We start from the raw sequence: 112,151 nt of genomic DNA on the forward strand, positions 1-112,151 counted from the left end.
AGACACAAGGGAAGCTCTATTTCTTGGTCTCTTCCTCCTTGGACAGAGTCTTGATGATCTCCTCCTTCTTGGCCTGCTGGCGCTCCTCCCAGTGCTTTTGTGCTTCCTTGGTCTTAGACCTGCGAGCCTCAGCCTGGTCAGCCAGGAGCTTCTTGCGGGCCTTGTCTGCCTTCAGCTTGTGGATGTGCTCCATGAGAATCTGCTTGTTTTTGAAAACATTTCCTTTGACCTTCAGGTACAGGCTGTGATACAGATGGCGGTCAATCTTCTTGGATTCACAGTATCTCCTGAGGAGCCGGCGCAGGTCTGCATCCTTCTCATCCAGGTCACCTTTTCGGGCATTCGGGCATTGGCAGTACCCTTCCGCTTTCCTATGCCCATATGCCTGCCCTTCCGTCGAGCCTAAGTGTTTTTTCCGGCATCAAGCCGGGAAAGGACAGTCACAGGCTTCCGGATGATCAGCCCATCTTTGATCAGCTTCCGTATCTGCTGACAGGAGTTGGCGTTGGCGATTTCATTGGTCTCGTTGGGGTCCAACCAGACCTTCTTTTTACCAAAGTGCAGGACGCTAGAGGCAAGCCTCTTCTGTAGCCTGAGCATACTCATGGCTGTGGACTTAGCAGCGAAAGGAAAGAGCTTCCCGAATCTCTCTTCTTAAGAATCTGAGATTCTAAATGGAAAGAAGTCAGGCTGTAAAGGAAGTCTGAAGAACACTGAAGGGCTATTAAAGTTCCCTCTGGGAAGATGACAATGATAAAGGGATGGATAAGATGACTCAGGTTTTGGAGTGGTTGCTCTAGTGACAGGAAGCCATATTCCAAGTGCCCCCCTATAATTTAATCCTTAAGACAGTTCAACTGAAAATATGACAAGAAAATAAAAGGTTTGGTAGAATCTGAGGAATCTTCTAGCAGTGGACAGAATACATTCCCATTTGAAATCTTACTTTATTTTTAAGAATAAAATTATACTCTATTTTATGTATAATAATATCATTTATATATTAAATAATACTATAATAGGATGATAATATATATCTTAAAAACAGAAGAGAAAAGGAAAAATTCAGGTGTAAAGCTCCTCCCTTAATAACAGATTTTTTTATTTTTAAAACAATCTTATTTTACACACCAATCCCAGTCCCCTCTCCCTCCTGTCCTCCCACTCCCCCCACTCTCTCCCCATCCCACCCTCATCCACTCCTCAGAGAGGATGAGGCTTCCAATGGGAAGTCAACAAAGTCTGTGACATCACTTGAGGCAGGACCAACCGTCCCACCATAGCGAGGCTGAGCAGAGTCCCTCCATAGGGAATGGGCTCCAGAGAGCCAGTTCATACACTAGGGATGAAAACTGGTTCCACTGCTAGTGGCCCCACAAACTGCCCCATGCCACACAACTGTCACCCCCATTCTGAAGGCCTTGGTTGGTCTTACGATAACAGATATTTTTTAATCACTGTTTCTAAGTGGGTCAGTGTGACAATTATATCCAGTGACGCGTCATGCCTAATTCCTGTTGCATTAACGGCCGAGGGATTTAAAAAGAACACCCAACTCTCACAGTCGCTGCTTCAAAGGATAGCATTTGTTGGCCTCTTCTGGGAATTTGAAAACGGTTCTGACTACTTCAGTACGCAGAAAGTTGAATTCACAACACCCAGCCGTGGGGAGGGGAAGGAGGAGGCAATGACAGAGTCAAAACTAGGAAAACACTCACCCAATGTCCTCTTCTATGGCCCATGTATACTTTTCCCTACACCCTGCCCTTCCTTGTCACCTACTATTACCCTCTCGCAGACTCCTTCCTAAATTTGACTCGATCCACATTTACAGTGCTTACACGCAGCGTGTGCTAGGATCTACATATGAGGGTGAGCAGGCCGTGTTTTTCCTTCTGAGTTTGGGTCATCTTGTTGAATATCATACTTTGCTCTTGGGTTAGCTGCCTTGGGTCCTAAGTTCTCTAAGAGCCAAGCAGCCTCTTTATGCCATCCACTGGTTTTCAGGGTTGGAAAGCAAAATATTTAGTACTTTTTCTGTCCCTGGGAAAAAACACCTGACAGAAGCAATCTAGGGAAAAGATTTATTTTAGTTCACAGTTTCAAAACCTGAAAGATGTAGATGTATTCATAGGAATAGCAGAGGCTCAGTAGGTATGGCAAAAGGAACCGAGGCTGCCAGCCCCTCTCCCAGGGAACCAGGACCAAGGGAAAGGTCGCACTGAAACTGGGGCCAAACTATAAGCCTCTAGGCTCACCAACCACGGCGGTAATCAACTTCCTTCAGCTAGACTTTCTTAATGGTTCCATAACCTCCCCAAACAGTACCATCTGAGGACCAAGTGAATCTGTGAAGAGTGTTTCACACCCAAAGCACGGCAGAGCTGTAACTTTCAGGTTATATTAGGAATCTTCAAGGCACATCCAGCTCCTTCACTGTGAAGATAGGGATCCTGAGATGGAGTGCTTAAGGTGCCTCCTTGGCTCTAACCATTATCAGGGGCGGAAGAGGCAGGGTGGGTGGCAGAAAAGAACTGGCCTCAGAGCCAGACTGACTCAGGCTCTGGTCCTTCTGGTAGTGAGATCTCAGACAGCTTTTGGTACCACTCTGGACATGTAGAAAATGAAAGATCCAGGCTTGAAAATCTCTAATGCTACTTGAAGTTCCAGCATCCTGGAAGCATTTTGTGAGGATTAATGTTATCTGACCTTTTCAAAAAGTAATTACATTCATTCACTCATTCATTGTGTGTGTGTGTGTGTGTGTGTGTGTGTGTGCACGCACGCGCGTGTGTGTGTGCGTGCATGTGTATGTGAGATGTAGAGGTCAGAGGACAATTGTGGGAATAGATTCTCTCTTCCTATTGTGTGGGCCCTGGGAATCAAACTAATTCAGATGCATCAGGCTTGGCAGCAAGTACCTTGACAGGCTGAGCCATCACCACAGCCCCCACCTCCTTTTGAGATTCACACTTTGCAAATATTTTCTATGTGCTGGGTCAGCTTCTCTCTGCCTTTCAGAGAACAAAGGTGCTTTCATTTTAATGAAGCCCATCTTGTTTCTTTTCTTCAGTTGTTTACAAGTTGTTTCATGGTGATCTATCTAAAAGTCCAGCATAACCTAGATTTTCTCCCACTGTATCTTCTAGAAGTTCAACAGCTTAATGTTTTGTGCTTAAACATTTGCTATGTTTCATTTTTGTTAACATTCACCACAATTTCTTATATTAATTGTTTTGCTGATTTTTTTTAGCATTTTATGAAAACAAGACTTTTCATCTCATTTTTAGTCTGGTATGTTTTTTCATTGCTTTCCCATAGCTGTTTCTTTGGTAGCAAGCTACTAGAGCATCCTCATTGTTGGTCACCGCTGGTGGTGACTTCTTTAGTCATTAGCATATTATGTAATTAGTAAGTGATTACAGTTTCCTCATTTACAAATGGGAATAGCTCACACCCTGAGACAAACGCATTCCCTCGGTGTATTTCTGACTCAAGGAAGCCAGAGCAGCTGAGAAGCTGTGAAGACTCATCCAGGGTCCCTGGGATGCAGCCCTCAAAGAAAGCGTGGTGTTCCCGGCGAGTTTGCGCCAGTCTTATGCTATTAATGAAGCTGCCCTCGGCCTTTTTCAGACTAACACATACGGTGACAGGTGGAGGGGCTACAAATAGCCTTGGACTGAGAGTGGAAAAAATGATAAGCCATGGCCAAGGCCTTCAAAGCGACTTCACGACAGGAATGCAAGAGGCAAACACGGGGCTGCAGAGCAACAGGCGTCCCGTGGAGCAGAGTGTCCTCTGGGCTGTACCCACCCTCAGGCCTTCCCTGCCCTGGGATAGACAATCCCAAGATGTGAACCATGGGGTGCCGAGTTCAGCGTGTCTCATGAGTGTACTTCTTCAAAGCAACACGTTCCACCAAAAGTGGCCACTCCGTACGCGTGGAGGGGATGCACGCCTGCATGTGTCTTCCGTGCATACTTCTCCCCAGATGCCATTCACCTATGCTTTTCTTTCTTTCCTCTTTTTCTTTTCTGAAACACTCTTTGACTATTAAAGCTCACATATTAGGCTGGACGAACAGACTAGTAAGACCTGGGGATCCATCTCTCCTTTTCTCCTCAGCTCTGGGATTACACACACATATCACCATGTTCAGGCAGTTCTTTGTTTTTGTTTAGCCTATTTATTTATTCATGGTGTGTGTGTGTGTGTGTGTGTGTGTGTGTGTGTATGTGTTTACGCATGCCCATGTAGAGGTTAGACAACAGCTTGCAAAAACTGATTCTCTCCTTCCATCATATGGGTTCCGGGGATCAAACTCAGATGGTCAGGCTTAGTGGCAAGTGCATTTCCCATTGAGTTATTTCTCCAGTCCCACCAATTTTTTCAAATGTGGGTTTTGGTGGTGGAACTCAGGTCCTCATGCTTGCAAGACTGCATCTCCTCCCCAGCCCTGAATGAGACTCTTTGAACAGGACATTTCCTGGGATAGCTGGGATTTGGGGCTGCAGATCCTGGTGGAGAGCAGCTTGGCCCACCTGTCAGCCAGCTCATGTTACCTGAAGGCTTAGTGAGGGGAGCAGAGAGGGGACTTAGGAGCCCTGGGTTTAAATCCCAGCTCCACTTGTGGACTCATTGAACACTTCTGGCATTTGGATTTCCTCATTTTTAAAATTGGGATATGATCTGGCTTTACAGGCAAGGTGACTATGAGTAATGAACCAATGAAAACGAAACATTTGGTACTCTCTCCTCAGTAGGAAGAAGAACTGGATACAAACCCCACTCCTCCTGCCTCAACACACTCTAGTTTCTTCATAACTGAGAGTGTCTTTATGTGGTTAGACCACAGGATATCAGAGTCTGATTCTGCGCTGAAAGCCATTACCTCAGTTGTTGTCTATGGCAGGATTGTCAAGCTTGAACATGAGATAGTACAGGAGAAGAAGAAGCAAGCTTGTTAAAACGTAGGTGGAGATCTTCCTGTGTATGTCTGCATGTGTGGAAGGGACCACATGTGTGAGTGGGTACACATAGATGGCAGTGTGCCCACACGTAGAGATCAGAGATCAACCTCTTGTTCCCCAGGAACTGTCCACAGTGTTGAAATTTATTTTTGTTAGTGTTTGTGTATGCGATGTGGGCATTTGAAGGTCAGAGGGATCTGGTAAGGTTGCTTCTCTCCTCCTACCTTTATGTGGGTTCCTGGGGTTGAACTCAGGTCACCAGGCTTGAATTGTAGGCCTCACTGAATCGTCTTGCTGACCATGCCCACACCTGGCTTTTATATATGTGGAAGCTGGAGGGTCAAACTTGGGTTCTTATGTTTGTATGGCAAACACCTTACCAACTGAAACATCACACGGCCCAAAATTGAGCACTTCCGTCAAGTTCCCAATATGCCGTCCTGGAATCTGCCTTGAGAGCCAGTAGATTTTGAGAGAAAATTAATCAAAGGAGAGATGGCTTAGGGTGCTTACTCCTGTTCCAGGCATCCCTTGTGTGTGTGTAACTGGTGCAAGACCGCAGTTCCCTCCCTCTGTCCGAGTGACATAGGACACTCTGCTATAACCAACAACCTGAAGTCTGCCTCCCACACCCAGGGCCTTACTCTACAGCCAGGCTTCTCTGGAACTTGCTTTATGTCCCAGGCTACACCTTCCTGCCTTGTCCTCCTGAGTGCACCCTCCTCCATCTCACCTTTTAAATCCTTAACCATTAAAAAAAAAACAAACAAACAACAACAAAACCACCCTTAAGGTAAATGAGAAAATGCTATTTTCCAAAGGATCCTTAAACATGACTAAGACCCTTCAAGCTACTTCTACGCCCAAAGAAACCAATTTCCTTGGAAATCGTTCTTTCAGTCACCAGCGTCTCAGCTGTCTGCTAACCCACCAGGCCAACCATAGATGAAAACAGGACAGAGTATGATCTACTCTCTCTCTCTCTCTCTGTCTCTGTCTCTCTCTTTCTTTCTCTCTCTCTTCCCCCCTCCCCCAAATACCAAATAGGCCCATCTTCCTTCACGTCCTCAGCTAGCAATGCCTGAGCAAGCAGTCCCCAGGATTTCTAGCAGAGATGTCTGCATTTAAAACAGAATACCCTCAGGAAGGAAGGCACAAGATTATACTTGAAGGTGGAGGGCTTCACCCTCTCACCCACTGAATATAGAACCCTCTCTACCCAGCTGCTCTCTTGCCCTGCCCCAATCCTGTCCTTAAGAGGTTAGAGCCTCGATGCTTAACCTGGAAACCCACCAAGGAAGGAAGACGCGCAGCATGACTGACGTAAACAGTCAAGATTGGAGACGCTTACCAGCAAACTGAAGACATCCACGTCTTTTTTTAGGATGGGTTTTCCTACCCTGGCACACCTCTCTGGCTTGTTTTCCCTTCAGTCAGAGCTGATAATAGCACTTGGTTTAATATAGCCCTGTGGTTGTGAGTGTCGACAGCGCAGGGAAATATAAAGCCAACATCCATTTATATTGCTTCTCCCCAGTAATTGGCCTTTTGCTTATGGAAACAGGCAACCTAGACAAGTTTTACCAAAAAGTTATAAGGGACAGGAAATGCATGCGCTATTAGCCAAGGGAACATTTATTAGGTGGAATGAGGAAGAATCTGATATTAGCCAAGGGTCACCAGGACACGCTCACTGAGAGCTGGTGAGCCTGCTAGTGTGGGACATTCTGGTTGTAGTTACAACTAGTAGAATGATGGGGTGTCAGCAGACTAGAGAGGAAAGGATGTTCACTTCCAGCAACCACGGAGAAACCACTAAAAAAGTAACAAGTGATAGAACCCCCTTTCCCCACAGTTCCGAGGTTTGCATCCCGCAGACAGTAACTAGAGTAGGAAACCCCTTCCTTGGGATGCTTCACAGCCACGAGCCAGGAGAAAGTTGTCATCATCCCCATATAAATCTGCAAAGTTCCTGAAGCCGGTGGTGTGTCCTGGGGCTGTGCAGCCTATAAAGAGACCTTCAGTGGGAGGATCTGAGGCGGATCTGTCACAGAGCTGCTGTCTCCTTTCTGAAAGCTGCTACAGGTCATTGTCAAGAATTAACACATGCTGGGGCTGGAGAGATGGTTTAGCTGCTAAGAGCACTTGTTACTCCTCCAGGAGTCCTGGGTTTAATTCCCAGTAACCACGTAGTGGCTTACAGTCATCTGTAGCTCACCCTAGTCTAGCCTTTGTGGGCAGCAAGCATCTATGTAGTACACATACATACGTGCAGGCAAAGTGAACGGACTCTCTCTCTCTCTCTCTCTCTCTCTCTCTCTCTCTCACACACACACACACACACACACACACACACACACTTAACATATGCTGCAAGATCACCTTGGCAGGACTGTGTAAGAACTCAAAGAGCAAAGAACTGATATTTACTGCCATTTCTCTGTACTGTCAACTAAAATTCTCTGAAGAACTGACGTCTGTGTTGAAGATCCTGCAGGCACTGACCAGAACTTGTGAGGCTGCAAATACACTTCTGCAGAGTGTATTTGTTATGTTAGTGTGCCCAATGTCCTGAAAAATGTGACTTAAGGAAAGGAGGGTTAATTTTAGCTCAGTTTGAAGATGCTGCCCATCATGGTAGGGAAGACATAACAGCAGGAGCATGGAGTGGCCCCATAGTCAGGAAGCAGAGAGATAAAAGCTGGTGCTTGGCTTGTTTTCTCTTCTCTTCCCTTTTTTATTCAGTCCAGGACCCCAGCTCATGGGTTGGTGCTGCCCACGTTCGAGATAGGTATTCCCTCCTCAGTTAAACTTCTCTGGAAATGCTTTCACATAAATATGAACAGAGGTGTATCTCCCAGGTGACTCCAAACCCAGTCAGGTTGATGATGAAAATTAACCATCACACAAAAAAAAAAAACCAAAATTATCTTGGCTGTCTTTAGTTCCCTTAGAAGTCACTTACTCCTAATCTCCATCACTATGGACTGTGAGGAAACACCTTTGGAATGTACTTCTTAGCAGATCATCAATTCCCATCAATCTTTGGAGATTTTTTCTTTCTTTTCTTTTTTTTTTTTGCTTGCTTTTGTTTTGTTTTGTTTGTTTGTTTGTTTTTTGTTTTGAGACAGGGTCTCACTATGTGTCTCTATCTGACCTGGAACTCACTGTGTAGATCAGGCTGGCCTCGAACTCACAGAGATCTAACTGCTGCTTCCCTAGTACTGAGATTAAAGGCATGCACCACTACCTCCATCTACCTTCAATCTATCTAACATCCACCAATCTTAAAGCTAAGAAATCAACCAGATAGCTTCTGAAATCTTTGGGAGCGATTGGGTAGAAGCAGTGTCACATATTGAAGCTTACAGCTGATATCTGAAGAGGGTCACAGGCTTGTGGGACTAAGCACTTAATCAGTGGGTCTGTGTAAGCTTGGGTTGGTATCCGAATGGCATGGAATTGCAGGGCACTGTATTCTTTGCCGTTCTTACTGCTGTGACAAAGCCCTTGACAAAAGCAACTTTGGAAAGAAGGGCTTATTCTGACTGATAGTCTGTCAGGGCAAGGGAGTCATGGTGCGGGAACCGGGTCACATTGCTCCTGCATCCAGGAAGCAGGCGGAGATGGATGCTGGTGTACCACTTGCTTTCTTCTTTTTGTCTTTAGTCCAGACGCTGGCCCGTAGGAAGGTGCCAGTCACAGCTATGATGGGTCTTCCCATCTGGCTAGCCTCATTTAGATAATCCTTCATGACCTTGTCTAGAGGCTTGTTTCCTAAGTATGTCTAGATTCTGTTGAGTTCATCGTCAATATTAACTATCGCAGGCACCCAACTGCTATGTACAAGGCTTTGGGGAATTGTTTGAGTGTAGTGTGTCAAACCCCTTATGTGGAATAGAAGAAATGTTCTATGTAATAGTAAGAGGTGTTTGTCTATAGATTCTCAAGTTGAGGCAGGTGCCAAGGTCAAAGCCCCAGTCTCCTAACATGAGGAGAATAATATTGTTCATATTTAAAAGCTAAAATGAGAATTCTCACAAACTCTGCTCTTTCCAAAAATGACCACGCTTGGTTTAGAACAAAGTGATATCAACTATTTTCAAAATAATTGAAACAAGGGCATAGACCCTAAAAAATGTGTAGCTTTGGTAGGTCACACTTAATGGACTATAAGGATTAAATAAATGGACTATAAGGATTAAATAAATATTTAATTTCTTAATTCCTTGTCACCAATGGTAATTGATATCTGGAGATGGGCATTCGTTGGGCGATTGTGGTGGTTTGAATAAGAAAAGTCCCGCATAGACGCTTGTATTTGGGAACACTTGGTTCCTAGCCAGTTGTGCTGTTAGTGAGGGTTGTAGATCTTTAGTGGGTAGAGAGAGCCTTGCTGGAGGAAGTACACCACTGGAAATCGGGGTTTTGAGGTTTTATTGCTGCCCCTACTTCCTGTTCTCTCTTTTCACTTCCTGTGTTGGTGTGAACTCTTTACTATTCAAACATTCTAGAAACCTGACACTGGTTTCCTCACAAAAACAGAAGAGTGGTTGTTTCTGCTGCATCTTGAAATATCTCTTGCAGACTCGTGTTTGAGCCCTTGGTCCCCAGCTGGTGATGCTGTTTGGGGAGGTTGTGAAAGCTTTGGGAGATGTCGCCTAGCTAGCTGATGTGTGTTGCTAGGCCAAGCCTCTGGTTCTGGCCTAACTCTAAGCCACCTGATCTGCCAAGGTGCGATGTGCCTCACACTCCAGCTGCCACGCACGCCTCTGGGCCTTACCTACGATGGTGGCCAGAAATCACGGGCCGAACAAAATCGTTCCTCCCTTAAGTCATTTTTTGTCAGTCATTTGTCCTAGTGATAAGTCGTACATGAGGAAAGGCAAGTATGTTATAGTGCTTAAACCAAGATTCAGAAGGACTAGGGCTGTAGCTCAGTGGTTTATCCAGCATACAGGAGGCCCTGAGTTCCATCTTCAGCAGTGTATAAAACGGTGTGGTGGCACAGGCTTGCAGTCCCAACACTTGAGAGGTGGAGACAAGAAGATCAGAAATGCAAGGTCATCCTTGGCTACATAGTCAAGGCTACATAAGATTTACTCAAAAAAAAACATAGATAGATAGATAGATAGATAGATAGATAGATAGATAGATAGATAGATAGATAGATGGATAAATAGAAAGATAGATAGACAGACAGACAGACAGATAGTTCAGATCCTGGGGTCCATATAGAGGAAGGAAAGGACTCCCTCAAGTTGTCTTTTGACATCTACACTCTCACTCTCACCATGGATCCTGTTCTCTCTCTCTCTCTCTCTCTCTCTCTCTCTCTCTCTCTCTCTTCTCTCTTTCTCTCTCTGACACACGTACAATTCATCCATTGATCGGTTAAATGAAATAAGAAGAAAAGGCTGCCTGCTATGTCCCCATTTCCACTTTTGGGTTTGACTTTGGATTTATGTAACTAGATAGTCAGATGAAATATTGGTCTCAGAAGTAAGAAACTTCTTCCTGGCAGTTTGGTCCTTCTCTGTGGGGATTTTTCCTTCTCTGCTTTAAGAGTTCAAAGGTCATGGCTCAAACAAATGTCTGCGTTTTGTGCTTCGCCTTCTCTTTAAGTCTTTATCCCAGCCTCACAGGTAAGGGAGGGTGTGGAACACAGTGATGGCCTGACATGCGGTGGGGGAGCAGCCTCTACTTCTCTTGAGCTTTGCTCCTAGCTCCATGCTTTCTACAATTTTTTGTTTATCCATCCCTTTATTTTTGTGTATGTGTGTGTAGAGTTTGTGTGAATGCATACATATGTGCTTGAGCACACAGATATGTGTGCATGTGCATACGGAGGCCAAGGGTGACGTCTGCTATCTTTCTTGATTGCTCTCTATGTTACTTTCTGAGATAGGCTCTCTCCCTGAACCTGGTGTTCCCCAGTTAGCTAGGCTGGCTGGCCAACAGACTGCAGGGATCCACTTGTCTCCACTCTCCCCCGCCCTCCGCTAGGGTTACAGGCGTGTACCACGTCTGACTTTTATGTGGGTTGGAGAGATTGAACTCAGAACTTTGGGCTTGTAAGGCAGGCGCTTTACTGATTGAGCCATGTCCTGGGCCCCTCCATTGCCTCTCACCTGTCTAGCCATCCCTGTCCTGGTGACGTGGTTGATGACATCCAAGTTTACCCTCTAAGCCTTCGGCAGCCCCGAGGCTCAGTCTGCCCTAAGGTTCTCAGCCGGATGTTGTCAGCCTGTAATTCTGTCCGCATCATCCTCCTTCACTCTCAGTCCTTTAGCCGCTTCCTGCTAACTGTGAGAGAGTTCACAGGGGCAGCACTGGGCCCAGTGGCCAAGAACTTGTGACACTTCCGAGTCTAATTTTCCCTGAGAGCTTCTCGGCTCAGCTGAAAATGTCAGGGACCCTGTGAGCAAATGAGCAGAGCAGCCTTTGGGATTTGGAGACAACATCTCCAGCTGCCCCTTCCTCCAGCCCCCTAGAGCTGCCTCTCCCTCCGCCTCATCCTGCTGGAAAATCTCTGATCCCGGTTGTTAGGAAAGAGCGCAATGAAATTTAAATTTAGCTTGTGAGGCTGTGGATCACCCTATCTCTGTTTCTGAGAGACAACTGTTTACTATTCTAACACTCCAGAAACCTGGCAACGGCTCCTGGCTGGCCAGGGTGAGCTCCCCAAGTTCAGGAGCAGCTGTGCTTGCCAGTGACCCCTGCCCCACGGGCCCTCCCACCGCACCAGCGGCATGTCTGAGTTAGGAGGGGTCCAGACCTAGAATTTTCTGGGACCGCAGAAGGCAGACAGACCCTATTTTTGATGATCCTGCGGATTATTGAGAAAGGAAATTCCAGACAGTCCATGAGGCTCTGAAGAAGCTCTCTGTCGCCCCTCCTTCTCTCCTCGTCTCTCTGATTCTATTTCTGTATTTCCTTCTGAGGAGATGTTTATAGGGCTGAAACTGAAAAGCCATAAAATGGAAGTGGTCATCCTAAAGAGATATTCCTGGGTGGGAAAGCGGGGCTACTAAGTTTGTCTCCACCACGCAGCCGGTGAGAACTCCAGAGCACAAGGACTCCTAATGCTTGGAAATTGAGTATTTAAATACCATTGTCACTTGTTGCAGGGAAGCTTGGATGTGGGCTACAGCCGCGTGGGGACTGATGCCAAGTTTATCACTGGGCACCAAAAAACTGCCTTGTTTGCACTTTCTGTTGGCTACATCAGCCCCAAGCAAAACCCTCTGCTTCCATCCTCCCCTTGGGTCACACGCACGGCACGTGATGCTAGGTGCTAGAGCAGGGTCATTAGACAGTAGGGGCAAACAGTAATGTTATCTCTGCAAGTGGCATTCTGGACACTCCAGGCCTCGTGATCCCCGAGGCTAAAATGAGACTGCAGCAGTGGGAGGGAATGGAAAGTGGTGACGTGAGCCACCTGAGTGACATTGTAACCTCAGATGCTGCTGGTGGCCGATGATGTCATGAGCTGAGGGTGCTGGTGTGATTTTCTCATCATGGAGAAAGAGAAGCAAATCTTGAACCAGCATTTGGTGTTGGAAATACGCATAGGAAAAAATGCTTGTGCGTTTAAAGGGTGCATTTGACAAAATTTGTCCAGTTCAGTGCAGCTGCCTGTGTGCTCATCTTGAACAGCTGCACCCAGCCGGCCAGCCAATGCGTGCCCATTGTCATACTACAACGAAGGCGCTAAAATAGGGTCAGACAAGTAATGCATAGCCGGCCAGCCAATACATGCCCATTGTCATACTACAACGAAGGCGCTAAAATAGGGTCAGACAAGTACATAATGCAAAAACAGACCTGGAAGCTTTCCAGGGATAGTTCATAAGCTAGCGAGAGGACAAGGTGAAGAGTAATTTCATGCAGAGATATACATGAATATTTATAGGGTTGTCTTGCAGAACAGGAGATACATCAAGGAATACCTATATGAATTATTCTTACGAAAGATACATAATAATAATAATAATAATAATAATAATAATATAATAGCATTCTACTAGCACTGTTTCCCTCCAGAATTCTGCAAACCAAGGCAGGATTCTAGCATCTTTTATTTATTTATTTATTTGGTTTTTTGAGATAGGGTTTCTCTGTGTAGCAGTCATGGCTGTTTTGGAACTCACTCTCTAGACCAGACTGGCTGCAAACTCAAGAGATCTGTTTACCTCTGCCTTATGAGCGCTGGGATTAAAGGTGTGCACCATCACTGCCTGGCAACAGCATCTTTTTAATAGGCAGTCATTAGTTACTAATATAACAAAACTAGAGGCTGGAGAGATGGCTCAGTGGTTAAGAACACTAACAGTTCTTCCAGAGAACCCAGGTTAGATTCCCATCACCCACATGGTGACCCACAACCATCTGTAAACCTATTTCTAGGAGATCCTATGCCCTCTTTTGGTCTATGTAGGCACCAGGCACCTATATGGTACACAGATGTAAATGCAGGCAAAATATCTGAACACATAAAATAAAGTAATAAAAAATATATAACAAAACCCAGTAAAACATGCCTCTAAAAATTAATAAATTCTGTAAGCTTGTTTATATATTTTATATAACTAAGGGAATGACTTAAAATATATAGCTTGTTTGTTTCTGTGTGTGTGTGTGTGTGTGTGTGTGTGTGTGTGTGTGTGCAGGTATACCATGGTGTATTGGTCAAAGGATAAATTGTGGTAGTCCAGTCTCTCCTTCCACCATGCGGGTCCAGTCACAGGATTGAACTCAGACGGTCAAACTTGGCAACAAACATCTTAAGTCACTGAGCCATCTCCCTTGCCCGTGACTAATATATTTAAATTTTTAAAAACCTACATTCATTAATTTGTTTGTTTGTTCTGTGTGGGTATGAGTATCACGGTACCTTTGGGGGTCAGAAGACAACTTGTGAGAGACGCACGATGAGGGCCCCTGAAATCAAACACAGGCCATCAAGTTGGTGTAAAATAAAGCTGGTTGTGTAGAAGGCTGCCCTCCTGCCCAGAGGACTGCAGAAACAGACATGGGCTTTTGATTTTCTATGTCACAGCTGTTCCAGTGAGTCTTTCTCTTGCTTGCTTCTACAGTGCACAGCAGCTAGTGCACATTTCGCTGTGACGTACACCCTTTCAAAATCTGGGCCCGTTTTCCCATCAGCAGTGTCTGTAACCCTTTCTCATCTCAGCACTCTGCTGCATTCAAACCATCACACCACTTACATTTGTGTTCATGCTAGTTCTACCAACTTTAACTTTTTAAATTGTAGTAAAATGTACATAATAAAAACTATTTTTGGGTCAGGGTTTCTCTGTGTAACCTTGGCTGTCCTGGAACTAGCTCTGTAGACCAGGCTGGCCTTGAGCTCAGAGATCTGACTGCCTCTGCCTCCCAAATGCTGGGATTAAAGGCTCATAAGGTTTTTATAAACCTTAATCATTGCCGGGCAGTGGTGGCACACTCCTTTAATCCCAGCACTCGGGAGGTAGAGGCAGGTGGATCTCTGTGAGTTCGAGGCCAGCCTGGTCTATAAGAGCTAGTTCCAGAACAGGCACCAAAGCTATAGAGAAACCTTGTTTCGAAACCCCCCCCCCAAAAAAAACCTTAACCATTACAAGTATAGCTTATAGCTTAGTGTTTTTAAGTATACCCGTGTTGTATGTCCATGATTACTACCTATCTCATAACTTGTGTGATGTGGGATTTCTATCTGTATGCAGCTCTGTATGCTGTGATTACCATTAATGAATAAAGAAACTGCTTTGGACCTATAGCAGGGCAGAACTTAGCTAGGCGGGGAAAACTAAACTGGATGCTGAGAGAAAGGAGGCAGAGTCAAAGAGAAGCCATGTAGCCCCACTGGAGACAGACATGCTGAAAATTTGCCGGTAAGCCACTGCCACATGACGATACACAAATGAATAGAAATGGGTTAAATTAATATGTAAGAGTTAGCCACTAAGAAGCTAGAGGTAATGAGCCAAGCAATGATCTAAATAATATAGTTTCTGTGTGATTAATTTGGGACAGAGCAGCCGGCAATGAAACAAGCGCCTCCTCACTACACTTGTACATCATAAAATCAAAGTTTAACATTCACTGATTGATAACAGGGTTGGTTCTCAGCATCCACACGGTGGCTCACAACCACCTGCCACCCCAGCTCTAGAAGAGTCAAAGCTCTCTTCTGGCCTCTGCAGACTCCTGTTCACATGTGGCTCATATAAAATCATACAGGCACAAACATACAGCACAAACATTTACACATAAAATAACAAATAAATTAGTCTTTAAATAAGAACTCATTTCTTCTTCCTCCTTAGACCCTGACAGCCTCCAGTCTTTACCCACTTTCTCTCAAAGAACTTGATTCCTGCAGGTGCCCTTGTGATTGGGATCACAGGATATTTCCCCTGTGACTGGCTTATTTCACTTAGCACAGTGTGGTAGTTTGAATCTCACAGTATCATGAAATGTCTCCCATAGGCGCCAGTATTTGGGTGCTTGGACCCCCCAAATAACGCAGTTTTAGAAGGCTTTATGACGTGGAGTCTCTCTAGAAGTAATGGATTACTAAGGGTGGTCCTTGAAATTGTTTTTGGCTCAGCCTCACTTCCTGTCCACTTGCTACTTCCTGTTCTGACAAGAAGTGAGGAGGTAAAGAGTCCCAGATGCACGCTACTGCCACTCTGGCACCACTGTCACCATGCCTCCCCCCATATGACGGACTGTATCCTTTTGGATAAAATGAACCCAAACCCTCCCACCCTTCAGTTAGTTCTTGTCAGGTACGGATCACAGTATCATGGCAGTTCTTCAGCTAATCTCTCTCCTTTGTCTTCTCATAGGCAGTTAACATGCAGCAACAGGTATTTTCCACACTCTGTTGGAAAATCTTGCAAAGTTTACAAGAATATCAGGCACCAGTCTAATGTGGCACAGGACTTACGACCACTGACAGCCCTTGCTACCATTCTCCCAGCTTCTAATGTGCCCCCACATTGACCTTTCAGCTCTTCTTCACTGTTCTGCCATCTCTACCCATCCTCTCCAGCTTCCTCCTCCCTGACCCCACATCCACCGCACATGTGCTGGGTTTTCCATAGCAGCTGCTCACTAGGAGGTGCTCATTTTGATGGCAGTTATCTACGGAAGCTGTCTACTTTCCTGCTCACTGTGAGACATTCTTTTTGATGATAATTATCTATGGAAGCCATCTACTTTTCTTGTGCTTTGATAGAGTATCCTGACCCCCCCAAAAAAAGCAACTTAAGAAAACCGGATTTACTTTAACTGACTCTGACACTTTCAGGGTCCAGTCCATCATGGAAAGAAGTCAAAGCATCAGGAGCTTGAAGCAGCTGGTCACATCATACCACTATCAGAAGAGAAAGCAGTGAATGCAAGCCATTTCTTTTCTCCATCTGTACCATCTAGGTTCTCAGCCAGGGAATGGTGCCACCCAGAGTGGGCAGATTTCTTCACCTCAATTAAAACAACCAAGACAGTCCCCACAGGCACACCCAGAGGCCCATCATCCTGGTGATTTAGAGCGATTCGGTTAAGTTGACAACATTAACCATCCTACATAACATCTCAAGCCAACTCCAAACCTAACACGGTAACTATTTATTATTTCTCATGCTTCTGGGAGCTGAATAGACAACCCTGCTCTATAAGGTGTTAGCCAGGACCTGCTTATCTGTCTGGGTTATGTTGGTCACCGACCTGCTGAGGGTCTTGGCTCTGACCCTCAGCTGCAGAACCTTGCCTGCCCTTGTCTTCTGTAGCTTCTCCATGTGGTCTCTCATTGCAGGAAGGGATCCTGCACTTCCTTACAGCTGCCAGCCGGGATCCAAAAAAGCAAAGCAAAAATGGCAAGGAAGACTATCGTGGCTGTTTTAACTGTACTGGTCAAAGCAAGTTCCAGGGCCAGTGCTTGCTCAAGAGGAAAATGGAGTAAGAAGGGGGAGTTGCAGAGATGGTTCAGTGGTTAAGATCGCTTTTTGTTCTTGCAGAAGATCACAATTTGGATTCCAGCACCAAGAGAGTAATTCACAAGCATCCTTAACTCCAGTTTCAGGATATCTAATATCCTGTTCTAATCTCTGCAAGCACACATGTGCTGCACATGCATACAGAAATAACACACACACACACACACACACACAATTCTTTTAAAACAGACTCCATTGCACCTAATGGAAGAAGTGCACCAGGACAAGAGAAACTATCACATGTCATATTTATAAACAAAATACCCTACCAGGTCCTGTTTCCTCTCTTTCCTCATCTCCCCATCCTGATCCTTTCATCATAGGCCCAGGATATGAAACATATCTGAGTCTCTCTCAGTGTGTCTTTGGGTTTACCTTTGACTCCCGTTCTGTGTTGGTGGGTTTCCACATTATTCCTGGGACCTAAACATGACCTCTTGTCCCATTCAAATAAAGTGATTATTATCATAGTTGATGCTTAGCAAACTCATTCTCTGTATCAGACAAATCTTGGGAGCTCTGTAGTATTTCTGTTTTGCCACCAAGGTAGTTGAGATCCAGATGTGCCATTGTGGGACAGGGGCAGCAGTAGATGGCAGCTTTCGACCTGAGCTGGTTGTCCGTGCTAAAGCCACCTGTGTAGCTCTGCTCTGTTCTCCTGAGCAACTTTATTCTTCCTGGCTGACCGTGTAACTCTCGTCGTTCACCTTTGCCTGAGGCTACTTTTCCTTCCTGGGCCTTCTGCCTGGCATCTGGGTCTTGCTACATAAGGCTGGCTCTGTCTTTTTTCTCTTTAAATAATTCTTTAAAGCATTCTACTAGGATATACCAGGGCATATACTAACAGAAGTCTTTGACTTTATCATGTGCGAACAATCATGCCATGTGCATCTTTCTGTATCTGACCCCTGTTGCTCGCCGAGATGCTGTGAAAGCACTGGTTACAGTGCAGAGCGGTGGAGTATTGTTTCACTGCTGAGCAGGATTCCATTCTTCTGCTGGGCGTCTGGCTTGGCTCTGGGTCAAGATGTTATGATTCTGTTATGGATCTTCTTAGGCATGCCTTTTGGTAATCTACATCCACATTTCTGTTCTCAACAGTACAGAGAGTTTAAGTCATTGTAAAACAATAACTTAACAAAGTTTTTGTGCCAGTTTGCATTTGCATCAGCAGTATATTGGATTTTTTATTTTGGTTTTTGGCTTTTTTCGTTTGTTTGTTTTTTTGTTTTGAGAATGGCCTCACTATGTCATCCTGGCTGACCTGGAAAACTCTATGTAGACCAGACTGGCCTGAGACTCGCAGAGGTCTGCCTGCCTCTACCTCCTAAGTACTGTGATAAGAAGTGTGAGCCGCCATGCCCAACTCCTATATGCTAGTCTGTCTGTCTGTCTGTCTCTCCCTCTCTCCATTCTCTCTCTCTCTCTCTCTTTCCCTCTCTCCTTTCTTCTCTCTCTTCCCCCCATGGGGATGAAACCTGGGGTTTCATGCACACTAGAGAAGCAGAGCTTCACTCCTAGATCCTGACAATCTCTCTTGTGTCAGCCGTGCCCGTCATGTGTAATGAAATCGCACTGTAGCTTTGATTGATGGGCTACACCTAATGTGGAGAACATCATTGTTGCTGTTTTAATGACTGTTGAGGTATCTTGTTCATTTTCCTATTGGGATGTGTGTGTGTGTGTGTGTGTGTGTGTGTGTGTGAGAGAGAGAGAGAGAGAGAGAGAGAGAGAGAGAGAGAGAGAGAGAGAGACTCAGGAAATGCATATATCTAGAAATGTGCTCAAGATGGACTATAGAAGGCTGTCTTGTGGTTAAAGAAAAGCCAGTATTCCTCAAGAACCTGTTTTCTGGCTGACAAAAGGAGTCATCTCCCTTGCCTCCGGCAGAAGAAATATCTGGCTCGTATACCTGTGGTGCCTATCAGCATATCAAAGTCCATGCTAGCCTTCAGGCTCCTACAGTCTCTACTCACAAGTATGTATTATACATTTCAAATCCATGCTGGCATCCTGGCATCTCTCACACACTCATAAACTTCCCTCCCACTAGCTACTCACCTTCCTGATAACATACATGACTTCTCCACTTTCCTAGCCCAGTCTGGTTTTTTTATTCTCTCTGCTCTGGACTCTTCCAGAAGCCTTGGGTTATTTCCCTCTACCCACAAGTCACCGCCCCCCCCCAATAATGGAGTGGCAATTTCAGTAGTTTCTTTACTATATCCCCTTGCATACATACATATATGTATACACACAAAATGCACATATACACATATGAATATATGTATATAATTTGGAACAATTTCTTAAATATTCTCATTATGAGTCATTTGTTAGATTTTTCCATATCCTGTAGCTCACTCTCATCTACTTTTGTTCTTGTTGTTTTTGTTTGTTTTTTTGAGACAGGATCTCATGCATCACAAGCTTGCCTTAAGCTCACTATGTAGCCTAAAAGATGTTTTTAACTTTGACTCCTCCTGCCTTTACCTCCCAAGTGCTGGATTTTAGGCAGGCACTACCATGTTGGTTTATGCTGGTGTATGCAGGAATTGAACCCATAATCTCAGGCATGCTAGGCAAGCACTACATCAACGGGGTCAATCCTCAGCACCCCCTCTGCATAGCTTTTTTGGTGTTTTTGACGATCTCATCTACTAAATACCAACCCTCTTAGACTGTGAGCTGTTGATGTCTACCTCCCAACAGAGTTATACCATGTCCCCTGGGCCCTCTCTAAGGCGGGAGCCTTAGATGTGCCTGTCTTCAGGACAACATCTCCTCAAATGCACCAAATGCCCTTGGCAGTACCTGTTCCTGTCCTTGCAGGGCCAGCCTTTCCCAGGGGGCAGATCTAGTTTCAGATTCTGGCACCTGGCAGTCTTCTCAGGCTTCTCTAAGTTGCCTCTTTGTGCCCAATGGTATCCTGACTTAACTTTGGGAGACCCAATCAATTGACTTCTAAATGAACTTTGGGAATTTTGGGCTAGGCATTGGATCCTCCTGTGAATTGAAACTTATAATAAAATAGTCCCACACCACTTGTGTGTTCTAGCTCTTTCTGTCTTACCTAGCATCAAGAACTTCTAGCCAAAGAGGGCTGAAGCATTAAAGCAGAATTGTGAGTCACCCCTGCAATCTGAGGAGGGGGTGGAGGATTGTACTACTGAAAACTGAAACACTTTTGTCAAATTGATAAGGCGTTCAAAGAATAATTATCGAGTGCCTGATATATGTCAGTCAGTGTTCCAGATGCTGCAGAAGTAGCGCAAGGAGAAGGCAGACATCCATCTTTGCGTGCGTGGCACTGACAGTCAGATTGAGAGGCAGATGGTAAACAAGCCAGATAAATGCATTCGGCAAGCTGAGCAATGTGTGCTAAGGGAAAGAAGACACGCTACAGTAGCGCTGATGGCTTTGAGCTTTCTGTGAAATCTTCAGAAAAGCCGGTGGGGGTACCCCAAGACCTAAAGAGAGGCTGACCCAGCTTCTCTTCTGTTGCTATGCTAAATAATCTGGTCAAAAGCAACTTGGGGTTTGTCTGGTTTCCCCTTCCAGGTCACAGGCCATCACTGAGGGATATCAAGATGTGAACTCAAGGTAGGAGCCTTCAGGCAAGCCTGCTGAAGGACGTGTCTTCACAGCAGACCTCCAGCAGGATCTATGGAGAATTCCGCCTTGTGGTTAGCAGGCAGACTCAACTAACTTCCTTGTACTGGTCAGGACCACTTGTCTAGGGAATAATGCTACCCATAGGTCACTAGGCCCTCCTTTATCAATTAGCAAACAAGAGAATCCCTCTAGAAACATTACCCACAGGCGATTTTCCTCCTGAGGCTCCCTTCTCAGATAATTCTAGGTTGTGTGAAGTTGGCAGCTGAAGCTAACCAGGACCAGGCAATGCCTACTATAGAGCTAAGAGGACAATAACTCCAAAGGTCTTGATGTAGAAGTATGTCTCGTGTTAATAATGGCTCATATTGCGGGAGAAAGGCAGCAGAAATGAGAAAGAGGTCAAAGATGCACCAAGGGTCATGGACCTACATACGGCATGATGCAAGGCTGCACTAATTCAACCTAGTGATACCCAAAGGCCAAGTTCACCGATGTATACACAAGGAGGATGGACATAACTTAGGAGCTGCTGAAAACAGCATACCACAAAATATCAATCTGGATATTCTTGTCACAACGTTTATATGTAAACCATGTCTCAATAAAGGCTCACTTTTTGGTGGTAGTGGTGGTACATGCCTGTAATCCTAGCACTTGGGTGACTGAGGCAGGAGGATCATGAGTTCAGAGACAGCCTAGGTTTACATAGTGAGTTTAAGGTCAGATTCAGATGCACAAAAAGATACCATCACTAAACGGTACCAAGAAGTAAAATCATCATCGAGCCAAACAAAGGCGCAAAGGACAGGAGTCAGCCGAAGGAAAAGCACAGCCCGGCCGTGGGAGGAGTGGGCTGCAGTCACACTCCTAGGCAAGAGCTCCAAGATGCTGGGTCCATAGACAAAAGATGATTCAAGGAAAGGGGATAAGGTACAGGAAGAGTTAAATTACAAGTAAACAAATGCCCAGACCTGGCTTGTGGTGCCAGTACTTAAGAGGTAGAGCAAGGAAGGTCAGGAGTTCAAGACCAGTGTCAGCTGCATAGTGAGTTTGAAGACAGCCTGGGCAAAATTAAGCTCTGTCTCAAAAAGAAAAAGAAAAGAAAAAAATAACTGGTTTCTGGGGTGGGCGATGGTGGCATATGTCTTTAATCCCAGCACTTGGGAGGCAGAGGCAGGCGGATTTCTGTGAGTTCGAGGCCAGTTTGGTCTACAAGAGCTAGTTCCAGAACAGGCACCAAAGTTACAGAGAAACCCTGTCTCGAAAAACAAAAACAAAAAAACAAACAAAAAACAAAAAAGAAAAAGAAAAGAAAAGAAAAAAAGTCATTAGGGACTCGGTGACAAATGTTAGTAGTATTCCCACAAAGCCAACTCTTCTGGCCAAGGTTTGGATATACAGGCCCCCTGCTAATGCTGGTCAAACTTCCAGTTAGCCTCAAAGGAAAAGAAAAGATTATGACATCATGATGGAAAACCAAGCAGGAGAAGGTGATTTTGATTGATGGGCCCTGCTGGCATTAGCCTCAGCTCTTCCATCTAGATCTGCAGGTCTGTTGATTGATTGGGAGCCTTCTCCTACAAGTACAGGCGCGGAGAGCGACCTCTGTGGTTCCCGGAGGTTTGTTTTAGACTCCGCAACAGTTTTTGTTTCATGTTCTCTTTTCTGGCACCCTTTTAATACTCATAAAAATCTTTACATAGCTGTAAAATCTTTAAATTCTTGTTTTAAAATGGATTTATTGATTTATTTTTGTTTTTTGAGACAGAGTCCCATTGTATAGCTTAGGCTGGCCTTGAACTCAGGGATCTGTCTGCCTCTGCCTCCCAAGTGCTGGGATTAAAACTTTGTACCACCTCATCCAGCTTAAGTGGCAATTTACAAAAAAAAAAAAAGTTTTATGAGCCAGCATTGCTCTTGCAGAGGATTCTAGTTCAATCCCAGCACCAGCATGCAGCAGCTTGTAATTGACTGTAACTTCAGTTTCCTGAATGCAGGTCTGCTGTCTCCAGCCTTGGGTACCAGCATTCACACCATGTAAGCATGCACAGACCTACCACATGCATACACATAATTAAAAATAGAGGAAGTTAGAAAGATGGCTAGCAGTTAAGAGCACTGGTTGCTCTTCCAGAGGACGCAGGTTCAATTCCCAGCCCCTACATAGTAGTTCACAACTATAACTCCAAACCAGGGGATCTGATGCCTGATGCCCTCCTCTGGCCTGAGGCCACCAGTTACCTTATATGATATACATACATACACACACCTATATGTACAAAATAAATAAACAAAGCCAAGCTTAAAATTTTTCCCTGTACAATATTGTGGTTTTGCTGTTGTTGTTGTTTTTAGAAAGCTCCTCTGAGACGCTGAATTCAAAATTTCCGAATATTTCACACACACACACACACACCCCTAAACCCATAGCTTTGTACATTCTAGCCAGCCACTCTACTACTGTGGTTTTCCCACCCCCAGTGTCTTAAACAGGACTGCATTCACTCCCTGGCTCCTTTCCTCTAGAAAGCTGACCCCTAGCACTAAAGGCCTTCTTTAGAGGGTACAACTGATCTTTATCTAAAGAAATGCCATTAAAAGAATGTGACCCAAAACATGAACTATGGAAATCCTGGTATATTGTCTCCACGAAGTTATTTATCTGTAGTTATTTATGGGACAAAAACTATGTACATTAAGCTTTAAAACCTTAAAAAAAAAAAAAAAAGCCGGGCGGTAGCACACGCCTTTAATCCCAGCACTCAGGAGGCAGAAGCTAGCAGATCTCTGTGAGTTCAAGGCCAGAGTGGTCTACAGAGCAAGTTCCAGATCAGGTTCCAAAGCTGCACAGAGAAACCCTGTCTCAAAAAATCAAAATAAAATAAATAAATAAATAAAACCTCAGAGATTGATTTAAGACAAAAATATGACACTATGCAAAAAGTTAATTGACATGCAAGGATAAAGTAGAAAAATACCTTTGGGTGCTTTGGTTTCAAACACCTTTAATCTCAGCACTTGGGGAGGCAGAAGCAGGTAAGTCTTTGTGAGTTCAAAGTCGGCCTGGTCTACACAGGAAGTTCCAGGACAGTCAGGGTTACATTGTAAGACTCAGTCTCAGAAAAAAAAGAAAAGAAAAAGAAAGAAAAAAGAAAGAAAAGATTTTGTACTTCTATTAATTGTATATTTAATAATATACAACTATATTTTTAAATTTTTATTTTATTTTACGTGTATGAGCATATATGTCCATGTATCACTTATACACCTGGTGCCCAAAAGGCCAGAAGAGGGTGTCAGATGCCCTGGAGCTGGAGTTACAGAGGGTTGCGAGCTGCCACGTGGGTGCTGGGAAACAAAGTCTGGTTCTGTGAAAAGGCAGCCAGTGCTCTTAACCACTGAGCCCTCTCTCTTTTAGCCCCTATAATTTAAAACATTGACATCCTACACAATAGGATGCTAATGGTCTGTCCCCGGCTCTGGAATGTTGGCTTGTTAAAGCCTTCCAAAAATAGAATTAGTGCGTTAGTTGGAATGCACATATGTTAAGCTCCAGACACATGTTTCCAATTGCTTCCTAAAGGGTGGTGATGCCTTACCGCATTATGGTTATGTGTTAAGTATGTCTTTGTCAAGAACAAGTAATATTACTTTGAATAATATTATTAAATAGTAAATGATTATAAATTAATAAATACTACTCTCTATATTTTATTACTTTGACTTTTTCTTTTTTCCCTTTTTTCTTCTTCTGGTTTTACAAGACAGGGTTTCTCTGTGTATCCCTGGCTGTCCTGGAACTCACTCTGTAGACCAGGCTGGTCTCAAACTCAGAGATCTGCCTGCTTCTGTCTCCCAAGTGCTGGGATTAAATGTGTGTGCCACCACCACCCAGCACTTAAAATTTTTCTAGTTTAGTATACGCGATATGTTCAAAAGATGGATGTCTTTCACACCTGTTAGTATGCGTGTAGGCCAGAGGAGGACATCGGTGTCCTGTTCTGTCACTCTGCCTTAGTCCCTTGAAACAGGTTCTCTCAACTGAATCTGGAGCTAGGCTGGCAGCCAGCAAGCCCCAGCAATCCTCCTGTCTCCGCTAACTCTGTTCTGTGCTTACAGGCACGCAAGGCCACACCAGCTTTTCTTTCTTTCTTTTTTCACGTAGGTCCTGGGGAATTAGACTCAAATCCTCATGATGTCTGCATAGCAGAAACTCTTAGCCCCCAAGCCATATCCTTGGCCCCTGCAATTAACTCTTTTGTTTGTTTGTTTGTTTGAGATAGGGTTTATCTGTACAACAGTCCTGGCTGTCCTGGAACACACTCTACAGATCACACTGGCCTTGAACTCAGAGATTCATCTGCCTCTGCCTCCTGAGTGCTGGGATTAAAGGCCTGGGGCACCATCACCCAGTCTGTATTTAACTTTTTTAAAGATATTGAACATATTTATAATAAAGCATTTATTCTAAAATCTGTGTCAGTTCTGGTCTTATTCAATTAATCGACAATCAATATTTATAGTTGCAAATATTCAGCAAAAGTTAACACAAGGCAGAGACAAGAAAAGAAAGGGACTTGGACTACCCACACCTATAATTTAATGAGTTTATTAAGCAGATGACTGAATGGTTCTCACTAACTAAGAACAGTTAAACGTTTTTAAGTTCTGTAGTTCCCTAAATGGCATTTGAGCACTGTTTTAATAAATTTTACAACACGTGCAGGGTTAATGAATCAATATTTAGACAACAGTATATACATTTCTAATTTGAAAGCGATTGCTTTCATTAAGGCATGGGGGGGTCTATGGACCACAGACAACGGCCGTGAAAGGTGCTTTAGTGCCACCTGCTGGTCTCCAGAAGTATAACTGGCACTTCTTGCTATTGTGTATTTCCAAATCTTTTTCTTAAAAATAGAAACAATAAACTCAAAACTAAAAATACTTGTCTTAAAAGTAAAATATTATGTGGGTGTTGTGGAAAATGCTTTTAATCTCAGATCTTGGGAAGGGGAGGCAAGAGGATCAGGAATTCAAAGCCAGACTGGGGTACATCAGACTCAGACTCAGGACGGGGTGGGGGGGTGGGGGGGGCAGGAGTTGTTTGTCTGTTTGTTTGTTTGATTGATTGGTTTTGTTTTAACTAAAATATTCCAAACGTTAGGAAAGGATTTTCTTTGGCTTTTCCATTTTCAATTCACTTTATTAATATTAGGAAAGTCCCACAATAATAAGGGATCAGAGCTATTAAAATTGATACTGCTGGGTTCTATTGTTAGTATCTTTTTTCCTATTGCTTCTAATGCTATTATATTTTGAAATATGAACTATTATATTATTTTACCATTTTAAAACACTTTTTTCAAGTTCTAGATCCCTGTCAACTAGTTTCAAAATAGTCTAAAAAGTAAATTTTAGTGACAAGACTATCTAGGTGCTCAAATTCACAGAAACATGACTTCTCAAGCTTCTAGCTACATATATTCAGCACCTGGTCAAAATGTAGACTTTACATTGAGTTTACTTCGCTAATAATATTCCTCTTCCTCTCTCCCTCTCCCCCTTTCCTCCCCTCCCTTCTTTTTTCTTCTCTTTTCTCCTCTCCCTTCTCTTCCCTTCTCCCATCCCTTCCCTTTTATTTCTTTTCCTTTCCTTTGTTTTAGTCTTATGAAGTCCAGGATGGCCTTAAACCTGCAGTGTAGTTGAGGGAGATCTTGACTCCCGACCCCCTGCCTTCTCTTCTGGATTACTGGTGTGTGTCGCTGTGCCCCGGTGTGTGTTGCTGTGCCCAGCTAACTAATTTCTTTCTTCAACAACAGATAAACTTGAGTAGGTAAAAAATGTGTCTGAGTGATAAAGAAGCAAAAAATATCAAATGGAAAAAAAGAAAGCATATTTAACAAGTGATGCTGGCATAACTGGATATCAACATGTAGAAGAATGAAAATAGACCCATATTTATCACCATGCACAAAACTCAAATCCAAATGGATCAAAGACCTCAACATAAAGCCAGCCACACTGAACCTTATAGAAGAGAAAGTGGGAAGTACACTTGAATGCATTGGCACAGGGAACCACTTTCTAAATATAACCCCAGCAGCACAGACACTGAGAGAAACAATTACTAAATGGGATCTCCTGAAACTGAAAAGCTTCTGTAAAGCAAAGAAATGGTCAACAAGACAAAACGACAGCCTACAGAATGGGAAAAGATCTTCACTAACCCCACATAAGACAGAGGTCTGATCTCCAAAATATATAAAGAACTCAAGAAATTGGACACCAAAAGATCACATAATCCAATAAAAAAAAATGGAGTACAGACCTAAACAGAGAACTCTCAACAGAGGAATCTAAAAGACGAGATCTCCTGAGTAAATTGGGAGAATGGGGACCTTGGGGGAGAATTGAAGAGAGGAGTGGAGAGGCGGGAAAGGGAGCAGAAAAAAAAATGTAGAGCTCAATAAATATCAATTAAAAAAATGTATCTAAGGCCAAGCCTGACATCCTGTGTTCTATCTGCTCAGCACTTGCAATCTCTCTCTCTCTCTCTCTGTCTGTCACACACACACACACACACACACACACACTATACACTCACACACTCACACGTACATGTATCAGGCCCCAGGCTTTAGCACAGCTGATGGAAGTATCATGATATTAGTACCATTCAGACTGTAAAACTCAACACATAGACACCACCACCTGCCAAAACTAAAACAAAGACCTAATCCATCAAAGTCCATATAGTTCTGAGAAAGTCTCTAAATGTACTAACCTTGCTTTTTAGCTTCTGTAGTTCCACTTCTGGATAACTGTTCTTGTTAACTGAAGTATGTCAATCTAGAACACAGTTTTTGTGCTTAAAAGCTCACCCCAAGAAAGGCTTAGTGCTGCACTGGGAGCCCGAACACCCAGTGTAGTCACCAGCCAGCTAATAAAGATTTTCTACTGGTGTAAGCCTATGTCTGAGCAGTCTTCTCTGGTGAATACCTCACAATAATACACTCACACAAATACACACACCTGCAACTCCCACCTACCAGTTCCTGAATAACTACTCTGAGGCTTAATATTAATTACAAACTATTTGGCCTATTAGCTCAGGCTTATTATTGACTAGCTCATACAATTTAAATTGACCCATTTTTATTATTCTATATTTTACCATGAAGCTTGTGGCTTGTTACCTCACATCTTGCTTCCCCAGTGACTTCTGACATCTTCCTGACTCTGCCTTCTTTCTCCCTTTCTGCTTGGATTTCCCACATAGCTCTATTCTGCCTGGCTATTGGCTAAATCAGATTATTTATTAACCAATGATAATAAAATATATTTACAGCATACAAAAGAGCATTCCACATATCTCTCTCTCACAGACACACACACATACACACACATATGCATGCATGTACACTCACATACATGCACTTACCTACACATATACATAAATAAAAGCTTAAAAATAAATGTGTATGTGTTTACATTTCTTGGAAGCGGCTCTTCTCCTGTGTCCTCACAATAGAAGACAGGCTTCCGCTTTTCTGGACATGGCTTCAGGCTGTAGGGAGGGTCTCAATAAGAGCTTTTAGTGAGAAGAAAGGACTGGAGAAGTAGTCACCCCTCCTTTCATAACATAACAGATTCTCTCACAGTGGGAAATTATTTCTAACAAGTCTCAGACATCCAGTTCCCAACCTCCCTATGTATTTCCAGCTTATGGCTGTGAATGTACTCAGACAACAGAGTAGCATTTCCAACAATGGCATACAGCAGCTAATGATTACTTGACAATACTAAACAATTTGTACAGCTCAACATTAAATAACAAAATTATAATTTATCACTGTGATATATTTCCTAATATATTATTTATCAAGGACTAAAACGTCAGGTTTACTTAAATATTTTTATTCAAATTTTTATCAGTATCATCTGTATTTGACTCCTTAAGAGAAAGAGAACTTGAATTTTTATTTCAATTATGTGAATATAAGAGTTTGTGCACATGATTACAGGGGTCTTGGCGACCAGAGCAAGGTGCTGGATACCCTGGAGCTGGTGGATAAAAGCCCTGTGAGGAAGGTGCTCGTAACTAAACTCAGGTCCTCTGCAAAAGCAGTACACGCTCTAAGTCTCTGAGCTGTCTCTCCAGTACGAAGAAAGAGAACTTTTGTAAATAAGTGAAAAATAGATTTAATTTTATATAAACATTCAAATTTTAGATACTTTGAATATAAATAATCCTTTGATCACTACTTGTAGATAGACATAATTACATAAAAATTATTAGGGGGGCTGGTTGCTGGGAGATCAAACCTGGAGCCTCACCTAGGGTAGTGGTACATGCCTTTAAGCCCACCACTAAGAGGGCAGGAGGTCACAGTGAAATTATTTATAAAGAGCAGGTGATATACAGGTCCTATGAGGGGTGGTATGGGTCACCCGAGGCCTTGGAGGCAGTGGCAGGTGACCCAAGGCTGCAGTGGGTCCCCTTGGTGGGTGGGAAACAGAGAGATATGCCATGTAGAGAGAGCTTAGGTATGGAGTTTATTAAGTGGGTATTGGGAATGGTATAAGAGTAAGGGGTTATGGAGAGGAGGTGAGAAGGGGAGAGAGAGAAGGAGGGACAGAGAAAGAGGAATAAGGGAGGGCAGAGAGAAGAAAGAAGGGGAAGGGAAGAAGGAAGAAAGGCAGTACGGGGGCAGAAAGAGAGGAGGCAAGAGATCCACTTGACTCCTCTGTCAGGAAGGATGGTGGTTGGGAGTGGGTGGAGCTTGTCCCCCCAATGGGACAGGGTATCCAGGTGACAGACCAGGCTAGCAGATTACAGAATTTCCATCTTATAATAAAAAGGCAAGGAACTGGGCATAGCAGGTTGAAGGAATTGAGACGGTGGATTCTCAAGACTGCTTTCTGCTTACTTGTGGGCATCAAAGTCTTTCTTGGGGGGCCTGAGATAGCTGGGTGCTGGTCACATCCTTAGGGAGTTGATCACTTTACTCCTGCCCAGGATTCGTGGTGTGGAATTGTCCAGTGTCTCTTGGACCTGGCAAAGTGTTGGCAGAACAGAAGACAAAGTTAAGTTTAGGAAGAAAAAAAAAAATTTTCAGGACCAGGGAATTGAGAGGGTTGTATCTCACCTGTTTAAGGTGGATCCTTTAATTTGGTTTCCTGGAACACATAAGAATTTTTTGAGTTTGTGAAAACATAAGTTTTAGACACATACATTGTATAAACAGCAGCACATTTATGCCAGAATGACTGTGACAGATGTTTTTGCACAATGAAAAGTATCTTGAAGACTATGGAAGGCAGAGTGAGAGAAAAATTTTATAACTTGCATTTATACTCAGACCATCATAACTTTCAGGTACATGCTTTAATAACTTGCATTTGTATATCTTAAAACACCTTTTATTTTTATTTATTTTTAATATTTTATTTATTTGTTTATTATGTATACAGTATTCTTTCTTCAGTCCAAAAGAGGGCACCAGGCCTCATTACAGATGGTTGTGAGCCACCATGTGGTTACTGGGTATTGAACTCAGGACCTTTGGAAGAGTAGGCAACGCTCATAACCGCTGAGCCATCTCTCCAGCCCCAAAACACCTTTTATTTAAAACATGTTAAGAAATTGTACTGGTCAGGTGGTGGTGGTACACGCCTTTAATCTCAGCACTCGGGAGACAGATGCAGGAGGATCTTTGTGAGTTCGAGGCCAGCCTGGTCTATAAGAGCTAGTTCCAGGGCAGGCTCCAAAGCTATAGAGAAACCCTGTCTCGAAAAACAAAACAAACAAACAAAAAAAGTTGTACTGAAATTTCTTTTGGTGAGGTTGTCCTTTCAAACTGACAAAACCCCTCTGTTGTCAAACTGCATCGAGATCTTTGAGAAGGATAAAATTTTACTGAGATATTGATTTAAAAAACGACAGAGGACTTACCCATTGGCTACAGAGCCGCTCCTCAGCATGTTCCATGGTCGTTGAGGGCAAGAACATCAGGACTGTATCTGTCTTCTGTTGTTTAGCACAGGGTCTGCCAGGTTTTAGAAGATCCTGTAGATTAGAAAATCTGTAGGAAAACAAGTCTACCTTGACCTGAGCAGCTAGGCAGTCGATTCCAGTGATTCTGTCCACCATCTGGAGATCTTTAGGAGTTTAAATGAAAGATAGTTTGCCCAATAGTTAGTGCTTTCACTTGAAGAAGCAAATTGCGGGTAGACATTATTCTGTGCCCATCTGTCTTCTGTCTTCTTTGGAGGAAATAGAGTGCTGCTGTTAGGAGCCAACTTGTCTCTCTGTTATGAAAAGGCTTTTAATAATTAAGCATTTAAATGCCATATTCCCCAGATCTCTGAGCAGTTGAGGGCTGTTTAATAGGTACAGATAAGTTATAACTACAGCACAGGCTCTGCCTGGAGAGTTGAGTCCAAGCTTGACTGTACTGGGAATACAAGGCCAGCCTGGTCTGTACAGTGAGTTCTAGGCTAGCCAAGGCTGAATAATGAGGCATTTTGTGTGTGTTCAGATCACACACACACACACACACACACACACACACACACACACACACATATGATCTGAATTCATGTTCTTACTAATACTAGCTTACTTACAAGTAAAAGAGGTACTGTGTTATATACCACTGAAGCTGCAGAAGCAGACTGAACGAGATATCTGTATCACATTGTAAACGTCCATCTTGATAAAGCTTTTAGAAGCACACAGAGGAGTCCAACATGATGGCACACACACCTGTAATTATAGCACGGTGGCGGGGGGGGGGGGGCTGAGTCAAGAGTATTGAGAGTTTCGGTCCAGCCTGGGCTACATAGACTCTACTTCTTAAAAAAAGAAGGATGTGTACAGATGGCTTATGCAAAATATATGACTATTTATATGTAAGAGAAGAGAAATTTTCCATAAAAATATTCAAAACTAAAATTTCTTGTGGATTAAAATAAGCCTGACTTTCATTCTTTACTAAATCGCTTTCTGAAAGGTCAATTTTCTGTGGTCCTCAGGAAAGAAGAATTTTTAGAGCATCCTGTAAGGAAGAAACAGATACTGCCAGGACTTTCTTGCTGATCTATGCAGGCGATGAACACCCCATGCAGACACAGATTCTTAACTTCTGCAGAGATACATAAGAAGTTTTTAATTTTTATTTTTTGCTTTAAACAATGAAAAACCAGGGGGCTGGAGAGATGGCTCAGTGGTTAAGAGCATTGCCTGCTATTCCAAAGGTCCTGAGTTCAATTCCCAGCAACCACATGGTGGCTCACAACCATCTGTAATGAGGTCTGGTGCCCTCTTCTGGCCTGCAGACATACACACAGACAGAATATTGTTATACATAATAAATAAATATTAAAAAAAATGAAAAACCAACAATGAAAAATTACATCAATCGAAAGGAGAAAAATGCAGAAACTCTGCTAAGCATGCCTTCAAAGGGGCAGCTGTGTTTCCACGTTTCCAGTCAAAGAGGGGTTCAGAACCCCTGACACTGTTGTATATGTGAGCCCCATCTCTGGAGAGGCGTGGATACCTTCAGAAAGGACATGCAAAGCATCCAGCCTTCCCTGTCCTGCTCCACACTGCTCAGCATATACAGATCTGGTGTGTGATGGCCTGGTACTCCTGGGGCCGGAATGTGCTGACATCATTGCAGAGGCTGCAGGGAAATATTTTAGGGTTGCTAATATTCTGTTTGGACTGGGGACATAGTCACACCTGCATGTCCATTTGCTAAAGTTGCCAAACAGTTTCACTAAAATAGATGCATTTTTTTGTTTGTAAATTTTGCCTCAGCTAGGCTTTATTTTTTAGACATTTACTGTTTGTTTGTGTGGGGGGCATGTGGAGGCCAATTTGTGAGAGTAGATTCTCTCCTCCACCATGTGAGTCCCGGGAATTAAACTCAAGTTGGCATGCATAACAGCAAGTGCTTTTACACACTGAGCCAATTCTCTGGTCCAGGTACAGTTTAAAAGAAAAATATAATTCCCAGGGTACTATGCAGATCTTCTACAGCTTTCCTTCCTCACCGCATCCCTTTATCTGACCCGAGACATCTTCGCCCTGGAAACTGACTGGCCACTCCAGGGAATCAGGCATGCAAATTAGTGCAAGAACACCATGACCAAGTCGGCTTCATCCCAAAGATGCAGGGATGATTCAAATGTATAAATCGATAAATGTAATCCAAATATAATTTGACAGCCAGCCCACAGTCAATATCAACCTAAATGGAGAGAAACTCAAAGTGTTTCCACTAAAATCAAGAACAAGACACGGTTGTCTTATTCAATATAGTACTTGAAGTCTTAGCTAGAGCAATAAGACACCAGAAGGAGATCAAGGAGATACAGATAGGAAGAGAGGAAGTCAAAGTATTTTTATTTGCAGATGATATGATGATATACATAAGTGACCCTAAAAACTCCGCCAAGAAACTCATAAGGCTAATAAATACTTTCAGCAAAGTAGCAGAATACAAAATTAATACACAAAAATCAATACCTTCCCTATGTAGAAATGACAAATTAACTGAGAAAGAAATCAGGAAGGCAATACTTTTCATAATAGCCTTGAAAATATAAAATATCTTGGAATAACTCTAACCATTTAAGTGAAAGACTTGTGTAATAAAAAATGTAAGACACTGAAGAAAGAAATTGAAGAATATATCAGAAGATGGAAAGGTCTCCCATGTTCATGAATCAGTAGAATTAATATAGCAAAAATGGCCATCCTACCAAAAGCAGTCTACAGATTCAATGCAATCTCCATCACAGGTCTTCACAGAACTTGAAAGGGCTATTTTCAGCTTCATGGGGAAAACACCAAGAACCCAGTTGCGGGGCGCCATCCTGTCCAGCAGGAATGAACCCCACCAAAAACGAGAATTCCTTCTCTGGTCACATCTTTATTTGGAGCATTCCCTTGAGGAAAATTGGGGGAAGGGACGATAGAGCAGGGACGAGAGAAAGCTTAGAGAGAGAGCGTTGGGCCCCGAGGCAGCTGCTTTTAAACGGTGGAGCAGCTTGAACGCTGTCCTGATTGGTTAATGCCATTCTGCTGGTCTGAGCATGTGCAGGCAAGGGTGCAGGCAGGGTTGCTCAGCCCCACGTGGCTACCTCCAAACTGCAGGACCACCTGTGCCTCCAGGTGGCTCCCAACATCTCCCCCTAATTATTGTCTTTAAGAGCAATAAGGCAAAACTATTTTCCAATCTGGTCCCCACCTAGACGCAGCATGCCAAGGATATCTCTGCTCCCACCCATTCCTAAGGAAGGAAAAGGCAAAGTAGAGTAAGAGATAAGAGGTTGCACAGGGTGTTGCTCAAGTCGATGGTGTGAAACAGCTGCTCTTGGCACCGCCCAGAAGGTCATCTCTGCTGTCTCCGCACGAATCTTCCACAGCAGGATACTCAGCATCCACTGGGTCATCTTCTTTATCTCTCTGGTAGGTCTAGCTGGCATCCAGATATATGTCAGCATTCCTAGAAAAACATAAACAAAACTCTCCTCCCAAATTAACATTTAAGAGTACTAAAAACTCTCAGTGTAAAAATTCAGCACAATCAGTACTGGAAGTAGGCTGGTTTTGAACTTAGAGACCTGTAGGTCTCTGCTTCAAAAAGCAAATCTTGTTTGCCTGTACCAGCAAAATTTTGAATTAAAATTAAGTGTAAAGAATGCAAGAGAAATCCTTTCTCTGGGGGAAGCTGTCACTGGTAGTGTATTCCCCCTCTTATGTCTAAAAACCAAAGCAGTTGTCACTGGGAATTGAACTCAGGACCTTTGGAAGAGCAGTCAGTGCTCTTAACCTCTGAGCCATCTCTCCAGCTCCCCTATTCAGATGGAAAAACCTCTAGGTAACATTGGTTTAATTCCAGCTGTTGCCTCAGGCAATAGGTCCGCCTTTCTTTGTTACCTAGGATACGGTAACCAGGTAAACACGCCTTTATTATGATAATCACGACCAGTTCTTTAAGGGAGAATGGGCGTAGCATCGATCTGGCTACTTCCTGCTGACGAAGGGACGTTGTTTAGGGGATAAATGTTTTTATCTGACTGAATTTTTGGCGACAAATGTTTTTATCTGACTGAATTCTTGGCGACCTTGACTGAGGGCGGCAGCAGCGGAGGCGGCGGCTGCCACAGCTCCGCCTCTGAAGCCCATTATGGCGCGCTCCGCATGGCCCGAAGGCATGGTTCCGCCCCGGGCCGTGGGCGGGCTCGCCGGTCATCCCGTAACTGCGAACTGTACCTCAGCCTCACCTCAGGCATTGAATTCGCACCGCCAAGCTCCGGCGAGGGGGGGCATCCGCCCACCCGTGGGGCCCGCCCACCCGTGGAGGGCCCGGTCTGCCCGCGCGCGGAGCCCCGTTCTCTGGGAACTCATCTCCCCGCTCAGGGAGGGCCCGGCCATGTTGCTATGGAAACACAGTTTTTCTGCAGAGCCGATTCAGCTCCTCTCTGCCTTCTATGGCGCCGCTGCTCACCACGCAGCTTCCGCCTCAGTCAGGCGAGTCCGCTCAGGTGCTGAAAAAGTCCTCCAAAAACCATAGCCCCGCCAGAAGGCCGGGACATATAGCCTCTGATGACACACGGACTTTAGCCCGCCCGTCGCCATGGTGACCTGGCTGTTCGTAGACCTCCAGCAAACTCCCCGCCAGCAACTGGTTGCGTCTCCCTCCTGAGTAGCTGGGATTACAGGTGTGCACCACCGTGCCTGGCCCACTTCCGTGTTTCTAATCAGGCATTACCGCTCAAAGGCGGGCCGGCTGCCGCCAGCACTCTCAGCACGATCAAGCAGCTTGTCTTTCTCAGTCAAAAATTAAAGTTTTTTGTACGTGAGAGCCAGAGACTGAGCTCTCTTATCAAAATTAGGCGAAAATCACCTCCAAAAGCTCTGTGGCTCTTTAAGAACAGGGAAGGCAGTGATCAAGCTCGCCTCCCTACGAGACTGTTGCCTCCAGTCTCTAACAGCGAGTACGCAGGTGGACAGAGAGGGAGCGGAAGCCGCGGTCTCCCGTACCCCATCGTCCTCAAAGTCCCGCCTTAGTTACCTCGCCTTTTTTGCTGCTGTTCACATTCCTCCTGCACTGAACTTAAGGGATTTTTCTTCCCCGTTGCTTTCTGTACCTTCTTTCAGATACCTTAACTTTGATTTTTTTTTGTATTTTCTTTTCTATTTAGGCCTATCCTTTGAAATTCCTTTTTACATTTCTTTTCCTCCCCTTTCTGGGGATTTCAACCGACGTCACTCACCGCTCCATGTTCTCAGAGTTCTGAAATTCAAGGCTCTCTGTGCTGGTGTCTGATCTTGGCTTTTTCTCCCGGGCTTTCTCAGGGTCCCCCGGCGTAGTTGTCAGGGTCCCTCAGCGTCCGGGGTTTCGAGCACCAGTTGCGGGGCGCCATCCTGTCCAGCAGGAATGAACCCCACCAAAAACGAGAATTCCTTCTCTGGTCACATCTTTATTTGGAGCATTCCCTTGAGGAAAATTGGGGGAAGGGACGATAGAGCAGGGACGAGAGAAAGCTTAGAGAGAGAGCGTTGGGCCCCGAGGCAGCTGCTTTTAAACGGTGGAGCAGCTTGAACGCTGTCCTGATTGGTTAATGCCATTCTGCTGGTCTGAGCATGTGCAGGCAAGGGTGCAGGCAGGGTTGCTCAGCCCCACGTGGCTACCTCCAAACTGCAGGACCACCTGTGCCTCCAGGTGGCTCCCAACACCCAGTGTGGCTGAAATGCTCCCGAATAATAAAAGGACTGCTGGAGTCCTCATCATCCCTAAACTCAAAGTGTGCTACAGAGCCCTAGGAGTAAAACCAGCAAGGTATGGGCACCAAGACAGATGTGTTGGTCAATGGAATCTAACTGAAGACCCAGACACAAATCTACACACCTACAGACTTTTAATTTGTAAAGAAACCAGAGATACACACTGGGGGAAAAAAAGCATCTTCAACAAATGGTACTGGTCAAACTGGATGGCAGTATGTAGAAGAATGCAAATAGACCCATATTTATCACCTGGTACAAAACTAAACGCTAAAGGATCAACATAAAGCCGTATACACTGAAACTGAAAGAAGAATAGGTAGGGAATAGTCTTGAACCCACTGACACAGGAAAAGACTTTCTGAACAGAACACTGTTAATGCAGGCACTAAGACTAACAATGAGACTTCACAAAACTGAAAAGCTTCTGTATGTCAAAGGACACCACCAATTGGACAAAGTGGGAGGCTACAGAATGGGAAAGGATTTTTACCAACTACACATCTGATAGGTCTAAAATAAGTAAAGAACTAAAAACTCTGGACATCAAGAAAAGAACCCAGGGGGCTGGAGAGATGGCTCAGTGGTTAAGAGCACTGACTGCTCTTCCAAAAGCCCTGAGTTCAATTCCCAGCAACCACATGGTGGCTCACAACCATCTGTAATGAGGTCTGGTGCCCTCTTCTGACCTGCAGACATACACACAGAAAGAATATTGTCTATATAATAAATAAATAAATAAATAAATAAATAAATAAATAAATAGAAAAGAAAAGACCCCAATTTAAAAATGGAGTAGAGATCTTAAGAGAGAATTCTCAAAAGTGGAAACATAAATGACTGAGAAGCATCTAAAGAGATGTTCAGCATCCTAAGCTATCAGGAAAATGCAAATCCAAACTACTTTGTGACTTCATCTTACATCAGTCAGAACGACCTAGATCAATAAAACAAATGACAGCTCATGCTGGTAAGGATGTGGCGTAAGGGGGACACTCATTCATTGCTGGTGAGAGTGCAAACTTGTATAGTCACTATGAAAATCAGTGTGACCATTCTTCAGGAAGCTGGGAGTAGACCTATTTCAAAATCCAGTCATTGGAAAAAAAAAAAAAGATCCACTATATCACTTGTGGTGGTTTGAATAGAAACGGCCCCCACAGGTTTATAGGAGAAGCACTATTAGGAAATGTGGCCTTGTTGGAGTAGGTGTGGCCTTGTTGGAGGAAATAGTCTCTGATACGGGAGAATTGTCTGTATTCTGTCAATCATTTTAATAAAATGCTGATTGGCCAGGCAGGCAGTATAGGCGGGAAAGCCAGACAGGAAGTAGGGGTGGAGCAAAGAGACTGGGAGTATTCTGGAAGCAGAGCTCCCTCCGGCACTCTTGTGCAGACCACTGAAGAGGCAGCATGTAACCTGCCCTGCTGAGAAAGGTACGGAGCCATGTGCTAACATAGATAAGGATAATGGGGTAACATAAGTTATAAGAGTTAACAAGAAGCCTGACCTAATGGGCCAATCAGTTTATAACCTTATGGAGTCCTGTGTGTAATTTCTCTTTGGGATTTGCCGGCTGTTGGGGTACTGGGCGGGACAGAAACCCCAACAAGCAGGCCCCTCATGTTACAAGTCTCTGGGGGTCTCAGATGCTCAAACTATGCCCAGTGTGTCACTGTCATTTTCTGCTCCCTGTGGATCCAGATGTGGAGCTCTCAGCTACCTCTCCAGCACCATGTCTGCCTGTGTGCCGTCATGCTTCCTGCTATGATGATAATGGACTAAACCTGTGAACTGTAAGTCACCCCCAATGAAACGGTTTTCTTTATAAAAGTTGCCGTGGTCATGGTGTCTCTTCACAGCAATAGAAGCCCTAACTAAGATACCACTTTGGGGCATATACCCAAAGGACTCTGTATCCTACTACAGAGACGCTTGCTCAACCCTGTTCATTGCTACTCTATTCACAATAGCCAGAAATTGAAAACAGATGAGATGTCTGTCAGTGGATGAGTGGGATAAAGAGAATGCAGTATATTTACACAATGGAATATTACTCAGTGGTTAAAAAATGAAATCTCAAAAAAAAATTATCCTGAGTGAGGTGACCCCAAAGACAAAAATGGTATCTATTCACTTATACATGGATGTTAGTTGTTAAATTTTCAATATGCAGGCTACCTTCCATACAACCATAGGGATTAAGTATAAAGTAAGGGATGAGGGAGGAGGGTTTGGATCTCCCCATGAAGGGAAAATGGAACAGATAGTTATGGGTGAATAGAGGTGGGGTGGGACTCGAACAGGGAGTCAAAAGGGGAGAGGGAGGGAAGAGTGGGTTGATGGAGGAAATACAGGGAGGGATAGCTAAAACTAAAGATCATTTGAAGGTTATATGGAAACCTAAACAGTAGAAGCTTCCCAAAATATATACATATATGAAGATGAACTGAATGAAACCACCAAATAATGGGGGAGATGTAGTGCCATCTGGACAACTCTCGTTACCAAATGAAATCTCCAGTTCCGGGAATGGGTTATATTTAATCAAGTCATTGGCCAAAGCAGCCCTATGGGAACCCCTAAACAACCCAAAATATTGCCACGGTTATTGGTTGCTCTCCACAAACTGACAGCAAGACCCTATTGGTGAAGACATCTACACATCTCGTTGAGCATGGAGATGTGGAGTTGGTGCCCACCTAGGGCCTTCACCCCTACTGGCTAGTGTTTGCAGTACTGGAAGGTACTCTGCATGCTACCAGAGGAGAACCCAGCTACAAACCCTTCAGTCTACAATGGTGATCTGCTTGTAAGATGTGCTGGGGCAATAGCGTCACAAAGCTTGTGGAAGTAACCAACCAATGTCTGGTTGGATTTAAGGGGCAGTCCATGAGATGGATCCCATGCCTGACGCTTCTCAGGCTGCCAAGAACCTGAGACTAGATAGGCCAGGGAACTAGGAGAAACACAACTACTACTGTCCATGTGTCGTGTGTGTGTGTGTGTGTGTGTGTGTGTGTGTGTGTGTGTATACATATATTGTTTTTTGTTTGTTTGTTTGTTTTTCGAGACAGGGCTTCTCTGTATAACAGTCCTGACTGTCCTGGAACTTGTTGGCCTTGAACTTGTAGTTTAGGTTGGCCTTGAATTCACTGAGATCCACCTGCCTCAGCCTCCCAAGTGCTGGGATTACAGGTGTGTGTCACCACTGCCCAGCCCCCCATTTTTTTTTTTTTGCATACACTGGTAGTATTTGCTGAAGGAGGTGGAGGCAAGGTATCACAAGTTTGAGGCCAACCTGGGCTATGCATAGGTTATCTCAGTTGGTTAGAGTGTGGTGCTAATAACGCCAAGATCATGGATTTGATCCTCGTAAGGGCCAGGATGTACATATATTGCATATTAATATTACATATTAAAACATAATACATAATATATTATACACACACACATAAATACATAGATATATCTAGATTAATAAAATGGCTCCTAAAGATCAGTGTTCTTGCTCAGCCATCATCAGAGAAACTTCCTCCATTGCTGGACAATGTGTAAAAAGTGAGAGATCTCGAAGACTCAGTGCTAAACTCAGTCTCTATCTAATCCTTCCCCTCAGGGAACTCTGCAGAAAAGGAGGTGAAAAGATAGAAAGAACCAGAGGCACAGGTCTGGACCAGATGGGCTCCCAGCACCGAGAGAGGAAGGACACAAGATACCCCCAAACATCCCCAACCCAGAAGCTATCTCCCATCGAATTGATAATCACAAATAAATAATTAGTTTTCTCCAATGGGGTCTAACTCTCTATACGAACCACTGTTTGGTGTAGGAGGTTCTTCTATTCAGACAAACAAAGCCCCCCCCCCACTTCAACAACTGTTCAGGCCAGGCCCCACATCCAAGCAGTAGATGGCTAACACAAAATAACCTCAGTTTGGGGGTGTTGTCTCATAATGCTTTGTCAGGGTGCTTCCCCCCTTCTTTTTTACCTTCCAGGTCTTTTGTTTTGGTTTTATAATTTTATAGGATTTCTGTGTCTGAGTGGGTCTCTGTCTATATATGTTTCTTGAGCTTTTTCTCTGGCTCTTTTTCTTCTGTTTCTTTGTTTTTGTCCTATTGTGGTTTGTTTTTATTTTATCTATCAATATTATTATTAGATTTTTGTATTCTAATGAGAAAGAGAATAAACGGTGTAGTTTTGTGTGGGTGGGGAAGTGGGGAGGATTTGGGAAGAGTTGGGTTAGGGGGAAAAAAAACTGTGATCAGAATATGAAAAAGAACTATTTCTCTCTCTCTTTCTTCAAGACAGGGTTTCTCTGCACAGTTCCGGATGTCCTGGAACTCACTCTGTAGAGCTGGCTGGCCTCGAACTCAGAGGATCCGCTTGCCTCTGCCTCCACAGCCTAGTGACATTTTATTTGTTTATTTTAATTGAAAAAAGGTGTGCGCCGCCACCTCTCGGAGACTTTTTTTTTAATTGAAAATAGTTTTTTCCAAGCTGTGTGGTGGTGGCACACACCTTTAATCCCAGCACCCAGTCGGCAGAGGCAGGACAGCCTGGTATACAGAGCGAGTTCAGGGCAAAACAGAGAACCCCTGTTTCAGAAACCGCCCCCCAAAAGTCGTATTTCAAATACTAATAAAAAGGAATAAGAAAAATACCTCCCCGTAGGAATGCAGACAAAGCAAAAGTGATAAAGCTGTCACTAGCTGAGCGCAGCGAGGGTACAGTATTTACAAATCAAGCAGATTGCACTGGGGTCAGCTGCTCATTCCAGGTTTATCCCCGCCTCGCTTAGTGTAGCATGTGACAAACTCAGTCAGGAGAATTTGAGAGGTTCCTATAGAGGAGGAGGAGGCGTGGGGCAGAGGTCTGTACTCCGCTCGCGGCTTTCCGCGCCTCAGCATTTAGTGGGCTGGGTAAGCATCTCGTGAATGAACCAGCCTCACTACACTTACTGGTTAAACTCCAAAAGGCGGTGCAGATACTGAACACCAGACCTTAGCCTAAGGGGAACACAAGCCGTGGTGGAACAGCAGGGACCCGGAGCAGCAAACTGTCGTACTAAGGGGCGGGGTTCCGAAAGGGGCGGGCCCTAGAGGCGTGGTTTTCGGGACAGAACGGGCTCGAAGGGGTAGGAATGTGGGCGTGGCTTAGTAAAATTCAGCGAGGGGCGTAGGATAAAGGTTGGGTCACGGAAAGAGGCGGGGATGGAAGGCGGAGTTTCAAAGAGGTGCGGGATCGAGGGCGGGGCTTCAAGGATCAGGCACGTGCTGGGGGAAGTAGGTGAGGGATTAAGTGACCAGCCCGAGGTAGGTTTAGCTCTCGGGGAGGTGGGGCTAGCATATCGCGTTTCCTACAAACATGTCCCTCTTCTCTGGCCGTAGTGCGAAACCGGAAGTTCCTATGAGGCATGGTTTGGAGTTCCGGGATAGAGCCGGCACCATGTGGGAGCTGCTCTGAAGAGTTGTTGGTTATCGATTCCTGCAGATATTCCAAGTTCAGGGTGAGGAGGAACTAGGTGCAGCCAGGAGCGGCCGTGACTTGGGACGGGCAGCTAGGGTGGGACTTGAAGCCGTGGTTCCTGGGCTGGGGAAAGCGTGCGCTGCCGAGGTGTAGTTAATGCTGTTTCGGTGATTGAGCCTCGCCGGTTCTGGAGTGCCCGGGCGGTGGTTTTCTGTGTCCTCAAGAGTACGGAACTCGTGTTGCCAGTCCATGAGGCCTGTGCTGCCAGGTTAAGCCGCTTGAAGTTTTGCAGAAATTTTCCACGATGTTTGTTTCTTAGCCCGTGTTTTGAGACATCCGCTGCCTTGCAAGATGACGTCCTTAGCCCAGCAACTCCAACGACTCGCCCTTCCTCAAACTGATCCCAGCCTCCTATCTAGACATGAAGTGGCCTCTCTGTTGTTTGACCCCAAGGAAGCGGCCACCATCGACAGGGACACCGCCTTTGCCATCGGTGAGCCCCCTTTCACTTAGCAAAGTTCCCAGAGCAATGGTTTTGGGGGCCTTTTCTGTGTTTTGTTGTCTTCTGCGCTGTTGCTTCCCGAGCAGTGTCTTGTTAAGGGGGACAAAAAAGCAATCTTGTTAGATGCTTAAATGTATGTATAAAAGTGGTATTTGAAAATTTACAAAGCAACTAGTAGGTAGAAGGAAGAAAAATAAGGAGACTGAGAAAATGACCGGGGTGTAGAAGGAGTCTTCCATAACTCCTTCACATTTCAGTTATAATAAGGATTAGAAAGAGGGGTCGGGCTGGAGTTCTTGGTGTGAAGTACTTTCTTTCCTCCTAATGAGTGAGATCAGATATATCCTATATGTAAAACCAAACACCAACGTTTGAGAGTGCTTTACATATTATACAGTTCTTGGATTTAGGGGTAAGGAAACTGTAGAAGTTCTAAACGACTCTTCTTGTAGGATGTACTGGCCTGGAGGAGCTTCTTGGAATTGACCCTGCCTTTGAACAGTTTGAAGCGCCATTGTTCAGCCAGCTAGCAAAAACCTTGGAGCGCAGCGTTCAGACCAAAACAGTGAACAAACAGCTGGATGAAAACATTTCACTGTTCCTCATTCACTTGTCTCCATATTTCCTGCTTAAGCCAGCACAGAAGTGCCTGGAGTGGTTGATTCACAGGTAATTACAGACTTAGATAGTTGCAGACACTCTGTGTTGTTAGCTGGAGCTGACTTAGATTAATGTGGTGTCTGGAGTGTGAAGTGAACATGTTCTTAAATTAAACATGCTGATCTCGAGTAAAATATCCTATTTAGTGTGTTTAGGCCTTTTGAGTTTTGTGGTGTTTGTTTGTTTTTTGAGACAGGGTCTCACTGTGTATCTCTGGTGACCTCAGACTCAGATATCTGTCCCTTTCCTCCCCAGTGTTGGGATTAAAGGCGTATGCCATCACTCTTGTCTAGTTTTGTTTTGAGGGTAAGGTCTCATACAGCTTGAACTGGTTTTTAACTTCTCTCTCTCTCTCTCTCTCTCTCTCCAGAATGTGTCTTTCTATGTAGCCCTGGTTGCCTGGTTGGCATGGAACTCACTGTGTAAATGACTTCAAACACGAATCTGCCTCCTTTTGCCTCCCAAATCCTAAGATTAAGGCTTTGCACTCTTCCTCCTGCTTTAGTACTGTGGGTGCCATCAGACCAGACCTAACCTCATTAGTTTTTCTTTTTTTGGTTTTTCGAAATAGGGTTTCTCTGTAGCTTTTGGAGCCTGTCCTGGAACTAGCTCTTGTAGACCAGGCTGGCCTCGAACTCACAGAGATCCGCCTGCCTCTGCCTCCCGAGTGCTGGGATCAAAGGCTTGCGCCACCACTGCCGTGCTAACCTCTTTAGTTCTAAGGAGCAGTGTACATAGCCTTTTCAGAGTCGTTCCCAAGAATTAAACTATTAAATTTCTTTCTTTCCACACTAGAGGTTAAGACTATCCTTTAAAATATCAACCCAAGTCAAGTAGTATTAGTGATGTGTATTAAGCATGTATATACCGTGGCCCGTACTAACTACTGTGGATGCTGGGAACCAAACTTTTGACCTCTAAAGAGCAACTCATAGAGACTAAAGGCTGAGCCTTCACGCCAGCCCTTCTTCATATAGCTTTTATTCAGCAAATGTTAAGTATGATTTTAAAAAAATCTGTAGGTTGTCCTTGGTGACTGTCTTTAAATAAATACCTCAGTAAAAGTTTACATAAGATTTAGAGAGGTGGCTTTGACAGGATTTGTTGAGAAAGTTTCATGCAAGTAGTGTCATGATTAATATTTGAGCCTGTATAAAATTAATAGAAGGCAAGGTCTGGCACTGTGATATTTCTATCTGAAGAAATTAATGTGATTTTATTAATCTTTTGGCTTTTCACAGGGTGTGATGGCACATGCCTTTAGTTCCAGCACCTGGGAGACAGAGACAGGTGGATCTCTTGAGTTCAAGGCCAGACTGGTCTACAAAGCGAGTTCCAGAACAATCAGGGCCACACAGAAAAGCCCTGTCTCGAAAAACAACCCAATTTTTTTATTACTATCATCATTGTTATTATTATAACTATTTTGAAATATGGTGGTTAGGAAAGCAAAAGGAGGTGACTGGAGCACAGACAAGCCCAGCAATTGTTGTCTTTTTAGCCAGTTAGTTTCCTTGGTTTGGTGATGATGATGATCACAGTTTCATTAAAGTTTAAAATGAAGAGGGTATAAATTTTGATACCGAATATTCAAAGTGTTAGTGCTTAAGAATTGATTGAACCATGTTGAATCAAACTTGAATGCAAAATAGAGTTTTTTATCTAAGTACTGTTTATATTGTTGTGATTGAAATTCATCGTAGGTCTTTATACTTCATTAAGACAGGATTTGGCCCTTTTAGATACACGTGTCTGCCAGGCATGGTGGTTCACTCTTGGGAAGCACAGGCAGGTGGATCTCTTTGAGTTTCTCCGTGAGACAAGGCCATCCTGATCTTCTCTATATAGCAAGTTTCATGTCCCACAGGGCTACACAGTGAGACTGTTGAAAGGAAAAAAGAAAAAAAAGAAAGAATAAAAGCAAGTACTTGTGAATTTTGTATATTGTGTTGATTTTAATCATTCCATATTGTTCCTAGGTTCCATATCCATCTTTACAATCCCGATAGTCTCATTGCTTGTGTTCTGCCCTACCATGAGACACGGGTATTTGTGCGGGTGATACAACTTTTAAAAATTAGCAATCCAAAACACAAATGGTTTTGGCTGTCTCCTGTTAAGGTAAGATTGTTTAATGCCATGTTCATCCATGTGTATATAATTATTATAAACCATGATTAATGTTTTTGTTTTGTTTTTCTTTTTTGTTGTTTGCTTTGCTTTGAGACAGTCTCACCTGGCAGCCTCAATTCACAGAGAATCACCCCCTTTCCCCCTAGTTGCTTGACTAGTATTAATTTTGTTTTGGGATAGGGTCTCCTTGTAGAGGCCACGCTGCTTTTGAACTTTCTCATTTTGAGGAAAGTTCTCTCTGTGCAGCCCTGCCTGGCCTGAAACTCACCATGTCAAGCAGGCTGACCTCAGAGTCACAGATCTGCCTGCACTAAGAGCTGATGGCAGATGGTGGTGAAGCTAGCAATCAGAAGGAAGAGAGGGAAAGAGTAGGCAATTTTGGATTCAGTTTAATTTAATTTGGGAAAAGTAAAGCCCATGATCATGGAGATAGTCCAGTTTTATCTATACCATTTGTTTCCTAACTTCCTGTTAAACTCTTATTAATGACATCTAGTATTTACTTAGTATCTGACATTAGACTAGGCATTTTACCTCATACTGTCTTGAAGTCTTATAAACTCTTTATAGAGGTGAGGATGGACTCAGAAAATTGAAGTTACTTCCTAAAGTTCCTGTGACTAAAGTGTGCACAGTTGCAATATGAGCTCTACTCTTGGTACTGTATCGTGCTACTTTGCATTTGTAATTTTAGTACCAAAGTAATTTTTTAAAAGATTGAGAGAATGGAACTCTTAAAATACTTTCACAAATTAAAGGAATAAGGATAACGTGAAGAGCATCAGGAAATTGTTAAAATTGAATAGGTGTTTGGAATGAAAGAATAGTTACCTGAGAAGAAGGGCCTAGTAAGGTCTGTCTGCAGCAGAGACTAGAAGAAAGTAGGTGGATGTCATAGGAAGGAACTTTTACTGTGTGTGAGTGTGCTAATGGGACTGGGGCAAAAGCTGGTAAGAGTGAAGGTAGACCAGCAGGCCATGGGCCTGCACCAAGAGCTAGTGACAGCTGGTAGTGAAGTTAGCAGTCAGAAGGAACTATAGGAAAGGAATCCACAGTTTTGAATTCAAAAGAAAATTTCAGAACCTGAATGTAAATTAGTCAAGCTAACTGAAGTTCAGATAGTTTAGTCTCTGCCAAAGCTGCCTTTCCCTGCATTTACACTGCTCAGAACATCAAGACCATTTTCTCCTGGTCTTCACAGACTTTCACCACTATCTAGAAACTCTTCAGGTATCCAAACCTCACTCTCCCATTAAAGATGACTTGGATTCTTCATTTAATTGTTTTGTTAATGTTTATTAGCAGACCATGTGCAGTAGTAGTTAGTGGGGATAGCAGTATAGGTTTTCCAGGGCCTGCGCCTGTTTCTGCTATTATATTATGAGGCAGAGACAGAATAATGTCATATCAATTCAAAAACCAAATCGTACTAGTAGAATGATTATGAGCTAGAAAATCGAGATTAAATATGTATAATTGGTACATTATAAGTGCTTTCTACTGAATTCTTCTCCCTTCACTGTTACCCTACTCTTTGGAGTTCCGAAAGTTTCTAAGGATTTATGTGTTAATCTCATCAGTACCAGTTATAAGGTCTTGATGTCTTGCCAGATGTTACTAGATAGGTACTTGGGGTAACGGTCAGTTGGCAGTCGTTTCTAATAGCTTGCTCTTTTTATCAATAACAGCAGTCTGGAGTGCCCTTAGCTAGAGGAACTTTGGTCACCCATTGCTACAAAGACCTTGGATTCATGGATTTTATTTGCAGTTTGGTGACCAAATCTGTGAAGGTGAGCCATAAGTGTGTTGTTGAGTGTGTGGACTCCCAACATGATTGCTGGCTCTGAGAAAGAAAACATTTGGTTGAACTTGGAAGAAGTTTCTATGTTGAATGGTCTGCTCTTGGGGTGCATGAGCAGGTGGAGAGTCAGTCTTTTCACCAAAAGATATTTTCTACAGAAGTAAATTAGCTTATTGCTTGTCAAATTCCAGCTACAGTGATTATTAAATAGAAACTACCTAAAAATGTCAGGAAACTTGTCAGGAATCATCTTTACTCAGCATTGCGTATGATATTTAAAGAACCAGAGTGTTCCGCAAGAGCCTGCATGTGTGTTGTGTTCCCTATTTCAGGTGTTCGCTGAGTATCCAGGAAGCTCAGCTCAGCTTAGAGTGCTCTTAGCCTTCTATGCTTCCACCATCGTGTCTGCTCTGGTGGCTGCTGAGAACCTGTCAGATAATGTAGTTGCCAAACTATTTCCATACATCCAAAAGGTAAGTCAAGTAAATTTTATACAGAAAGGAATTTGCTTGCTTTTGAAAATTTCATAAAGAAATACATATTTTTAAGTTGATAGCTTAAATGATTTGAATGGTTGATAAGATCAAATCCTTAGGTTAAAAAAAGACTTTCTTTATTAAATGGGTACCTAATAATAAATGTTCGCTTCTTTCTATGTCCTAGGTCTATTTTCTTAGTCATATTTTTGTCATACATGAAAGAGAGGAGACTGCTCTTCAGGCACAGGCTGTCTCTTCCCTGTTTCCTTAGCACTGATGTCTTTCCTACCTGCCACCTCCCAGACACTTGACAGAGGTTCTGCTTTCACTGCTTCTAAGCCCCAGATTACTGTCTTCAATACAATACAGTTTTACTCTCATAAATGATGAGATGGACCTCTCCCTTCCAAAGACATGAGCTTGCAGGTCAAGCAGAGCTTGTTGCTTCTTGTTGGGATGTGTAGTGGATGTCTGGGTTAGGAGGCTTTTCTCGAGTTTGTTCCTTCTTATCCTGTGATTTGTCTCACGCTGTGTCCGCTTAGGAAAGAAAGTGAAAACCTTGATATTCCACTTCTTAAGAGTCATTGCCTGTCAGTGTCCATTCACTTTTTTAACTTACAATGTATTTATTTATTAGACAGTTTTAAAATTACATTTTGCCTCTTGTGTAAGAAGACAGCTTGTGTGAGTCTGTTCTGTTCTACCGTGTGTGCCCTGAGGACTGAATTGAAGTCATCAGGCATGGTTCCAAGTATCTGTACTCGCTGACCACCTTGCCGACCTTAGTTTTGTTTGTTTGAGAGAGAGCCTTTTGCTGTGTGGCCCACACTGGTTTTGAACTCATGTTCATCCTGCCTCAGCTTCCTGAGTGGTGTGACCACCAGCTTAAAAATTGTTTTTTGTCTTATACGTGGAAACATAAGGGTTGTACATGACCATGGTATACTATGTGATGTTTCAGTATGAGTATTTACTGTGTTTAGCATTTAAATCAGGGCAAACATTAACATTTCTAATTTGTTGTACTTAAGTAACATGTTAAGTAGAAGAACATAATTCTGTGTTTTGTCATTTTCCTTTTATTTTAAAAATATTTAGGGGTTGAAATCATCTTTACCAGATTATAGAGCTGCCACATACATGATAATCTGTCAGATTTCTGTGAAAGTAATGATGGAGGATACCTTTGTGAATTCACTGGCAACCCAGCTCATCAGAACATTGACCAAGGTTCCTTCTCAGGTCAAGGATGGATTAGGTTGCCTGATAATTCTCTTACAGCGACAAAAGCCAGAAACCCTTGGGAAAAAGTAGGTATTACTTTATAGAGGCCAGTGAAGTTGTTTTGAATAAGTTTTGGTGAGATCTACTGCTTTTATCTGTCGATATCATGTATGTTTGCTTCTTTCCAGGCCGTTTCCTCACTTGTGCAGCGTTCCAGACCTTATAGCTCTACTTCATGGGATCTCCGAACGCTATGACGTCAGTCCTCTTCTGCGCTACATGCTTCCCCATCTGGTTGCCTCTGTTGTCCGGCATGTTGCGGGTATGTGGGTTACATTTGGGCCTAAAAGCTTCCTAAGTTCCAGCTATCATCAAATAGGACAGACACCTGGTTGATAGCTTTAAACTGTTTAAAACTTTCTGTTCAGGTGTTCCTATGTAACTAAGTTGTTTCTTTATAATTAAGCTTCACCGAAGGGAGGACTATCATTCTGAGGCATTTCTCAGGATTCTGGTATTTAAATAGGTTCTGTAGGAATGAAAGGATTTGGCCAAGTAAATCTTTGCTTCCTATTGTTGTTTTATTTACCCTTTGGCTCTTTTGAGGGGCCGCTATCCAGCTTCCAAATAAATTACACACATGGAGTCTTATTCTTACTTATAAACACCCGACCTTAACTTGGCTTGTTTCCAGCCAGCTTTTAAATTAACCTATCTACCTTTGCCTCTGGACAGTTTCCTTTTTTTACTTGCATATCTTCCTTTCACTCTTACTCTGTGACTGGCTGGGTGGCTGGTTGACTGGCACCTGACATCCTCCTCTCTTTGTTCTCTTGCTCCTTCTCCTCACCCCAGATTCCTCCTATTTATACTCTGCCTGCCAGCCCTGCCTCTTCTTTCTCCTGCTTTGCTATTGGCCATTCAGTTCTTTATTAGACCAATCAGGTGTATTAGACAGGCAAGGAATCACAGCTTCACAGAGTTAAACAAATGCAGCATAAACAAAAGCAACACACATTTACATCATTAAACAAATGTTTCAGAACATAGATAAAAGTAACACGCCTTAAAATAATATTCTACAACAACTTCCCATCTAGATACTTAAGGGTCTCTAGTGATTCATTCACAGTAAATATCCAGCTGCTAGAAAGTAAGCCAAGAAGATTTCATACATAAAAATCCAAATTATGGCTGGGCGGTGGTGGCACATGCCTTTAATCCCAGTACTTGTGAGGCAGAGGCAGAGGCAGAGGCAGGTGGATCTCTATGAGTTCGAGGCCGTCCTGGGCTATAGAGCTAGTTCCATGACAGCTAGTGCTGTTACACAGAGAAACCCATCTCAAAAACAGAAAAGAAAGTAAATACTTGGTTCTATGGCTGCTTAGAGAATATTAAGAAAAACATCTCTAAATTATGTTAAGTGTGATATAAAAAGGTTTGCACAACTAAATCTTGACTTAAAGCTTTCATTTCAGTAAGTCTAGAAGATGGCAGCCTTGCTTTAGTCAGGAGGCACTGACAGGAAAGCTTGGCCTGCTTTCAGAGATCCCAGCTATAGCTCAGCTTCTCTAACTTTTAGTGTGGTCTGGGGAAACAATATAATTTTTGCACTTCTGTTTGATTCTTGATACTTATATCATGATAATGCTTATTAAAATATGGAGAATTTCAGGTGAAGGACAAATGAGAGTAGTTATGCAAAAAAAGTTTTGAGAACTGTAAATTACTCAGTAGATATAATATACATTTGACTATAGTTAAAAAGAGGTGGGGAGATGACTCAGCAGTTAAGAGTGCATACTGCCCTTGCATAGGACCCACACTGCACAGTTCATAGCTGTCTGTAACTCCAGTTCCAGAGATTTGATGCCCTCTGGCATCAAAAGGCACCTGGATATATCTGGTACACATAAGCTCAGTGCAGGCACACAGTCATATACATCAATAAACAAGTAATTTTAAAAAAGAGAATAAGTATAGAAAGTAAGTTTCATACAAAACTTTGGATTCACCAAGATAGGATAGATAATGGAGTATTTTCTCTGAATTTGCCAAATAATAATGGACTAGATATTATGGATATATTTTTTACTTGATAATTGTTTGTATTGTATATAGTTTTACTATGTTAGAGTTAAAACCTTTCCCTTTTATTTAGACAAAAAAAGGGGAAATGTGGGAGAATTGTTTGCACTGCCACTCCATTCTATAAAGTTATACCTTGAATCAAAAAGATAGTCAGTAAAAAGCTAGAGATACTAGTATATATGTTTTTAGGTTATTACTAGAAAAATTTTCCACTGTAAGTAAATTTAATCATGAACATGCCAAAAAGAATATTCCTAACTCAGTTTTCATCTGTTTACATATGTCAAGGAGAAGAAACTGAAGGAATTGATGGTCAAATCTACAAGAGACACTTAGAAGCAATACTTACAAAAATACCACTGACGAACAACTTAGATCACCTGCTAGCTAGGTAAGGTTGTTGTTAACGTGCTTCTGATTTGCATATTTATGGCTAAGTATTCATTTCAGGATTCATCAGTAGTTTTCTAGTTTGCACTGTCTGTATCATTTCTTTAACTATGAGTATTAAATCTAATAACTGACAGCCTAAAATGCAAAAGTAAAATTTTCTTGATTGTCATTAATGTTTATAGAAGAAAATGAAAAGCTAGTAGCCCTGCTAAATTTGAGTTGTAACTAAGTTTACAGGTGTTTAAATTTTTCTATTAATAACTTCAAGCGTAGTGCCTGAAATAGCACCTCAAAACTGATATTCAGTAAATGTCATTAAGAATCTTCATACTGAGAGTAGGTATGCAGTGGTAATTGTTTCCTCTATTTCTCTGAAAGACACTTCTGTCTTCCCTTTTCATTTCCTATTTGATTGGCAGTTTGATGTGATGACTAGAATGTCTAGGTGTTGTAGTTGACATAGGTTGGGATCTGGCTGAACGCCACTTCAGTTAGAATATTAGTTTTAGAAGCCAGTCCTCCTGGGTCTGTTTTGTTCTTACCTTAGGTGAGAAAGAGAACTGCCTGCTGTGTCCTCATTTGTGTGATTCTGGAATCAGAATGACCTTTGAAATTTACAGCCCTCTTCTCTTCCTGGCACAGAAAGGGTTACTACACGTTTGACTTCTGTTTGCTGCTGTTTTTCCTTCGACCTCAGGAAAATTGGAAGCTTTCCTATGCTCTAATTTTTTCATCAGCAAAGTCAATATAACTTCTTTCCTATGGAGGTGTGATCGTTAGAGATAGGATTTATAAAACGCTTAGCACATAGCAGGGATTCCATGAATGATAACCCTTGTCTGCTGGTGTTTTCTTTTATAGCCTTCTTTTTGAAGAATACATTTCATACAGTTCCAAGGAGGAAACCCATGCTAATAAAGTATCTTTGCTGAATGAGCAGTTTCTTCCACTTATCAGACTTTTAGAAAGCAAGTAAGTTGGGTATGTGTGGGTGCTCGTCTTCAATGTTGGTCTGTTCTGCAAAGAATAACTTGCAAGTCGTGTCTTAAAGCGATGGATTGTAGATACTTTTTCTTTTCAGAAAAGGACTATATTTAGAATGAGATATATTGAAAGACAAAAGGACATAAGGGTTGTGGCAGGTCTGTGGACAGTATAACTTTATTTTTAAACTAGAAACTTTTATTGTCTTCATAGTGACAGACCTGATCAATATTAGCCTTTATGTTTAATATGTATTTTGTACATGTAGGTGAATGTGGTTAATAGCTTTATCAAGAATACTGAAGGGGCTGGAGAGATAGCTCAGCAGTTAAGAGCAGTGGCTGCTCTTCCAGATGTCCTGAGTTCAATTCCCAGCAACCACATTCTGACTGATAACCATCTATAATGAGATCTCGTGCCCTCTTCTGGCCTGCAGGCAGAATACTATATGCCTAATAAATCTTTAAAAAAATACTGAATGAAACTGTAATTCCTTCCTAGATACCCCAGAACATTAGATGTTGTATTAGAGGAACACCTGAAAGAAATTACAGGCCTTAAAAAGCAGGAACTTTTCCATCAGTTTATTTCTCTTTCTACGAGTGGAGGAAAATACCAGGTAGGTTGTCCTTCCCCAGCACAGTTAAGACAGGAATTGGTGTGGTTATTTATTTGAAGAACACCAACCAGTAGTCAATTCCTGCTTTCCTCTGTTGAAAAACATCAGAGAGCTGAGAATTTATAGTTTGTGTAATTACTAGAAACAGAGCTCTGGGGCAGGAATCATAACTAAAGAAAAATGTACTATTCAGGAAAACATTGGGCATTTCATATGTTGTCACCAATGGTGGCCTCACATGCGCCCAGCATGCCTTGTTACTCCAGATGTGCACCTACCAGTGCAGGAGCCTGCAGTCACATGATCATGACCTTGAGTAAATCTTAAAAAATTTTCTGGTTCAAGCCTCAATGCTAAGAAATTTGATAAGTTCTTATAATTACCCTTGAAATGAGTATTATAAAGATAAATGCACTTTTTCTCCTGATATCAGGTGCTTAGTTTCAGTGGTGCATTTCTTTTATTGTTTGTTTTTCGAGACAAGGTTTCTCTGTGTAACAGTCCTTGCTGTCCTGGAACTGGCTCTGTAGATCAGAATAGCATCGAACCCACTGAGATCCATCTGCCTCTGCCTCCCGAGTACTGGGAATAAAGGTGTGCACCATCAGTGGTGCATTTTCAAACCTGGTAGATAGCTGGGGTGGTAGTGCACACTTTTAATCCCAGCACTCTGGAGACAGAGGCAGGCGGATCCCTGTGAGTTTAAGGCCAGCACAAGAGCTAGTTCCAGGACAGGCTCCAAAGCTACAAAACAAAAACAAAAACAAAAACCCGTGTCTCGAAAAACCAAAAAACAAATCAGGCATATAGGTAGATGTCCTTTGTAGTCTGATATCATGTCAGTTCAGTTCAAGCTTCTCTGTTGTTTTCTGGGTACTATCATTTGGAATAGAGTTATATTGTAATGCTATTTCACTAAACTTAACCCACACCCATCCACACAAGTGTGTGGAACATACCATGTGCAACATGAATGTTTCATGTATTGTAACTCACACGATGTCCTCTAGATTAATTTACTTTTCTGTTTCTACATTTAGGTGGTTATTGCACAGTATATTGGGAAGTGTAGGGTGTTTTCTATTTTCATTTTTAGTTATGTGTTACTCAGATTAAATGAAATAATTGAATTATTGTTGGACTTACAGTTTTTAGAGGACTCTGACACATCTTTGATGCTCAGTTTGAATCATCCACTGGCTCCTGTGAGACTTCTGGCCATTAACCACCTGAAGAATATCATGAAAACATCAAAGGTTTGTGTCGGATAGTTTTTACTTTTGATCCCCCCGCAGTCTAATTCTAGAGTAAGAAATTGGAGTTTCTGTCAAGAATTTATATTGTATCATTACAGATAAATCAAACTTTATTGTTTTCTTTAATTCTTTCAAAATATCTGGCTGTTTATGTTTTTGTTTTATATTTTAAGGGTTGTAGTTGATTTTTAAGATAAAATCTATTTATTTATTTAGTGCTTGTGCTTATATATACAAATGTTTGCATAGAGGTCAGAGAAAAATACCTACCATGTGGGTGCGTATGGGAGGTTGAACTCAAGTTGTCATATCAAGGGCCTTCACCCACAGTCATCTCACTGCCCTGGCATCTCTCTCTGGGCTCTCTATTTTAGCAAGGCCAACTCCTAATTAAAAGATGGCATTTAGATTGTATATGTTATGCTCAGTGAGACTGGAAGAGGATTATAGCAGCTACCCATCTCAGAAGGCCTCATTTGTGTGCTCGCAGAGTAGGACCTGGTGTTCTGAGGTTCCAGTGGGAAAATTTGTGAGCTTTGTTGCAATAGTTAATTTGCTTTTCTCTTGTTCAGGAGGGCGTTGATGAGACTTTCATTAAAGAAGCTATTCTAACCCGATTAGGCGATGATAATATAGATGTCATTTTGTCAGCGCTGAGTGCTTTTGAGGTGAGTAAATGTGTTTTGTGGGTGTGCAGATTTTGTTTGTAGGTACTTTGTTTTTCTCACGTGGTGCTTGACTCTATGCAGGATACTCTGATGATGAGTCTCAAAGGAGTAGCTAGACTGCACAGTTTGCTGGATAAGGAAATACTACAGAAAGGAAACGTGCTTATGTTTGAGAGCTTTGTGTTGACAGCCAGTGTCCCAAGACCAGGGCAAATTGGGTCATGAATGCCACTTTTGAGAAATTGTTCTAAGTGAAGAGAAAAGTGCTACAAAAGAAAAGTTCTCATAGAATAGACATTCTACTGGAATTCTTTGGAGAGATTCTTTACAATTAATTGAAAATTTTAATTTTTTAAATTTCATTTTAAAACACTTTACATATTTAACAAGTAAATATTTATTTAATCGTGTTTTCCTCCCCTATCTAGATTTTCCAGCAACACTTCAGTGTAGAGGAGACCATTTCACATCTTCTGAATCTCTTCCAAAGAGCAGAACTTCTGAAGAATAAGGGGTGGTATGTTTGTTTCTCCTGAGCTCCTGCTCTGTGTGTCAGTGACGCTCTCAAGTTCACACTGCTTCTCTTCCTTTTCCTGAGGACTTTAATAACTTAGTGACTGACCTTTTGCTCAGGACTATAGAACAGAGCTTTAAAAAGTTCATTTGTTATTTGTGTGTGTGTCTGTGTTTGTACAGTGTGCGTACATATGCCACTGCTTACACTTGGAGGTCAGAGGACAATTTTGTGGGGTCAGTTCTATGTTTTCCCCTTCCCATGGGTCTGGGAACTGAACTCAGGTGTCACGGCCTGTGTAGCAATTGCTTTGAACTGTGAGTCATCTCACCAGCCCTGGTAAAACATCTTAATGGAATGCTCTCTTGAACTGTAAGACATATATTTGATTTCCTGGTATTTGAAAGCTGTTTTCTGTGCTTGAACTTCTCAAAAATAAAATGCAGAAGTATATAAGGTAAAATATTAGAGCTGGGTGTGGTGGCATATGCGTTTAATCCTAGTACTTAGGGCGCACAAGTAGGTGAATCTGAGTTTGAAGCCATCTGATATTCAGAGTAAGTTCCAAGACAGCCAGAGCTACATAGTGAGACCCTGTCTCAGAAAAACCAAAACCAAAAAAAAAAAAAGATGTTAAATTTTGAGTCATAGGATGGGAAGAGTTTTCCAATTCTCTTATTTGTAATTAAAGTCAATAAAAAGTAAACCAGCTTAAAAGCTTGTAACACTTTTTAAGTATATGATGGGCTTTTTGTTTAGGTTTTTGTTTTTGGCAAGAAAAAGTCACAGATCTGGAGAACATGAGAGGATGTTTCATGTAGTTTCTGTCTGCTCTATAGGTCAGTTGTTGATACAGTGACATAGGTGAGCGTGTGTGTGTGTGTGTGTGTGTGTGTGTGTGTGTGTGTGTGTGAGAGAGAGAGAGAGAGAGAGAGAGAGAGAGAGAGAGAGAATTTCGTACATGGGACAATGTATTTTGACCATATTCACTTCACTACTAGATCCACCCTTGACGTCACATCTTCCCAATTTTGTGGTTCTGCTCCTTCCTTCATAACCCTCGGAATCCAGTTTGTGCTGCTCTTTCATGCATGGACATGGGGCCATCCAGTGGAGAATGGTTGATCTAGCAGGGGCCACATCCTTAATGAAAACTGACTCTCCCTTTCCCAGAAAGGATATGCTTTTCATTTAATTTATGTGGTATGATGTGTAGGGATGTTTTGCCTCCATGTATTTCTTTTTTTTTTCCTTTTTTTAATAATTTATTTCACTTTATTTTATATGCTTTGGTGTGAGGGTGTCAGATCCCCTGGAACTGAAGTTACAGACAGTTGTGAGCTGCCATGTGGGTGCTGGGAGTTGAACTTGGTTCCTCTGGAAGAACCAGTGCTCTTAACCATTGATCCATCTCTCCAGCCCCATCCTCCATGTATTTCTGTGTACCTTATAAATGCTTAGTGCCTGTGGGAGCCAGAAAAGGGTGTCAGAGTCCCCAGAAGTGGTGTTACCACTGGTTATTAAATTGCCGTGTGGGTGCTGGGAGCATAAGCCAGGTCCTCTGGAAGAGCAGCCAGTGTTCTTAACCGCTGAGCCATCTCTCCAGCTTACAATATTCTTTTTTTTTTTTAATGCACGATGAATGTGACTCTTCACTGTCTAGTGGAGCTGAGTATCTGATGTAATATATTTTGTTACAGTTGGAGGTGTTTGTTTTTAAGATGTCTGACAGGACAAGATTAGTGCCTAGATAACCCCTTTATTGGCATGGGCTTAAGGTTGTGTCTTAGTTGTCTCTGAGCAGTATTTTTCATTAGGAGACCAGGCAAGCTATTACCAATTGAGCCAGAACAGTGTAATAATGAATTGTTGGCTTGAAGTCTCTAACATGTCTCTGAACCAAATGTGCTTTCATGTCTTCCAGGTATAGGGTGCTAGAGCTAGCAGCAAACATACTAATTAAAGAAGAAGTACTGAGTAAAAGCGATCAGTTGTCAAATCAGGTGGTTGTCCAGTTGTTGCCGTTTATGGTCATTACTAGTGATGACATAGAGTCTCCTGATGTGAAAATTGCTATACATTTGTCAAAATCAGGAATTTGCTCTCTGCATCCTCTACTGAGAGGCTGGAAAGAAGGTAAGAAATAAGTGTTAGATGAAACAGCTGTCTGTTTTACAAAGAAGATGAAATGGTTAAATTTGGTTGTCTCTGCTGTTTGCAGTTGTATTTGTTATATGTCAGCATAATAGTCTTTATTTTGACTAAGTGACACATAGACAAATTCAGACTTGTATTAAAAAGAAACATAAAAAGCAAACCTTTGAAGAGAACTAGTAAAATTTTATCTAAATGTGTAACTTTACCTAATTCTTTATATGAATGCCACTGATATAGGGCTGTCTGTATTCAATTTTTTTTACAGCTCTTGAAAATGTTATTAGAAGCAGAAAGTCAATAGATATAATTGGCGTAGGAAATCAGAAGATGGTCCAGTTACTGGCTGGCAATTTAAGCTCAGGAGACCGCTCTTCGATGCTGAAGCTGGTAGGTGTGTTGTCCACCTCTGCTCTGCACTTTGCTCTCGTGCTCAGTGGGTGTGCTAGCTTTTGTTGTTGTTTCAGTCTTAAAACAAATTCAAAGGTAGTTTTAGGTTTTCCTGTGGGGGCCGTGACTGAGAGTTATAGCTCAAGCTGACCTGGGACTCGCTGTTGTAGCCCAGGCTGACTTTATCTGATCTTCCTGCCTCAGCCTCCCAAGTGCTAGGATTATAAGCTTGTACAACCACTAACTTAACATAGTCTACCAATTGTTTAAGTCCCCTCCCTCTCCCTCCCCCCCCTCTATATATGTGTGTGTGTGTGTATGTATGTATATATGTATATAGATATATAATTTTTTGGACTAGTAAAAATACTTTGTTCTTTTTGATCTTCATTTTTTCTAATTTATATTTAACATATTAAAGTCTTTTCATTGTTAGAATATCTAAATGAAATTAAAAGAAAATACTTTTATAAACCTTTTGATGGTGTTAGGTGTCTGATTTATTGATTTTTGTTGCTGCTTGTATTTTTAAGTATGTGTTTTAAATGCATTTAATTTGTCAAGTGTGTTTATGTACATTATAATTTCTAAGTGTTTGTACAATTACCTAGTAACCAGTGTTTACTGCTTTTTAAAAGGCTTTCTGTTTGTCATCTCACATGATACATAGATCGGCCTAAGATAGCTAGAAAAGTTTATTCTGGAAAGATCATGACTAACTAGTAACGGAGAATGCTTCTTTCCCAAGGTGGAAGATTTAATAAGTGCTGGGGAAAAGGAGTCCTACAACCTGAAGCAGAAAGTGACGTCTCACGTGATCATGTCTGTGCTTATTTCTTGCTGCTCATCCTTCAGAGAAACCTGCTTTCCGTTTGCTATTCGGGTGTTCAGTTTATTGCGGAAAAAAGTAAAGAAGCTCAAAAGCATCATGGCTACTGTGGTAAGGAGTGCAGTGCCTGCAGACAGCTGGGTACAGAGTGCAGTACAGCGTGGGTGCTGGGCCCAGAAGCCGATCTAGCTGGGGAGTGGGAAGCAGTGGTGGCAGTGGGTTTCAGGCCAAGGTCCTCTCATGCTTTTGCAGCAGATTTACTCAGATCACGAGATTTCCAGGTTGGAAGGTTTTATGTCATAACTAACTCCTCTTCACTCCTTTTGTCAGGCCACTATCCAGGTTTCACTCATAACTACTCTGGTAATGACCAACTCACTTCCAGAGTTAGGGCTTGAAGAAAACTTGTTATAGTAGTTATTGAAAGAATATTTATATTTAAAACAGGTTAGTGTCCTGGTGGGTCTGGCCGTCTTTGGCCTGCTGTTGTCTCTGACAGTGTTACTGAAGGTCCTGTTTCCATTTGTACCTTGTTACCATTTTGAGGTAACAAGATTATTTTAATATCTGCTGTTTGCAGCCGTATTTTTCTTTTATTTATCTCCTAAACTTCAAAGGGCTGCCCATTACAGAATTTGCTAACTGAGTTACACTTGTTACACTTTCTTCATATTTATGTATACTCTCAGAATTTTTATAAATTCTAATTTTAGTCATTGTTAGCTAAAATTATGTGAACATGCTTCTCTGTACTTTAAAAAGTGGCCCAGGTGAGCCCTTCTTAATGTCTGTCTCTTGTGAGGTGCAGCAGCTGGAGCTGTGTTTGTCTGCAGTGTGAGCAGGATAGAGCAGCTGTTTTACTCCGTGTAGCTGATAGGTTGTTTCACATTGCTCTGTTATTGCCCTTTCTGAGGATTATGAGCATCTTTTCAGCTGCAGCCGCTTATCCATCCATTAGCGCATGCACATCTGCTTCTGTCTGCTCGTAGAGCACACATTTGAACTCCCTTCAGGATGTGCTAGTTTCTGTATCCGCTAATGTTGCAGGAAATCCCCTCCGAGTGGCAGCTGGAACTGATGCTGAACAAAGGATTGCCAGAAGAGCTGTGGGCACGCTATGTCCAGCAGCTCCGCAGTGCTCAGAAGATTACTATGGAGGACTCCATTTTACTGATATTTTCCCTGAAGTGTTTTATTTTTACCCTGAAGGCTCCCAGAACTTTTCCTACAGGTAAGGCATGATCATAAATCTTTAAATGTGATGCAACACTGGGTTCTTAACTCCATAGTTCACCTCCACTTGAACACAAGGCTCCTCGAGCATGCTCATGTCGGTTTCCCCATTGCTTCTCTTCACTGTGTCCCTGCAGGTGCTACATGGTGGAATCCCGAGCAGCTAGACGACGACAGCAGATACTACCTGCACTTGCTCATCGGTGTCTTTGAACTGCTGCTTGAGTTCTCTGACGCCACGCATTTCAGGGTTCTGATGGGGCTTATCATGAAGGTACTTGGCTTGCTCCTCACAGGCATTCTGCTGTGGGTGGTGTAGGTTATTTTATTACTACAGTTCCAATACTAATGGGAGTATATTTTGCAGCAGTGAAGAGTGTACTGACAAACATCCCCTCCAGAGCAGTATAGTAATGGCAGCCAGGCAGCACAGTGAGCGGAGAGCAGTGCCGCAGCGTTCCTGTGGATGGGCTAGTGTGTTTAGGAATCAAAGCGGCCCAGTCTGTTCACGTTGACGATATTCAGGAGATGCAGTCACTCATGAAACTTATCCTGGGCTGTATTACCTCCATGCTGCAAGCAGTGTGCTCTTGTCCTTGTCTGACTCCCTCTCCCCATGATATTTATTATTGCCAGCATTGCTTACTTCCTTCTTGGTGAAGTTTTCAGGTCCTGCTCTTGTCTTGGTTTTTAGTTAGTGTCCCTATCTTTTTTTGTTCCATGTTTTCAACTCTAAGGTTATAGTAGAGTTCTTGAATATCATTCTTCAGGGACATCCTTCTAAGTGATTAAAATTCCAAATATTGAAGAAGTGATTCAAGGTACATGGCATTAAATCACTCATGTCCTATTGTACATTAATGAAAAGATCTGGGGGCAGTTTGTCTGAGTAAGAACTAGACTTCACTTTGTTTGCTTTCTTTTGATTAGGTACACCTACAAGATGTTCTTCAGGTGTTCAAGTTCTTTTGTGTTTTGTGGACCTATGGTTCTAGCCTCTCAAATCCACTTAACTGCACTGTGAAGTCAGAGCTGCAGACTCAGGCTCTTTACATAGGCTCTGTGATGCTTTCTTCTCAGAATACGCCGTATAAGCAAAAGCTGGCATCTACTGCATCTCCAGGTATGACAAGTCACATTTAACCATTACATTAGTACATTATAGACGTACAGTAGATGAGGAGGTATAGCTTATACTCTTGCATTTGATTGTATAGAAGTAACATAATTTTTTAATATAATTGACCCTGTGCAGGAGAGATGGTGCTGAGGGTAAAGGCACTTGTCATCAAGCCTTAAAATGACTTGAGTTTAATCCTGGCCCACATTGTGGAAGAAGAGATCTGACTCCTGAAAGTTGTCCTCTGACCTCTGCACTCAGCACAGTTGTGACCATAGCACACCACATACAGATACAGAAAATATCTTTATTTTTATTTATTCATAAAAAATATAATTTAAAAATGTAATAAGAAATTACAAAAAAACCCCAAAAAAACAAAAACGGGTGTGGTGGCACATGCCTTTAATTCTAGCACTGAGGGTGCAGAGGCAGATGGAGCAGATGGATCTCTGAATTTAAGGCCAGTCTGGTCTACAAAGTGATTCCACAACAGCTACACAGAGAAGGCATATATACTTTGTTTAGAAATCAATATTTGAAGTTTCCAGTTTGACATTACATGTTTTCCATCCTTTGTGTCAGAGGCAATGGGAAGCCCTCCATAATGTTTACCACTGTCTACAAACAGCAGGACTGAAGAGCGTCACTCTCTCCACTAGTGTTGCTATACAGTGGGCCTCCTGCTGCTCTCTTATGATCGGTCTCTTCCCTGCATGAGTACTTCTCAGACAGAATACTTGAGAAATGCACCTGTTCCGTTTAGAAGCTTAGCTCCTGACAGTAGAGTCTCAGAAGGCCTCAGTAAGAGGTTTCTTAGGCTACCACCAGTCCTCACTATGAGTACGCTGTTCTTCTAGACATTTCTGACAGTGAGGAGTCGAAGCAAAACTGACTGAGTTTTCAGGCTGTCCTGGAACTCACTATGTGGTTTAGACTTATGTCACATCTCCTACAGTACCCCTGTTGTCTCGGCTCCCAAGAGCTAAAGTGCTAGGCCGTGAGCCACTACACCAGCCTTCTATTAGCATATATTCAACACTCACAGGTGAAAAGTTCTGTAAGGGCTGGAGAGATGGCTCAGTTATTAAGAGTACTTGCTGCTCTTTGGAGGACCCAGGCTCAGTTCTCAGTACCTACATGTTGATTCACAACTGTAACTCCGGTTCAGTGGATCCGACATCCTCTTCTGAACTGTGGGCACCAGGCATGCACATGCTGCACATACAAAAACGTGCAGGCAAAACACTCAAACATAAAACAAGTAATAAACTAGAAAAGTCAATGAAAATTTATTGGACGAATTGTGTCATATACATTGTTTCAATGGAAAGACATTGTAAGAAGAAGCTGTTTTCTTAAGTTGTATAGATTTAACATATTTGGGGTTCTAGAACTTGATTTAGATATGGTGCCCTTTGTAATAGCACTTAGAATGTCTTAAGATTTGATTTTTTTTTTTAAGTTCCGCTTCACTATACAGGAAAGTTGGTCTTTTGACTTGAAGCCGTCCTTTGAGTGAATCTTAACTTTTCAGCTATTTGCTTCTGGCTTTGTTTTGTAAATTAACCTTGGGGCAACCAAGAAGGATTTGATTTCTAGCTTCATAGTGTGAGGGATTTACTTACAAGTCAGTGGAAGCTTGCTGAGCTCTTCCTTGCATTCTAGAAGTGCAGTATTCACGTTGATCATTTCTATGCATGTAATATGAAAGGGGTTTTGGTAGCTTTTTATCCCAAATACATGCTTGTTTATTGAAGGAGGGTTCCACTTCATAGTCCTGACTGTCCTGGCACTTGATGTGGCCTTAAAATTCACAACAGTCTGTCTACTTTCACCATGACCATGTTAGGATTACAAGTGTGGGCCCACCCCTGACTAATAATACATCCTTTAAAAACCCAAAGAGGTGTATATCTAATAGCTCCAAAGCCATCTCGTCAGCATTGTTGAATAGAGCAAGATATAAAATGAGAAGTTTCCAGATTTGTTCTCGAGAACCAACATAGCATTGGAAGTTAAGCTTACATGTAGAGCAATACAATCACAGGTCCTTATAGTCTGTGATGATGCTCTGTACACAGTCCAGGACAGCTAGGGCTATACAGAGAAACCCTATCTCAAAAAAACAAAAATTAATTAGTTGATTAAGTGATTGATAATAAAAATAATAGTCCTCACATCAAAAGCTATCATTTTCACTGCACAGTTACAGTTGAGGTGAGGGACCACTCTTGTTAAGCTCAGTGCTGTGAATTTGCTGTTAGAAATAGGGAAATGAGTGGATGGGACTGTTACCCTCCTGGGCCTGGAATGTTCTTGTGGGTGTTAATAGAATACTAGGCTAACCATTAGAAAATCTAATGCCATTCTTACTCCTTGTACAAAAAAGAAAATCCACCTAAAATGAATGTGTAACATAAAATTTAACTGGTAGTAGAAGACAGATGCATATGATCTCTAAATACAGAGCTCGATACTTTTTGAATGAGTTTTCAGGGTGGCCAGTACCTTTCGAGCCAAAGATAAATGTAGAAAAGCTTTTATAGACAAATCTGAGATATATGCATTATATTTCAACCTTATCTCAAAAAAGGAAACAAAAACCTAACCAACCAAACTAACCCTAGAAGGAAAAAATATAGAGAGATTGTAAGGTTTCTGCACTAGAAATGAAGCCAAGTATCAGGGAACCAGCTTTGATTGGCTAATGCCTGTAATCCCAGCACTTAGGAAGTGGAGGAAGAGGGATCTGAAGTTTCAGGCTAGCCTGGACTATATGAAAGCAACAACCCTGCACCAGTCAGCAGTAATTTAAATATTTGCAAAGCACCCATAGTAAAACTCAATGGGTAACTTCCTGCTTCTCCTAAAGCAGGAGTGGATTTGGAAGCTGTTGCCGCATTGTTCTGAAATCTCCTGACCTTCACTTTCACTGGACAGCTCAAGAGTAAAAACACACTTTAGATACATGTGTGCCTGTTGGGAAGCATACGCCTTAAGATGAGGACAGCTGACAAAGAAGGAATGTACTGGGATCATTTGCATGCTTTGAGAAAACGTGGCCATTTTTCTGAAATAATTAGGCAGTGAACAGTCTCCAGAGGAGGGATGTCTGAGAGGGAACCTTGTATGTGTGATGGCCAGAATGGGGTAGTGCCAGGGATGTTAACTGGTGTCTTCCAGGCCAGATGTGTGCTATGTGGGGGAGCTGTGCTCCAGAAGGAAACCTGTCACCGTGAACCTTTGATGACACTAGCTTCTTTCCCATTTCATTTAGTGGTGCTGTCTCTGCTCCTCAATCTGGGAAGCCCTGTAAAAGAAGTGCGCAGAGCTGCTGTTCAGTGTCTCCAGGCCCTCAGCGGAGTAGCCTCGAACTTTCAGCTGGTGATAGAACACCTGGTTCCTAAGGCAGAGGAGATCACTTCAGATGCTACCTATGTGGTCCAGGTAGACTACTGTCAAAGACGGTTGAGATGGAGAGCCTGTGGAACAGGAGCAGTTTGCTCCCTTCCTCTAACTTGTAGGGATTTGGGTGGATTAATCCACAAATTTAAAAATTTGTGTCAGCAACTTTTTGCCATTTTTTTTTAAAAGGTCACATATTGTGTTTCAATTGTGATGTCCTTTTTCTTGCATGAAAGACTAATGTTCAGTCTTCACAGTGTTCACAGCTGTTGGATACTGAAACCCTTTCCAGTTGGTACTTTATTTGAAGAGAAATTAAAAGATGTCAGCAGTGTCCTGTCAGTTAGAAAAGACTTCCATAGTTAAAACGTTTAGTCTTTAAAGTTCCTGTCCCCTTTTGAAGACAGTTTTCTGTCTTTCTGGTACCCAGGATTTGGCTACGTTATTTGATGAACTACAGAGAGAAGAGAAACAGAAATCACATCAGAAGTTGTCTGAGACCCTGAGAAGCCTTCTTCATGGCATTTATGACTGCCCGTCATACATTGCGAAAGACTTGATGAAAGTTTTTCAAGATGTGAACAGTGAGGTATGAGTGATTTGCACAGAGTGCAGTGGATTATATATTCCGTTTTCCTGAGAAGTAGCTGCCAGGGATGAAGAAGCAACTGTGTGCTCTCAGGGTGATAAGTTCTTCACCATTTGGACAGAAGAATTATGGAGGATAGAAGGATTCAGTATTCAAAAAGCACACATGAGTGCCCATTCATTTTTAAATTCAGTATGTGATCTCATCAGCTTAATCTCAGACTAGGTTTTAACTTTTATTTTTTTTTAAGGAGAAATCCTCTACAAAGGAATATGTTTAGAGTCTCTGAAACTGGATTTTTTTTTTCTCATTTACAAAATACACAGTTTTACGTATTTTTTGGAGGGAAAAGCACAGCCTTCGATATGTGCTCTGGGAAGCCTGTGATGCAAAGGAAATGTCTGCTCTGACCAACAGGGTTTTAACTCCCTTCTTTCCATACCTTGAATGCCCATGCTTCCCATTGCTCTTGACCGACTGCAAATTCAAAGAATTAAAATGGAATAAAAATTATTTGATTTTTTTTTTTCTTTTTCTCAGTTATCAGCCCTGAGTTGTTCCTGGTATTTATAGGCTGACAAATTTCTTCTATAAAGGAGTAGATAGTGAATATGATCCAACTCCTGTCTGTGAGGTTCAAATCTTCTAGTTCAGCCAGGTTCAGAATGGAAGTGTTTGGGAGAAAAGTTATGTCCATAGCAAATAGGCAGGCTTTTTCTTGTCCTTATTTCCTAAAAAACAAAACAAAACAAAACAAAACAAAAAAAACAGCATTATTTACTGTGATTAACCTAGAGGTGACTAAAAGTTTTTAGAAAGGTGTGACTGGATTATACGTGCAAGTATGCTATGTTATTCGAGGGGCTTGTGTATCCAGGGTTTTGTCTGAGGAGTGGCTTACGGGCAATGCTCTGCTGATATCAAGAAACAACTCTCGGGCTCTGGACCATCTTTCTTTGCAGTTGCTCAGATCTGCCTTCTGTGAGGAGAGCAGACACAGAGGGAATGTAATCAGATGATTGTGGCTGTTGTCAGTGAACAAGTTTAAAAGTCAGGACAGGGGGCTGGAGAGATGGCTCAGTGGTTAAGAGCATTGCCTGCTCTTCTAAAGGTCTTGAGTTTAATTCCCAGCAACCATATGGTGGCTCACAACCATCTGTAATGAGGTCTGGTGCCCTCTCTGGCCTGCAGGCACACATGTAGGCAGATATTGTATGCATAATAAATGAATAAATATAAAAAAAATAAATAAAAGTCAGGACATCACTGGATTTGTCAGAAGAGCCATGATTTGCTGGCTTCTGGTTTAACTATTAAAGCCTTGACATACCTCATTTGAGTCAGTACTAATTATACCAAATTGAGGGAAATACGGTACTTTAGCAAATGCTAAACTGTTGCTGTACTCATATTTTAGTTTGTATTTTCTGTTGTTAGAATGTCTTCAACTCCTGTAAAGAATGTAGAGAACTGTCAGGTGAGCTGTCAGAGCAGACCTGATCAAAACAAGAGCCTCGGTTACTACTACTAACCTCTGTCTTTAGATGGTGCTGGCCCAGCTGTTGCCTATGGTGGAGCGACTCCTAGAGAAGGTGGAGAAGGAGCCCACCACTGTCCTGAAAGATGAGGCCATTGTTTTACATCTCACTCTGGGAAAATACAATGAGTATTCAGCTCCACTTTTACATAGAGACCCAAAGAGTCTAGACCTGTTTATAAAGGCTGTGCACACAACAAAGGAGCTTCACCCAGGAATGCCAACCGTTCAGATTACTGCTCTTGAAAAGGTCAGTGGCTTCCTTCAGAAACTCAAGCTTGATCATGTATGTACTGAGTTGTAAATTATTAATGGTTTGAACACACTTTTAAAAGCACGAAATATAGTTTACCTACTGTACAAAAGTTACATGCAGAACACTAAAAACACTTGCTTTTAAAAGCTGGTGAGATGGCTCTGCAAGTAAAAGGAACTTGCCGTGCAAACCTGACAACTTGTTTAAAAGTGAAACTGAAGTGAAAGTGAAAGAGAACTGATTCCCAGAAGTTCTTCTCAGACCTCCATGTGTGCACATGTGTGGATTACACACACAATAAGGAGAAATCTTTGGTTGAGGCTGTTTACTGACTCATGGGTTTGTTTGCTTTTTCCTGCTCCTAGATTACAAAGCCATTCTTTGCAGCTCTATTAGATGGGAAGGTGCAGCAGAAGCTTCTGTGTATGCTGTTTGACTTACTGGTGAACTGTAAAAACTCCCATTGTGTTCAGACGGTTGGCAGTGTTTTCAAAGGGGTAAGTCGCAAACTGATTTGTAAATGTTTGGTCTTTTCCAATTGACAAAATATATAACTACCCTGCATTTTACAGTGTTCCTTTGGAGTTAGATTTTATCGTTAACAGTATTCATAGAAAAGTATGTGCTCAAGAGGTACAAACCAATCTTACGTCTTTGCCATTTATTTTTTATTAAATTCTTTAAATTTTTCATAGATTATACAATGCATCTTAACCATAGCCACACCATACTTCTTTTGCTTCCCCCTGTGCCCCTACCAATATTATCTTTTTACCAGCTTCAAGCCCTTTTTTTTTTTTTACAAAGAAACAGTCCACTGATTCTGATCAGTTCTGTCACCATGTAAATGGGTGTGGGGCACAGACAGCCTGCCAGTGGCACCCCTCTCTCAGAAGCCATTAGCTGCCGTGACTCCTCAGCTAGGCATGGAACCTTAGGAGCCCGTTCCCGTTCATGCTTTAAAAAAAAATTTTTTTTCCAGTTTTTGAGACAGGGTTTCTTTTATGTAGCCTTGACTGTCCTGGAACTCACTCTGTAGACCAGGCTGGCCTCGAACTCATCAGAGTGCTGAGATTAAAGCTGTGCGCCACCACCACCTGGCCTTCGTGCTGAAATTTTAACATGCGTGCATCAGGCAAGCACAGCTGCTGTGAGTTCGCGAGGCCAGCATTTCACAGCATTTTCGGTCTTTCCAGTCTTAGATGGTTTCTGCCCACTACAAGTTCCTCGAGCCTTGTTTGGTATGAGGCAGTCAGTACAGATGTCCCATCTGTGGCTGACATTCACAGTCATTTATTTTCAGTTTATTGAATGGCTAGGAGTCTCTTGCAAAAACTACTGCCCTTTGTATAGGAAGCTTCTTTGAGCAAGACTGAGCCTAGCACAAATGGTTCTAAAGGGAGAGTCCATAGCGGCGAGGGAGGCATATCGGCAGGCAGATATAGCAGGAAGCTGAGAGACCACACGTCACCATCCATGTGCAGGAAACAGGACAAACAAAGCGGGGCGAGGCTATTCACTTTTTATTATTGTTATATGAAGTATATATTTTTAATAAGTTAGGTCATATGGTTATCTTATTTTGGTTCTTACTCAGTAGGTATGGCTGCCTTTTTCATGAAAGGAATAGGGAATTGTGAGGGGCTTGATGTTGAGCAAGGTGACCTTATTTTACTTAGATAGATATGTGATGTATAAGATGGAATTGAAACTGCTTGTTACTTTTTTATGTATATTGAAACCTAGCTACATTGGGGTGGATTATTCCATTTCTTGAATTGACTGAAATAGAGAATGGCAGGGGCAGTGAATAAAGTGATTGCCATATGAGTGTGAGAAATGCAGTTTGTGTCCTGCATAAATTCTGGTGTGCATTGTAACCCATCTTGTGTTTAAAAAACAAAAACAGGCCGGGCAGTGGTGGCGCACACCTGTAATCCCAGCACTCGGGAGGCAGAGGCAGGCGGATCTTTGTGAGTTTGAGGCCAGCCTGGTTTACAAGAGCTAGTTCCAGGACAGGCTCCAAAGCTACAGAGAAACCCTGTCTCAAAAAAACTAAAAGGAAAAAAAAAAAAAAAGACCTTCTCTACACCATACCTGAAAAAAAATGACAGAATTCTTTGACATCATTTAATACTCAGTCCATAGTCATATTTTAATGACTATCTCACAAATACTTTTGACAGTTTTTTTTCTTTGAATTGGATCTAAATATTTACTTGTGGTGGTCAGAACTTTTGGGGAAAAAAAGATTTCTTGTTTCTGCCCCATATCTAAATAGTCTCTTTGAGTGAGAATCTGTTATTCTTTCCCAGTTAGTGAGAAGTATCTGTTTTGGCATGTAGAACCAGGGTGTCTTCCACAGAGGGATTCCACAATTTCACATTGTAAAATTGAGGTGCCTGTAACAGAGATCCAGGACCCCGTAGAAAACACGTGTGTACTGGCAAGAGGGCTCAGCTAAAGTGAACCTCCAAGTTAGATTCGTGCTGGCGAATGGCGTTAGTTTTGTTTGGAACCGTCCTCCCTCCTGCTTTTTCTTGAGGTAACATCAGACAGTGGGAGGGCAGGACGCTTGCAGAGCTAGGGTGCCATTCTGGCCCTTCAGTTAAAGAAACCCTTTTCATGGGACCACCTCTGCTTCTCTTTTTATTTTAAGGAAATGGGGATAATTAGGATCATAGAGATAGCATTTTAACAAACTTTAAATATAATATAATGATAGTAGATTTTTTTCAACTGAAACACAGCCAAATAGGACCATGATAAGACGTTTAAAAAGCTGTGAAAGGGAGCTTTTTACTCTCAGTACTCCATCTTCCTCAGTAGACTATTGTGCACATGAAATATTTGCAAGCCAGAGCTTGATGCACCTTTAATCCTACTTGGAAGAGTGAGGCAGGGGGATTACAAGTTCAAGGCCAGCCTAGGCTCTATACTGAGACCCTGTCTTCAAAAATCCAAAAGCAGACAAACCAAAGAAGACATATTTTCAAGCACACCATATCAGCCTAAGATAAGCTCAGCCTTGGCTGTAAGGCAAGTGTGATTATCAGAGCACTCTATTGTCCACGTCTTTGTACTTAGTGACAGTGGGTCCATAGCATATGATGAAATGAGCATATACCGAGATGAGTAGATTCCAAGATACCAGAGTAATCTGTTCAACTGAGTATTGAGTTTTCATCTTAAATAATGCATAAGAAGTCATTAGTAGTGTCTGTATTTGGGGGTTGGGCAGGCCTCAAATGGCATAATGACATAAAAGTGGACTGAAATGCTTTCATTAACCTGTGCAGTCCTGTTTATTGCAGTAATGTTTTGATCTTATTTTAAAGTTGATAACTTAATTACATCACAGCTATTGCTGTAATCTTGTCCCAGTGAATTATATCACTAGACATTCTTTCAATATTTCAGATTTCTGTTGATGCTGAACAAGTCAGAATAGAACTGAAGCCGAGAGATAAAACCAAATCTTTGGGCACAATTCAGCAAACAAGAAGGCAGAAGATGCAGCAGAAGTAAGCGCTCTGAACACCTCAGGGGGCCTGCTCCTGTTCCTTAGGCTCTGGCTGCTGTGATCATGACTTGTAGATACCCACCCATTTTTGCATAAACACACATAATGGTGTTTGCATTTTCAGTCTTTTTGTCTCCTCTGTTGTCCAGAAAATCACAAGATGTAGAATCTGTCCAAGAAGTTGAGGGCCCTTACTGGCAAAGAGTCACCCTAATCCTGGAGTTACTGCAGCACAAAAAGAAGCTCAAAGGCCCTCAGATACTGATTCCAACTCTCTTTAACTTGCTGTCCAGGTAAGGGCTTGGCCCTGGTCTGTGAGATAATAGAGTGGTAGAAATTTTGCCGTGTTGATTTATCTCTCTCTTTGGAATACTCTTCTTGTTTTGACTGTCTGTTCATTAAAGGAAGTTGTACTGTAGTTGAAATACTGAAGAATGGTTTCAGTTACTATTACTGATTTCCATAGCTGGCCTCCTATGTTGTGCGGTGGTTGGCCCCATCTGCCTGCTTTCCTACTTAACTTCCAGTGCCATATCTGGGCCGCCGTCACTCATGTTTTGAGGATGCTGTATAACACCTGCTGTAATTTAGTTGTAAATTATTAGAAAGCACAGCTGTAGAGATTTGCCATTGAGTTGAGGAGTGTGCTGTCATTAAAAAAGTAAAGTGGTTCTCCACATTTGTTGGAAGATTGCCAGTAGGTTAGTGAAAAGAAAGTATGCAGAGAGGAGAAATCATCTGATCCGTACTTGGTTATATGAGAAAAAAACTAGAGTTTAAAACCTTGCATCTAATATGTTTAACTGTTTAGCGTTAGGCTTTTCTTTATTCCTTATTGAGTAAGTTCTAGACAGCAGTCACTAATGTGATTGGATTAACTTGTTTTAATATTTATTTATTTATTTTCTTTATTATGTATACAATATTCTGTATGCCTGTATGCCTGAAGGCCAGAAGAGGGCACCAGACCTCATTACAGATGGTTGTGAGCCACCATGTGGTTGCTGGGAATTGAGCTCAGGACCTTTGGAAGAGCAGGCAATGCTCTTAACTGCTGAGCCATCTCTCCAGCCCGATTGGATTAACTTTTACATTCCCAATTGTTTCTCTTCTGTGGTTCCCTCAAGGTGTTTAGAACCTTTGTCGTCGGAACAGGGAAACATGGAATACACTAAACAATTAATTCTGAGTTGTTTGCTCAACATCTGCCAAAAACTCTCCCCAGATGGTGGCAGAATACCTAAAGGTATGTGCTTGGCAGAAGGGAAGGGCAGAAAAACTATCTGCTTTGCACATGAATGTATCAGCCACAGACCTTTTTCTTTCCCTCCACTGTAGACATTGTAGATGAGGAGAAATTCAATGTAGAGTTGATAGTGCAGTGTATTCGCCTCTCGGAGATGCCGCAGACTCACCACCATGCCCTTCTGCTCTTGGGTACTGTTGCTGGGATATTTCCGGTAAGCAAAAGGTTTAAGACCTGAGTATCTGTTTCAGGTCTTTTCTTCCATGGAAATGCATTGGTGTGTACTGACTTAAATTCATTGGGCAGAGGGTGGGGCTCAATGGTAGAGCTTTTGTCTGGCAGACGTAAGACCCTGGGTTTGGTTCCCAGTGTAGCCCAAAAAAGAGGAAGCAGCAGGTTCAGTTAGTAAAGTAAAGTGATGGTAACTTTTCTCACTGGGATGTGGTGAAGTTTCAGCTGTGGTGTGTGGTTAGTTCTTCATACGGTGGCTGACACATACATAGTAACTATCCAGGAAGATTAGCCTGCCAATCCCCAGAAGATCCTAAATAAACAAGACAAAACCGAGTTTGATTATCATCTACCTCATGAAGATGTGACAGTCGTCCTTGTAGAACTCCTAGCCACTAATGGAGGCAGAGTGTGTTTTGTCGATCTGATATCAGAGTCCCTTGTCTCTTCATGTTCATCTGCTTTGACCATTTATATTTGGAAACTTAAGCTTTGCCCATTTTTGTTTGTTCTTATTTCTGGTGGTGTAGAGCATTAACCTCAATGCCTGAGCACACTAAGCAGGCGCTCTGCTGCTGAGCTGTCACCCTAGCCCAGCCGCTTGCCTGCTTTTGAGGAAAGATGACTCTATTTTTATTGGTGATTTTTAAAAAAATAAATCTTGAAAAATGGTGAAAATTGTGCTTTATTTCAGGATAAAGTTCTTCATAATATCATGTCTATTTTTACATTCATGGGAGCCAATGTCATGCGCCTAGATGATGCTTATAGTTTTCAAGTTATTAGCAAGACAGTGAAAATGGTCATTCCAGCACTTATTCAGGTAAGCTGTTTGGATGCCGCCATCATTGTTACTCTTTAATTTTTACAATTTTTGTGTAAATGCCAGTTTGGAAATATTCAGATTCTTCTGTGTCCTGAATTTTATAATGGTGAAGCCAGCAAATGGGCAGTATGGGAAAGAGCACGTACACTGTGTGTGTGGAGAGACCAGTGCCAGTGGGTGCCAGAGTGAAATGAGTTGAATGTGGCTCTGGAAGCAGTGGGGAGCTGTTGGCTTTTCTGTGCTGGGCCTACTTAGATTCAGCCCATATGAGGATGCCTGTGCAGCGTTTCCTGCCTTTTGTTGTGCTTGTGTGTGCATCTTGTTTTGTGCAGATAACTCCAGGGAGGCAAAGCCAGCACCTTATGCTGTATTTGCCTCAGAGCCAAGTAGGACCTGAGATAAGATAGACACTCACTGAATTTTTATTGATTGGTCTAGTCCCTCTGCAAGCTGGTTTTGGAAAAAGGTTATTAATGCTTACTCAATTCCCTGCTTGATCTTTTGCAGTCTGATACTGGGGACTCTATAGAAGTCACTAGAAATGTTGAAGAGATTGTTGTGAAAATCATCGGTGTGTTTGTGGATGCTCTTCCACACGTTCCAGAGCACAGGCGCCTGCCCATCCTTGTTCAACTTGTTGACACGCTAGGTGCAGAAAAATTCCTGTGGATTCTCCTTGTCCTGCTTTTTGAACAGTATGTCACTAAAACAGTGCTGGTGGCTGCTTATGGAGAAAAGGTCAGAATATTGGGTGGGATGGTAAAGAGGAATGGGTGATGTCACGTGGGCTTTGGGAGATTGTTCAGCCTAAGTATGGACTAGCACTGCTTATGCCCAGAGGCTTCCTCAGGACAGTTCCTTGTTTCCCTTAACTATTCAGAATGTGTAGACCTGGAACATTTTTAAATAGCAACAAAACATCTACTAAAAACCCTTGACTGTTTCTAAGAAACAGGTCTGGAGCCTCACCTGTGGTTCTGGCTCCTGTGCAGTTCTTTGAATAGCTGTTCTACTGAAGGAATTTACAACTTTCATTTGGTGACAACCTGTAGGGAAAGCACAAACTGCTGAAGGATGTGTTCTGGGTGTGTCCTTAGTGTATGTTTACTAATGTACTTGTTAGGCAGTTTTTGACCTTTTTCTTTTCTAAATAGGATGCTATTTTAGAGGCAGATACTGAGTTCTGGATTTCCGTCTGTTGTGAATTCAGTGTCCAGCATCAAGTCCAGAGCTTGATGCTTATCCTCCAGTATCTGGAAAAGCTGCCAGAGGAAAAAGAAGGTAAGCATGGCTCAGGTGTTGGTTACCATCTAATCTGAGAGCTGAGGAGGAGCAGAAAGAATGAGGCAGTCCTTGGAACCCAGTATATCCATAGGTCAAGAACTGTGGGCTTTAAGTGGCCTACCAAAGACCTGGCTGCACCCCACCTCTAACACTGTAGCAGCTCTGTTGGAAGTTTGAAGTTCTGAGATACACAGCTTCAGCTTTTAGACCAGTGTTTCACGTGGAGGTGGCTTCAGCCCTCAGGAACCCATCCAGGGCTAGAGCATCTAATGTTTCCACTTTCCTATTGTGTTGTATTTTCTGCTCTGACTGACCTGCACTTCTCAGGCCTGTGGGGTGGCTGCTTCCTCAGTGAATGTGCGCCCATGGCTCACTGCCCTGGCAGAGGAGTTTGGTGTCCTCTCTGAGCACAGTTCTCTCTGAGATGGCATCCTGCTCCCCATGCCACACCTGAAAGCTCAGTGGACAAATTAGCGTTGACGATGAGTAAAGTTGTCTGTGTTGTTGCTGTTTTTCAGAAGCCAACCCCAAGACAGTGTCTAGTAAGAGTGAAGTACAAGACGAAATGCTACCAGTCTTTAAGGTGGACACACACACAAGCAAGCAACTTCGGCATTTTAAATATTTGTCAGTGTCCTTCATGGCCCAACTCCTGGCTTCTAATCATTTCCTTAAAAAGGTAATGTGTTCTTTAAGTGGGTCTATGCTAAAAAGTGATCTTGCTTTTGCCAAAGAGTAGTGTTTTAGACTCGCAAAAAATAGCTTGGCAAATGTCTTGTAAAAATATAAGGCATGCCAAGAAAAATAATGGGAAAGCAGTAAGCTTCTCCATGCAGACCTGTTGGACATTACCCACCAGAGTTGAGACCGAGGAACTTCATTCTCAGGCAGCATAGGCTCAGCAGAAGCATGTGGGGATGCACAGCAACAGGCCTTTTCAGGCAAATGGGGATAGCATTATTCATGCCAGCCCAGTACATAGACCTCCTGGTTCTGAGGAAAGATGGTGAACAGCACAGCCATATGATAACCCTTTTAAGAAAGGAAACTATGGTTTATAACATGGTCATGGAGAAAGTGTTGGTGTCTCTCCAAAAGTCAGGAGCTAAGGTGCCTTCTGGTGTCGCTTCTATGCAAGAAAAGAAGTGGAGCTGAGAATCAGGAAGAGTATCAGCAGTCTCTCAGACCTATCCCTGAGCTCTGCGACTTCCTGATAGACTCGGTGTGGTAGGGTTATCTCCACACCTCTATAGAATGTTACTGCTATATTTAAATTGTAGGGGAAAACTCCATAAGCAACAACATAGATAAGGTAAGGTACTGAAAATTCAGCCTAAAGAAATGCTGCCAAGAATATTCTGAGAGAATTTCCAGGATTTTTTTTTTCTCTTTGAGACAGGGTTTCTCTGAGTAACCTTGGCTATCCTAGAACTTGTTTTATAGACCAGGCTGACCTGGAACTCAGAGATCTACCTGTCTTTGCCTCCCAAGTACTGAAACTAAAGGCATGAGTCACCACCACCCAGCTAATTTCCAGGATCTTAAAGGGCACAAAAGAATACTTGAATAACAGCAGGGACAGTGTTCATGCGTATGAAGATACAGCATACTGTTGAGCTGGCTAGAAGGGTCAGCTAGAAGGATTGCTGCCAAGTGTGATGACCTGAATTTGATCCTAGGAACCCACATAGTGGGAGTAGAGAACCAACCCACTCCTACAAGCTGTCCTCTGACCTCCACAGTGTACTGTAGCATACACGAGAGCATGTTCATACACACACACACATACACACATACACGCGCGCACAATAGATTTTTTTTTAAACCCACTGTTCAAAGAGTTTAGTTCTCTCTAGATTAACATATAAGTTCACTGCACTTCCTCAGTTAACTTTAAAAAATGATCTTGACATGCGGAGGGTTAAGCAAAATGTTAGAGAAGGAGCAATCAGATGAATCAGTGTGGCTGCCGACCAAGCGGAGAAACAGATCTAGGTGGAGGTGATAGGAAGAGTGCAGAAGGTTTACACGTCCATGAAGAAAGAGCTGTTCAAGTACTAACGCTGGCATGGTTTGTTTTCATTTATGGGGGAAGGTGAGTCTGCTTCCACACCATGTACATCAGATAATTTTAGGTATAGTAAGAACTTTGATGTGAAAAGCAACACCTAGAACTCTTAAAAGAAAATCAAGGAGAACAATATTGTGATCAAAGGAGAAATAATTTTTCTTTCAAACTTTGATTCAACACAATGCCACCATAAGCAAAGTAGAAAGCTGTAGCCTTAGATTACTGCATTCGTGGGTAAAATCATACAACACTGACAGAGAGTAGAGTTTTGATGAAGAGGAACCAGAAGTGGCTAGTTATACCAAGCCACTTGGTACTAGTTGTACCAAGTATTAAACTTGGTACAATCAAGTGCTCTGGTGAGCAAATTGAGAAATGTGGAATAGGTGAGAGACTGCCCCTCAAAGGGCAGAAATGGCAAAGCTGTTCATACCAAGAGATGCAAGGTTACAAGACGAGATGTACAGGTGGGTGGTGTGTGTAAGCACAGGCAGCCACTTCAGGAGGACGTGCACGTGAGGAGTGTGTGTGAGCACAGGCAGCCACTTCAGAAAGCCTTTGGCCGATTGCGATGGGGTCAGGGGTGAGTAGAGCCGCCTAGTTGCTTACGAGACTTAAAACCGCCCTCAAGCTTTACCAGTGCGGGAGGACAGCCCTGATCTGAACTTGACAGAAATGCTTCAAAATTCAAAACTTTCAAAACCACTTACTTGACACCATAAGTGGAAAGTTACACACCTGACTTCATGTGTCAGGTCAACATCCAAACAGAAGCATAGGAGAATCAGCATGAAATTACCTTCAGACAATAAAGTAATTTCATGTTTAGACATGTGTCCCGTCCTCACTATCATTTGTATGCAAGTTTCCAAAATTAAAAAAAATCTGAAATTGAAGCAGGTCTCATCTTAAGCATTTTAGGTAAGGGGTGGTATTCAATCTATGAGAGGGAAAAAAAGACATAAATTATCTAGCAATAGAGGGAAGTGGTTAAATGTATCTACAGAGGAACGATATGTATCACCGGACTGAAGGAACTAGAACAGGATAGACTTCCATACACTGCTCTTAATAATCTAATATATATGTAGTTTAGAAACTTTGGGTTCAGTTTGGTTTGGTTTGGGGTTTTGCCGGGGCAGGGGAAAAAGGGGGTGCTTGGTTTGTTTATTTTGTTGAGACAGGGTTTCTCAGTATAGCTCTGGCTGTCCCAAGAATTGTGCTATAGAGCAGGCTGGCCTACAGAGTGCTAGGATTAAAAATGTTTACTGCCACTACCCAACCACTGTCTAGAAACTTAATGGCAGATTCAGGCTGTCTTTGATGTCTAGGATATAGGAAGAGTGGACCAGGAAGTAGTTACATAGTGGACCACAGCTGTTACCCTAACTGTATGAGCTCACAGGATCACTTCCATAAAAGAAGCATTGTGGCTGCTGTGTTTTTCTGAATCTTGCTGTGCTTTACAGATAGGCAAACCTAGTCAATCAGCTGCAGCCAGTAAGGGTCATCTGAACCTAATCAACCTGGGGTGGGTTGGTGGGAACAGCCTGTTTCTTTAACCTATATTAAATGATGTCATCATCAGCATCCATACTGTTCTCATGAGCTTCTTCCGTTTGTAGGTGGTTGAAAGTGGTGGGCCGAAGATCCTACATGGCCTGGAACAGAGGTATGTTTTTCTTTTTTCCTTTTCGGGGAATAACTCAAGCTTGCAGAGGAAGTGGAAGAGCATACAGTCTCTCTTTACTGCCACTTTGCACCTGTGATTTCTCATTTTCGCTGAAGACATTCTTTGCCCTAAATACTTGGCTCCAAGCCACAGTGAAGATTCCCTGGACTGGTGATCCTCTAGATAACCCAGAAGCAGAGTGAGGATGCCGCCTCTCCCCTCCCTCCTGAAGGAATTCTGAGGTCCCAGGTTGCCTTTTCTGAGTGTGCCTCTGTTGTAGGTTGCTGGAAACAGTCCTCGGCTACATTAACACAGTAGCTCAGTCCGTGGAGAAGAATGCAGACAAACTGACTGTGAAGTTTTGGAGAGCCCTGCTCAGCAAAGCCTACGACATGCTGGATAAGGTCGGCTCTCACTTTTCTCCCGAATCATCATGCTTGTTACTAGTTTTTATGCCATTGTAGAATCATCTGACTTAAACTTCCACTTTAACCATACACTTGGAGCAGTACCTTTTGTTGATACGAGGAAGCTCAAGTGTTCCTTGTCTGAAAACAAGCGTTTCCCTACCCATGAGACACCTGCCTCAGTGAATCTGATGAAGGGTTTATCGTGTGTGTGTGTGTGTGTGTGTGTGTGTGTGTGTGTGTGTGTGTGTGTGGTGCTCTGCTTCATTGCAGTGGGGTAATAGAATACCCCACTGTTAGATGTAATAGATAAATGATTGCCCTTGAAATTAGGACGTGGCCTGGAGTAGTTTACTTCTTTTTAGTGTTGGGTTCTCAGTTTTGTTTGTGATTAGTAATAACTACCTGAGAGCTCTTGTAAGAATTCTGTATAAATGTCTGCTACCATGGGGCATGCAATAAACAAGAGTCTGAGTTTGACATTGTGATTTGTAGTATATGTCTATAGTCCCTGCAATCAAATCCACGTTCAGGGCCAGCCTGGGCTACATAGGTATACTTTCTGTCAAAATGATAAAAACTCTATTACAGAGTTGCTTTTCTCTTTTGTATTAATTGTTCCCTTCTCTATAGGTCAATGCCTTGTTGCCTACAGAAACATTCATATATGTGATCCAAGGGCTGGTGGGCAACCCCCTGCCATCTGTTCGTAGGAAAGCTCTGGATCTTTTGAATAACAAGCTACAGCAGAACACATCCTGGAAGAAGAAAATGGTGAGTGAGGATCCTTTTCCGAACCCATATCCTTCCATCTGCTTATTACAGAGCTCTGTTCTCGGGTACGCCATTTAAAATGGAAGGATATTGCTCTCTGGGTTGGCATACTATGTGTGTTTATGTGAGAGAGAGATGTGTGTTGTTCATTCTCATGCTGTAGGTGTGTTAAGGTGGACTCCAGCCTGATGCACTTCTGCTTGCTGTAAGGAATGTAGCTGGAACTAGAAATGGTAGCACTTAAGAGAGCGAGACAAGAGGCTCTCAAGTTCAGGCCCTGTCCAGACTCTATAGCGAGTTCTAGGTCAGTCAGGGCAGCTTAGTGAGACCCTATCTCAAAAGTCAAATGCAAAAAGAGGGCTGAGAATGCTGAGAGATGCTCCACAGATAAGCACTGGCTGCTCTGCCAGAGATCCTGAGTTCAAGTCTCAGCAACCATGTGGTGGCTCACAACCATCAGTAACGAGATCTGGCAGAAGAGGGCAGGACTGGGATTGTAGCTCCATGGTCAAGGCCCTGGCTCACACTGCTCCACACCTAGTCCACTGGGGACTAGGGAGGAACAGTCACTTGAATGTGGTTGTGTGGCTTGGAACGTAGTTTGGACTTCGATCACATCAGACGGACCCAAGCAGGGAAGATGGGAAAGGAGACTGGCCCTCCTTATAGCTCTGATTATTGGTTATTTTGACTGCCTCTTCAGGTTCACCGCTTCCTAAAGCTGGTTCCAGTCCTTCTAGACATTGTGCAGCATAAGAAAAAGGAGGCAGAAGATGAACAAGCGATTAATAGACAGACAGCGCTGTACACCCTAAAGCTCCTATGCAAGAACTTTGGAGCAGGGAACCGAGAGCCTTTCATACCCGTTCTGAGCACTGCAGTAAAGCTGATAGCACCAGAGAAAAAGGAGGAGAAAAACGTCCTGGGAAGTGCCCTGCTATGCATAGCAGAGGTGACCTCCACTTTGGAAGCACTGGCCATCCCTCAGCTTCCCAGGTACTGTGGAATAGGAGCCACTACAGCAGAAAGGGGGGAATGTCTTGCAGACCTTTGGGCTTCTCGACTAGACATAGAAAGTGCATGAAAATAAACTTGTGAAAAAATTGATCTCACTGGGAAGTGCACCGTTGCTGTGACCTTCAGACACGTTGCTTGGTGATGGTCTTCCTTTGTGGAATCCCTGTGCTTAGGGAGCAGTGGTGCAATTCCCTGTTGAGAAACATGGCCAGAGCAGCACTTTGCTGCCACAGAGGGAAGCTCAGTGCTCTTGACTGCTGTTGGCCCTGATCATAACCAGCTGTGCAGCTGTGGCGAGAGTTACTGCCATATGTAATACAGGGGCATTCTCTGCATCCCTCAGGGTTTCTCTTCATAGGCTGCCGTGCTTGTGCACAGTCTTGACACTTAGCACATGTTCAGTCATTGGAAGACATTCTGTGATAGTTACCAATGTGTCAGCACTGCTGGCACCAAGTGGTGTAAAACACGCAGGCGGTATTCTGTACATTGTGGGCTACAGGGATATAGCAAGCCCAGCTGGCTGAGGCTGTCTTCATATCCTCAGCTCCCTTCTTCTCTGTGTCTGAGCTGTAAAGCTGCTCTAATGCACTTGTTCCTTGCCAGTCTGATGCCATCGCTGTTGGCAGCCTTGAAGAGCACCAGTGAGTTGGTCCACAGTGAAGTCTGCCTGCTCAGCGCCCTGGCTGCCCTGCACAAAGTTGTTGAAACTCTCCCACACTTCATCAGCCCCTACCTGGAAGGACTTCTGATCCAGGTAGGCTTTGGTCAGCTACGAATTGCTACCCAGGGTGGCAAGGGAAACAGTTTTACCCTTTCAGTCCCTTTACTGGCTCTTTATTCACCACCGTTTGACAGACATGATTCTTGTTTCTGTCTGTTGAACTTGTATCTCTTTTTTCTTCCATTGTCCATTCTGCTTCATTATGGAATTAACAGGAAGGATCCCTTTTTCAGTAGGGTGGCTCTGTTTCTCAGTAGTACAGAATGTATTGCTTTTATTTACCTCAGATCTTTGAGAATGGCCTACTGTTACTTTTGGAAACCAGTATGCTTTGGTTTTGATGGGAACGCTTTCTTAACTGTAAGGTGTTTCGTATAGTGGACTTCTTCCTCCATGATAGGTGGAGTGGTTGCCTGTCAGCACACTGTAGGCAAGTGGCATTTTTGGTTGAAAATACCCTTGAGTGTCAATCACTTGTTGACAGGGTTATTACTGTTCTGGTGTGTGATCACTTGCATTTGTGAAGCTGAATCTTGACTGCCATTATGCTAGTGACTTGACATTCACTGACTACAGCTTGGGGCTTAAAGTCTTTGTCTTACAAGAGAGCTAGGCTGCTGGAATCATTCTCAACTGTTTTCAGCCAGGAGGAACCTGAGTTGTAGGAAAACCATCAGACTGAGAGGCCTTTGTGCTTATAGGCTCATTGCTCACCTTCCCTGGCTTCCAGTTAGAAGCATCTACTTAGTTATATCTGCAGATAGTCAGCTTCCTTTAAAAGAATTCTGTGCTCTGCCATTCGAGCTGGCTGCTGCCGTCACCACGCCTTTCTGTGAGTGTGGTCGTCAGCATAGTCCAGTGCTCTCAGTCACTGTTTTTCATGTCCCTACAGGTGATTCACCTAGAGAAAATCACTAGTGAAATGGGTTCTGCCTCACAGGCTAACATCCGCCTGACATCTCTTAAAAAGACCCTCGCCACTATGCTCTCACCTCGAGTCCTGCTGCCAGCCATTAGCAAGACTTTCAAGCCGATCCAGAAGAACTGGAAGGTGAGGTTATGTTGACTGTTGGACTCTGGAGAGTGAAGCTGGTACTGAATGTGTGAGGATGCACTGAGCTCTAAAACAAATTAATAAACTTGTATTCTCTGCTGCATTCATGGTAGAATCACATGGGCCCGTTTATGAGCATCTTGCAAGAGCACATCACGGTGATGAAGAAGGAAGAGCTCTTGTCTCACCAATCTCAGCTGACCACCTTCTTCCTGGACGCCCTGGACTTCCGGGCACAGCACTCAGAGGTGAGCTGATTCCCACTCCCCATACCCTAAAGCTGTCACCTCCCTATCTGTGCAAGAGCACGGTAAGAATTAGCTGTGCAGCATTTGTCCTCGCCAAAGTGTTTAGTCTATGCTGTCTAATTAGTTCCTTCATTTTCAGGCTAACCTAGAGGATGTTGGGAAAACGGAAATTTGGATCATTGACTGTCTAGTGGCCATGGTGGTGAAGCTCTCTGAAGTCACATTCAGGCCTCTCTTCTTCAAGGTGAGGCTTTCTTCCCTGAATCTCCTGCTTGTTGTAAGTGGCAGGATAAGTAGATGACATCACTGTTCTCCTGGTTGTAGTTGTATGACTGGGCCAAGACAGAAGATGCCCCAAAGGACAGACTACTGACATTCTACAATCTGGCCAACTGTATTGCAGAGAAGTTGAAAGGCCTTTTCACTCTGTTTGCTGGCCACTTGGTGAAACCTTTTGCAGACACCTTGAACCAAGTAAACATCTCCAAAACAGGTTGGTAGCTCCTCTGGGCCAGTCCCAGCCTTGTCCATGTGTCTGACACAGGCAGTTAGAAAAGACTTTTATGTTCCTTGACTTACCTGCTAAGGATTTTCTGTTATGTTAGGACAAACAATAATTGGTTGGCACAGAGAAAGAATGAAGTGGGCATTATTACTCATTATTGGTAGTAACTTTGTAATAGTAAATTTGAGGCTGGAGAAAGTCATTGGTACGGTACTTCCCTGATACAGGTGAGATTGTGGCTCATCTCTGGATTTGAGTTGATCTCTCCTGCTGATAACCAGCTGAAGTCACTGAACTTGCCCAGCTAAACACTGCGGTCTTTGCTCTGAAGGAGAGCCCCATCATTCGAGTTCTATCGTTTATGGTTTTTAGGTCATTCCGTTGTGGCAGTGTCTGTAACACCAGGACTGAGAAGTGTTTCCCACTTGTACTCTTTCCCTGCAGATGAAGCGTTTTTTGACTCTGAACAGGACCCTGAAAAGTGCTGCTTGTTGCTGGAGTTCATCTTGAGCTGCTTGTACAAGATCTTCCTTTTTGACACCCAGAATTTCATGAGTAAAGAGAGAGCAGAAGCCTTAATGATGCCCCTGGTGGATCAGGTAACCCAAAGGAGTCTTCAGTCACTGAGGCCATCAGTCTTTGCCTTTTTATGTGTGCTACATAGTAGCTTACCAGACTTTTTTTTTTTTTAAAGGTGATTTTTTTTTTAGGGGAGGGACCCTTTATGAAATTATTATTCAAAAATGGAGTTTTCGTGGTCTGACTTGTTTTCATTGTGGTGTTGAGTTTTACCTGAAATACAAGCTCATTGTCAGTTTATCCATTGAAAAAGTATGTTGGCTGTCAACTGAGCCTCACTGGGCATGGCTGCCCCCACAGGAAAGGACTTTGTAGCTATTTGAGCTCCAGAGGGAACAGACAAGGTTAGGGTGGGGGGAACACAAACGAGGGGTGTGTTCAGGAGCAAGGTGACACCCACATCTCTCTTCCCAGCTGGAAAACAGGCTTGGAGGAGAAGAGCGGTTCCAAGAGCGGGTGACACAGCACCTGGTGCCCTGCATCGCACAGTTTTCTGTGGCCATGGCAGACGACTCCATGTGGAAACCCCTCAACTACCAGATTCTGCTGAAGACAAGAGACTCCTCCCCTAAGGTGAGGTCTGTGGGTCAGTCTCTGAAGCTGAACTTGCACACACACACCCCATGGGTGTGGCCTAAATACCCACCTATAGTCATGGACGCCAGCCCCAGGACACTGATAGGAAGAGCCTGGCCCTAGGTCTCATCACTAGAAGTCTGGTCTACTGTATGATATAGAATGTTAGCCTTTATGAAGAATTCTTGGGCCAGGAAATGTCTCAGTTGACGGAGTGCTCATTGTTACTGTGCAAGCACAGGACTGAAGTTTGATCTCCAGAACACATCAGAAGCCAGCATGATGTGTGTGTCCGGGAGTGCCATGTAAGAGTGAGAGACTTGCTGAAAAACAAGGTGGTGGCACCTGAGGAACAACATTTGAAATTGGCCTCTGGCCTTCAAATGCATGTGCACACAAGTATATGTGGCGTCCACCACACACAAATACATAGACACACATAGAGAATTCCTTATTCCTTTTGCAGGCTCTTTATAAATAGCTATATTTCTCAGCTTCCTAGTCATGGCAAGCATAAGCCTTAAAATACTTTCTAAATTCCTCTGCATCTAAAACAGTAACCACTTGAAGTTGGTCCTTGTTTTTAACATCACTTTGCCCTGAGATCGGTGATTGTGGTGTATGCACAGAACACTCCTTTAGTTAGAGTAGAAATGGACCTGTGGTCTGTTGACATTCCTTACCTGGAATTTTCTAGCAGTTTTATTAATAAATCACTATCTCACACACTTTCTCATGAGAATCTCACTTGGGTAAACAGCCCAAAGCAGACTTTTAGTCAAATTTATTTAAATTGATTATATTTTTTAGGAGTTGTAAACAGTAAAGCTATCTATCATAGGTTCTTACATAATTGCAGAAACAAATTTATTTTAGTGTTTTATTTTGATTACATGTTAGGAAAATCTTGATTAAATATAATGAATTATGAAAATTATTCCAAATTGAAAGGGGACCATTTTGTTTCTACGGGCTGCTGTCGATGCCTCATAGCTACTTGGATTACTTAGGATCGGCAGGTTATGTGGGAACACCCAGACTTTTATTCAGTGCTGAAATGAGACTAGCCAAGTAGGTGCCTTGGCCATACAGACGCTGTCAGAGATGTCAAGGCGCCCCATTGCCAGGAGGTACCATCTCAGGCAACCCAACAAACTACCTTCTGGCTTGTTAAAAATTTTTTTTGTTTGTTTGTTTGTTTTGTTTTGCTTTGTTTTTTGAGACAGGGTTTCTCTGTAGCTTTGGAGCCTGTCTTGGAACTAGCTCTTGTAGACCAGACTGACCTCAAACTCAGAGATCTGCCTGCCTCTGCCTCCTGAATTCTGGGATTAAATGTCTGCACCACCACTGCCCGGTGTGTGTATGAATTTTGTTTGTGTGGGAGACTTTTTGTTCTGCTTTGTTTTGTTTGGTTGGTTTTGGTTTTTCGAGACAGGGTTTTTCTGTAGCTTTAGAGCCTGTCCTGGAACTAGCTCTTCTAGACCAGGCTGACCTCAAACTCACAGAGATCTGCCTGCCTCTGCCTCCCGAGTGCTGGGATTAAAGGCGTGCGCCGCCACCACCACCCGGCTGGCTAGGTATATTTTATGACTTGCTTTTTTTCTTTCTTTTTTTTAATGTTTTGTTTTACTTTTATATATTAGGGTGGGGCATGCACTTGCTGTCATGCACTTGTGGAGGTCAGAGGCCAACTTGCAAGAGTCAGTTCTCTCTTTATGTGGACCTAAGCATCTTTACCCCAGCCATCATCATATTGGCTCTTACTTTTTTTTTTTTTTTTTTGATAAAGGAAATAGAGTATTTTTTTTTCCCCACATTTTAAAGTGCTGCAGTGCTAGGACAGTTTGAAAGACCCTGATAAGTAGATTACCCTTATTCTAAATAGCTCTCAAATGGCTACATAAAGTGTTACCCTGTGGACACTGTGTAAAGAGCACCGTCTCCAGTCAGGTCGGGTCTTATGGTATTGAACAGCAGCAAGGAACAGATGAAACAGTCTCATTCTTTATGCCTGTTCCTTCTAGGTGCGGTTTGCAGCCTTGATTACTGTCTTAGCAGTGGCTGAAAAGCTGAGAGAGAATTATATTGTTCTGCTTCCAGAGTCGATTCCTTTTCTAGCAGAATTGATGGAAGGTAAGTCTGAAGTTAATACACCAAGATGCAAAACCCTGTGGCCACAGGCTGACACAGATTTGTCTGAGTCCTCTACCCGCACCTGGGACACAAGTCAGGAAGCTGTGACCTCAGTCACTGAGCAGCCTGCAGTGTGTTTGCACTGCTCATGGGGGCCACAGTATTGTTCGGGCAATAACTTCAAATATTCATATGATTCAGTGTGCCATTAAGGGCATAATCAGTTGTCCTCTGGAATGATGAGCTGTACTTGGTGCTCTGTTTTGAGTGGTGACATAATCTTGCAGTGGGTTCAACACTGTCCCTCTTTTAAAAGAACCTAAGAAACTAGAATCTCAGAAAGTGTAAAGACGTTGATGAAAGCACTAGGTGGCAGGTGGAGCTGCTTTAAGCAGGAGTATACCTCTGCTTTGACATGGCTCTTAATCGTACCTCCCAGCGCCCTTCATATTGATTGGGGATGGTGAGGGAAGAGGTAACTTCGTATCTCACTGGCTCGGCATCTGGGCAGAAGCACACCCTTTTATGCCTGACGTCTAACACGGGCCGAGAGCTCCTGGAGCAGGGGTCCCTCTGGAGCTTGGATTTGAATGTGGCTTGGTCCTCTTCAGCAGCCAAGAACATGAACATGCCTAAGAGTGGGGGGTCAGTGAGGGAGCAGCTTGGGTCACAACCTGCTGAGTGCCTCCTGTGCACTGAGGGACAGTTGGGCAGGATGGCTGGCAGGCCCACTCTAACCCTGGTGTTGTTTGTTAGATGAATGTGAAGAAGTGGAGCGTCAGTGCCAGAAGACGGTCCAGCAGCTGGAGACCTTGCTGGGGGAGCCGCTGCAGAGCTACTTCTGAAGTGGGACGCTCACCGCTGCCTCGTGCTCACTGATTTGGTCTCATGGTTTTGGAGGGATGTGGTGCCATATTATTTTTGGTACTTTTACATCTCCCAATATTTAATGTTTTTACAAAATCCCTGCCTGTCTGGGCTCCCACAGAAGCCTCTCCTGCCTTTTGTACAGATTTGCTAAGGAGTAAATAGAGTGGTGTTTTATACAAACTGTCTGCTATTCGTCTTCATCCTAGTTGGTGTTCTGGATGAGGCCAGCATGTTCAGTTTCAGGACCCGAGGTCTAGTGCTTCCCTAGGATCTTGCTGCTCCCTGCAGCACCTTGTCTGTGGTGTACATTTTGTAAGTCCTAACACTTATCGTAGTGGCCTGGGTCAAGGAACGGCATCACGCAGCAGCATTCAACAAGGAAAGTTCCTGGTGACAGCCACTTGGGGTAGACTGACAGCTGGAGCCGCTCTGCCGTGCAGTCTGACAGGGCTGTGCCTGTCTCCACTGTTCACCTTCCTTGTGAGGAAACAAAATACACTATTTGGGACCCAGCCCCCAGCTGACTGACAGCTGACAGGACAGCGGTGCTAGTGATGGCATTGTTACCGTGAGGCTGGAAATGAGAGTGCCGATAGAGATACATCAGTTTGCCTTCAGTACCTACAGCACGGAAGAAGTACTCCATAGAGTATCCTAATTTAATACAAAATTTTAATGCGGAATTATGGTTAGCAAAAAGGCCATTTTGTACTTTAGAGATAAAAGTTAGAAATATACAATGACACATCTCACAACTTAAATTCCAGCAGCTTTTTTTAAAAGACCGGATTCTAAGAATTAAGACTGATTCTACTCAAAATTATTCTTAGTAGGTTTGCATAAAACAGAAATGAAAATAAGCTTTTTCTATGGATGCGTTTTATTTTTCCCGATGCCTTTCAGTCCCCAACATCACAGCAGTCATGCCTTCTTTATGAAGAAGTAACACTGGGGATTCTAGAGCCTCCTGGGCTCCAACAGATTGCCCCGCTCCACCCACCACCCCAGTAGCTTAAGTCTTTCAGGAGCCAGCACAATAGTTTACATGAAAAGAATGAAGGGCTGCAGCTGCTGCACTGCAGCTAAAAAGTAAGAAATGCTGGTGGTGTTATGTCCATGTATGAATACATATATCTGGGCAAATTGGCTGTCAGTACTCCAGCCCTGGTAGAATTTTACCCTGTAGTTTAATAATAAAATGACCTGATGAATTAGCTCTCCCCCTCCCCACACCAAACCTTTGAAATCCAGACCAAGATTGGAGCTGTAAAGACCTCACCTAGAGCTTCCCCCAGCTCGGTTACACAGAAGTTACAGGAGTGCCGCAGCAGAGCTTGCTGATGCAAGCTGCCACCTAGCAAGCAGACATGTGGAAGGGTTGGTTTACATGGCAACGCAACTTTCTTACATTACCCTCCTATGTAGGCTTTGCTTCAATGGTTCTGCACATTCACCAAGTCTCATCTCAATGTGAGTTACGCAAGGTTTTGCAAAGTGCATTTATTCATTCTCTTCCGCACCTTGCCACAGGCACAGAGAGACTTGAGTGCAAATAAGCAGAAGTCTACTTGGAGCAGAACACTTGTTCTAATTCAGGTTTTTTTGCCTCAGTTTTTCTGCTATGTTCAGCATCATATTATTTTTTAAAGCTTAAAGTGAGAGCTAAATAAGTGTTATACTTCTGAGATATGATAGGATGTTGATTATGAAAAGGATCACTGGGGAAGTAATGTTTCCATCCATTAGTATATTGTTCTGACTTTAACTACAGACGCCCCCTAATGGGATTAATGCACTGTTAGCAGGAAAGCCCTACAGTGGGAGATCATGGGCAAGTGAGTGCCAGAAAACAGGAACCACACTGGTTCTGGGTACCACCGGATCTATGTCCAGCTCAGAATATATACAGAAAATATGCCTTCTATCCCTATTAATTAGTTTATTAGAGTAGGCACTTGAATATTTGTTGAGTGTGGTTTTGCAAGAGGAGGCCGTGTGTGTGTGCAGAACCTCACTGGCGTAAGCTGGGATCACCCCAGATTTGTTCCCCGAAGACAGAGATAGCCACACTGCATGTTCTCAGGCCAGGCCTGAGAACACCAGGTGGAATCTGATGCTGTATGAGCTCAAACAACACAAACAATGTGGTGAAAACAAGATGCATTTGTCATGGCCAGTAGCCCATTAGCCATTTTGTATTTTAGGGATTTTGGCAGTCACGGTAGCTACCAGCTCCTTACATCCAGCAAATGGATATCTCCATCAACTGCTAGCGTGTCAATACTGCTTAGCTCTTTAACTCTGTGTTTGTACTCCAGGTTGTGCACACCGTTTATCGCAACCTTGAAATCTCGGACGTCACAGTAAATTATCATCTGAAAAGAAAAGAGACCGTACCTTCAGTGGCTGCCCTTCATTTTAAAATTTGTTTCTTTTATACTAACAGAGGGTCGAAAGGGAAGCCATTTGGCTTGTTTTGAGCTTGGAGACATTTTCCCAGCCTTCTACCACTGACTTCCCTTCTGAGTGATTTCAAAGGCAATCCAAATCCCCAGTGTGCCATGTGGCATCTGCTTCAGCACAGTGTCTCACCAGGTCCTCAGGAGTCCTCACCCATTCTGCTCCTGGCTCTTAGAAGCTGGGAAGCGTCTCTCGTGGTATTTGGGGATTAAGAGAAAGGTGTTGATTGCTGCCCTGCACCCCCTTCTCAGAGAAGCTGAACCTTGGAACCTCAATGTTAGGGTCTTGGCCATGTCAACTGATGAGGTTCCAACAGCTTGGGACACTTGGTAAGGAGAGCAGTTACTCAGTAATCAAACTTTGTCCTTGCTCAGAACATATTGGCCCCTCTACCTGTTTCCAAAAAGCTTGTCGGGATCAACTTCCCAGGCTCTGTGCAGTTATTGGCATCCTGGCAGACGCATCACCATTTCCCACCCTTCTAATAGTAACCCTAGCATCCAGAGCCAGTATCCTGCAACACCACCTAAACACCTAAGCCTGCATTTTGCTGCCAAACTCTTAAGGCCAGTAAGATCACTGACTGTACCAAGTGACCATTCACCGAAAAGGCCATTTTGTTGACCCTGCACTGTGCTCTTTGCTACAGTGAAGACTTGAGAAGATGGCATAGCCTGGGTTGGGCCTGCCCCATTCCCAGAGATCAGCCTAGAGCATCAAACTTGAAAATGCAAAGAACTCATTAAGGTTCTATTCTTTAGACATTAGCAATGGAAAAAGCTTTCACAGGAAGTCAGAATAAGGTGGAAGTGAGCACATAACATAACTGACTTAAAACCAAAAATTCTACAGAGAACTGGGGAACTATCTATTAACTGAGAATCTCCCCAAGAATGGGGGAAATCTCAAAATCATAGAGGAAAAAGAGAGTGGAGAAGCCAGATGCAATCCTAGCAAGTTCCCTTGGGAACTTGACAAATAAGTGCAAGAGCAACAAGTGGAAACACTGCAGCTAGACAAAAACAGGAAGGCACATGACCCGCAGAGTGCATCTGCCTAGAAGAGAAGGAAGTCCTCCGCCTCCAGAACAGCTGGAAAACAGTGTTCTGGCCCTGATTCTGACTGCTCTGGACTTATCCTAGTGTCATCCAGGATAGTAAAGCTGATGCTTTGTGAGCTCCACTTGATGCAGTGACGGACGTTTTGACATAGCCAGTGTCACATAAGCAGTTTTGTATTTGAACAGTATTCCAGTGCAATACAATATTGAATGAGATTTTAAGGCCGAGCTAGGGGTGGTGGCTTAGTGACTCGTGCTTGCCTGTGAGGCCCAGCGCACCTATTCTTAGAAAGAGGGGCTGGAGGGATGGCTCAGTGGACAAGAGACCTTGCTGTTGAAGCGAGTGTGAGGACCTGAGTTTGGATCCTGCCACCCAAGAAAAAAGCTGGGCCACCCAAGCACCTGTAACCTATGGCAGGTGAGGAGGGTGTGCTTACAGGATCGCCGGGGCTTGCTGGCTGCCAGCTTAGCTCCAGGTTCAGTGAGAACCCCTGTCTCAAAGAATAAAGCATTGAATGGCAGAGCAGGCCTAGTACACACAAATGTGTGTGTGTGTGTCTCTCTCTCACACACACACAGGATCAGGGTAAGTGAATTTGAAGTGCAAGGTCCTGTGTAATTGAAAGGAACGGCAAAGTGGGGAGATCTGCAAGAACCTCGGGGAAGCACACTGAAAAGTCACAAGTTTGATACGAGGAGCCTGCTAGCGTGGGAGGCCAACAGCAGCACGGGGTAATCACTGCTGCAGCATGAGTGCTCAGCAGGGAAGCGAGTCCAAGTGCTGCGGAGTACAGATGTGCAGTGTGCCCACCTGTCTCCCTGTCCCCTCAGCCAAGCTCTGCCCACAGATAAATGTCTGGAATGGGCGCCATCTAATTTTTCTTTTTTTAGGTTTATGTTAGTTTTAATTATTTGTATGTGGGGTATGTGCACGAGTGCAGGTGCCCTCCGTGGTTGGGGGTATTCAGTCCTGGAGAGCAGAGTCACATAACTGTGAAGCACCCAATGCGGGTGCTGACTGGAAACAATCAGGGCCTCTGCAAGAGCAGCACACGCTTAACCACTGAGCCATCTCCAGCCCCTGCTTCATCTACTCTAAATTCTGAGTCAAATTGGAGGTAAATATTTTAATTTTCATTTTTCTGTTTTTCAGCATTATTTCAGTTTTGTTACCTTTTTATTTCAGTGTCCTCAGTTGGCACCAAGCTATACAAGTGTTCTCTCAGCCACAAGGACCAGCTTCCTTCTAGAGGTACCCTTGTCTCCCTCCTGTGTACCCTAGGTCACCCCATATACCCTGGCCCCTGCCAACCACAAACCCTGAGCCACACCTCCCACTTCTAGTAACTCCTTCAAAGTGCCCTAAACCTGGCCTTCCAGATCTTGCTCAGTCTTCTGGATTCACAGTCAATACCCACACCTTCAAGGAACCTTGAAGTCCATATCTGCCTACCCTCCAAGCACTAGGGTGCTTCCTTATCCTGTAACTTGGATTTAATGTGACTGTTAAGTTGCCATATTCTGGTCAGCTTGGCATTCATACTCTAACAACCAGCTGGATGAATCCCTGAGAACTTCAATAGTTTAATCATGTGAGTTAAAAATGTGAAGCCTGACCTAAACTAATGATCCTGAGAGACCATGAGAGGCATCACCTAAGCCAGTGAGAAAGCCAAGCCAGCCAGCTAGCATCTATATCCCAAGGATGTAGCACCCCAGAAAAGGTGACTTTGGGAAAAGCCATGTATTAACATAATAATACAAGGGTCTTGTGTACTAGTCCTTAGCCACCTACCTACAGGACCAGCTCCTAAGAAGAAATACTGCCAGCATCTGGAACTGTGGAGGCCGTGGGCAATGCAAACATGCACTTTTAGGGTTCCCACGTATATCTACTTACAAGTGCAGATGTGGAGCTGGGGAGATGATTCAGTAGGTAAAGTGCCTTACACAGGACTTGAGTTAAACTCTGGATGTGGTGGCAAGTATCTTATTCCTGGTGCTGGGGTGCAGAGGTGTAGAGCCTAAGGCTTGGTGACTAACCTAGTCAACTGGTGAGCTCCAGGCTCAGTAAGAGATGTGTGTCAAAAAATAGGGAGAGCTACAGAAAGACACCTAACATCAACCTAACAGCACACACACACACACACACACACACACACACACACACACTCATGCTAAAGAGTAACTTGTGCCAAGGAGTATATCTAGTTCCAGTCCTGAGACAAAGTTCTTGCCAGAATTCCTTGGGGTTACAGATATTGTCAATATGACAAAATAGCAAGTATTCTGGGATGTCAATTATACCGGCCCTGCTGTTCACACCAACAGCCTCCACAGTCAGTGAACAGCAGCACACAATCCCGACATGGAGGTTGGATTTGATTTAAATAAAAGTTATTTTACTGTGTTCTCAGGATTCTTTTTTTCCTGTCCTATTTCAAAACAAAACAAAAACCATAATCTTACCTCAAAGTACATTCCAGGACTAAATGGGAAGCAGGTAATATTTCTCTCCTCTTCTCCCCAGGCATCCTGAAGAAAGGAATTTCTTACAAATGCTTTCACGTTCAGGCGTGGGTTCAAGTGCAAAGCGATATCCCTTGATTTTCCTGCCACTAGGTCGACGTTAAAGCTGTAAAAGAAAGGAAAAAAAGCTTAGACTTGAACTACAGTACTAACTACAGATCATGCATGGGAGCGTGGGGAGGGGCTTCCAGCTCTGAATTTACATGCACTGACTTGTTTGCAACATGAGATTAGAATCTGTGCTGAAGCTGAGGTCTGACCGAGCAACAGCTAGGGATTCAGAACAAGTGAACCCCATGAGTACTTCAGGCTGCAGGACTCAGGGCTCCTCAAGGCAGGCACTCACCAATCAGTTCCACATGTTCCCCTTTTGAAAGTAAGCTACTTTAATAAACAGATTCCTTTCAAAAGCGCTCAAGAAGATGAACACCTTGGGAAAAGGGGAGTGTAGCACGAATTCTAATTGTTCTTAATAAAAACCTGGAGTCAGATATTAGGGGGTGAAAGTTGAGAGATCAGAGAAGCAGAGCAGCCAGCCACTAGAGACCTTTTACTTCTACCTTTTACTTCTACTATCAAAAGGGTGATCCTGAACTCAGACTGCTTCCTTAGACTGTGTCCTCAGACTGCCTGCTGCTCCAGAATGCACCTCAGACTGCACTGAGCCTGTCTCCTCCTACCTTACATTCCTCTCTCTGCCCAGCTAATATCACTTCCTGTGTCCACCTCCCTTGCTGGGATTAAAGGTGTGAGCGGTCACCACCTGGATTCTAGTGGCTTAGTTCTGCATTCTGATCTTCAGGCAAGTTTTATTTGTTAAAACACAAAATATCATTACAGGGGAGTGTGTGTGTGTGTGTGTGTGTGTGTGTGTGTGTGTGTGTGTGATACATGGGGGCAGGTGTGAACACAGAAGCCAGAGGTTGACATTGGGTATCTTCCAGTATTGCTTTCTAACTCACTCATTTTTAAAGATTCATTTTACTATTTTTAATTATGCATACGTGCATAGCTATGTGCATGTAAGTGCAGGTGCCTGTGGAGACCAGAGGGGGCACCAGATCCCCTGGAGCAGGAGTTAGTGCAGGTTGTGAGCTGCTTGACATTGGTGCTGAAAACTGACCTCTGCAAAAGCAGCACGCTTTTAATCACAGCCATCCCTCTAGTCCTTCTACCTTAATTTTCTGAGACAGGGTTTCCCCTGGGATACTCCTGTCTTCTTCCCAATGTGGGGGTTATAGGTACATGCTAGTACACTCAGCTTTTTCACAGGGGTGCTAGTATAACCCACACTTTACCTCTGAGCCATCTCCCTAGCCCTGCCCCTATAATCTATCTATCTATCTATCTATCTATCTATCTATCTATCTATCTATCTATCTATCTATCTATCTATCTATTTATTTGAGACAGTCTCACTGTGTATTCTCCTGGCTGCCCTCTGCCTCTACATGCTGGGATTAGGCCTGCACTACCATGCCCAGCCCAGAAAAGATTCTTAAAGCAGTGTGTTCTGTATCACAGAAGGGGAACCTCATCTGGTTTGACCTGGTGTGACTGGCCTGGCAGAAAGGAAGGAGCTGTAAAGAGGAACTTATGTCCCTCATCTGTCAGATTGTAGAAACAATGGACCCCAGGAAAGGGGAATTTCCCAGGAGTCTCATGCTAGGAGAAGGAAATAAATAGCACCAATCAAAGTGGGAATTCACTGCCTGGAAAAACATTTGCACCACCTGAAGCCCAGACAAGAATGGGCCATGGTGCTGGGACCACTCCTTGACTGGGACCTTGACCCTCTAATTCACTTTAATCTTGCCGCAGGACCCTGCAAATGCACATTAGGGGTCCCTGGAACTCTGCCTCACTTCCCCATGTGGCCATACTGAATCTTTTACTTTCCACAATTAATTTGGCTGTTTTCATTGACTACTTGAAGTGGAGAGCTGAATTTGGCTTCTTAGGGTTATGAACTGTGACTCCAAGTCTCGTACACTGAGGCTATCCTACACAAGAAGAGCCTCATGAACAAAAATGTCACCTACCTGGCCAAAAGAGCCCCAGCCTGAACCTGTCCTTAGTCCTGACTCTGCCGATAGCTCTTTAGCAGGACCTTGCACTGTGTCTCTCCTTTCAGGAAAGCAGCAGCAGCTCCTCCCACAGACCAAGTCCTAAGGCACCGGGAAGGCAGCAATACTGACCCTTTGGCATTTGTATTCACTTCTCCTTTAATGACAACGGTTCGTCCAGGGCCCATGGAGGCGTTTAACCTTGCTTCAAATGGCAGGCTCTGAAAAAGGGCCACAGTCAGAAAGAGGCAGAAAGAGTCAGAAAGAGTCCTTCTGGCAAGGACCTTGTGGGGAAGTTGCCAACAATATGAAGGCAGGGTTGAGTCTGTGACCCCCAGGAGGGGGCAAACCTTGGCTTTTATCTCAGGTGCCATGCAAATCGGGGCCTGGCTCAATGACACACTCAGTGATTGTTTTACCCTACAAAGCAGGGTCAGCACCATGGGTGGCACCTGACACCTTCTGCATGAGACCCGACTGCCTGTCAGGTATCAATGCGTGGGGCCTACAGTCAGTCTGTCTCTGGGATCAGCAGCCCACATGAGTGGTCCAGATACATGCCTGAGGCTGTACTGTCCAGGGAAAGTACAATGCCGGGGGCTGCCTTGGACTTTGCTGGGAGTGGAGGATACGAGTGACAGTTTGGTGGAGACATTTCTGGGTATGATTTTTAAAATGTCTCCTCTGTTACCAGGTTACAGGAACCGTTCTGCAATTCAGTGTGGCAAGAATGCAGCTGCCTTCAGGGTCCAGCTGTTCCTGTTCTGAGTCAGTTATAAAATGTCCCACATGGAACCACCAAGCAAAAGTACTCACCAACTGTGTCTTGCCGGACTTCCGGACCTGGTGGAAGAGAAAGGAGAGTGAGAACAGCCTCCCGGGCAGACAGGTGTGCAGTGAGCGGCCTGCTGTGCTTCATGCATCAGCTGCCTTGGTGTGGCACAGGCACTGAGTTTCATGACGGGCATCGTAGAGCTTATGAAGAGTCGTGCATCCTTCCTTATGTGAATACGTTACTGTCCATAAGTTAATGGTTGTTCAACTTTCACAAGTGAACTTCAAACATATCTTATCTATCCTTCCCAAGAACCCTCCAAATACTGACATGCTGTTCCACTTGTAAGCACTGATGTGCAGAGGGGTAAGGCCTTGCTTTCTTCAGAACAGCAAAGTGTCAATTTTAAAACTGCTCTTGCTGCCACAGAGGAGCAGAGAGTTTATCCGCAGTGCCAACTGGTGTTCGGTATTTACAAATGCTTCATTCCGATACTTCTTAAGAAGCAGGGTGACAGAGTGCTTTTTACATGACCAATGGTGGCTATTTAAACTGATAAGTTACATGTCAACCAAAAATACAGTGCCCAAGATCATAAAACAGTGCGCCCCTTGGTTCTTAAATGACTGCTTCTGTCCTGGCCTCACATTAAAAGCTTAACTTGGGAAGCTGGGGAGACAGCTCAGTTGGTAAGGTGCTTGCTGTGCACCCATTTAAAAGCCCGGCATGAGAGTTGCACGTTTGTAACCCCAGCGCTGGACAGACAGAGAAAGGAGGATCCCCAGGGTGAGCTGACAAGCCAGCCTAGCCAGTAGGGAAGTCCTGGGCTCAGGGAGAGATCCTGTCTCAAAATAAGATGAATGAGTTCGGGAAATGGCCCAGAGGCTAAGGCAATTTCAGGACAAGCATGAGGACTGGAGTTCAAATCCTCAGTACCCATGTAAATGCTGGGCCAACATAGGGGCCTGTCTGCAATCCTAGCACAAGATAAGATCTCTAGAGCAAGCTGGCTACTTAGCCTAACTGAACTGGCAAGCCCTGGGTTCAACAAGGAGACTCTGCCTCAAAAGACTGAGAGCAATCAAGAAAGACATCCAATATCTATGTCTAGCTTTCACACACATGTCAATGCACATGTCAACATGCATACACATGCACATACTGCATACATATACATGCAAAAGTTATTTTAAAAAATGTAGAACAATTGATAAATGACATCCAGAGTTGACCTCTGGCCTCCACATACATGCACACATGTACCTGTACACACAAGTGAATAGAGAAAACTCCATACTTTAAAAAAAAAGCCTTCCTTGCACTGATGGTAACTAAGAACATTTTTAAACTGCTGGTTCATAGAGAGAATATTTACATTTTCTCTACTTATCTGTGTCAGTCCCAGAGCAGATGTTTCCATACTCTGTAAACCCTGCAAAAAGATCACAGATTAGCTTTAACATGCACCAGAATCTTTTAAAAAATACTGAACATAAGCAAAAAAATATCAGTGATACAGAACATGGAAAATTACTGAGGATTATGATTTCAAAAATGCAACTGAACACTGGGAGGGGGGGGTCCGCCCCAAACTGGCGAGTCTGAGAACAAGATCTGATGTCAGTAGGATCCTGAGCACACGAGCAGCCGGGCACAGCTGCTGAGAGGACCAACAGTAGTCGGTACTGTCCTTGGGAACAAGCTGTCAGTGTCCAAGAAACTTAAATTCCAACACTTAGAAAACTGTCTTACAGAAATGTTTATTTGCTCCCATGGACAGGAAACACACACCGACCAGATAAAAAGGTATTCATTCACTTTGCAGGCTCACTCTAGATGTGAGGTCCCACAAACAGCAAAAGCCTGGTTACTGAGCAGGACCCGACTAGTCTTGAAATATTTATACTATGTTTATCTAAATGGAAGATGTAAAGTAAAGAAAACTCCTACTATTCGGCCACACTGCCCCAAGAGACCCCCAGGTATGTGAGGAGGGCACCTACCGAGCTGAAGCTGAAACCGATGGAATGGATATTCACTTTGCCGTAGATGCCCAGCGTGTCTATCTTCTCCGGGCTGATCCTGTGGGCATACAGCAGGGTGTGCTTCCCATTGACAGCCACCTGGGTGGACACAGAAGACAGTGGCCTCGGAGCACGTTAATGAACTCACTCCTTATAACTATCTCCTTACAGGACAACACCTGCCCCAGGCTTCATCTCCAACACCACGAAAATAAGTGAATGAATGAAATGCCTTCTTAGGTTTATTTTCCCACAGATCTCTGCTCACACTGTGGCTAGCAGGAATCCTGAACTCTGAGTCTTGTGTAATTAAGCGCCTGGGTCACCTCTCCAGGCAGATTCATACATTTGGAAATATGTGTACTCCACATGTGTCTGTGTGTGCTCAAGAGATGGCTATTCTCAGGGCCCCAAGGGTCACACATGATGCCTGAAAGCCTGGGAGGCAGGTTAGCTCTGCCTGATTGCTGCCCCAATCCTCTCTAAGGACCACACTCTGCCAGAGCCCACCTATATGGGAGGCACAGGTATGCACTGACTTCACTAAATGAAAATCCACACCAGCTGGGAGCTGGGCGGTGGAGGCACAGCCGTTAATCCCAGCACTCGGGAGGCAGAGGCAGGCGAATCTCTGTGAGTTCGAGGCCAGCCTGATCTACAGAGTTAGTTCCAAGACAGGCTCCAAAGGTACAGAGAAACCCTGTCTCAAAAAACCAAAGGGGAAAAAAGCACTTCTCTGAGATTTCTTATCTCTAAGTTGTATAAAGTAGAAACCTCACTCAATGGTTAAAGTTGTATGGGATGATTAAGTGCCATCTGAGAGTCCTCCACACAGTGCCTCCAAATGCCAGGCGGTGTGTGAGCCCAGGAGGGAGACATAAGCAGCCCACAGAAGGGTCCCCAGCAGGGCCTCTCAAGAAGCTTTAAAATGCCACTTATAACAAGCCCAGGGCAATGTAGTGGGTACAGCTCTACTGCCCAAGACTAAGGGGGGAACAAAAAAACTGAGGAGCGCTGGGGGCCCTAGAGAGCAATGACCCACAAAGGATCTCGACGGTAGGCACACTCCTGGAGCAGGAGGACCTCTGACTTACAAGAAGCCCTCTAGATGGTCTGAGGGCTGGCACTCAGGAGCCTCTGGAGACAAACTGCAACCCAGGAAGTCAGTTGCTGTGTTCACAAGGCCCCCAGGGCCCTATAGCAGTATCTGGCTGTGAGACTGGACCTGCCCCTTTGGGGTGCACCCTGGTCACCCACAGTCTGTTCATGTTGATTTTCCCACAGTTTAGGTAGGGGGTTTTATAATCCACTCTCCTAATGATGCCACGATGCTGGGTCAATTCAGAACTTAATCCTCCTAAGATTAAGGAGTATCTGTTCTGGACCTGTGTTTCCATCTGGACAGAGAATGATGGATCTACTGCCTCCAGGAGCCTCAGAGATGCCCCAAGCTTGCTCACTCGCACACTCCCCTTCTCTCCCAGAACCTACCTGGAATTTGTTCTTTAGTACCATGATCACGATTTCAAAGGATTTCTCTTTTCTAAAGGGCATGTCATAGGTGATCTCCTCCCAGCCCCATTTCTCATTTGTCAGCGTGTTACAGACAATGCAGTTGGACCTTTTGAAGCGAGGGTTAAAGTGGAAGGCCACGTCAGCCCTCGGCTTCAGGCTGTTGCCGAGCTGCAAGTCCACCTGGAATCTGGGCAAGGGCAGAGCAGAACCACATGAGTCTGTAAAGATGAGCCATGGGGAAAATGTAAACAACCCCCCGACACACACCCCTTCCTCATCCACAGCAGCTGCAGGGCAGCTTGCCTATCCTCCGTTCCTCCTTCCCACAGTCTGAGCTGAGCTGTATGGACCCAGAATAACAGCTTTCCTTTCCTGACCGCCCTGGATCCTGGCCTCTCTGTGTGGGCACAGTCTGCTGACGAACAGAAGGCAAATTCTAGGAGACTCCTGGTCTGGAGTCTACACAGACTGGGCAGCACCCAGTCTTCATCTGCTCCTGCTCCACACCCCACCCCTGCTCCATGCCCCACCCCCTGCTCCATGCCCCCACCCCTGCTCCACATATACCCTCCAGCCTTTCAAAGCAGGAAAGTGAAGGTGCGCTTTTTAGCTGAGGATCCCGATTAAGAGGCCTGCCCACAGGGGTACTCAAGTCACAAGCTGGTGGGTAGAACTAACTGCAAAGCGCAGGGGTCTCTGTGAGGTAATTCCCACACATTAAATCAGTGACGTCAGCCACTCAGAGCTCAACTCTGACTGACATGGCCTGCGATGGTTATTCTTCCTTGTCTACCTCACTGCATTTCGGGTCACCAAGGACACACCCCTTGGTGTGTCTGTGAGAGCACCTGAGAGTGTGTGACTGAGGGAAGACCCATCCTGAGCACAGACAGCACCACCCATAGACTAGAGTCCCTGACGAATACAGAAGAAAAACGGGGACAGTGAGCTGAGCCCCAGCCATTCGTCTTCCTCGCCTTCCTGTCTAGATGCTGCAGATCCTCCCCCAGAGTAGAACTGCTCTTATCCCCGTCGGATGGGTTGCACCCTCAAATCATGAGCTAAAATGAGCCTTTCTTCCTTTCATTGCTTTTCTCAGTAATAAGAAAAGGAACCACACATCCTGAGTTTATACCCAAAGCAGACACTCAGCAAAACCACGAAGACTTCCTGTTATCCAACAACCCCCACTTTCTATCAGTGTATCTGTTTATATTGAAACCGGACTTACAGCAATGATATAAAAAAATTCCAGTAACCAGTTAGACATGGTGGCGCATGCCTTTAATCCCAGCAGGCAGGAGGCAGGGGCAGGCGGATCTCTGTGAGTCTGAGGACAGCCTTGTCTTCAGGACAGCCAAGGCTGTGTAGAGACCATGTCTCAAAACAAAACAAACAAAACACTCCGGTCGCCTTTGCCTTTACCCCACTACTCATCCTCCTCACAGCTCAGAGCTGCTAGGGGACCAGCAGGCCTCTACACCGCCCCTGGGAGACATCCACAGGACACCACCATCTTACCTGTCCACATCATTAGGAATATGCCCACGGATTACAATCAAAGAGCCAGGCTTCAGCTGCTCAGAAATGGTGCCAACATAGGGGACTGTCTAAGGGAAAGAAATTTTACAAATGTATTTTCACAATCAAATTCAGTTACAAGGCAATTATAGCCAAACTCTGTGACTAATGGAGGCTGGGTGGCAGACAGTCTTGAGCTTCTGACTCCCCTGCCTCCCAGCCTCCCAAGTCCTGACTCCAGGCAGTAACCACGCTCAGCTCACATTTAGATCCTAAAGTCTGAACAGAGATGATGAATAAGGTTCTATAGCGGATTAAGAAATGAGTATGAGACAGAAACACTGGCCCCTGACTGGCGTCTACACTTGGGTCTCTAAGAAGACCCTTATGGCCCTAAACAACACGATGACACCTGTAGCTTTCCATCTAGGTGTCTGGAGTGCTCCTGTGTGTGAGGCAGACAGTGCCTGTGTGAGCACTCTAAGTCTTCAGCGTCTCCCCCACAGACAACTCCACATGGCTATCACACTGTGGAGGATCTAACAGGCCTGGGAGCATGTGCTGCCTCTGCCCCTGAGCCTCTTGGCCTGGCAGAGCTGCTCCCTGCCCTGTGGCTGCAGCAACTCAACAGCTATGCTTATAAAGCCTGTGCTGGTGACTCCGCACAGTGGGGTATAGCCTTAGCCACCTGGGTTCCGAAAGGAGCCAGTCTCAGCTCCAGCTGCGGCTGCTGTGGATGAGTGGTTTATGAATGAAGAGTACCAGCTGAGCCAGACTTACATCTACTAACTCCTTGGCCAGCTGGAAATCAAGCGTGCCTTCAGCTCTCTACAAGCCGGGCGTGGCGGCTCAACTTGCAGTCTCAGCTCTTGGGAAGCTGAGGCAAAAAGATTGATGTATGTTGCAGATAGCCTGGGCTACAAAGTGAGACGCCTGCTCTCCTCTCACAAAACAAAAGCAAGAGTGTCAAGAACCACCACAGATGCTCTGGGAAGATGATGGAGCGCCCACAGACTCCACATGACAGCTTTTCTAGTACAGAAAGAAGACACCTTCCAAATTACTCAATTTGAATGGAGAGGAGTGAGCCTGGCTTTTATTTCTTCGAATTCTTTCAGTGAAACTAATGAAAGGAATATACCAAGTAGGAAAAAGGACATCACCAGTTACAAAGTGTACTTCGTCTTTTCCAAGAAGTGTTTTAACATGGACGAGCTTGTACCAGTCTGGACCAAGAATGCTAAAACATCCGTGAGGTCAAAATGAAAAGGTAACAGTTCCTGTCTTGATCACACCGAGTACAGAAAAAAGATCACACGCACATATACACTCACAAACACATACAGTCATCACACACACGTGTGTGTGTGTGTATACCTGCACTCTCTCATACACATGCATATACACTCACAAATGCATAATCACCACATACATATACACACATGCACTCTCTTATACACATGCATACACATGCTCACATATGCACACACTAACACACACAGAGAAACCTAGTCTTGTTTCTTTCCAGTCCACAACCTTGAGGTATTTTTAACTACAACATACACAAAGTCACTATAAACATCTTCACTGCTGTCAAATTTTATAAATCTTCCCTTTTAACCCTTTGCCACATAAGGCTATTTCTCCCAAAAACTCAGTTTGTTTGACATGGTGTTAAACCTTTCTTTCACTATGACACTATTGAGGTTAGGGAGAACAATTACAGCTGCCGTGTCCTCAGCACAAACACGCAACTGACTCAGCACCTTACTTCCGTGACTTCTGCCATTTCTACTCCCCAAGAGTCTCCCTGTGGGTCACCACACCAGCGGCCTGATGTCAGGCCTCTATTCACACTGCGGTGGTAAGAGGAAAGAAAGCAAGCATAGAAAACCAAATCAGGCTCTTCACGAGTTTCCAGAAGGGCCAGGATGTTGAGTGCATTTTCCAGCAATTAGTCAGGAACACATAACAGCAGTCAGAATGGGACGGCATGCTTTGCGGGGGCCTCTCACCACTGGCTAGCAGTGTTGAAAAACACAGGGGAAGCCTGAGACTAACTTCTTGTGGACAGTTCTCATTTCAAAAAGGCTACAAAAAGCCAGGTGTGGTAGGACACACCAGTCTACAGTCCCAGTACTGGGGCTGAGGCAGGAAGATTTCAAGTTCATGAAGTCAGACTAGCAGCAATGCCTTATCTCAAAACAAACGAATGGATGAACAATGAATGAACCATGAAGGGATAGAGATGCAGCTTAGTGGTAGAATATACCCAAATCATGAAGCAATAGGTTCTATCCTCCATATGATAGATGACAGACAGACAGACAGAGATGGGAAGGAAAGAAGGAATGAGCAAGCCAGTAAGCTAGCTCAGCAGTAAAGGTTCCTGCTGCTGAATCTGACCACCTGAGTTCAACTTTGGAACCCAAATGGTCGGATAGAAGAATTTTCCAAAAGTCATCCCTGGACCTTCCTTCATGTGAATGTTGTGGCGTCAAGGTATATGCATGCACACAGACACAGTAAACAAAAAATGTAAAAAAGAAGCAAGAAGGGAAACCTATGCAGAATAAGAAATCCATTTTCCTTTAAAAGTTATGCTTTTCAGAAAGATCTGAGACATGCTACCCGCTCAGGGCCCTTAAATTCTCTGTCCCAAGCTTCTCATTACCTCGGACTGTCATGGTTCCTCCCCCAGCCTAAGAACAGAGCCCCACCTACTTTTCAGCCAGTCCCATCACAGTGTTAATCTTCCAGGGAAATGCCATATACACTAACTGAACTGTGTTCATGTCTGACCCCCAATGAATAATTGTAACTTGAGTGTATTTTCAGTCATAGGCAAAAAAAAAAAAAAAAAAAGATTTGCTAAAAATCTATTACCGGGTTATAGATGATATTTTGCAGGTTGTTTAAGGACAACATCATTCTTTTCCAACTTATTATTGATATTGTTGATTGGAGTCTCTCTTCTTTATATAAGGTTTTTCCCACGTGTCATTTAAAGAGTATTGAAATTGAAAACTTGCCCTGTGTAAAGCAAAATAGGAAAGCAAGCATGCATAATTTTTCTTCACATCAAATTTTAATATGCAAATTTTATTACTTTAACAATAGTTATCAAATAACAGAATGTTAGTCAAAGAACTACCCTATATTCTTTTTTTTCTTTTTTGAGACAGGGTTTTTCTGTGTAGCCCTGGCTATCCTAGAACTCTCTCTGTAAGCCAGGATGGCCTCAGACTCACTGAGATCTGCAAGTCCCAGACTCTGGCCTCCATCTTTGGAGGTCCTGCCCCTTCCCGTGGTCACGTTGGCGGTTTCCGGGTTTTCTTGGGGGCCACCTGAGAGTGCAGGATTACCATTAAAACCTGGGTATCCTTTAATTCGGCTTCTTGTGACTTGGCTTGATTGGGGTTTTGGCGTCGGCAGAGAGCTCGCATCAGGAAATATTCCTAACAAGATCCACCTGCCTCTGCCTCCCAAGTGCTAGGATTAAAGGAGTGTGCCACCACCCCCTGACTCCTACGTTCTTAATAATGTATTTATACATGAAATAATTTTAAATTATCAGTGTAGGAAGTATTTTAAAAATACATAAGCAGAAAATTACATGGAGTTTGCTGTTAAAAATACTGAAATTGCAAGTGTGGTGGCACATGTCTGGAAACCCGGCCTCTTGGGAGGCTGAGGCAGGAAGACTCCAAATTGGATGCTAGCCTAGGCGATTTACCAAGACCCTGTGCAGCGGTCTGAATAAGACTGGCTCCCCATAGGCTCATATACTTAGCACTATTAGAAAGGATTAGAAGGAGTGGCCTAGTTGGAGAAAGTGTGCCATGGGAGTGGGCTTTGAGGTTTCAGAAGCCTAACCAGGCCGTGTCTCTCCCTTCCTGCTGCCAGTAGATCCAGAGAGAGAACTTTCAGCTACTTCTCCAGCACCAAGTCTGCCTGCGGGATGCATGACGGCAATGGACTTAACCCTTTGAAACTATTAGCAAGCTCCCAGGAAACGCTCTCCTTCGTGAGTGTTGCCGTACTCATGGTGCCTCTTCACAGCAATAGAACAAGGACCAAGACATCCTGTCTCCAAACAATTGTTTTAAGTGCTAAGGGTAGAGCTGGTTAGAAAGCTTGCCTAGAGTGCATGAGGCCCTAGGTTCTATCCCAGTATTGGGAACCAAAAGCAATTAAAATCCAAGCTGGCAGATTAGTCATTTACACTGAAACCTTGGGTTCAATCCTCAACCAAAAGAAGGTGAGGAACGGGTTTGGGGGGTGGGGTTCAGTGATAGAGTGCTTGTCTAATGTGCTCAAGGGCCTGGGTTCAGTCCCTAACACAAAAACAAAACCCTAAACTAAATGCCAAATACCACTCAAACAGTCCTATGAAACTATGAGAATATTCATTTAACTTTTCCTGTTTGTAGAACGAGTAGGAATCCCATTGTAGGACTGCCCTGTAGTTGGATTTTACTTTACTCTTTTGAGGGGGAGGGGGGTCCCACCACCCAGCTCCTAAGTAAAATACATGGAGGCTTATTATTTCTTATGAATGTCCGGCCTTCACTTGGCTTGTTTTTTGCCAGCTTTTCCTAAATTATCCCGTCTACCTTTTGCCTCTGGGCTTTTACCTTACTCTATTTCTGTATATCTTTTCTTCCCTTCTTACTCAGTGGCTGGCTAGTTGGCTGCGTGGATGGCCCCTTCTTTTCTCGTTTCTTGATCTCTCTTCCTTCCCAATCCCACTTTTTCTCCTCCTATTTATTCTGTCTGGCAGCCCCACCTATCCTTTCTCCTGCCTTGCTATTGACCATTCAGTACTTTATTAGACCAATCAGGTGTTTTGGATAGACAGAGTAACACAGCTTCACCGAATTAAACAAATGTAAATGCAGCATAAAAGACTACAACACATCTTTGTATCATTAAAAAAAATGTTCCACAGCATAAACAAATGTAACACACCTTAAAATAATCCACAACACTCCCCTGAAGATTAAACAAGTTTAAATAGTGGAAAACAGCTCAGTATGTGTTAGCTATTATTTCTAGAAAAAATGGTTCTTCAGCCAGCCAAATTAAGGAAGTCAGAGGTGGGGTGGTGAGGTCTAGCCACTCCTCAGTATACTAGATACAATGTTCTGTATCAGCTATGGTTTTAAAGATAAAAGTGTCCACTCCCCTCCTGTGCGGTTCCCAGTGATACATTTTATTACCTCTAGGACTGATGACTCAAACTAGAACCAAGCCAGAAACGAAACTCGAGTTTCCTGCAGTTTACTTCCTACAATTCTGTTCGTCTGTACAATAGGCACTCGCCAAATCTCTTAGATTTTACTGGGTAAAAGAAAATTGATCTTTCTTGGTTACACCCTAAAAGACAAACCTAGACCCCTACCCAGTATTTGTCACTATCACTTTATTCAAAACCCTTGAACCTTTCGTTCTGTTCTGTGCAGTTCAGAATGCAAAAACCAGAGGAAAAAGGAGACAAGAACTGCCTTCACCACATCCATAATTGATATCTTGCCCAGAAAGAGATCCAGATGACCTAGACTGGCATTAAATAACTAGTCCCCAAGAGTCTCCAGGCAACTCTCACCATCCCAGCCAAAAGAAGCCTTCGCCTAGATTTTAGGAGGAACCCCAAACCCAGAGATAATTGCGTTTTCTCTACATTCAACATTGGGATCGAATGACTCAGCGTCCTAAAGTGCGTGTCTGTGATCACAGAGTGTGGCATGGCTGTTAATCAACAGTCCTGGGGCCTGTCTTTCTTGGGGATCCAGGTGACGCTCGGCCCTTCCTCGGCTGGGGATGGAGCCCACAGTCGGGGAGCAGCCGAGAAGAGAGACCTCACCCGCGGCGGTCAGCGCCGTCCGGACACTCCGGCCAGAGGACAAGACTCAACCCATCACCACCTCCGGGAACCCAGTGTCCGGAGCCCAGAGTCCGTGTCGGCTGGGGACGGCGCGACGGCGTGTCCGCACTCGAACCACCCTTCGGATTCCTATCTGGGAACAGTGACATCTCGAAGCCCCTGAGCCCGGCGTCGCCCGGACTCACCCCAGCACGGTGTTAGTAGACGCTGTGCTCTGGCGTGGCCCCTGCAGGACACCGTCCGGGTTCCCCGCGCGACTACAGGCAGTGGGCGGGGTTAGTCCGCGGCCGTTTCCGCAGGGGCGGGGCGTCCGAGGTCTGCGCACTTAGGCGAGGGATTCTTCCAGCCACCCCTGCAGACCACTGGCTGGCTGCGGGAGTGGGGCGTCTAAGTTAGTTCAGAGCTGGGGTGTGGCTTACTCATGCTGGAGGCCCCCAGGTTGATTTCCAACCACCTCTACATAAACTGGTCGGGGTGTGCGCCTGTCATCCTAGCCCTTGCAGGAGACTGGAGGATCTTAAATTCAAGGTCATTCCTGGAGACCTTAATGGAGAACTTAGAGTTCTGGTTCACTCTGGGATAGACACTGTATCTCAAGGTGATAAAAATGCATTTAAAGAGTAATTGTGGGCGGGTGTGGTTGAGGCCAGGGTCCACCAGATTTAGCTCCTTTGTAGCCTTGGGTCTGAGCCGAGCAACGCTGCGAGCCAATCGGATTTAGCAACCGCTCCTTTTTACCGATAAAAAGGTGTGGAGGAAATCGATTCAGTATTGCCCTAGCAGGAAACCTCCATCCTGGGAGGAGTAGCCTGGACGTGCCAACTCTGTAACTCGCTAGTTATTCTGTGCTGGGGTTTGCTAAGTGAGACTTTTCCTTAGAGAGCAGTTTAGAGTGTGGTGCTGGGTTCTGAGTAGAGGAGATGGTCAATAAACGCTCAGCTGCACAGTGAGGGAACTGCACTGCTGACAATTTGACCTGCTTGGGGTATTTTGAGCGGTTACAAGGTTTTGATGTGCTTACAGGCTCAAAATTATGCTGACTCTTGTCCATGTTTTATGCTTGAAAGACGTGTTTGACATGGCCTTTTGTCCGCCCCCCCCCCTTGTGTGTTTTATTTTGTTTAATCTGAATTCTTTACAAGCCTCTTAGAGGCAACCTCATGTTCTGATTCATTGTTACTTTTTTTCCCTCTTTCTTCCTCTTGTCCATTTTCTAAATTGGATTCATTCCTCAGGATTCTACTTGAATAGCTGGATTGAATCCCGGATGCCTTAGTGTTGTAGTATTGTTAGGTGTGGTGGGCTCCTAATCTACTTTCTGAGTTTTGAGTTGGGAAAGGGAATTTGCTGTACACATTCCCAATACTTTATGTAAATCCTCTAAAGAAATAGGTTCCTAACAATTGGATTGACTACTACATTACTGGTAAACGAAGAGCAATTGAGTACCCAGTTTTGCCCAACTCTTCCACTTCTTTGCAAGGCTAAAATGAGTTAAGATAAATTTATCTCAGTGCTAGATGCATTCCAAATTGTGGAAAGAGCTTGTGCAAAGTCCTGGGGCTCCGAAAACAAAAATCATCAGCGTGCTGAGGCTGGCAGGTGGAAGCAAGGTGAGATGAGGTCCCCTAAGAAAGCAGATGGGAGAAAACAGCTTTGGCCAGAACCCTAAGGAGAAAAATCCAGAAAGAGAGAAAATGAGAGCAGCTTTGGAGACCTGCTGGGCATGGCTACAGGTACCAAAAGAGAGAGCACCCAGGAGTGCCGAATTCTCTGAGGGCTCAAATAACAAACAGGATCAGTGGGCAAAGCAGCAGAGAGGTCACTAGGAACTGACTTTGAAGTAGTAAAGAAACGGTGGAAATAGTAGCCTTAAGCTTTAAAAACCAGTTTGCTGGGAAGGACTGAGAAACAGCACTATAGCAAGGGAATGGAAGAGTAAAGAATGGTTTTTCATTGGGGCTGGAGAGACAGATGCCTCAGAAGTTTAGAATGCACATGGTGCTTGCAGAAGACATGAATCCAACTGCAGTTCACAATCACTTGCAGCTCTAGGTCTAGAGGATAGCGCGCGCGCACACACACACACACACATGCAGAGAGAGAGAGAGAGAGAGAGAGAGAGAGAGAGAGAGAGAGAGAATCTTTTTTTTTAAGATTTTCATTTTTGAGGGGTGTGTATTTTTGAGATGCTATGGTCCTATATAGCCCAACTAGCTTCGAACTCTTCAATCCCCCTGCTTCATTCTCCCAAGTACTAAGATTATGTGTGCATTCTGCTTTGTTTTTTTTTTTTTAACTTTATTTTAAGAGACAATAGAACAGTGGGGGCTTTTAGACTTTGTAGCCAGGAGCCACCATGAGAACTGTTTCCACTGTGACTTCATGTGGTTCAATGAAGAAAGGGGTTTTCACAAAACTCACTGGGATTGATCTGTCCATTTAAAAAATTCTATTCGTGCACACACACGCTGCACAGACACATGTAGGCAGACATATAAAATAAAATCCTTTTAAAGTTACAAATGCACTCAGACAGTGGTGACGCACATGTTTAATTCTAGCACTCGTGAGGCAGAGGCAGGCAGATCTCTGAGTTTGAGGTCCCCGTGGTCAACAGAGCGAGTTCCAGGACATCCAGGGCTACACAGAGAAACCCTATCTCGAAAAATAAACAAAAAAACAAACAAAACCCCAAAAGGTTAAAAATGTCGTTACTAATCCACTAAACTGTTGACAAGCCCCCACTCGTGACTAGTGAGTTGTAGCCAGAAGTCCAGAAACACTTAATGAAGATTAAAGTCTGCTTATACCAGTGTGAGAGCCAGTTTGTGCTTTCCCACTCGTGTTGACACCTGGACAAGGACAAGACTCAGCTAAGAAAATAAGCAAAGACTCCCTCTTGGAACTTTTCTCTCTAGAAAGTCAGATGTGAAACATTGACCATCATGTGACTGACGACCACATGCCAGGAGAGTCCAGAGGTTAACCTTGGGTGCTATTCCTCCAGAGTCATCCACCTTGCTTTTAGAGACAGGGTGTCTCAGTGGATCCTGGAGCTTTTGGAATTGGCTAGACTGGCTGACCTGCCAGCCCCAGAGATCCTCGTGTCTCTGCCAGTGCTGGGATTACAGGCGCACACCACCACACCTGGCTTTTCTAAGACCAAATACAGGCTCTCAGGTGTGACAAGCACTTTACTGACGCCCGTCTCCCTGGCCCAGAATCCTTTTGCTTTGACCTAGTGTCTCCCACCCTTGGGCAGCACCACCCAGGAGCGCTGACCCTCTTCTCCCTCCAGCCAGGCCTCTAGCTCAGATTTACAAGGCTTACCTCTTCTGTTCTACAGGTTTCATGTCCTACGCCTTAGTGTTGCAGCTGAGAGAAGCAAGCTTCTAGAACTGGTTGTCTCATAAAATAATAGAATCTTAGTGATGCAAGAGATCTTATGAAAAGCGTGAATCGAAGCACCACGTCTTGAAGGATGACACACGGTCCTACTTCTTAAAATATTTCCCCCTGAATATCTTCAAGACTGTAACATGCCAGCACTAGAGACTATTGAAGTATTTGATATGGGAAATATATCTGAAATTGTATAAATCTAAGGACTGAACAATAAGATACTATAAAAGAATATACAGATTTCTATTCTCTATACAGTAGTATTTGTACATGTACATAAAGGGAGAGTCGAGATATGTGCCCACTAGAGGTAGAATAGTACAAAAAATGGACTGTTTCGGAGCTTAAAGCCTCTCAGAGTCAGGCTGTTGTTACACATACATTCATTTGTTCCTGTCAAGTCACCAAGATTCATTAAAAGGATTCCCTCAGCAGCCCAGCCTCAGACCTTCTGGTTCAGCCAGTCTACTTCCAGCTTGTGTTTATACAGCTCGCTATAGTGATAAGTGAGGCACTAATAATAAAGTCAGTGGTAGACTGAAGCAGATCAGAACTCAAGGTGATTCTTCAAACATAACAGTAATTTTTTATTTTATACTTATCTTTGGTTTTTTTTGTGTGTGTGTGTACGTGCGTGTGCACACGTGCGTGAGTGTATACCTGCTGTGGTGTAGAGAGGTCAGAAGAAAGCTTTGTGGAATCATTTCTCTGCTCCCACCTTCACTTGGTTTCATTGATCAAACTCAGAATGTCCGGCTTACTTAGCAAGGACTTGCACCCGGTGAGCCATCTCAGCCCTATTTAGTATTATTTCTCTCCTTCCTTCCTTCCTTCCTTCCTTCCTTCCTTCCTTCCTTCCTTCCTTCCTTCCTTCCTTTCTTCCTTCTTCCCTCCCTTCTCTCTCTCTCCACTCATACACATGTGTATGCACATGTGCTTATTCAGAGGCCAGAAGGAATCATTAGGTGTTGGCTCTTTTGTTGTTGTTCCATTGCTAACGACATAAGAGTCAGCTGAAGATTTGCCTCCATTACATTGACCCGTTGACTTGCCTGTGGGGCATTCTCTTGACTAATGATTGGTGTGGGAGGGTCTAGCACACTGTAGGTAATGCTTTTCCTAGGCTGGTGGTCTTGGGTTGTGTAAGAAAGCAGGCTGAGAAGCCCTGGGTAGCAAGTCAGTAAGCAGCGCTCCTCTGTGCCTTCTGCTTCAGCCCCTGCCTTGGGTCCCTGATAGATTCTAAACCACAAGTCAGATCAACCCTGTCTTCCCCCAGGTTGGCCTGAGTCCATGCTTTTTATCACCACAACAGTGTCTTCCTAAGCTGCCTTCTGCCTATTCCTTTGAGGCCGGGTCTTCCCTGAAACCCAGGGCTTGTGTTTTCTCAGCTGGGCTGAAATTCAGCAAATCTCAGTGATTCCCCAGTCTCTGCCTGACTCGTGAGTGCAGCAAGTGTTTCCAACCACGGAGCCATCTCTCCAGCCTCGAGTCTTCCTTATCTTTTATTGAAAACCCAAGTCAACTTTATTAACACACCTGCCTTTCTAGCCACTCGAGGTAGTGATGTGAACAGACATCATCACACGGCTTAGACTCAGAAGCCACATCCACATGCCCGCCCCAACAAACTCTGCCTGCTGTAGGCTAGCCCCTAGAGCTGCTCCTTCTGTGGGCATTCCCTGCACTGACTGTGGACCTTCTGGGAGTAGAGACCCTGACTGCAGGTGGAAAAGGCTGTGTTTTTTTCTGAAAACAGGGCCATTTATTGGAGTAGGATTTGGAGTTAAAGTTTAAGCCCAAATTGACCGTTAACACTTCTGGCAGTTGGTGTAGGTGGTAATCTCAGCAGTTCTTCATAACGGCTGGATGATTCTAGATCCCTTGGGGGATCTGGACTCGTTTCTAGTAAGTTCTTCCAGGATGAACCCCAAAGGTTTGAGAGAGGGGATTACTATACAGGGCCCGAGCATCTTGAACTGGCTGGCCTCATTCACAGGCTGGGGAGATGGCTTATTCAGTAACGTGCTTGTCACACACATCCACACAGAAGCCAGGCACCTGTAATCCCAGCACCTGGGAGACGGGAGGCAGATGGCCCTGGTGCTCACTGGCCGGCCAGCCTAGCTTCCCACCACCCTGGAGGAAATCATGTAGCTTCAAAAAGACTCTCTCCTTGCCCAGGCCTCAAATATATGTGCCTCCAGACCAGAGGAGGGGGCACACAGCTTGAAGTGGAGGCACATTTGTTTAATTAGAACCATTGTGAAAATTATGTTTGCTATGGTTTGAATATGACATGTCCCCTACAGGATCACATGTTAGGACTCTTGGTCTCCTGGTGGCACAGTTTGGGGGAGATTGTAGAGCTTTGGGGAGGTAGGCCTTTCTAGAGAAAGTGGGTTGCTGGGAGAGGGGGGTCCTTGAGGGTTATATCTTTACCCTGTGCACCTGCGTGCAT

At 43.7% G+C, this 112,151-nt stretch overlaps 2 protein-coding genes and 1 pseudogene across 4 annotated transcripts; 1 reads left to right on the forward strand and 2 right to left on the reverse strand.

Moving 5' to 3' along the window:
• Positions 1 to 610, reverse strand: part of LOC125417416 (large ribosomal subunit protein eL19 pseudogene) — a 669-nt pseudogene extending 59 nt beyond the window's left edge.
• Positions 611 to 41,699: 41,089 nt separating this feature from the next.
• Heatr1 (HEAT repeat containing 1) lies at positions 41,700 to 86,631 on the forward strand. The gene is made up of 46 exons (XM_048461097.3): positions 41,700 to 41,717; positions 41,793 to 41,911; positions 42,191 to 42,364; positions 42,826 to 43,042; positions 45,013 to 45,154; positions 46,855 to 46,956; positions 47,300 to 47,440; positions 48,545 to 48,756; positions 48,859 to 48,992; positions 51,050 to 51,152; positions 52,016 to 52,126; positions 52,640 to 52,757; positions 53,906 to 54,013; positions 54,586 to 54,681; positions 55,110 to 55,198; positions 57,120 to 57,331; positions 57,618 to 57,739; positions 58,488 to 58,679; positions 59,616 to 59,799; positions 59,939 to 60,075; positions 60,732 to 60,924; positions 64,202 to 64,371; positions 64,760 to 64,918; positions 66,463 to 66,705; positions 67,077 to 67,208; positions 70,132 to 70,235; positions 70,384 to 70,527; positions 71,362 to 71,480; positions 71,573 to 71,694; positions 72,406 to 72,534; positions 73,045 to 73,275; positions 73,692 to 73,818; positions 74,340 to 74,500; positions 77,518 to 77,564; positions 77,845 to 77,968; positions 78,605 to 78,745; positions 79,449 to 79,741; positions 80,369 to 80,519; positions 81,379 to 81,537; positions 81,654 to 81,788; positions 81,928 to 82,032; positions 82,113 to 82,281; positions 82,738 to 82,892; positions 83,287 to 83,445; positions 85,473 to 85,581; positions 86,338 to 86,631. Exons 3-46 carry the CDS (start codon positions 42,223 to 42,225, stop codon positions 86,424 to 86,426), a joined length of 6,432 nt encoding a protein of 2,143 aa, XP_048317054.3. The 5' UTR covers positions 41,700 to 41,717; positions 41,793 to 41,911; positions 42,191 to 42,222; the 3' UTR covers positions 86,427 to 86,631.
• A 682-nt stretch (positions 86,632 to 87,313) lies between these two features.
• Positions 87,314 to 109,669, reverse strand: Lgals8 (galectin 8). 3 transcript variants are annotated; one of them, XM_048461101.3, is made up of 10 exons: positions 109,622 to 109,669; positions 103,288 to 103,434; positions 100,402 to 100,490; positions 98,857 to 99,067; positions 97,345 to 97,464; positions 96,717 to 96,773; positions 95,383 to 95,409; positions 94,699 to 94,787; positions 92,441 to 92,606; positions 87,314 to 88,826 (listed from the first exon to the last, which is right to left on the reverse strand). In XM_048461101.3, the coding sequence occupies exons 2-10, from the start codon at positions 103,330 to 103,332 to the stop codon at positions 88,677 to 88,679; spliced, it is 954 nt and encodes a 317-aa protein (XP_048317058.1). In that variant the 5' UTR covers positions 103,333 to 103,434; positions 109,622 to 109,669; the 3' UTR covers positions 87,314 to 88,676. The 3 variants fall into 3 exon arrangements, with proteins under 3 accessions (XP_048317058.1, XP_048317056.1, XP_048317059.1); XM_048461099.3 differs by lacking the exon at positions 109,622 to 109,669 and adding an exon at positions 106,474 to 106,787; XM_048461102.3 differs by lacking the exon at positions 109,622 to 109,669 and adding an exon at positions 106,268 to 106,408.
• Between the last annotated feature and the right edge of the window lie 2,482 nt (positions 109,670 to 112,151).

The sequence above is a fragment of the Myodes glareolus genome, chromosome 14 (assembly GCF_982192425.1).
Source record: "Myodes glareolus chromosome 14, mMyoGla1.1, whole genome shotgun sequence".
NCBI classification, from domain to species: Eukaryota; Metazoa; Chordata; class Mammalia; order Rodentia; family Cricetidae; genus Myodes; species Myodes glareolus.

What these genes read in the sequence shown, in the direction of transcription:
- Lgals8 (XM_048461101.3), bottom strand. Translation starts at nt 103,332, where the DNA reads ATGATGTTGTCCTTAAACAACCTGCAAAATATCATCTATAACCCG. An exon ending in AAAATATCATCTATAACCCG is followed by an intron (nt 100,491 to 103,287) that starts GTAATAGATTTT and finishes TCTTTCCCTTAG; the next exon opens with ACAGTCCCCTATGTTGGCAC. An exon ending in CACAGATAAGTAGAGAAAAT is followed by an intron (nt 95,410 to 96,716) that starts GTAAATATTCTC and finishes CTCTTCCACCAG; the next exon opens with GTCCGGAAGTCCGGCAAGAC.
- Heatr1 (XM_048461097.3), top strand. Translation starts at nt 42,223, where the DNA reads ATGACGTCCTTAGCCCAGCAACTCCAACGACTCGCCCTTCCTCAAACT. An exon ending in CTGTTGCTGGGATATTTCCG is followed by an intron (nt 71,695 to 72,405) that starts GTAAGCAAAAGG and finishes GCTTTATTTCAG; the next exon opens with GATAAAGTTCTTCATAATAT. An exon ending in CTACATGGCCTGGAACAGAG is followed by an intron (nt 77,565 to 77,844) that starts GTATGTTTTTCT and finishes CCTCTGTTGTAG; the next exon opens with GTTGCTGGAAACAGTCCTCG.